Below are 144179 nucleotides of genomic sequence, written 5' to 3' on the forward strand. Positions count from 1 at the left end.
ATGCTGGCTGAGGTCTTTTGGCACAGTGCCCAGCATACCCAATTACCATTGGGACCACCTGTACTGGTTTTTCATCAATTCAACTGGTTTGGCGACATCAATAATCTACACTTTTTCCTTTTCCACAATCACGAGGTCCAGTGTATTGTATTCCAAAACCTTGTCAGTTTGAATTCAAAAGTCCCAAAGTATTTTGGCATGTTTGTCTTCAACTACTTTCTAAGGTTTATGATCCCACCAGTTCTTTACCACTGGTAGGTGGTAGTTGTAGCAGAGGTTCCAATGAAGCATCTGGGCCACGTAGTTGTGCCTCTGTTTGTAGTCTGTCCGTGTGATTTTCTTGCAGTTGCTGAGAATGTGATCAATTGTTTCATCAGCTTCTTTACAAAGTCTGTATTTTGGGTCAGCTGCTGATTTTTTGATCCTGCCCTTGATTGCATTTGTTCTGATTGCTTGATTGTGGGCTGCAAGAATCAAACCCTCTGTCTTCTTCAGTGTTTCATTACTGAGCCATAAGTAGGTCTTCTCTATCAACTTTTCCTTCAATCTTGTCGAGAAACTGCCCATGGAAAGTTTTATTGTGCCAGCTGTCGGCTCTGGTTTTCCTAGCAGTTTTTCTATACTGATTTTTTGTTTACTGTGCTTTCAGAAGCTTCCGGTTATTTACTTTAATCAATGCAGGTTCTTCAATTTCTTTGACGTATTCTGCAATGCATGTTTTTCTTCTACTACTGTTTGTTTTACTTGTAAAAGTCCTATGTCACCAGATTTTCTGGCCAGATATAGTCTGTCAACATCACTACAGGGATGAAGTGGATGATGAATGGTCATGAGTGTTCTTGTTTTTCTGTCCAAATTGTCCAGTTCAGCCTGTGTCCTGGTTATTATGACAGGTATAGCCCATGTATTTATGGCCTTGATGGTATTGCCTCCATTGAGCTTGCTTTTGAGAATTTTTCTGACGTTTTTTGTGTATTCTTTGTTGACCATGTTTTTCACATGCCCATGTTTGATGTTGCCCAGTTGTAGTATGCCCAGGTATTTATAGGCCTTTGGCTGATGACACTTTATGGCTTGAACATTAAGCATGTTTATGCCCACGCTTTCAGTGATTTTACCCTTCTTCAGTGCTATTGTGGAACATTTGTCCAAACCAAACTCCATGCTGATATCAGTGTTAAAGATTTGGACAGTGTTGGTCTGAGACTGGATTTCATTTTCAATTTTTCCATACAGCTTCAGGACATCCACGTACAGAAGCTGTGAAGTTTTATTAGATTTCTTGGATGTTTGGTTCTCCAGTCATTATTATTAGTATTAGTATTAGTATCATGATCATTATCATTATTATCACTGCTGTCTGTGCCATAATTCAACGATTATAGCACAGACCAGCAGTGGTAATTCCAGTGGGGATTGGAACACTGGGTGCTATCACAAAAGTACTGGAATTACATTTAAAACAGCTCAAAATCTGGATAGATTCAAGGCAGGATTAGACAGATTCATGGGTGCCGAGTGTATTGGTGGTTATTGAAACGGATGTCACGTGCTGCCTCTATGTTGATTGAGGCAGGCAAAATTCCCTTGGGTACCATTTGTTGGGGGTCAAGGGAAAGGAAGGGTTTTGCCTTCTCATTCTGCTCAAGATCCCCATGTACAATTGGTGGGTCACTGTGTGACACAGAATGCTGGACTCGATGGGCTTTGGCCTGATTCAGCATGGTTCTTCTTATGTTCTTAAAATTGACAAAATCACCATCAGCCAAATACAGAAAGCAGCACTACTCAGTTCCATACATGTAGTTCGAAAATATATTACAACATGTTAGGCCCCTAGATGGGTTCGACTAGTAATTAATACCAAATCTAGAAAAACAACTAGCCACTGTGATACAATTGAAAATAATAATAATAATAATAATAATAATAATAATAACAACAACAACAACAACAACAACAACCATCATCATCTGTCTGGTTTGGTGCTGCAACCCAACAGGACCGACACAGACTTCAGAGGATAATCAGAATTGCAGAAAAAACAATTGCTGCCAATCTGCCTTCCATTGAGGACCTGTATACTGCACGAGTCAAAAAGAGGGCGTGGAAAGTATTTACTGACCCCTCGTATCCTGGACACAAATTGTTTCAACTCCTACCCTCGAAACGTCGCTACAGAGTACTGCACACCAAGACAACTAGACACAAGAACAGTTTTTTCCCGAACGCCATCACTCTACTAAACAAATAATTCCCTCAAAACTGTCAGACTTTCTACTAAATCTGCACTTCTATTCTACTAGTTTTTCTCATCATTCCTATCACCCATTTCCTCCCATGTTGACTGTATGACTGTAACTTGTTGCGTATATCCTAAGATTTTTATTAATATTGCTTCTTCATTGCTTATTTGACCCCTATGACAATCATTAAGTGTTGTATCACATGATTCTTGACAAATGTATATTTTATTTTATGTACGTTGAGAGCATATGCACCAAGACAAATTCCTTGTGTGTCCAATCACACTTGGCCAATAAAAATTCTATTCTAAAAATTCTATTCTATTCTATCATGCTTGTTTGCCCTCAGTTTACTCTGTTTACCCTTATACACTACTTGGGTAGCGTTAACATTCACAAACCTTGGAACTCTACTGTAGTAGCATACTATGTTCCCCTACCAGGAGCTCAGTTTTTCTGCAGGGTACAGTTTTATTTATTGTAATGTAATGTGACTAATGTTGGGGTTGGGAGGCTCATCTGAGAAGTTTGCCTTGAGGTCAGAAAAAACATTGCTTATGCCTGCGTAACTATGACATTGGCCCTTTTCATTCATGAGATGGGTAAAGATAAGGACAATTTCATGGGGAGAGGCTGAGAAATTGCTGTCTTTGAGGATTAATTATATATGGTAAATACAAGGATGAATGGATGGGTTGTGTTTAGATTATGATGACAGCAAACATTGTTTTATCTTCCATGTAAAAAGAAATCATAAAAGCTTTGGAATAATTTGATTTTCTCTAGATATGTTTCACCAAAATTCGTCTGCTAGAAACAAAATATGGATTTGTGGGACAGAGATACGTATATTTTATTCAAATTTCTTGACTGTTTGGAAAGGCAACCAAAAGAAAATGCTTACAAATGTTATCTCTTTTCTTTCATAGTGGCCTGACTCACGCATTGGCTAATCTAAAGTATGATTAGTTTTCTTCTTCTCACTGAACTATTTGAAGAAAACACAAGATGGTCTACAGCACACAGTTATACAGAAATATGTGTCGTGGATGTATTTCTCTGTATTCTAAGGTGGTGCTAATTTGTATAGTTGCAACATTGGGTTGTCTTTGTTGTAACTGTCCAATTGGTTTGGTTACTATTTATTATTATATTTCTGTAGTTTGATTTGTACCAAACCTTGATGAAGGCATATAAATCCTCCTCTTCTTCCTCCTCATCATCTTAGGTATAACCATATATTTTCATATCCAAGAATATTGATAAGCCAGGAGAAGAAAATAATCTTATATCGGAGATGGGCAACCTAAACCTCTATTGCAAGCAGTTTTATCTAATATTGTCAATAAAGAGACATTATGGAAGTTAGTTATAGTGAAAGATCGGGGGTAGGGTTGATCCACGGGGGTCACAAAGAGTCAGACACTGCTTAAAAATTGAACGAAAACAAATGGAAGTCAGTTACCAGGACCTTGTTATAAACTCAAGCTCAACCCTAGAAGAAGTGTGTTACAACAATGTGGGCAGATACAAAACCTCTACTACAATCACTATAAAGTTTTATCTTAATTGAAGCAATAGTTCTATAATCTGATCCTCAGGTAATCCTACCCATAGTTTTATGTTCACTTATGCAGTGGTTCCCAACTTTTCTAATGCTGTGACCAGGAGTGGGCAGCAGGCAGGATGGGGTGGAACACAGTTCCACCAGTGGAAATGAAGCTGTGTGCTCAGCTCCAGCTGACTATCACCCCCTCCCATCCTCCTCCTCTTCCTCAGAAAGCGGCAGGGAGACCAGCACTGGCAGGAGTTGCAGGGGGGACCCCCCCTCTTTTCTCAACAGCTGATCAGCACCCATTCGCCTGGCTACCCAGCCTGAGGCGGGGGGGGGCGACCCAGGAAGGAGAGCACGCGAAACGCGAAGCAAATTGTCACCCCAGAGAGCAACACTAGGAAGGTTGTAAGTTGAGGACAACAGTTCACTTGAACTATGATGATTGTTCAAGCCACTCCCACCTGGTCACATGACTGGCAAGCCACTCCTACCCACTCACATGACCATCAAACCACACTCACAAAATAAGCCACACCCACAGCGTGGCAATAAAAATTTTGGCTTCCCATTACTGGCTATGACTCCTTAATACAGTTCCTCATGTTGTGGTGACCTCCAACAATAAGCCAATTCTCCCAACAGAGCTTTAAGCTGATTGGGAGAAAGGTCAGAGGGACACCCCCACTGTAAACAGCTGATTGGTCAGATTGTAAAAATATGTTCCAAGGCACCAGAATAGAAGCTTTAGTTCTTAACACCATGAGAAAATTGTCTTTCCCCATGGTCTTAGGCGACCTCTGTGAAACGATTATTCGACCCCCTAAAAGGATCCTGGTCCCCAAGTTGAGAACCACTGCATAGTATTTATACAGAATAGGGTATGAGTTGCTTATACGAAAATACTGTATGTATAGGATTATAGACTTTGGAAAGACAAGATTAATCCTTTAATTAAAAATGTGCCTACTGTTTCTTTAATGGAAATTCTCCACACATACATTCAATAGGATTTTACTAGAGAAGGACAGAATAATGGGATATTGAGTTTACACTATGGTCTTTGTCTGTTTGAGTTGTCATGACTTCAAATGACCCGGAAATAAATCAGAATTATAAAGGCAACAAAGGTGTGCATTGCAATCTGTGTATGTTGGTGCCATAGCAACTGTTATTCAGGGCAGGTAAAGAGGTTGATAAAACTGGTAAAATTAAAATTGGGAGGCTTACTGAAGTTGCAGACATATTAATTCCTGCATTTCTAGAGAAACAGAATCACAGTGGTGAGTATAACACAGAGGAAAAATAAAAGGGGGAGGAAAGTAAATTTTGTTTCATGCTTTGTTATTATAGAGAACTTCCATAGACAAATTACATGGAAGATTACAAGAGAACCATTGCTGTCATCAATTTTGGCGAATATGATAATACTGTGATAATTGATAATACTTTTTCAGCTGATGATTAGACATGTTGAAATCCATTCCTGGCATATTTCTCTTTGGTCACACTAGGTAGAAATTTTGTGAGTTGCATTTCAGACACATACAGATGGACCATGTTGGTAAAAGTTGAATTGAAGAAAGAGGATGAAATTCATTATTTATATGATCCCTCCCATCTCCTGACTACAGTTGTTCAACCTTGCCCTTCCTTATTTTCCTTATAAAAATCAGGACAATTTCTGGAATGAATTTTCATTGGAGAAAGGAACTTGTCGGTCTTGGTCACTGTCATAAATGGAAGCAATTCCCAAATACACATTGGTCGATCTCATCCCAGACATAATTCATATTTATTAGTGAACACCATTACCATTCCATTAAATGCTGTCAAAATAATCCATTATTTTCTTTCCCAACACAGCTTTCTTAGATGGCATTCGCAAGCGGATACTGGACTAAAAAGGAAGTGAATGGAAATCCTCCAACTCCTAGGTATGGCAGAGTGGTTTAAAAAAAGACCCCAGAAAACAGTCAGTCTTAATTTATGTATCTGTGTTATACTGAAATATAACACTAAAGTTATTTAGTGAACTGATAATTTTTCTTACCGTACTTTTTCTTGGCTATCTTGCATTAGAATTTAATTCATAAATTAAGTTTATTGTGGATAAAGATCTGGTAGAATGGTTAGCTTAAGGAAACTATTCTTGGCCTGTGTGAAGTCTGTTTTAAAAATTAAAAAATGTCTCCTTAGTAGTTACTTGTAGATTTTCTTGATTAACAGTTAGATCTACAAAGTGTCTATGTGTACATCCGTGATAGCATAGTTTCAATAACATCCTTGGTCACTGGGCATAACAGAGTTATATACTTCATTATTGTATATTAGATAGATGCTATAATATATTATTAATAGTAATTATGTATGTAATATATGGTGGTGGTGTTTTGTCCACATGTTGTGTGTGTTTATATAATGTAAGTATGGTTTTATAAAACTGAGTATAATTTAGAGTAGTGTGAAACTTTTTCCAAATATCCCATCAATCGATGATGGGATCCTTTGACAATTGTCTCGGTAATCACACGCTTCGTGCATTTTACAAAAACGTATCTTCCGCGTTACTGCTGGGGAGAAACACCGCTCTGCTGTACGAATCAACTAAGAAGATATAGGTCAGTAAAGCGCGGGGGAAGGTAAACACATGGGCCCACCAGATCGTTGGAGCGAACTGATTTGCTCCCAGCTGATCGTTGGAGCATCCGGTTTGCCTGAACCAGTCTAAACCGTAGAATCCCACCCCTGCCATAGTTCATCCTATTTCTTATATATTTTTATAAGGTTTAAATGATCTCCCTCACTTCCTCCCAAGTTTATGTGGTTTAAATAATCTCCCTGGGTTCCTCCAATTCTTCATTCTAAGAGGATAGTCATATCAAGGAATAGCCATGCATAATGTACCATAATGGAAACCAAATAACCATTGTTCTTGATAGTAAGATTTATCAATGGTCAGCAGAGTTTTCAGGTCAATACTTTATGTTTTACTCTGTCCCAATAAGAATGATGTAGGGCAGGGTTCTTCAAGCTTGGCAACTTTAAGACTTATGGACTTCAACTCCCAGAATTCTCCCGTTAGCATAAGTGGCTGGAGAATTCTGAGAATTGAAGTCAACAAGTCTTAAAGTTGCCAGGTTTGGGGAGCCCTGATGTAGAGAAAGACTTAGTGTGTGAAAGACGATATTGTCAAACTAGAAAAAAATGCAGACAGAGAAATGAACTTGACTCTACAAATTTCTAGCTCCTCCTAAAGTTTATATTGCTGTAAGACTGATTCCAGTTCTTTGTGATTATAAAACCGCAACTGCTGAGCCAATTTAGTTTTGTGGTCAGCTGTGATATTTGTGAAATGTATAAAACTATAATAAGTTTGGGTTTGGGAGACCTTCAGTTCTATGAGGCCTATGGGCAATCTGTTCCCTCGTTTGTGGAAATGCCAACTCAAGCCACCTTCTGATTCCTGGTCTGCAGCCATTCTGTTGTTGTCTTTCAAGGAAAAAATAGCTTGAAGGATTTTCAGCTCTCTCCCTCCTATAGGGGCCTGGAATTTTATTTTATGCCAGACAGAGAAATAAATGAAATGTGTAGTAAGTTTATACATAGAAAGGTACTGTGTTTATACAGCTCATATATATAAGTGATTTAACCTACTTTTCTTCATTACTGGGTAGGGTTATACTCTGTTTTTCGTTATTCTTCTGCAAGATCTGTAGACGTTCCAGAAATCTGAGTGATTGCAGATCTTCCCCACAACTTTGGAGAGTTTGTCAAGAAGAAACAGTAACAGTGTGAAAAGGAGCTTAGGTTACTTTCCTAAAGCATTGACCTCATTGTTGTGAGTGGTCCTCGATCAAATGATAGATTCCGAGGAGGATGAGCCAGGCCCATTTTGGTACCCTGGGCCACTGGTTTTGCCAGCTGATGCAAACAGTGAGAGTGAGGGAGAAATAGACCTGGATGAACCTGGGGGACCACCAGAGGTGGCAGATATGCCAATGATAGTAATGTCTGACTCGGAGGAGGAGGTAGACCACGAGCCTCTGTTAGATGCCCGCTTTAGAAGATTAAGAAAAAGACAAGAATATTTATATGGGAAAAGGAAGTAATCTGTAGTTTTTAACTCTAGGGAATTATGACCATTCCAAATAGGTACTTAAGGGTGGCCTTATTGGGAAATCAGGGTGGAGTTCCAATGTTTGTAATGGAGTCAATTCAAGGTTTGGGGTTTCCAGACATACTATGCTAGAACACTGCTATTTCTCTGCAAAAATCCATGGAGTCGAAATGCCCTTGTCTGCTGAATGTCTAGAGAAATTGTAAGTGGGTGTGTCTGTGTGACTCAGAAATTGCCTCTGGAATGTTAATGGGCTTTGATAGGCTGGCCTCTTATCTCTTCTGAGCTTTCACTGGGAAAGCGGCCAAGATGGATTAAAACGCTTGTAAAATTCTGCTTTTTATATAAAAGAGTTTGATTTAAAAGAGCATCAAGTGGAATTCTTCCTTGGGTTTCCATCTGTGCAGGCCCAGAATAGAACACTCGTGTCCCATGAACTGCAGCAAAAAACTTCCTCATTACTGTAGCAGTTTTTAGAGGACCTATCCCTGTGATAGCACTTTTCAACCCATTCCCAGCCTGCTGCAGAGGCAGCTTAACATTGCATTCATCAACAGGTTGATGAATTTGAAGTTATAATGAACCCTTAAAAATCTACTGATGGTCGGGTTTTGAACTTCCAACATTGCCCTCCCCAAACCCTCACACATGACCACATTTTGAGTGCTTGGCAACTGGCCCCCATTTATGGCTGTTTGCAATGCCCCACTGTAACATCTTTGTGATTTATAGCATTTTTGCCAGAAACTGGATCTTATGTATGGTTATTGGCTAAATCCACCTCACAGCAAACAGCGGCGTTGCTTACAATTACAAAATCAAGTCTAATCATATTGTGACCCATTTTATGACCATTATGATTTAAAAGTATAATTGCAGGATTCAATTATGGTCATAACCTTAAACACGAGGACTACCTGTAATGTAGTTTTAAAGTAGTATTTTCCTTCTCTTCGAATTATGCGGTGGGGCACCATAAATGGCATCTCACTGGTGAGAGTGGAAAAGACAGGGTCAAGGGCTGGAATCTGCCTTGCTTCCATGGCCCATTTTAAGTCATGTCCATTTCAGTTCAGGAAACCTTGTAATAACTCAACGAGGCTATTACAGTCTTAGACCAGCGCAAGCAATGTATCCCTACATGGCATCGGACCAGAATACCTACAGGACTGCCTTCTGCCGCATGAGTCCCAGCGGCCGATTAGGTCCCACAGAGTTGGCCTTCTCCGGGTCCCGTCGACTAAGCAATGCCATCTGGCAGGACCCAGGGGAAGATCCTTCTCTGTGGCAGCCCCGGCCCTCTGGAATCAACTACCCCCGGAGATTTGAATTGCCCCCACCCTCCCCATCTTCTGCAAGATGTTAAAGAACCATTTATGTCGCCAGGCATGGGGGGACTGATTCCCCACCCCCTTCTGCTGATTATAGCACTTGAGAATGGTATGATTGTGTACTATTGATTATTTTTTAATATTAAGGAGGTTTAATTCTAGCTTTTACTAATACTATTACATTTGTACCATTGTTTAATGTATTTTATTATTGTTGTGAGCCGCCCTGAGTCCTCGGAGAGATTATAGAGAATGTATATATTATAGATTTATTATTAAATCTAATAAATTATTATTATTATTATTATTATTATTATTATTATTATTATTATTATTATTATTATCCATGAGTGTTCTGTGAGTGCTCTTAGCAGACAGTAAATAAAATTGAAGACGAAATTGAACTACATTTATAAAACAACCTAACTAGAATTCTTGAGTCCAAAAGCATGGGTGTCTAGGTATAAAGTACTACCATATTTTTCGGAGTATAAGACGCACCGTTTCCCTCCCCCCCCCCCCAAAGTGGGTGAAAATGTCCGTGCATCATATATACCAAATACAGCCATTTTTGCTGTCCCAAAGCCCCATCCCTGTGTGTCCCATTTCTGTGAAAAAAATGGGTCTATTTTTTCACAAAAAATGGGGTGGACAGAAGTTTTGAGAAGCCTGCAGAGAGCATGCGTGAAAGAGATTTTGGATTTTAGAAGCCATCCGCCCCTCGATTACCTGTACTTTTTAGAAGAGTGCTAAAGGAGTCTGTTCAAAATTAGCCCAAGTAAACAGTTCAGCCACACAGTCGCCAATGCTCAAAATCTGTCATTCAGGCAACTTGAAAAGGGACTGAAAGCTTTTGTCTTAAGCGCTTTTCCTTAGTTGCCCAAACCTATCCCATTACCTATTAAGCACAGCAATTATGGTGGTGTTTCTGACTCACAGGTTCCACTGGCTGGGCAAAGAAATGTAGCCAGTGCCTGTAAATTGCTCCTTAAAACCTTGAAGCTATATCCAATCCCCAGCCTCGTTGCCATAGCCAAGTTGAGCTCAGGCATCCGAACAGTGGAAAGCACGCCAGGTACTTCCTGCCAGCTCTCTCTAGGAGACAGACATGCATATTAATAGGTTGAAAGATCTGATGCAAGTTCATTTAAATTTGGCTGCTTGCCTCAGTAATTAATGGAGTATTTCTGCCGTCCCTAACCTATGCATTTGCAAATGAGCACAAATTCTTTAATAATATTTTTTTTAAAAAAACCTGCAAAGTTCTTTAAAAGAACCATCCTTTACATCCAGTTTGGAAAGAAAACTGTAGAGGCTTCCAAAAATTTGTTGCTTTCTCCTATGAAGCCAAATTGATGTCTACCCTGACTGATGAGTTCCATCTAAGTCAGTGGTTCCCAATACAGTAATACCTCATGATACGAACTTAATTGGTGCAAGGAGGAGGTTCGTATGATGAAAGGTTCGTAAGACGAAACATTGTTTCCCATAGGAAACAATGTAAAGTCAATTAATCCGTGCAACCAAAAAAACCCTGCAAAATAACGGCTTTCGGCGACTGCTGGGAAGCGGCGCGGCTGTTTTAAAAGGTGACAGCCAGCCTGGGGGGCTTCCCAGCACCCTCCCGAACCCGGGTTCGGGGTTTGGGGGGTGCTGGGAAGCCCCCCAGGCTGGCTGCGACCTTTTAAAACAGCTGCGCCTCTTCCCAGCTGTCTTCTGAAGCCAAACGCCAAAGCCAAACTTCCGCGTTCGGCTTCAGGAGACAGCTGGGAAGCGGCGCGGCTGTTTTAAAAGGTCGCAGCTGGCCTGGGGGGCTTTCCAGCACCCCCCGAACCCCGGGGGGTGCTGGGAAGCCCCCCAGGCTGGCTGCGACCTTTTAAAACAGCCGCGCCGCTTCCCAGTTGTCTCCTGAAGCCGAACACCAAAGCCGAACTTCCGCGTTCGGCTTCGGGAGACAGCTGGGAAGCGGCGCGGCTGTTTTAAAAGGTCGCAGCCGGCCTGGAGGGCTTCCCAGCACCCCCCCCAAACCTGGGTTCAGGGTTTGTGGGGGTGCTGGAAAGCCCCCCAGGCCGGCTGCGACCTTTTAAAACAGCCGTGCCGCTTCCAAGCTGTCTCCTGAAGCCGAACGCCAAAGCCGAACTTCCGCGTTCGGCTTCGGGAGACAGCTGGGAAGCGGCGCGGCTGTTTTAAAAGGTGACAGCCGGGCTGGGGGGCTTGCCAGCAACCTCCCGAACTGAACCCGGGGTTCAGAAAAATTTTGCCTCTTCTTACGAACTTTGTTCGAGTTACGAACCGGCATTCGGGAGGCTTCTGGGAAGCCCCGCCGCCCGGCTGTCACCTTTTAAAACAGCCACGCGGCTTCCCAGCAGTCTCCGAACGCTGGTTCGTAACTCGAAAAAAGTTCGTAAGAAGAGGCAAAATTTTTCTGAACCCCGGGTTCGTATCACGAGTTGTTCGTAAGACGAGGGGTTCGTATCTTGAGGTACCACTGTATTTATTTATTTTTTTGGCCATACCCCACCCAAGCATCTCTAAAATCCTGATGCCCCCACCCCATAACATATAATTCTTACTATTCAAAAAGTGAACTGTACACATGTAGAGGAAGCCTAAAAGGCCACTAACTTGGCTTAAACAAGGCTCCAATTGCCCCCATTAAAAATCAAATTCCCCCCCTGGGTGGCATGGGCCAAACAGTTGGGAACCAGGGATCTAATTGATCTAGTCCTAACTTTCTTGCTCTGGCTCTTTCTTCTGGTTTTTAGTGACTTTGGTTAATTTTATGACTGGTTCTCACCTTTCTAGATTGATATTTTAATCTATCCATTGTATTTTTGGACTTTGCTTTTAATATTTATGTTTATACCTTCATGTCTCTATTGGAGTAACAGACTGGAATTTTGAGCTCATTGAATAACTCTTGTTAAAAAAATGTAAAAATCAGCATGAGTTTTTTTTAAAAGTTAATGAATAATTATTACAGAACTCCATATTCCATAAAACAGTACAAACTGAGTAAGCACAGCAACTCAGAAACCGCAATGGATTGTTGCTGTTCTTGTTGATATGTGAACAGCATCTTGGACCCAGTTTCTTTCATTTCTGTCCATGCTTCATATTACCAAATCCATCTTATTTAAATGACAGGGGGGTAGAATTATACAATTTCATTTGGTGGAGGGGAGGTTTTCATATGAAAGAGACAAATAAAGAGGAGATGATGATGATGATGATGATGATGAGTGATACAGTATAATGATGTTTTCACTCAAGTATGAAAATACCCTGAATTTGTATCAATAAAATAGATACAACAACAAGAAACGCTTCCACATCAAAGTTGCTTTCTTCTCTTCTTTTTTTAAAAAAGCATTTACCTTATGGTAATTATTACTTAGTTATCACTTAATTTAAAATATGTTTATGCAAAAACATATTTATGTTTTGCAAAAACATATTTATAGGACTTTATTGCCAGGAAAAGACCCATTGAATTGTAACCATTGCCGATTTATCTATTTTGGGTTACAAAAATGTCCAGCAAAAACATACTTCTCTGTTGAAGAAAGCTTTGCGTTCAGCATCCTCAGCCGTACATTGTTCTGCTGGTACCAGTAATGGGCTGCTGCCCCCACCGGGGGGGGGTGCATTGGGAGTAGTATGTCTACGCACTATTTATTGAATACTTAATAGTTTTTTTATTGTCCTTCCTTCTCTAGTACCGTAGCATGATCCTTAATTACTTTTAAAATAGGAAATAATTAAATAGTATGTTTTTACTCATAAACGCTTTAATCATTTTAATCATTATCTAGCACTGAACGTTTATAGCAATTCAAGAAAATTGAGCTACTTGCCTAATCTGTTATCATACGGAACCTTGTGGGTTCAGTACAAAAGTTTAAAACGTTACTCTGCTCGTCAACAAATAATGCTGTCTATCATTTGTCCTTTTTGTGGCTATTCAAATAATGTGACCTTTTTTTATTGGTTTATTTACTAAATTAACAACAAACAAAAAAATACTTAAAAGAAAACGTGCCCAACACCAATAAAAAACCCACCACCATTTAGGGGGTTAAATTATTTGCAATAAGTTTCAATTTCTTCCTTAGCTCCGGTTTACATTTCTTTACATACAAAAAGTGATTGGAATAATGTGACTTGATCAACTGAAAAAGAATGCAAGTACCTATTTGAAAACTTATCTTGGTCAGTAAGCCACTCCTACCTAGTCACATGATCTTTAAGCCACCCCCCGGTCACATGATTGTCAAGCCACTCCCACCTGGTCACATGGTCGGCAAGCCACTCCTACCCAGTCACATGGCCATCAAGCCACCTCCACAAAATAAGCCATGCCCATAGCGTGGCAGTAAAAAATTTGTCAGCACATCACTGTCTGATACCCAAGAGCACTTTGAGAAACATGAGAGATGAGGAAACAAGAAAGTAGAAGGGGAATAAATGTTTGTAATTGTGGCTTTTGTGAGTAAGCAGCCTTAGAGTGTTTGTGGCTAAGAGAAACTGACTGCCTTGTTCAGCTCTGTGGGAGGATCTGTATTAGGCAGGCATAGCAATACAGACGGTCTCTCGTTTTGGTGAAAGTGAATACACCCAGTGTTATGAAACTGTCCCATAATATTTATCATTGTTCGATTTACTATTTAGACATGGACATGCATTGGTAATGGCTGGAAATATAGCATTTATATTTGGGGGCTGCTCCTTTTATAATACTTCTGTAAGTATCAGTTTTCTTTGTTATCTCTTGTTAATTTGATCACTCTTTGGCATCAGTTCTCAAGCTGTGATAAATTGCATGCCTTGTCCCTTTTTTATTGTTGAATAAAAATCTTCTCTCTCCTGTCTTAAGAATCACAACATTCTGGTCATTGTCTATTAATATCTCATAGTTATGCCTGCTTCTGTCTAGAGATAATTGTTTGTCTATTATTTCTAATTCAACTCACTCAAGAGAGTTAAACTGCACTTTAATTTAAAAATCTTTCCTTGTCTGGATGACAATATTGATGATCTTTGAATCAAACAAGTTCAGTCTCTCTCTTTCTTTTTCAGGATGATCAACCAACATATTTCAATGACTTCTACATGTTGACAGGTGAGATACTATTCATCTTTTTCTAGTAGATGGCATGTTTATTTGTCTCTTTGGAGTTACACATCTTTCACTGTAATAGAGCAACCTATTTGTAATGCAGGAAAAATGAGTTATCATTATGAAATAGTGGGATTTTAATTGTAAACAATAGAAGAAGGAATCGTTTGTGAATAATCCCAGTGTTTCTCCTGTATACCAGAGGCCCCCAATCTTTAAGGCACCACAGGCTGGTTCCGTGGAGAGACGCTTCTCTGAAGATGGGGGTGGGGGGTGGGGGGGGGTTGCATGCTGTCTACATCCCATGGATGGAGCTTCGCATGTTTGCAAATCCTGTTTTCTGGCATGCCACAGCTCAGTGCCAATTCACAGCCCAGGGGTGGCGGACCTCTGCTTGTACACAGTCCTAATATTTAAAAAATGTATAAAAATAAATACATCATTTTGCATAGTGCATCTTCTGCAGGATTTCGAGGGAGGGGGGATTTGATACAAGACCCTGGTTCTTGACTCACATTGTTTTAACCAAGATTTCTTGAATAAACTTCCAATGCATGGATAAATATACGTACATTTTGCTCAACCATAAACCATGGTTTATAAATAGCAATAGCACTTAGATTTATATACCGCTTTGAAGTGCTTTATAGCCCTCTCTAAGTGGTTTACAGAGTCAACCTACTGCCCCCAACAATTTGGACCCTCATTTATCAACCTCAGAAGGATGGAAGGCTGAGTCAAATATAATGTCTAGATTCATGCAACATGTTAGGAGTCAAGTGATACACAAATTAAATGAATAAATGCCAAGCTCAGACTAATTAAAACATATTATGCCTTAGAGCAACAGGATTCATATATTTTGTGCCATAGCAACAGGATGATGCTTTTATCATTTTAATGAAAGATGGAGCCTGCAGATGCCTCTGTATTCTGCTAAGTAGATCAAATATTTTTACTTGAATATTTGATTATTCAATGTTGTTTATTCTATATTTCATGAAACATGCCATGAATGGCACAGTAGTTGATAGGATCACAGCCTAACTGAGTGGTCTGCATGTCAACACAGACTATACATCGTAAATCACGAATCCCAGCAACCAGTTAGGTCCCACAGAGTTGGCTTTCTCCGGGTCCTGTCGACTAAACAATGTCATTTGGCGGGACCCAGGGGAAGAGCCTTCTCTGTAGCGGCCCCTACCCTCTGGAACCAACTCCCCCTAGATATCAGAGTTGCCCCCACCCTCCTTGCCTTTCATAAGCTCCTTAAAACCCACCTCTGTCATCAGGCATGGGAGAACTGAGATATGCTCTTCCCCCTAGGCTTATAAAATTTATGCATGATATGTCTGTATGTATGATTGGTTTCTTAAATTGGGTTTTTTACATTACTTTTAATATTAGATTTGTTCATATTGTCTTTTTACTGTTGTTAGCCATCCTGAGTCTACAGAGAGGGGCGGCATACAAATCAAATCAAATAAATAAATAAATAAATAAATAAATAAATAAATAAATAAATAAATAAATAAATAAATAAATAAATAAATAAATAAATAAATAAATAAATAAATAAATAAATAAATAAATAAATAAATAAATAAGATTAAACTGTGGTTTTATTTATTTATTTATTTATTTATTAGATTTTATGCCGCCCCTCTCTGTAGATTTTGTTATTAATGATGATGATAATAATCTCAAATGTCTCCTAATTTTCAGTTACTCTAACTGATTTGACGTGGGAAAAGATACCACAAGATGGACACATTCCCTGCCCACGACAAGGGCATTCACTTAGGTAAGTAAGCAATTCAGAAAAAGAAAATGCAATCCTCATTTCTTGGTACTGAGATACAAAATGGAAACTAAATTATTTCACAAGATCAAAACAAAGGAAAAGAGATTAGCAATGATATGTACCTTTTTTGGATGTAAACTGACTTTTACACATTCTGAGTATCATACAAGTTATTCTAATAGGACAGAAAATCAGCAATCTTACTTTAGATTGCTTCTGATTTAGCACTTTCTATTTAGATACTGACCATCTATCCAGAAGGAGACCATCTTAGCCTCACCTGGTTTAAAACACCAAAGAGCTAAAAAGAAGTAGATGGCTATTAAGTAGGTGATGGCCTGTTATATAAAAAAAAATCTAGCACATTGAGGGCAATGCATTGCAGAAGGCTGTCCTGCAGCATTGATTTTATGCAATTGAGTTCAACCTAAAAAAAAGGAAAGCACAAAGACTTTCTCCAAAAATACTGTGAAGCTGAGTTCAATTATACCTAAACGTAAATGAATCCGATTAACAGATTTGGAAGGGACTTTATAGGTCATTTAGTCCAACCCCCTACACGAGTAGGAAACCCTACACCATTTCAAACAAATCTTTTCTTGAAAGTCTCCCGTAATGAAGCTTCCACAATTTCTGAATGTAAACTGTTCCATTGGTTGATTGCAGTTGTGGGCTATGAGCCGGAATGCTAAATTGCGCTCACCGACACGGCTCGTAAATGCTTGTGGGTCCAGTGCAATTTTGCTGCTAACCTGTGGAGGAGGCAAAATCAAGCATGGAACCGCAGGTGCGCCCGTGTTTCGGTGAGGTTTTTTTGCTTCTGTGCATGCTGAAACACGGGTGCACCTGCGGCTCCACAGCGGCAAGTGCAATTTAGCATTTCGGCTCGTAGTCCACTGCTGGTTGATTGTCTTCACTGTCAGAAAGTTTCTCCTTATTTCTAGGTTGAATCTTTCATTGATCAGTTTCCATCCATTATTCCTTATCTAGCCTTCAGGTGCTTTGGAAAAATAGCTTGATCCCCTTCTCTCTATGGCAGCCCCTCAAATATTGGAACACTGCTAACGTCTCTCCCTGTTCTTCTTTCTCTAGCCTAGCCATGTTCAATTCCTGTAACCGTTCTTCATATGTTTTAGTCTCCAGTTAATCCAATCAGTTCTGGAGACCTCACCTACAAAAAGATATTGACAAAATTGAACGGGTCCAAAGACTGGCTACAAGAATGGTGGAAGGTCTTAAGCATAAAACGTATTAGGAAAGACTTAATGAACTCAATCTGTATAGTCTGGAGGACAGAAGGAAAAGGGGGGACATGATCGAAACATTTAAATATGTTAAAGGGTTAAATAAGGTTCAGGAGGGAAGTGTTTTTAATAGGAAAGTGAACACAAGAACAAGGGGACGCAATCTGAAGTTAGTTGGGGGAAAGATCAAAAGCAACATGAGAAAATATTATTTTACTGAAAGAGTAGTAGATCCTTGGAACAAACTTCCAGCAGACATGGTTGGTAAATCCACAGCAACTGAATTTAAACATGCCTGGGACAAACATATATCCATTGTAAGATAAAATACAGGAAATAGTATAAGGGCAGACTTGATGGACCATGAGGTCTTTTTCTGCCGTCTGTCTTCTATGTTTCTATGTTTCATTCATTTGTACTGCATCAAATAGTTCATCTCAGCTGGTTAGGTCTTGGTAAGGAATCCATATATATGATTGTGCATGGATGTCCACCCTTCATTGTCATCCATATTAGTATCATTTTAATACAATTTCCCATATGGGACAGCTCTTGTGGGTTTCAGCCATGGGCATTGTACTGTCTCTGTGCTCAAGCTGGGAATAACAAAACTATATTCCAATATTCCCTGGAAGCGCAGAAAATACCAATAGCCAAAAAAGCAGTTGCATCAAATAAGATTTGGTGTCAGATTGACTTCAGGTCCAATTATCTTCAGTCAACACAAAGGCTACTAAAATCTAATCTGACATTGTCTACATCAGTGTTTCCCAACCTTTTTTGAGCCGCGGCACATTATTCATATTTTCAAAATCCTGGGGAACACTGAAAGGGGGGGGCGGGGCGGGGGGGCGGGCTAAAGAAAAGTTTGGACAAAAAAACCCTCTCTCTTCCTCCCTTTCGCTCTATTTCTCCCTCTTTCTCTCTTTTCCTTCCTTCCCTTCTTTCTCTCTCTCCATCCCTCTTTCTTTCTTCCTCTCTTTTTTGCTCTCTTTCTCTCTCCCTCCTTCCCTTCCTCTATGTCTTTCTCTCTCCCTTGCTCTCTCTCTCTGTCTCTCTTGCTATCTCTTTCTTGCTTTTTTCTCTCTCTCTTGCTCTCTCTCTCTCTTTCACTGTCTTGCTATATGTCTCTTTCTTTCTCTTTGCCTCTCTTGCTATCTCTCTTTATTTCTTTCTCTTTCTCTCTGTCTCTCTTGCTATGTCTCTCTTTCTTTCTTTCTTTCCCTCTCTCTCTCTGTGCCTCTCTTGCTAAGTCTCTCTTTTTCTCTTGCTATGTCTCTTTCTTTTTCTCTCTCTCTGCCTCTCTTGCTATGTCTCTCTTTCTCTCTCTCTTTCTCTATCTCTCTTTCTCTGCCTCTCTTTCTCTGCCTCTCCTGCTATGTCTCTCTTTCTCTCTCTCTCTGCCTCTCTTATATGTCTCTCTTTCTTTCTTTCTCTCTCTCTCTCAGCTGACTGCAAGCGGGAGCCCTGACGGCGGCAGCTGGATGTGCTGCTGGACACCGTATATGCCAGGCCCGCAGCGCCAGCATATACGACGTCCAGCAGCACGTCCAACCACCACCGTCAGGGCTCCCACTTGCAGTCAGCTGAGAGAGAGAGAGAGAGCGCTCCCTCTCGCCGCCGCCATCTCCCCGCGACTGCCTGCGGCCGCTGCGGTCACCCTCCCCCCGCTCCCATCGCCAGTGCCCTCCCGCCGGGCCACAAAGGACACTTGCCGTCGACACCAGAGAAGCTCCAGCTGGGCGGGGCGCTGCCGGTACTTCCGTCCTGGGGCTCCCGCTCGCAGCTATCAACCGGCTCCTGCTCGATGCCGCGGTTTTCAGCACTCTCCTGCTGGGCCCCAAAGAAGGAAGGCGGGAAAAAGGCACGAAGAATGGAGTTCTCCTTCTTCCTGCCTTCCTTCTTTGGGGCCCAGCAGGAGAGCGCCGAAAACCGCGGCATCGAGCAGGAGCCGGGGGACAGCTGCGAGCGGGAGCCCCAGGACGGAAGTACCGGCAGCGCCCCGCCCAGCTGGAGCTTGGCGGCACACCGGTTGGGAAACGCTGGTCTACGTATCTAGAACTAAGAAGAAATTTCCTGATAGTTAAAGCAATTAACCAGTGGAATGGCTTGTGCCCAGAAGTTGTGAATGCTCCAACACTGGAAGTTTTTAAGATAGGAAACCCTATAATTTTCAGACAAAATGTTGTCCAATCTCTTCTTAAAAACTTCCAACTCTGTTATTCTATTCTATTCTATTCTTATTTCTATTTCTATTCTTCCTTTCAGTAGTTCAAATATGTAAAAACAAATGCAAAAAATGCCAGTTACTGAATGGTCAGAAAACCCATAGTCAACTTTGTTCTAAGTTAATTTCAATTGAATCTTGACATGGAAACTATCCAAACTTTCTCCAGAATAATGCCATTATGATAAATGGGGCTTGTTCTTTGGTAAAGAGAGCATGGTGTGTTAGATTATAACGCAAATTGTTACCAGGTTGCTCTAATTGATTCATCTTACAGTGAATATATATCAACATTGGCATGCAGTGAAAGTGAACTGTTTCTTTTCGTTGAGAAGATTCATGGAGCTTTTTTCCTCTTCAAAACTCCGTAATGGATAAAAGGGGATACTGTATATTATTTTATTTGAAAGCTTGAAAACGTATCTTCTTGGCTTAGGAAATGTTTAACATCTAGATCCTGGAGTCATTATTCTTAACTTATGAATTTATTAGGGAATATATGGATTTCTAGCATTTCTTTGCCAACTCCAATTCCAGCAGGCCTGGAATTAAGACTGAATGGTAGTACGCATGGTTTTTTTTTAAATGATATATGTGATTTTATTGATTTTTTTTTACTGTTTTTTACTTGCATTTATAACCATTGTTAGCTGCTCAGAATTCAATTTGGAGTGAGCAGCATATAAATGCAATAAATAAATAAATATAAATGCAATAAATAAACTCTAGTATGGCAAAGTTCTACAAAGCAAGAAAGTTCTACAAAGTTGTGTGATATGAGTGTCAAACTCGCCATGTCACGTCGCCATCACATGATGTTTTGCAACGTTTTTCCCTTTACAGAGCTGGGGTGGGCATGGCCTATATGTGACGTATCAGACCAGCAGGCTGCCAGTTTGACAGCCCTGCTGTATGAGATAAGCCATATGAGAAATTTTATGTCCCACCCGTCCCTCCAGATGGACTAAAAAACCCCTCAGTGGATATGGATTTGTATTTATTAAGAAGATTAAAAATACCTAGGAAGATATACTTAGAAATAACAATAAGCTGATCACTCCACTAAACACTAGTTGGCTTATACCAGTGATGGCGAACCTATGGCATGGGTGCCACAGGTGGCACATGGAGCCATATCTGCTGGCACATGAGCCGTTGCCCTAGCTCAGCTCCAACATGCATGTGTGTGACATCCAGCTGATTTTTGGCTCGCACAGAGGCTCTGGGAGGGTGTTTTTGGCTTCCAGAGAAGCCTTTGGAGCCCAGGGGGAGGGCAAAATAAGAGCCTACTGGGCCCACCAGAAGTTGGGGAACAGGACTTTCCAGCCTCCAGTAGGCCTCCGGAGGGATGGGGGAAGTGGTTTTAGCCCTCCCCAAGGATTGAATTATGGGTGTGGGCACTTGTGCATATGTGATAGCATGCACGCACACTGTTTCGGCACCCGAGGAAAAAAAGGTTCACCATCACCGGCTTACACAATTATAAAATGTCCAATGACCTCTAGGGCATTTTTCCATTATTAGATATGGCTGTATAGACTTCTATAGCTAACTCCACATGACAAATGCCACAAGTTGTTCATGTTCAGATGGTCTCCATGATGTTCACACCACTGCAAGCCTTTCTTGAACAGGTGATTATGGTGTGGCGTAGATCAAATTGCCTGGACCGGCTACTGCTGAACATAACCGTTTCTGTTAGTGAAGTAGGATTACTCACTAAATGCTTCAAACCACCACGAAAGACCAGAAAGTCATTTTCATGTGTAATTCATCCCTGTTCCTTACCTCCAGGTTTATAATCCTGCTTCCATCTGGACCTGTTTCTTTTAATACACAAGCATAGCTTCAGGGTTGGGTTCTTGCTGGTTCAGACTGGATCTCCCGAACCAATATTGACCCGCTGGTGACGTCCAGGGGTGGATTCCCGTTATTGCTGCTACCAATGCGCTGTGCGCACAGCTTTGGTTCCCTTATGTGTGTGCACATGCATCTCAGCATGTTTTTGCTTCTATGCATGTGCAGGAAGCAAAATCTCGTGAGGGGACACGCGAGAGAAAGATTTCAGAGATTTTTTTTTGCTTCCGTGTGTTCTGTCGGGCTCTCTGGTTGAATCCTCCCAAAAATTCACAGGTACAAATTTCAGACACACACACATTTGAAAATTCAAAACAAAGTTCTTTATAATGAAAATTCACTTAAACCAAGCCCTCTTTTGGTATAGCAAAGAGCACTCGTCTCCAAACAAACTGATAATTTGTACAAGTCCCTTATCAGTTCTGTGATACTTAGCTTGCAGCTGTGAGGTAATTCACAGTCCTTCTTCTTTCACAAAGTGAAACACACTTTGCTCTGGTTTAGTTTCAAAGCGGCGAAAAATCAGCACGCAAAAAGTCAAAGTCAGTAAAGCAGTCATGAAACACAAAGATCAGATAATCCTCCACAATGGCCAAACCCACAGCTGCTATTTATAGCAGCCTCACTAATTACCACAGCCCCACCCAACCACAGGTGGCCTCATTTTCTTTGATAATAATCTCTCAGTTGTTGTTGCCTATGCATCGCTCTCCGCATGCGTGGGTGTATCATTAACTCTTGTTCTGAATCCAAGGAGGAGCTAGATAATTGATCTCCTTCTGAGCTGTCTGCCACACTCTCCTCCTCCCTGTCACTCATGTCTTCTTGGTCAGAGGAGCCTTCATCATCAGATTCCACCGGGGGCAAAACAGGCCTGCAGCATGTGGATGTCTCCCCCACATCCACAGTCCTTGGGGCAGGAGCTGGGCCAGAGCTAACCACAACACCGTGCATGCATCAAAGCAAACAATCGCCAAAATCTCACATGCGCATTCCCTCGCAAGATTTTGCTTCTGCACTTGCGCATGAAGCAAAAATACGCTGGAACCTGCATGTGTGCACACACTACCGTGTGGAACTGAAGCTACACACGCAAAACACTGAGCACTACCGGTGTACCGTATCGGTGACGTCATGATGGTGTTGCAAATCTGGTTCGGTCAGTGCGAAACATCGCGATGCAAACCAATGCTGAAGATAAATGGAACTGACCCCTGTGTAGCTTCATACTTTAGAAAATATGTGTGATGGTGGGGTGAGATAGTGTACAGTTTAATGAATTTATCCACTTTCTCAAGAAATAAATATTTCACGTCATCTGCAATAACAATACTGCTGTTTTCCAACTGCTTTCTTCATGGCATGTAATTCCTTATGGAATCAACCCCCTTTCTCCCCTACCTTTAGTTTGTAAGAAAGCATTCTCTTTGGGAACCCCTTTCCTGATTTAATTGTGAAAAAAAAATAGTTACACAGCTTATTTGTGCATTGAATTAGCCTTTATTCTTCATCTATTCTGATTCTTCTGGAAGTCTTCAAGGCCATGCATGAGTGAACATCCCCCCAAACTATAAAAATGCTATTTATAGAAATCTAAATTGCACCAAAATAATAAAAAAGAACAGAATGAAAATCATATTTGGGGCTCTTGTGAACTACAAATGACCTGTAGCCCTCAGTTGGCTTCCATATGGCCCTTGTCCCCTCCCTGCTTCTCACCTGATTCCATTGCCTAGCTGATGAATGCTAGAAACAGCCTGTAAACACACCCACATTGTCTTAATCCTCAATTCTTCATAAAATTCATTAGCTGGGCAGCTGTTGGAGGCACATCATGTTGAGATCCAAAAATTAGGTTATTGATACAACTGTGTGATGAAGAATATTACAGGTCAGAAATACTCTTTGAGGAACCAACGGTATATTTTTCTACAGAAAATTCTAACCATGGGGCGGTGAGATACAGAAGTTTTATGGATGACTTTAACATTTCAACTTTGCTTTATAGTGTAGTAAAAAGGAAGATATATTTATTTGGAGGTTGTTCAAGCCAGAATGCTGAGTATTGCCTTCCAGGAGTCTATGCCTTTGATCTTGGTGAGTAAAAACATAAATTTTCCAAGATTTATAGTTCATTTAGCTAATGGCTAGTCAGAAGCATTCTTGCTCATGTTTTGTAAAAAAAATAAAAATTCTTATCCTAATACATTACTTAGGATCAGCAATAACAATTCACCAGGGTGGCTTCTGATAATCCCATCCATTTTATGAAATTAGTATTTGCTGTGTGTCTATAGCAAAGGTCTTTAAACTTGGTGACTTTAAGACTTGTGAACTTCAAGTCCCAGAATTAGTTAAGCAGGCTTCAGAATTCTGGCATTTGAAATCCACAAGTCTTAAAGTTGCTAAGTTTGGAGCCCCTTGGTCTATAGCAGTGTTTCCCAACCTTGGCAACTTCAGGATATTTGGACTTCAACTCCCAGAATTCCCCAGCCAGCATTTGCTGGCTGGGGAATTCTGAGAGTTGAAGTCCAAATACAAGTGATACCTTGTCTTACAAACTTAATTGGTTCCGGGACGAGTTTCTTAAGGTGAAAAGTTTGTAAGATGAAACAATGTTTCCCATAGGAATCAATGGAAAAGCGATTAATGCATGCAAGCCCAAAATTCATCCCTTTTGCCAACCGAAGCGCCCGTGTTTTTGCTGCTGGGATTCCCCTGAGGCTCCCCTCCATGAGAAACCCCACCTCTGGACGTCTGTGTTTTTGCGATGCTGCAGGGGAATCCCAGTATCTCAAAAATGAGCGCTTCGCTGGCAGCGGAAGTCCGGAGGTGGGGTTTCCCAGCGAAGGGAGCATCAGTGAAATCACAGCATCACAAAAACACCGAAGTCCTCGAAACCCCACCTCCGGACCTCTGTGTTTTTGTGATCCTGCGATTTCACTGAGGCTCCCCTTGCTGGGAAACCCCACCTCCGGACTTCCGTTGCCAGTGAAGTGCCCGTTTTTGCACTGCTGGGATTCCCCTGCAGCATCACAAAAACACGGAAGTCCGGAGAGTGGGGTTTCTCATGGAAGGGAGCCTCAGGGGAATCCCAGCAGTGCAAAAACGGTTGCTTTGTTGGCAACGGAAGTCCGGAGGTGGGGCATCCCAGCAGCGGCAGTGGGTTTATAAGGTGAAAATAGTTTGTAAGAAGAGGCAAAAAAATCTTAAATCCTGGGTCAAAAATTTTGTATGACGGGGCGTTTGTAAGATGAGGTATCACTGTATCTTCAAGTTGCCAGGATTGGGAAACACTGGTCTATAGCATAGTAGGGATTCTACTCGCTTTGTTGATTGACCTGAATCTTTTAAAATTAAAACACAAGTTTTTTTAAAAAAATCTGATTTAGTACTGGGACCTGTTTCAAAACTTACAATATCCCCCTAGTAACATTCATTATTCTTTCTATTCATGGGAAATTGGAACTCATTCTGCACAAATATATTACAGAGCATTTGACCAAATGAAAGATGAATGCCCTTTGATTACATCTAATGACACAAAGCTTTGGAGCTTACTTTCTCATGGCACTCAGAGGGTTGAAAGGAATGTATCTCATTTAAAAACTACTCCCTTTTAGATTTATCTTTGCTCACTGAAGGTGATTTGGCTCCTAGTTTAGATTCCCTATGGAGACCTTTTCAAATAAAAGGTTCGCTCAGTTCTAAATGTATGTTCGTAATCCACTGTACCTTAGATCCAATTTTAGCCTGATTGGTTCCAGAAGAGAAAATGTTTTAATCTTCTATGGGCCTCATGCAGGGCAAAATGCCAGTCCTACTTTTGGCAATAGTAAGACTTTGCAATGCAAATAAACATGAACTACCTTTTGAGCAGCAAATGTAGATTCTCTCAGAGCTATTGTGCAATATTATATGTGTAGAGGTTTTTGACAGAGCTTTTACAGGAGCTTCCACCATTTTTTGAAACTAGTATTAGCTATGTGTTTATAGCAGTGTTTCCCAAAGTTTGGTATGTGTACCCCCAGGGGTACGGGAAGAGTTTGGTGGGGATACGCGTTGCACCGGAGTTTGGTGGGGATCGTTCTGAAGTTCTGAAATACATCTTGCCTTTTTCAACTTCATATTTATGTGAAGTGGCTTTTTCAGCATTTGTAGACACTAAGTCGAAAAAAAGGAACAGACTATTGGATGTGGAACCGCATCTCAGATTAAAATTAACAACCAGGGAACCAAATTATTATGATTTGTCATGTCAGCACAATTTCATCCTTCTCATTGATCCAAATAAATGCTATTTATAATATGTTCTGTCGGGCTCTCTGGTACACTCCTCCCAAAAATTCACAGGTACAAATTTCAGACACACACACGTTTGAAAATTCAAAACAAGGTTCTTTATAATGAAAATTCACTTAAACTAAACCCTCTTTTGGTATAGCAAAGAGCACTGGTATCCAAACAAACTGGTAATTTGTACAAGTCCCTTATCAGTTCTGTGATACTTATCTTGCAGCTGTGAGCCAATTCACAGTCCTCCTTCTTTCACAAAGTGAAACACACTTTGCTCTGGTTTAGTTTCAAAGCGGGGGGAAATCAGCACACAAAAGGTCAAAGTCAGTAAAGCAGTCATGAAACACAAAGATCAGATAATCCTCCACAATGGCCAAACCCACAGGCTGCTATTTATAGCAGCCTCACTAATTACCACAGCCCCACCCAACCACAGGTGGCATCATTTTCTTTGATAATAATCTCTCAGTTGTTGTTGCCTATGCATCGCTCTCCGCATGCGTGGCTGTATCATTAACTCTTGTTCTGAATCCAAGGAGGAGCTAGATAATTGATCTCCTTCTGAGCTGTCTGCCCCACTCTCCTCCTCCCTGTCACTCATGTCTTCTTGGTCAGAGGAGACTTCATCAGCAGCAGATTCCACCTGGGGCAAAACAGGCCTGCAGCATGTGGATGTCTCCCCCACATCCACAGTCCTTGAGGCAGGAGCTGGGCCAGAGCTAACCACAACATAATATAACTTTTATTTATATTTTAGTATGAATAATTTTATTTTTCATTTATTATTATTTTGTGTATGTACCAAAAAAGAAAAGAAAAAAGAAATATATTTTGATTGTTATTAAAATACATCCATTTTTTTTTGACAAGGGGTACTAAGCGTTACGAAAATTATAGATAAGTTTGGGAAACACTCGTCTATAGCATGGTAGGGATATTAAGGTATTTTCTAATTCAGCCAAAACTTAGAAATAAGGAGAAATTATCTGAAAGTGAGAACAATCAACCAATGGAACAGTTTGTCTTCAGAAATTGTGGGTGTTATATCGCTGGAGACTATCAAGAAGAGATTGGAGAGCCACTTGTCAGAAATGGTATAAGGTCTTCTGCTTGAGTAGGGGGTTGTACTAGATGGCCTACAAGGTCCCTTTCAATCCTGTTGTTCTGCATTCTGTATATTTTTTTTCATCTCTATTCTCATATATCTACTTCCTAGCCCATGAGTACACAAGTTCATGTCATTCGTAGCTATACCACAGTTACCATAGGGTTTCTCCCTTAAACTGGCAATGGCAAGTGGCAGTTAAAAGATGTATACAATCTGTTATTCTTCACCATTAATTATATTAGCATTGAATCAAATAATCAACAGCAGATGGGAACAAAGTGACATTTGTCCACTCGTGCTATGTCTTCTTCCATTGGTTCCCTGATATAAAGCACAAGAATAACATAGAACAATCCAGCCAAAGTTCCATTCTTTATTTGTTTACATCCAATAGACAGACTTTTGCATGACAAATCTTACTACTCTCATCTCAACAGATACGTTCTGAGAAATTCTAGGGAGTGGCTGTCCTAACTTTCTTCTTCTGTTTCCTGTTGAGTTCTGGGTTGCCTCTTGTCTCAGCCCCCTCTTTGAAATACGTTGTTGGTTTCATCGAAAAAATCACCCAGAGAAAATAGCTACGAGTCGTTCAGCAGCACTTTTCAATGACACCTCGTTGACTCACTTTCGCAACATTTTGAAAAGCAGGCAAAAGCAGATGTCATTGGATAAATTTCTTATGAAAAGAGCTGCTCCAAGTGAAAGTGCAGCCAAAAAGGCAAAAACAGATGATTAGGCTACTGTGTGTACATATGTAAATTTCAAAGTTTAAGAAAGTTTACAAGTTAAGTGTAAGAAACTTTATTGTTCATTTATATGTACATGTACATTTCTTAATGAAAAACGTGTCTTTTTTCATAATTTAGACTAACTTTGGGACGTTTTTGAGGGCTGGAACCAATTAGAAATATTTACATTAATTCCTATGGGGAAAAGTTGTTCGAGATACGAGTTGATCGACTTACGAGCCCAGGTCCGGAACGGATTAAACTCGTATGTCGAGGTACTACTGTATGTTCTATTCTTCCTGGGAAACTTCACTGCAGTCCATCATACCACCTCCCCATCTCTACCACCATCCCTCACATCAGACCAGTTTCATTTGTCGTCATTCTGCTGATGTCTCTAAAGTGAAAGTTCCAATAATGGAGCTTTAAATATTCTAACATTGAAATTATGTCTGTATTGCGACAACAGGCTAAAATAGCATAACTGTGAAAAGACAGGGCTAATTTTCCTCCTTTGTTTCCTCTCAAAACAAAATATGGAAGAATCTGGAAGTCATAACTTGTTGTCTATATTATAAAGGCTAAAACTGGTTAGGTAAAGATTAGGTAAGACAGAAGCACTTATAAACATAGAACACATGTATAATTAGACTGAACTTTTGCACATATGCTGCTTTTTTCATATCTATAATAAAGGTTGCTCAGTGGTGTCCTTGGTGCAACTGCAATTAGCTACTGAGGACAGGCCTGGATTTCTGGAGAGGAGATTTATTGACCTGTCTGGTGTAAATATTAATGCATGTAAAGAAAGACAAGAAATTGTACCGCTAGTGACTCAACCTACTTCAAGATTTTCATACACACACACACACACCATTGCTTTAGTAATTATGCACTGTGCAAATATAATCAGAATACTACCTTTAAGCAAGGAGTCAGAGGCAATACAGGCAGGAGAGGCTTCCACAAGGGGTCACAAAATAAAATGTTATGCTAAAATAGTTATGCTAAAATAGTTTCTTTGACCCAAGGTGGGGTGGGTAATAATTTCACTCATCAATGGGCAGAGGCCCTCTAAAGCAGAGGTCTTCAAACTTGGCAACTTTAAGACTTGTTGACTTCAACTCCCAGAATTGCTGGCTGGAGAATTCTGGGAGCTGTCCACAAGTCTTAAAGTTGCCAAGTTTGAGGACCCCTGCTCTAAAGGGAACAAGGAGATCACTGCTTCCACTCTGAAGAATTACAGAACAAGATGGTATAATATGTGTAGAGAGGGGGTAGGCATGTAGATGATAGTTCCTGCAGTGAATATCGGCGAACCATCATAGAGTAATTATAAAATACAATGTTGCTGAGTGTAGAACCCTAGATTTATTAATCACTTTATGATTCTTTTCATATTTTGTCCAGCAGCACTGCTTAACAGTACACAGAAGAATACCGTATTTTTCGGAGTATAAAATGCACGGGCGCATAAGGCGCACCTTAGTTTTGCGGGAGGAAAACAAGGAAAAATGGCCTCTGCCTCCCAGCAATTTGCCAAACAGCAAACAGCACAGTTGATATACACTGTTTGCTGTGTATTTCTGTGCACGTGTGCCTGACCCATAGAAATAGCAAAGAATTGGAGAAATATACGGTACATTATGGCAGTGTATTAATGCCAGATTTTTTTAAAATGTAAGAAATTATTACATGCCTCACAATTATTTAAATAGATCTACTCCAAACATGACTAAGTCAGGGTTTAACTCAGCTGCTTTAACTTAATACTAAAACAGGACACTGTTACATTTCAGATTATACTTTCACAAACTGATGTGGCTTTCTTGAAGTATATATTATTCTCTATTATTTAAAAGAAGACACAATAGCACTGGGCCTCTTCAGAACAAGCATTTAATTTAAAAAGCTTCTTCATTTTGTTAAGTTGTCTAGAACAATAATAAAGCAGTCTTTAAAAATAAGTCTAATTTGAACATTCTATAGACATTTATAGTTATTACTTACTCCTTGCATCCAGATTCAGCAACTGATTAGCAGAAGAAAATAAAAGCTTCCAATTTGCCTCCTTGCAGCTAAAGCTGCACTTTAGTTTCCTTTCATTTTAGCACCTGGCTTGCCTTGCAGGCTCAGTCAGCTGAGAGTCAGGAAGCTGATAATGAATTGCTTTGCTTAACAGGCTCTGCTCTGTTTGCTGCAAGGAGGTAAACTGCTGGGAGGCAGAGGCCAAAGAGTGGTGGTGGCTGGGTGTGTGGGGATACATTTGGTGTATAAGATGCACCCAGGTTTTCACCCTCTTTGGGGGGGGGGGGGTAACAAGGTGCATTTTATACTCCGAAAAATGAGGTATATATATATGAGGGCAATCTTTCATTCTGGATTTCATAGGCATCTCAAGATCAAAGCCCAGAAGAGGAGCATCTCGATCTGCAAAGGAAAGACAATTATCTTTGGACAAAGATTTTAGAAAGAACACATACACAAAGCATGAGCCCCCAAGTCCACACCAAGGGCCAGTTCCCTTTATGAAACCAAATCTCTGGACCTCATTTTTTTAGTAACCAACCCCCCAAAAACCAACCTCTTTGCTTTTGGGAATAAATGAATCTCCTCCTCTCGCAATATGTCTGGATTCCATTTTTGATCTGTTCTTGAAAACAGGGATTTGTTCTTGTGCAATGCCAGCTCGGAGAAACACCCCCCCCCCCCTAATTATTCTCCTAACAATAGTATTCACCTTTATTTAAAGCACTGGTGTCTTTGTGCTTCATTTGTTAAATCCAGTGTTTCTGAATTATGTACAGTGATTTATAAATGATTAACCCTGGCTCTCCAACTAAAGAATTCATTGATCCATTACAAATGCTACACTAAATAATGATTTAGAATTACACCCATGAACTGTGGCTATGCACAGTTTCTTTCTCTGGCATAGCTTTGAGGAAGAAATGGGAAGTTGTGCTTCTGCTTTTAATTAACTGCTGTGTTTTGTTTTTTCATCTTGTCCAAACTCACAGGGGTTGTTAATTTTAAAGTAAAATTAAAGCAGCCTTCCCCAATCTTGTGTCCTGGTGTATACCACCTTACATTCCAAGTCAGCCTGATCATTATCCAATTTGGCTGAGGTTCAGAAAAAATAATAAGCTCCTGTTAAAAGGGAAAGACAATGTTTCCAAATTCCTTCCTGCCCAAAGTTTATCTACATAACAGTAGATTTGTATGCCGCCCCTCTCCGCGAACTCGGGGCGGCTCACAACAAAAATATAAACAATCGTACAAATCCAAATAGATTCAATAAATTTAAGTATTTAAAATAGTTTTTAAAAGAACCCCACTATATTAACAAGCACCCACACAAACATACCATACATAAATTGTACGTGGCCGGGGGAGGTGTTTCAGTTCCCCCATGCCTGATGACAAAGGTGGGTTTTAAGAACTTTACGGAAGGCAGGGAGAGTAGGGGAAGTTCTAATCTCCGGGGGGAGTTGGTTCCAGAGAGCCGGGGCCGCCACAGAGAAGGCTCTTCCCCTGGGGTCCGCCAACTGACATTGTTTAGTTGACGGGACCCGGAGAAGGCCCACTCTGTGGGACCTAATCGGTCGCTGGGATTCGTGCGGCAGAAGGCGGTCACATATAATGTTACATATGAATGAGGCTATCTTTGTACGAGGGCACTAACTGAACGTAGGAACTACAGTTAGGATCACAATATACATAAGCATGAGTATATACCTTTTTTAAAAAATTAAAAGCTCATACCTAACGGGGGGGATATTATTTTAAAACAGAATTGTAATATAAGATATAGGGTGATGATGCTTTTATGAAATGATCTACCTCTACCTCCAATTTCTGTTTCCACCGTGCATGATGACGGATAAATTGAATGCATTGCTTTTATTTAAATTGCATCTCATATTGAAGTTCAAGAAAACTATTTATGATCCCAGCATGTAGAAATGTTTATATATTTCATTCTAGCATTTCTTTTCCCTGGGACATATTGTTGTGATTTCTCCCAGGGAATGTCGCCAATTTAGAGATTATACCTGCTGAAGAGTAAAGTCCAGGCTTTAAGTAAAGAATATGGACATTGCCTACAGTCTCAGAAACAAATCCACTGGATGTGATAAACTGCATGGTTTCAGGTTTTTCTTTTGTAGCTCCAGAACCATTTTTGTTGTGTTTCCTGTCAGCCTTTGGAAATGTCAGATTCAGAAGAGGAAGAAGACGCAGAAGCTGTAATTTACCCTGATTTAAGAGAAGTAGAGGAGGGTAGTGGTGATGAGAGCTTAGTAGAAAATCCATCAGACGTTAGCATGGATAGTAGTACTTCATCAGACAATGGGGGTGTAGATCAGTGTTTCCCAACCTTGGCACCTTGAAGATATCTGGACTTCAACTCCCAGAATTCCCCAGCCAGCATTTGCTGGTTGGGGAATTCTGGGAGTTGAAGTCCAAATATCTTCAAGGTGCCAAGGTTGGGAAACACTGGTGTAGATAATAGCCCTTGGTTAAGTGCCAAATTTAGAAGATTAGAGAAAAGAAAAGATGAGCTTTCAGGAATGAGGTTTTGAATCTGCTATTCAGAGTGTGTAAATTAATTAATACCTCACATCTGGAGATAGCCGGAAATGAGGGATGCTTTTCTGCAAAGTGAAGAAGACAAGTTGGATGTTCTGCCATTTCTCCGGTGAAGTGAGTTTTAATATTGCATGTTTGAAATTTGCTTGAACCTGACCCAGAAATAAGGAGATGTTAGAAGCTGACGACCTGCTCATGAGAAAGAATTTATGACTTTGTAGTTTAGCTTGTGAGATTGGAATGCACTTGCATGTACATTGACGAATTACAGGGTGGAAGAAAACAAATAAAGAAGTGTTATTTTTGAAAATCCAAGCCAGTAAAGAGAGCATTTTTGGAGCAGCATAGCCAGACCAGAACAATTTTAGTGCCATATTTCAGCAGGATGGTCTTCTGCTGATAGTTGGTGGAAAAGTAGTATTTAACCCTGCTGTTCTGTTCGAAAAAAGTTCCTAATGTTATGTTCCCGGGTCACCCTGACCCGGACCGAAAACTCTTCATTTGCAGTGCTTATGTTTGGTCTTTTTGAAAGCTTTTTTCACCTGGAAACATGTTTGAACATTTCTGCACACAATGGAATGAAAATTGAACTGAAAAAATTAATCCTTATTGGTTTATTTTGCACATAAATGTGCCTCCCCCCCCGTTTTTGTGAAAGTTTTTTCAATTTATGGATAGTTTTGCTTGCAAAATCCATTCTATTTTACTAAAGTTGGTGTGGGATTGGTAGCTTGAACATTTCTGCACACAATGATATGAAAATTGAACTGAGAAAATTAATCCTTATTGGTTTATTTTGCTCATAAATGGGCCCCCATGCTTATACTCAAATAGGCTTATACTCGAGTAGGCTTATACTCGAGTATAAAATGATATGGTCTTATATTCAAAAATAAACCAATAAGAATCATTTTTTTTCAGTTCATTTCTATTTTTCTTATGTTTAGGATTGTTCAATTTAGTATATCAAAACTTTTGAGTTTATTGATAATTTTGCCTGCAAAATGCATTCTATTTTACTATTCTATTTTGGTGTGGGATTGGTAGCTTGAACCTTTCTGAACATAATGATATGAAAATTAAACTGAAAAAATGATCCTTATTGGTTTATTTTGCTCATAAATGGGCCCCCATGCTTATACTCAAATAGGCTTATACTCGAGTAGGCTTATACTCGAGTATAAAACAATAAACCAATAAGAGTCATTTTTTTCAGTTCATTTATATTTTTCTTATGTTCAGGATTGTTCAATTTAGTATATCAAACCTTTTGGGGGAAAATTCCTTAGGGATTTGTAGCCTTAAAAAATATAAATTGACACGAAATTCAAAAAGGATGGGGGGAGGGGCTTTTTGATCAAAATAAAAATATAAGTCTCAATTTTTCCAGTTCAATTTTCATATCATTATGTTCATAAATGTTCAAACTAGTTTTCCAGTGGAAAAAGTTTTCAAAAAGACCAAATTCAAGTACCTAAAAAAAATCATTTTGATCCGGGTCTATATGACCCGAACAGAGTAAATGTGACTTTTTTTTTGCCAAGAAAAATTTTTTTCCCCCACCCCCACAAATATTTTTTTGATGATCAGCATTGTTAAATTGAGTAAATGAATGTGTAAGATTTTAAAGAATATTTCGGATTTGGAGCATAAAAAAATAAAAAGTGAAAATTGTTGCAAGCAGCCGGGGGGGGGGGCTTATTTCTGATGTTAAAAAACAGTAAGAATCATTTTTTTCAGTTCCTTTATATTTTTCTTATATTCAGAAATGTTCAAGGTACCATTCCCACACCAACTCCAGTAAAATAGACTGCATTTTGCAAGCAAAACTATCCATAAATTGAAAAAACTTTCACAAAAATGGGGGGGAGGCACATTTATGGGCAAAATAAACCAATAAGGATTAATTTTTTCAGTTCAATTTTCATTCCATTGTGTGAAGAAATGTTCAGACTACTTTCCAAGTGAAAAAAGCTTTCAAAAAGACCAAACATAAGCACTGCAAATGAAGAGTTTTCGGTCCGGGTCAGGGTGACCCGGGAACATAACATTAGGGAGTTTTTTTTTTTCAGCAAGAAAGAAACCTCCCACCCCCCAAAAAAAATTCTCATAGAGAGAACCCCTGAAATGATGAAAAGTCATGAAATTTCAAGTTTCAGATATGCAGGGAAAATTTTTTACAGGGTCTCAAACCTTGATTTCGGGTCTCACAGACCCGAACAGAACAGCAGGGTTAAAATGAAAAAGGTTTTTTTTTTAATATTACTTAATGCTTTTAAAAATGTAGAAAGTTTTTGCATGGGGGTATTAATGATGATGAGGATAATGATAATGAAGACAGGTGAATACAGGGTCCGTCCCCCCAAATGTATGTTTTTATTCAGTAGGCAGAGTTTGAGAACATGCTATGTTATGAGTTTCATCATGGTAACATGTAAGGTAGAGATCACAAAGTGATATATGCAGTTTTAAGCCAGCAATGTGCAGCAGCAGCCAAAAAAGCCAATGCAGTCCTAAATTGCATTAATAGAGGGATGCAATCTAGGACTACAGAGATACTAATACCACTCTATAAAGCCTTAGTTAGACCACACTAGAGTACTGCATCCAGTTTTGGTCACCACACTACAAAAAAGACATTGAAACACTAGAGAATTTGCAGAGGAGAGAAACCAGGATGATTAGGGACTGGAGACTATAACATATGAAGAGTGGTTGCATGAGCTGGGCATGGCCAATCTGTCAAAGAGAAGGACCAGGGGAGACATGATAGCAGTAATCTTTCTTCTATTCCTATCTCTTTCATTGATATGTTCTATTACTATATCTTCTTTTCTATTCTTTCATAGATATATTTTACTATGAGTATCTCCTCTATAACCTTCATCATGTATTTTACTATGTGTATATATATATATATGTATATACCCACTAAAACTCTCATTGTGTATTGGAATAAATATAAAATAAAATAAAATAAAAAATAAATAAAATAAATAAAATAAAATAAAATAAATATAAAATAAAATAAAATAAAATAAAAATCCAATACTTGAGGGGCTGTCACACAAGGAGGGGGTCAGACTGTTTTCCAAGGCATCAGAAGGCCAGACAAGGAACAATTAATAGAAGCTGACCAAAGAGAGATTCAACCTAAAAGTAAGGAGAAACTTTCTGGCAGTAAGAGCGATCAATCAGTGGAGCAGCTTGCCTGCAGAAGTTGTGAGGGCTCCAACTTTTGAGACTTTCAAGAGGAGATTGGACTGCCATTTGTCTAAAATGGTGTAGGAACTCCTGCTTTTGGGGGGGGGGAATTAGATGATTTACAAGGTCTTTTCTAACTCTAGTACTCTAATCTAATCTAATCAAACAAAACAGTCTAACTGGGCATAGAATCCCAAAATTACTTCACAGGAGTCCATAGTCCCACTTATGTCCATGAACATTATTTTGAGAAGCCTGCTTCCAGAAATTCCTTCTCCTGGTCCTCCTATTTTCTTCACACCTCCACATTCAGCAATCCTGCTTTCTGTGGCACTGAAGAAGGAAATAATATATAATATGCTTGTCCAAAACTTAAGACATTCCCCAGTCCTCCTCCTCATTGACACCATTCCTATAATAAATCAGCCAGCCCTAATTTGCCTAGAGATGCAGAGGAAATGCTATCCATTCTTGTTCTTGACCCTTTGATACCTTCAAAATCTCAAATGACTAAATGTGGGAGCATTTAAAAAGCAGGGGAAGCGATCTAACACAAAATAGTACTATGAAGATATGGAATAAGTTAGAAATACAGTTTATTTATATAGTCCATTATGAACAAACACTATCTATTAAATATATAACTTAAATGTTCTTTGTTGCCTTTAGCTATGATACCCTTTATAATGCTCTATATGTCTATTTTTTTGGTCATACATGTTTAGTGTTATGTTTGTTGCTGTCTTTTTCCTTCCCTTTTTTTTTTAGTTGTTGTTTGTATTTCTTTTTTAATGTATATAACTAATAAAGACTATTTTAAAAAAAATAAAAAGGGAGGGAAGGGTGGATAGACATATTCCTTTACAAAGCAGCTTCAAAGGAGTAGCTCAGTCAAAGCACAGTTGAAGTGAAGCAGCCTTTGCTTGACACAATCTTAATTGAGAGCGCTGAATTAAAGAGCAGCTGTTTACCTTAAAAAAATACATTGTCAATGAAAGGGTCCAGCTTTAGACAAGTCATTTGCAAAAAGCATATGGGAAGATAAAGAACAGTCTGTAGCATTTCTTCCAGCAGTTGTATTCTGGGGGGGGGGGGACCCAGAATGAAAAAGTAGCTTCTCCCCAAGCCAACTTCAAAATAAGAGAGTAATTCCTTTTCGTTTTTCCTCCCCCTTACCTTAAGATTCTCTAACCTGGCAGAAAATCACAACCAGTGGTCTTGCTCCTCAAACTCTTGAACACAGTTCAGCTGTGGTAGGCGAAAACATCTTTGTGTATGGTGGCACGGAAGATGGTAAAGCAGTGGATGATCTCTATATGTTCAATACAGGTAGGTGCAACTAAATAGTCACAGGACAATGTAGTTTGCTATATGTCAGTCACTCCAGAATATGTTTGTAAAACAAAGGCAGATAGAAAAGCCAGTTTGGTCTAGTGGTTAAGGCACCAGGCTTGAAAGTAAGAGACCATGAGTTCAGGCCCCATCTTAGCCATGAAAGCCATCAGATGGGTGACCTTGGGCCGGTCACTCTCTCACAGCCCAACTCTCGCCTCACAAGGCCACTGTTGTGGAGAAAATAGGAACAGAAAGGGTTTGGATAGGTTTGCCAAATTTGTAAAAAAAAATAAAAAATAACGAAGATATATATAAATAACATAAAGATACATACCAGTAAATAAATAAAATTAAAATATAACCACTTGCTTTCTTCTTTTTGTCAAGCTGTGGTACAGATTAGTGTAGACCCCATTATTACTTGCTATGTCTATAAATTTGTAAGAGTTTATCTTACAGCAAATGCGTTGATTCATTTAATTAAATTCTACTTTATACAGCCTAAAACGGAGTCTAGCCATATATTCCTGTATCAGCCAATCACGTTAAATGTGTTCTACAGCTATTTATAGGAAAGTACCAGGGACATTTCTGTGAAAAATAGTTTTGTATGATTTTTGCTCCCTGTGTCATGTTTTCAAACATTTATAAATGTTTTATTGTATATCCTAGCACTCCTTTTCATTATTGCTCATAGCATCTTAGAAGTATTCTTGTCATTCTAATACTTCATATTGGCATTTAGTGTCTCATTGTTGGACTCCAGTGAAAACCTTTGGTTCAAACCCTCGTGCCAGGTAAGTGATTATTTTATTCTTCTTTCAGACTTTTTTGTGGTTAAACAAGGTATCTTAGTCTTTTGTTTTTTTATTCTAGTTGTCAGAGAAACTGTCAATGAAAATTTAAATTTCTAAAGCAGAGGTGGACAATATTGAGTGGTGTGGATCACATCTAATGTTTGGAGAATGCCTGATTCATTTATTTTATTTATTATATATTTGTCATATAAGTATAGAATTATAGTTTGTATTAACATAACAAATTATAAAGAAGTGATAAAAAGGATAACAGGACAGAGGGACAGGGAGGGAGGACACAATAGTGGGCTTATGCACACACAGCATTAAGCAGCACAGTTGTATATCCACGGGCAACCTAATTTTTCTTCTTCTTTTCCCTAGTTTTCCAGTGTAGAGTTGCGATTTTTACTTGTGCTTAAGACTCTGTTGAATCTGTTTAGGAACTTTTATGTAACCCTTACAGTTTCGGCAATCACACCAATTTTTAAAAGCTGTAGAAGCCACAAATTGCCCACATCTGTTTTAAAGCCTCATTCATGGATCACGTATCACACAACAAAATATTGATCTGCTAAATTAACCAAAAAAAGGGAATAACCTTTGGGTAATCTTAGAGCAATATGCACCCTGCACAGTTATTCCAGGACCAGAATGGAAGACATTTCTGGAGGGCAATGTAATGTAGGTACTCACTCACTCCACATTACATTTGCATCCTCAAGGTATTATCTCCTGGTGTCCTTTTAAAGTACTCTTTTTCCTCTTAGATCACGTTGAACATTCATACCCATCTGGGCTTCACTTTATTATAGGTTAATATCCTCTCAACTGAATCAATGGTTACCATTGTCTTGAATGACCCCTTCTAGTCATGTGGTTTCCAATAATACTAGACCAGCACAGTGGTTATAATACTCTTCTTGTAAATAGAAAGTTGCTGGCTTGAAACCTAGCAGAAACATGCTTGTTTGTTTAACTTATGTTTTCCTAAACTGTCAAGTTTCCTCCAGCCTTTAAAAAAACAAAAAGTCCAATGGTGCAGTATTTCATTATTTCTCAGGTCACTTGAGTCTCAAGTCACTTGAGATACAAGGATTTTATCTCCCACATGTTTTGCCCCTCTGTAAACTAGTAATTTAATCCTCTTTCATTCCAGCCCACATCTGAATCTAACATCCAAAACTCAGCAGGATTTCCCCACAATAAAAGCTTATCTTGTTAGAGGTGACAAATTTCACAGTTGGCAATCTGTTGCCTGATTGAATCCTTGAAGTTAGTTCTCAGATGTGTCACTTTGGCTTACATAGCTCTCCAAGTCTTGAGCTGTTCTCAATTTAAACAAAAGGGGAAGTGCCCCTTTTCTAGCTTCCTATATCGTTAGGTTAATTAATAAGAGTTTTCATGTTGTGTTGGCGAGGATGTTGTCTGGTTTCAGTGAAACAGTTTAAATTGAGCAAGAAGGCAGTTTGATCATTTGGATTCCATAGTATTTGTCAAGTAAAGAGGATACAGAACAGTACCAATATGGCAAAAATGATGAATTAAAGTGATTAAAGTGAATTAAAATGATTGTATTGCCTCCTATCATATTTATTTGCAGTTCTTTAGTCAAAACTAGTAGAGGAGCCATTGGTGGTGATATAGTCTATCCTATCTGCTATCCATTGTTTGGACAAATTGGTCCATCTGGGTCACAGTTTCGTTCTGATTCTGGAGCAAGTAATTCACAAACTTTGTGGTTGATTAACAGAGTTGGAAAAGTTTAATACCTACTGTTTAATCCTTAGTCCCTAGGCACTATTTTCTCCAATAGCAATGGTTGCAGGCAAAACTAGCTATTAATCTTCACACCATCAGGGCATACATTTAAACCTTAGCTCTCCGGACACTTAATCACTTATTTTAGGTATGGTTTATTCAGTGAAAGGCTACCAAAATTTTTACTACCGCACTGTGGGCGTGGCTTATGCAGGTCATCCTGCATTTTCTTTCAACATCTTTCAGTGTAAATTGGATGCTCTGGGGCAGAGCTCCATTTTTGCTACCCCACTGCATTCGCCCCCATCTGGGCAATAGCCACCCCTGGGCTTATTCATCAAAAGCACACAGACATGTTTCAGCAAGATTTGGCCCTTTACCACACATCATAGTAAAGATACATACCCACCCCCCCACACACAAGATTTTTTTTTAATTGTAAAAATCAAGGCCTATATATTAATCTGTGCTCCAGGATTCAAATTGTCTATTTTTAACATCTTTATAAGAAAATAGATACCTGACCTTTCCCTTGATGATCTTGCAAGACAGCTGATCTCTATTAATTTGTGTTAACAGTGCTAACAGTATCTAGCACATGGGTGGGTAACAATGACCCCTTTATGACCTATGGACTTATGATTATGATTGTTCAGGAATTCTGGGACTGGCCATGGTTGTCTACCCTGATCTAACAGATATGCCTGTATTAAGACATATTTCTGTTAACAATATAAGCAGCACTTTTAAAATTCAACTTTAACTTATAGCAAGTTTCTCTGCTATTCTGCAAACCAGAAATGTTATTATCTATGTTCCACAATCTGGATGTTATTTGCTGGTCCCCTGCTCCAGAAATAATAACAATTAATAATAATTTATTAGATTTGTATGCCGCCCCTCTCCGAAGACTCGGGGTGGCTCACAACAACAATGAAACAATACAGATAGAAATCTAATAATTAAAAACTGTAACTAAAACCCATTACCTTAAAAACAATTGATACTACACAATCATAACCACACATAACTTTCAATGGTCAGAGGGGGGGCTACACTAATTACCCCATGCCTGGCGACATAGATAGGTCTTAAGGCTCTTGTAGAAGGCGAGGAGGGTGGGGGCAATTTGAAACTCCAGAGGAAGTTGATTCCAGAGGGCTGGGTCCGCCACCGAGAAGGCCAACTCTATGGGACCTAACCGGCCACTGGGATTTATGTGGCAGAAGGCGGTCCTCTAAGTATTCTGGTCCGATGCCATGTAGGGCTTTGTAGATCATCACCAACACTTTGAATTGTGTCCAGAAACTAATCAGCAACCAATGCAGGCCGTGGAGTGTTGACGAAATATGGGCATATCTGGGAAGATCCATGACTGCTCATGCAGCCGTAATTCTGCACGATCTGGAGTTTCCAAACACTCTTCAGAGGTAGCCCCATGTAGAGAGCATTGCAGTAGTCAAACCTCAAGGTGATAAGGGCATAAGCAACTGTGACCAGGGAGTCTCTGTCCAAATAGGGCCGCAAGTGGTACACCAGGTGAACCTGGGCAAACGCCCTCCTCGCCACAGCCGAAAGGTGATGTTCTAAAGTCAGCTGTGGATCGAGGAGGACGCCCAAGTTGCGGACCCTCTTTGAAGGGATCAATTCTCCCACCAGGATGATGGATGGACAGATGGGATTGTCCTTGGGAGGCAAAACCCGCAGCCACTCCGTCTTGTCAGGGTTGATTTTGAGCCTGTTGACAGCCATCCAGACCCTAACAGCTTCCAGGCACCAGCACATCACTTCCACTGCTTCGCCGAGTGGACACAGGGTGGGGATGATAACTGGGTGTCATCAGCATACTGATGATACCTCACCCCATGCCCTTGGATGATCTCTCCCAGCAGTTTCATGTAGATATTGAATAGCAGGGGGGGAGAGGACCTACCCCTGAGGCATCTCACAAGGGAGAAACCTAGAGGTCGACCTCTGACCCCCCACTAACACCGACTGCAACCGACCGGAGAGGTAGGAGGAAAACCACCATAAAACAGGACCTCCCACTCCCAACCCCTCCAGCCAGCGTAATGTTATTTCATTAGGTACTATTCATAAATCAAGATAGAATCCAAGAAACATAAATAAATTTAATTTTTACTATTAAACTCTGTGTCCCACTGCCACATTCTTACCCAGTCCAGTGCTTAACTGTTCATTCAGAAACAATTATCATGCACTCCAGGTCATGATAAATCATGTACCATCATGCAAAAAAGTTCCTATATGTAATTTAAATAATTTTTCACCTGACCCATAGCTTTCAGCAACAGGGTCAAGGTTAGCATATAACCATTTTCAGGAATGTTCTCTGTACATTCCATGTACAGTGGTACCTCATCATACGAACTTAATTGGTTCCAGGAGGAGGCTTGTAAGGTGAAAAGTTTGTAAGATGAAACAATGTTTCCCATAGGAATCAATGTAAAAGCAAATAATGCGTGCAAATCCTTCAGGAAAATCCCAAACTTTAGAAGGGAGGAGAACAGAGGGCAGGGAGGAGGAGCTAAAGGGGGCAGGTGGAAGAAGCAAGGCTAGGCTAAAGGGTGAGTGGGAAGGAAGAAAGGCAAGGGGGCGCCCCTCCCTTTTCTTTCTTAAAAAGACACCATTTCAGTGCCTTTGCAAGCATGCAAAATCTTTACTCCTCCAAGCTGCCCCTCCCTTTTCTTTCTTCAAAAAAGGGGGGGGAAAGAAACCCCTTCATCCCAGCAGCAGCTGCTTGGGTTCGTAAGGTGAAAATAGTTTGGAAGAAGAGGCAAAAAAATCTTAAACACCGGGTTTGTATCTTGAAAAGTTCGTTAGAAGAGGCGTTCGTAAGATGAGGTACCACTGTACTTGGTTTATTAATATTTTGGTATATGCATAAAAGCAACAACACAAGTTGCAGCAAATCTAAAAGCATTAGAGAGTGCAGCGCACCAGCACAGAACTGCAAGGATGACAAATTCAGAGCAATTTTCTTCCTCTTCAAAGAAAGTGGAGCCACAAGGCAGACAACTAAAGGAGACTTTCCCAGAGCAACATATCCAGGACATGCCATCTCTTGTAAGCCCCAGAAAGGTGAGGATGGGCATTTGGTCAATGACCTCTGTGTATGTTGCTTAGGGAGCAAATATTTTAAAATAATGCATTTGAAATCCAGGCCTTACAGTAAAAAGCATCTTTTGATTCATTTTTCAACACACAAAATATGTGTTTACAGCGTATTATAATCCTTGTTTTGAGGGTCACGACAGGAAGCTGACAAGATGCTTATTGTTATATCTGATATTGCTCTTAGCTAAATCAAATGCAATTCCACTTAAATTTAGGGCTACGAATAGAGATAGGACCCATCTAATTTTCAGTGTAATGAAAGTGTTCAACCGCTTCATAAATCTGGAGCAAGAAAGATCTGAACCACAAACTTGCAATTACAAAATTAGTGTATCAACAGCCAAAAGGAAATGTGGGTTATATGAATCATTCTAGCATTGATATGTTTGTTACTGGAATGCTTCACAGCAGAAATCTTTGGGCTATGTTTATAAATTGCAGTTAAGCAGCTTGGAATGAATTTTTGCATTGGCATAAGTATGCATATAAAATCATTATTATGCCTTGCATTTGCAAGATTGATATTGAACTTTTTAGGACTATAAAGTAGTGTAATAAAAATAGCAAATTTTAAGAACTGACGATTGTCATTCTCGAGGACTTTTTAAGCTGTATATCTGAATATATTACATGGAAGATAATAATATAATCATTTAAAAATTACTTGCATTCTAATGTCTATTTTATTCATACAAAATATTCCATTCAGGTTTTATATTATTTCATAAATAATATAAATTCCAAAAAAGAAGCTTTTGGCGTCCAGGGATCATGTTGTAGAAGAAAAATATACCAAATAATCCTGTTTTTCTCAGTTGTATTTTGTATTTTGATCGTTCATCCTTTAATTCCTCTTCATTTTATTGCAAGAAGAAGGGAACTAGTAAATATGTATTTTGTTATGATTTAAAAAGACAAACAGTAACACTTAAAATAAAATTTCTGTAAAAATTAACTATCCTGGGAAAGCGTGTGGCAATGGCAGCATGAAACGTAGATACTACAGCCTCAAGCAGTTGTTTAATTGGTAAATCCATAATGAGTTTCCTGTATTTAATATAATTAGATAATATAATGTCATATAATGAGCTGTTTCATTTGTTCTATGGAGTACTCGCAAGGGATACGGATTCAGATAACTAGCTGTAGCCATCCCATCGAAGATCATTTTAGAGGCTGCTGAAAAATCCTCCCAGATTTTTTACCATTCATATTCGTATAGCATGATGAAAGACAATTTTTGAAATTTGTTTCAACTGTGAAACAATTCTTGCATTAAGGTGCAAGACATGCATGCATGTAGTACATATATGAATACCCTGTTCATCATATACTCATATTTCTAGTAATCTGACATCCCATTGGCATCCCACTCGCAGGTTAAACCCCAAAGGAAAACCTTGCAAGGGGGCTTTTCAGTAGCTATGCTACTGCCACACTGGAAAACCAATTAAACATTGCAACAGCAGTAAGTACAATTAATAGGTTGAGAAGAAGTGTTCTGATTCAAGGTTACAGGCAAGCAGATGCAGCCAAGCAGTAGCCACTGCAGTTAAGATTAATCCCAGGAATGTACCGTATTTTTCAGAGTATAACACACACTGGAATATAAAACGCACCTTAGTTTTGGGGGAAGAAAACAGGAAAGAATCTGCTTACCAGGTATTCATCTGGCTAACTTTCTTAGTCTGATCAGCTTCAGCACATTATTTTATCCCCTGATTAAGGTTTTAAAACAAAATTATTCCGAGAGAGTGTAACAAGCTTGCAAGCCAGTAAGAGCTGGGAACATCATTAGCACCTGGAAAGAAACAGTCTGAGCAAGTAAAGCAATGAAAAAAAAACCTACAAAGAAAGGGTTTAGAAAACATTCTTTGCAGAGTATAACAATGAAAAAGCTTGCAAGCCAGTAAGAGCTGGGAATATTGTTAGTACTTGGTTAGGGCTGGAAAGAAACTTACTCAGAGCAAGTTAGTGCAATGAAAAAAAAACCTGTGAAGACTTAGGGTTTGGAAAACATTCTTCTCAAAGAGAAACAATGAAAGAGCCTGCAAGATAAGAGCTGGGAAGATTGTTAGCAGCTAGTTAGGACAAAAAAAACCCTACATTCAGAATATAAGACACACCCAAATTATCAGCCTCTTTTAGGGGGGGCAGGAAGGTGCGTCTTATCACCAAAATTACAATAGTTCAAATGCTTAGCAGAGAATGCTTGCCTGAAAAATGTTGCTTACCCTCCTACATAATCAGATTCAAGGACAAAGTCAGATTCTGAATTGTGACTCATAAGAGTGAGGGAAGCCACAAATGAGAGTATAACTCATGGGTTGTATACAGAATTTCAGTTAAGAGATCAGGGCATTGGATGATCCAAAGTTTTTGGAGGAAAGGACTTAACATATACATCAAGGAAGGGGAAATTAAAGGGATCTGGGGTACAATGGCTCCAAGTTAAATACCTATGGAGATTCTCCAGAGGTGGTTTCCACTTACCTTTGCCACTGGTTCGTATTGTGACATTTCAAGTCAAGAATGTAAACCTCCAAATGCTTCAACGACTCTCTAAAGGGGTGCAGGTGAGCAGATGTCTGCAAGCAATATAAATTTTTTCATTCCCCACTATCCTGTCAGAGCTGAAGAAGCTTCTTGAATGAGAAGCAAAATGCCTTCAAAAGAAAAAAAAACAAGGAAGCCCAGTTGCCTCCTAAAAAAGCACCTTTGGGATTTACAGAAAACAGTTCATACTAAAAAGCATGACTTAAAGGAAAACATACTTGGCATCTTAAATACAGCTCATCTGTCTGGAAACCATACCACATCTCGGACATCAACACCCTTGAAAACGTCCAACGATACTTCACCAGAAGAGCCCTTCACTCCTCCACTCGAAACAGAATACCCTACGAAAGCAGACTTTCAATCCTAGGTCTAGAAAGCTTAGAACTACAGCGCCTAAAGCATGATTTAAGTATTACCCACAAGATCTATGCTGCAACGTCCTACCGGTCAATGACTACTTCAGCTTCAACTGCAACAACACAAGAGCACGCAACAGATTCAAACTTAATATTAACCGCTCCAAACTTGACTGTAAAAAATATGACTTTAACAATCGAGTTGTTGAAGCGTGGAACTCATTACCGGACTCAATAGTGTCAACCCCTAACTCCCAACATTTCTCCCTTAGACTATCCACGATTGACCTCTCCAGGTTCCTAAGAGGTCAGTAAGGGGCGTACATAAGTGCACTAGTGTGTCTTTCGTCCCCTGTCCAATTGTCTTTCCTTTATCTCATATATCATATATATTTTCTTCCTTTCATATATCTTCTCCTCTATTTTTACATATTATCTTTATATATATTACTTCATTTATTTATTTATTTATTTATTTAGATTTGTATGCCGCCCCTCTCCACAGACTCGGGGCGGCTCACAACAAAGTGCAAAAAACAGTTTATAACAAATCTAAATTTATACTAAAACATTTTTTTAAAATCCCATTTTCTAAACTCACATACATACACACATACCATTCATAAATTATATATGCCCGGGGGAGATGTCTTAGTTCCCCCATGCCTGACGACACAGGTGGGTCTTAAGGAGCTTACGGAAGGCAAGGAGGGTAGGGGCAGTTCTAATCTCCGGGGGGAGTTGGTTCCAGAGGGCCGGGGCCGCCACAGAGAAGGCTCTTCCCCTGGGGCCCGCCAACCAACATTGTTTAGTTGACGGGACCCGGAGAAGGCCCACTCTGTGGGACCTAATTGGTTGCTGGGATTCGTGCGGCAGGAGGCGGTCTCGGAGATATTCTGGTCCAGTGCCATGAAGGGCTTTAAAGGTCATAACCAACACTTTGAATTGTGACCGGAAGTTGATCGGCAACCAATGCAGACTGCGGAGTGTTGGTGAAACATGGGCATACCTAGGTAGGCCCATGACTGCTCTCGCAGCTGCATTCTGCACGATCTGAAGTTTCCGAACACTTTTCAAAGGTAGCCCCATGTAGAGAGCATTACAGTAGTCGAACCTCGAGGTGATGAGGGCATGAGTGACTGTGAGCAGTGAGTCCCGGTCCAAATAGGGCCGCAACTGGTCTATTCTCTTCCATATGTATTGTGTATTGGACAAATGAATAAATAAAAAATAAAATAAATCATTAGGACAACTGAGACTAAAAGCATAGCTACATTTTTATGGAAATCCGATTTCAAGGAAAAGCAATCTCTAATCAGAGCATATCATGTTTTGCCCATTCATGTGATTCTCTTCTAATTTGCAGCTAAATCCCATTTTTAATAAATTTATATTAACTAAGTCAATTAGTTCCAGCTAAAAATTAACATAAATAAAACCTTAACGTGTGAAAACATTAAAAAATGGAAGTGTTAACTTGATCTATTCAACTTTCTAAACGGACAATTTGTGAGGGACTCAGAAGAACCACAGAACGTAAGAATTTTACTAGGGAGACACGGAAACCTTATAGGAATGATTTGCACCAACAGAGTACAAATAGATCATAGATACAAAAGCAATGAATGCATAAGTAGAAATCCTAAACAAAACAAAATAATAATTTTATCTGCAAATTGACAGGAAATATCTCTCAGGAAGGCAACCAAACAGGAAATATTAACAATTTGATAGGGGAAAGTAACTACAGAATAAAAGATTTATGTTTCTTCACCTGTTAGTAGCCCATGCTTGTCAGATATAACAATAAACATTCCCCGGCTGGGGTATCTGTAGTTTCCTGCTACTTCTGTCAAAATGAAAGCGAGTGACATGACCTGTACCCTTTTTGGACATGTGTGCAATCTCACATTGCACTTCAAAAGGCCAGTGCTTGTATTGTGATGGCATGTTGCTCTTTTGTCATATTGACTCACTTGACTTTCTCACAGACATCCATATTACACCTGCTAACACTCAGCACCTTTCCTGAGGTTTAGATCTATACTGAAGCTCAAGAGAGAAGACTGTTGAGTTTGGCTTTATCAGAAGATGGAGAAGAAAAAGAAAATCTAACTAAGAGAAACAGATTGGGGTGAGGGAAGAAGGAGGGAATTCTAATCACTTTTTAATAGGAATAGGAATAAGAATTAGAATTTAGACTACAAGAGAGTAGACTAGACTAGACTAGAACAGAACAGAATAGAATAATAGAACAGAACAACAGAACAACTTTATTGTCATTTTGAATGTACATTAAAGCATACATTAAAATGAAATTTCATTGCATGCAACCCTCAAAGGGTCACTGCCTCCAATATACGAATCCCAGCGACCAGTTAGGTCCCACAGAGTGGGCCTTCTCCGGGTCCCGTCAACTAAACAATGTCGTTTGGCGGGGCCCAGGGGAAGAGCCTTCTCTGTGGCGGCCCCGGCCCTCTGGAACCAACTCCCCCCAGAGATTAGAATTGCTCCCACCCTCCTCGCCTTTCGTAAGCTCCTTAAAACCCACCTCTGCCATCAGGCATGGGGGAATTGAGATACTCTTTCCCCCTAGGCCTGTACAATTTATGCATGGTATGTTTGCTTGTAGGTATGATTGGTTTTAAAATAAGGGTTTTTTAGTTGTTGTAGTATTGGATTTACATGCTGTTTTTATTATTGTTGTTAGCCGCCCCGAATCTACGGAGAGGGGTGGCATACAAATCAAATCAAATCAAATCAAATCAATACATACATACATACATACATACATACATACATACATACATACATACACTATATAACCATGAATGAATACAAATTATGCATATACCTACATATATTTTATGACCCAAAATATTACTCTATACCAAACCATGCTATGTAAAAAAATATATGAGGTCATTTATACAAAAAAAAACAGAGAAGAAAAAGATGCACATCATCTATTCCTTTTCATTTCAATAATCCTTCATGATAGCACAAGAGAGAATTCACAAACAGAAGGTCAAGAAAACACTTACAGCTATATACTTCACTCAAAGTAGGTCCCCTTAGACCAGTGGTTCCCAATCGTTTTTTGGCCATGCCCCCACTAAGCATCTCTAAAATCCTGAGGCCTATCCCCCTCCCCCCGTGACATATAATCACAATAGCACTAGAGAGAAAATTGACAAATAGAAGGTCAAGAAAAGACTACAGCTTTATACTTCACTCAAAGTAGGTCCCCTTAGACTGACTTTTGCAAAATATGCACTCCAAATGACAGCTTGTAGCTCTCACAATAGGGTGGAATGTACAATCCATCCCCTCAAAAGTTATCTCAATGCAGCAGCCCTACAATTATTTGTTTCTAGCTCTCATGCCATGGTACAAAGTTCTTGGCAGGGAAAGTTGTTGAGGCAGGTAGGTATTCTTTCTTGTGCACCTCTCCAGTTGTTTTGGCCTAGGCTTCACCAAATCATGAAAAAGGCTCCTTGTCCCGAAAACCCACTTTTTATTTGGCTAATGTGACTTCCTAGCATTCACATCTCCTCCCACAACTGCCTACAGGAAAAAACCTGTTTGGGAAACCAGCAAAAAATACCAGAACAATAAGCTAGACTGGAAGGTTGACAAGCATCTCAGAAAAAGACCAGAAATCTGTATGGGTTTATCTGTGAAGTGACCAAAAGTAAACTTGATTTGAAGAAAACTTTATCTTTATAATCAATGAGAATAGTTTCAGATGAATAGCTTCAGTAGCCTCTTTTTTTATAAAAAAACCAAAACCCCAGATATTATGTGTGTTAAGTGAGTCCAACCATTATTGTTAGTGTTTAAAGCACATTCTCTTTGACATTCTTTTACTTTGAGAAACATTTCATTCTCAATTGGAAATACAGCATTTAATGCAAATGAATTTGAACTTTTTAGGTCAGGCCATGCTTTTGCTGCCATTGGAGAAATCATCTATATGTTTGGTGGTCGTTCCAATGAAGATGAATATTATACTGATGTGTATGCACTGGACACAGGTGATTTGCATTCTGTACGATCATTTTGTTCAAATTATGAACTGATGGTGTAAGTTAGCAAAGTAATGATTCAATGATGAAAATAAATGTGACAAACCCTGACCATTTAGGGATATATTTCAAGCAGTATGAGGGCCCAAAAAATTCTGCTACCAAAGAGTTCAGATTTTTACCAACTGTATTTGCCAAAAGGCTTCCCATTCCAAATAATTATCTGTAAATGGGACAAAGTAATCTTACATTTACTGAAAATATGGTATTATTAAAGAATGCATACATTTCCATCTAGGAAGAAAGATTTGTCCCTTTGCTATAAAAGGAAGGAGAAAACAGCTCAGTGTCCAGTGATTTATTCGACTGTCTCTACAAAATGTACATGGAGTAAATTGAGCTAAATAGATCTATCCCCAAGCACAGAATTACCCTACACATGTTAATGTGGGAGAGAAAGCCACTGAACTCATTGAAATTTACTACAGATGGGATGCCTTTTACACTCATTTTAATGTGGGATGCCTTATAAATAAATAATTTGGCAACCAGACAATTCATTTAGCTGACAAAGACTTGATTTCTTAGCAACCAATCTTCCCTAGGGGGTGAGGGTGGATCATCCATCTTTTCAGATAAATATGGTACTCAGGAAAATGCATTATTCCGAATTCTTTGGCAAATAGAGTACAGCAATATCAAAGGAGGATACACAAGGGACTGTAAACAAAAATCCATGTCATGTAAGTTTCACTGTTTTTGGTGGAATTTAAATTCAACTAACAATGCAATCTTGGCATAGTGCAGAGTAGGCAATTTTGGGTGGCTGGAACATATCTAGGATTGTCACATGCTGTTTTTACCACTGTTGTTAGCCGTCCCGAGTCCACGGAGAGGGGAGGCATACAAATCCAAAAGAAAGAAAGAAAGAAAAAGAAATTTTGAAAGCATGTGCCAGGGATATTTACAAAATGACCAGCAGGTTAAGCATGGTCAATCGAATGAAGTTATCTACAATTTTTGCCTTCTCTTTCTGCTCAAGATCCCCATGGACAATTGGTGGGCCATTATGTGACACAGAATGCTGGACTCGATGGGCTTTGGCCTGATTCAACATAGCTCTTCTTATGTTCTTATGTTCTTAATTTGATGGGATCTTTGTAGGATCCAAAGGTATTCCTGCAGCCAGCATAATGCTAGAGGCAGATGATTTTCTCTACAGCATTCTAACTTCCAATCTAACATTGTTATTAAAGGAATATTTAGTTACTTAGGTTAGAAGACAGTAGACACCAGAAGCGGTGTCTTGGCACACCTTGATGCCTGCTTACCTGTAGCTTAGCTTGCTACCTAAAGATTGCTCTCTGTTTGTTTTCCATTCTGTATGGATGCTTTTGGTTGTAAAACAAATCTTGCCACATATTTAGTGCTTTTGACCCCATTTGGATCAGGGTTAATTTTGTGTGTGTGTGTTTCACAAAATAAAAGCCCTATTTAGCAAAGCTTACTATAGGATCCAATCTGGGTCAATCATCAGGGCCAGAGGTTTAGTCCACACTTCACACTTCTGTAGATGTGCAGAAACATCTGTGTATGTGCAGAAGTGTCCCAGAGAGGTGAACGGAGCCTCCCTCCACCTGCACTCTGGTTCCAAGAGCCAGTCTGGATCAGGAGCAACCCACCACTGTTTAATCTTCTGACTTTCGGACTCTCTACCAGAATGTAGAGAGAAGTTCACTGACAATGGGCTCCAGGATGACTCTGAAAGTTTGGGCAACTAAAACTCTGGTCCTTGTGACAGACCCAGATTGGTCAACATTAACCTGGGACCCATATATTTGCCTTCATTCAACAAACTTAATAACTGTGGAGCCCTGCAAGGATGATAAAAAAAATGGAAGATGGCAGGTGAAGTCCAATGTCTTCTTATGTATGTGCAATGTTATCATCTCTACAAAAAGGATAGGAATTTAATTGCACTGACACAACTGCAATCTTGACTTTTTTAATCTCACCTCCACCAGTGTTCCCTCTAATTTTTTTTTTTGGGGGGGGAGCGGAAAAGTATAGTGTCTGAGCGGCAGTCCCTTCGGGACTGGGCGGCACAGAAATAATAAATAAATAAACAAACAAACAAACAAACAAACAAACAAACAAATAAATAAAAAACCCACCCTGTTTTGCCTCAGAGAATTTCAAAATAAAATACTGTACTGTGTGTCTATAACAGTGAGCTCATAATAGGGCAATTCTATCAATATCAAAATGCCACTTAAATAGTTGAGCTAGTTTCAAACTAGATTTTGATTTTCTTTCTCTCTTCCTTACTCCCATTCTTTTTCTTTCTCTTTTCCTTCCTCTCTTTTTTCTATCTGTTTCTCTCTCTTCCTCTCTTCCTCTCTCTCTCCTTCCCTCTCACTCTTTCCCTCTCGGCTTCTGGGCAGGTTTGGAAAACTCTGAGTTGATGATGATTTTTAAGTGAGCAATTGCTCACTGCTCAGCTTACAGGGAACTATGACCCCCACCAACCCCCACAATGCCATTGGTTGGTGGGATTCTGAAAAAAACTGGCAAACTGACTGACTGCATGTTGCTGTGTTGTGTAGGGTATATGTAGCCTTAGCGCTAAAGCCTCCTTACTCTCAACTCCTTTGCTGGCCTTATCCAGGAATTTAGGAATATGCTTCCATAGAACTTAACTCTAAGAGGGATGTGAAATCTTCACCAGAATTTTGAAAGTCTGATTTGGCCATGCTTGAGTTTTTAAATATTGCGCTACATTTACGAGAGAGATTATGACCGTTTAAATTTATCTAAATATGCAAAACAGGCTCCATTAATAATGTCTGTACTGATGGGGTTGCTGGTTTTTTCTCTTGCAATTTTCCACTGCAGGCGATGTAGGGGTAGAGTTAAAGATAGTGCAGCATAAGTATTGTGAGGAGAGAGAGAGAAAACTGGAATTACATCAAAGGATCCATTCTTTAGACAGCTTGGTGAATTAATACACTTTTATGAGTTAAAGAAAATGGATGTAAATGTCAAAGGATTGGGATGGTGCCATTTCCAGACACTGCAGAACAAAAGCAAATGGAAAGATGTTTTTATGTTGTTTTTTCTTCTTCCCCCAAAGTATCTTTAACGTGGCAAAGGTGTGAAATAAAGGGAGAAAAGCCTTTCGGAAGATCCCATCATACATTTACAGCACATAGTGATAAGGTAAACAACTGAGCATTTTACTCTCCTGTTACAAATTCATCTGCTTTTACATCCGTTGGATTTGAGAACCTTGACTGCAAAGATTTATTTATTTATTTATTTATTTATTTATTTATTTATTTATTTATTTATTTATTTATTTATTTATTTATTTATTTATTTATTTATTTATTTATTTATTTATTTATTTATTTATTTATTTATTACATTTGTATGCCGCCCCTCTCCGAAGACTCAGGGCGGCTAACAACAATAATGAATACAATGTAAACAAATGTAATATTAAAAATAATCTAAAAAACCCCAATTCAAGAGACCAATCATACAAACACGCATACCATGTATAAATTCTATAAGCCTAGGGGGAAAGGAGAAAAAAAAATTCAATTCCCCCATGCCTGACGACAGAGGTGGGTTTTAAGGATCTTGGGAAAGGCAAGGAGGGTGGGGGCAACTCTGATATCTGGGGGGAGCTGGTTCCAGAGGGTCGGGGCCGCCACAGAGAAGGCTCTTCTCCTGGGTCCCGCCAAATGACATTGTTTAGTCGACGGGAGCCGTCGATATGCACTTACTGCTTGGCCCATTGCCAGTAAAGCCCACTTCCTCCCTATTATTGCAAATTATTATTATTATTATTATTATTATTATTATTATTATTATTATTATTATTATTATTATTATACAAAACAGCAAACAAGATCACTATGCTGGATTTCGTATTTCATCACCAGTCGGGCACTTCCCAAGCACCTAGGACTGCGTGATGTAGTGGCGAATTATGTTTGCCGATCCCAGTAAAGTGGCCTTTTGCAATTGACAGATGGAGATTTTGTCAATTCCGATGGTTTTCAAATGTCCGCTGAGATCCTTTGCCACTGCGCCCAGCGTGCCAAGTACCACTGGGACCACTTTCACTGGCTTATGCCAGAGTCGTTGCAGCTCGATTTTTAGATCTTCGTATTTCACTAATTTCTCTAGCTGCTTCTCCTCAATTCTGCTGTCCCCTGGGATTGCGATGTCGATGATCCATACTTCCTTTTTTTCCACAATCAGGATGTCTGGTGTGTTATGCTTCAGAATTCGGTCAGTCTGAAGTCGGAAGTCCCACAGTAGTTTTGCTTGCTCATTTTCGACCACTTTTTCGGGCTTATGATCCCACCAGTTCTTTGCCACTGGGAAATGGTAGTTCCGGCACAAATTCCAGTGGATCATCTGTGCCTCAGCATCTTGTCTATGGTTGTAGTCAGTCTGTGCGATCTTTTTGCAGCAGCTGAGTATGTGATCGATTGTTTCATCTGTTTCTTTACAGAGTCTGCACTTGGATCGTCTGTTGATTTTTCAATTCTGGCTTTGACAGCATTTGTTCTAATGGCCTGTTCTTGTGCCGCCAGTATTAGTCCTTCTGTCTCCTTTTTGAGTGTTCCACTTGTAAGTCATGACCAGGTCTTTTCTTTATCCACTTTGCCTTCAATCTTCTCCAAGAACTGGCCATGCAATGCTTTGTCTGCCAACTGTCCATACGACATTGAGTTACAGTTTTTCTGTACTGCTTCACCTTAGTTTGCTTCACCTTGAGAAGCTTCCTATTGTTGACGTCCATCTTTGCTTTCCTTCACATAGTCAGCTAATGCACGCTTCTCTTCTTCCACTGTCTGCTTCACTTGCAAAAGTCCTCTGCCGCCTATTTTCCTTGGTAAATACAGCCTGTGATGATGATGATGATGATGATTATTATTATTATTATTATTATTATTATTATTATTATTATTATTAATTAGATTTGTATGCTGCCCCTCTCCGAAAACCCAGAGCGGCTCTCAACAGACAATATACAGAGTACAAATCCAATATTAAAAACAATATTTAAAACCCTTTTAGTAAAAATAATCATACAACTCAAATAGACCATACATATATCACAATAGCTAAGGGGTATATCAATTTCCCCATGCCTGGCGACATAGGTGGGTTTTCAGGAGCTTACAAAAGGCAAGGAGGGTGGGGGCAGTCCTAATCTCTGGGGGGAGTTGATTCCAGAGGGCTGGGGCCACCACAGAGAAGGCTCTTCCCCTGGGCCCCGCTAGGTGGCATTACACCCCACGGCCATGTCTCCCAGCTAAAACAAAAATATTATTCCCGAACTTGACCCATCTTCAATGCTTGAGAATGGATGGTCTCTAGTACTTTGGTCTCTTCTAATAGCAGCCACTGATTGGCTGTAGTAAGCGGCGGTTCTTCCTTTCTCCGTGCGCATCGCAATGTTTCGCATGTGTCATCTCGTGAAATTTTGCTTCTGCGCATGCTCAGGGAGCAAAAAAGCACCAAAATCTCATGAGGGGATGCTTGCACATGTGATTTCCCTGAAATTTTACTTCTGCACATGCGTGGAAGCAAAAAATTGTGAAAATTGCACACATGTGAGCATCCTCTCACGAGCTCTTGCTTTTGCACATGCACAGGAAGCAAAATAAACTCAAAAATTCAAAAAAAATAGATGGCACCATGTGACGGACTGGCAAAGAAAGCAGCGGAGCCCTTGTGCACAAATTGTGCAATCCGCAGGATGCTACCAGAATGGAGCTCTGGGGGTATACCAGTAGGAACCCACCACTGGCTATAGTGTCTACCATGCTCCCTCTACCCCCAGCTGCCGGTCACTATTATGCACAATCCCTCTGTCCTGGGTTAGGTGAAATACGTTTCCCTTTTATTCCTACTTCTTGCCCAGAGAACTGCAAAAGCCTCCTCCCTTCTTCCCTTTCTCATTCCCTTATCTTTAGGTTGCAAAAAAAGAACATTTCTACTTGGAAAAAAAGAACATAGATCCTTTTTGTTGATATTATTGCTAAATAATTGGAGATCAATTGCTATTGTAAGCCATGTGAGGGAGGCATGTGAACAGGGACAACAAGCTAAAAACAAAAACAAAAATCAGAAACCCTTTATTCCAGTGATGGCGAACCTATGGCAAAGGTACCACAGGTGGCACGCAGAGCCATATCTGCTGGCACACGAGCCATTGCCTTAGCTCAGTTCCAATGTGCATGTGTATGTCAGCCAGCTGATTTTTGGCTCACACAGAGGCCCTGGAAGGGTGTTTTTTGCTTCCAGAGAGCTTCTGGGGCAATGGGGGAGATAGTTTCTGCCTTCCCCTGGCTTCAGGGCAGCCGTTGGAGCCTAGGGAGAGTGAAATACAAGCCTACTGGGACCACTAGAAGTTGGGAAACAGGCCGTTTCTGGCCTCCTGGAGAGGTGGAGGAAGCTGTTTCCACCCTCCCCGGGCATTGAATTATGGGTGTGGGCACTTATGTATGCACGATAGCATACGTGCACGCTCTTTCGGCACCCGAGGAAAAAAAGGTTCGCCATCACCGCTATATCCAATTACATAATTAACTTTTTTGAACAAGTTCTGCAAATAATCTATCTAATATTATTTTAGGATAGGAAGAAGTTTGTTGAAATTAAGAGAGCAATGAGGTTTAGGTCTCATAGTTCACAATAATTTTTCTTTGAATTAGGTATCTATTTTGCTTTTGCAGCTGGATAAAATACTATGTACATCATGCCATTCAAGAACTTAATCTGTTTGTTATATTTTCCAATGCTTCCCACTATCAAGAGAATTTTCAGGAAATTTGTGGTGGAATGTCTATCAATCCCTGCAAACATGTAGGAGGAGAAAATTGTTGCAGAATACTATTATGGAGTATTAATATAATACACTGCTAGCAACATCATCTTTTCCAGATATCCAAGTTGTTCTTATTTGCCAAATTTACCTGCTTTGAAAGGGTTGACGGAAATACTAGGCGATAAGGACAAAATCTTTTTGCATTCTTATTCATCGCCCACCACTGACATCTACTGTGTCAGTGATGTTTTCCATCAACCTATCACTGACAGATACATTTCAGAAATTATCCACTGAGCGTTTCTTGCAGCATTCTCAAAAAGCAAAAAAAAAACAATTGCAAGATCTTGTTGATCCACAAGGTGGAGAACCCTGAGCTTCTATTTGACAGGCAGAAGTAGAAAGTGTATAATCACCTGGTATCTGGTTGAATATTCCCATCTGAATATTAGGGTCAGGAAGCTGGCAGGGATCTAGATTCTGCCCTCATGGCTTGGTCATCATCCTAGAAAGTCCCTTAGCTTGAAACGACAGGGAATGATGGGAAGACTTCAATAACAAAATACAAGTTGCCTCTTATCCATTCTTTCCACCTCCCACTCTATCCTATGCGCCAAAGAGTTTGCTTAGAGTTGTACAATGTGTTATTCAATCCTGTTATTGAGAGTTAAAGGAAGCCTCTGTGGTTTAGCAGATCACACCTATCATTTGGAGTCCTTTGAAATGTGAGGTGGAGAGATAGGCAGGGGAATTGGCTGCATTCCAATCCAGCTTGTTTTAAACAGATTGCTAATTAGCAGACATTGGCCATTTCCAAGGCAACCAGCAATAATAAGTCCACGTGTATCCCCAGAGCTTCAGTAAGGTGTGCAGGGCAAGACAAGACTCCCAGACATCAACAACTGGAAGCAATCTTGGTATCCCTTGAGCAATATGTATGTAATTTAGGAAAACCACTCTTTTATATTAACATAGGAACAAGTATTAGGAGGTAACTCCTTTGCAAAGCAAAATGGACAAATAATTACCCATAATAATGGGATTTCTTCTGAACATTTTCAAGATTGAAAAGAGTTTTATTTTTAGAGATGTTTGCCATATTTCCATGTACTATTGATGATCAATTGAGGGACCCATCTTTTAAAAAATCATTATGATGGTCTCGCTCAAGAAGAAAAACAATGAAGAACAAAATGTTGAGTGCAAAATAAATTAGTATGGTAATATCTGCCGTTGTTCTTCCATTATAGGACATTTATCTGTTTGGAGGAACTTTTGAGTTCAGAGATGGCAAAATCATTTCAAAGAATGATATTATGAAATTAAGTTTAGGTGAGTAGGGGAGAGAAATGAATAAATATTCTGTTTGAAATTTTTATTGAGAAGTTATTATTTTGAAATATTTTTGAATAAAAACTAAGCTTTAAGGTCCTATCAAATATTAATTTCTGCTCATCAAATCTGAATGGTTATCCTTTATACTAAAATTTTCTCTCTGAACATTTTACATTTTGTTCACACTTTATTAACATCAAAACTGCTGCCTCCACAAAAACAGTCTGCAAAATAAATCTGATATTGTCCCCTTAAATTCAGAGGAATATTATTTTGTTTTGAATGTTTCATCTTTTAAAAAATGTTAGCAGCTGTTCATTCTTCATTGTTCACCAAAATAAAATGTATATATATAATTGGCTATTTTTGCTTTTAAACCAATCACCTATAGTAAAAATATAATAAAGGCACAAGAAATATTTACAGGCTGTATTGTCTTTTACCAATTTGTAGCTTGGAATATTCCCTATCACTTTAGAAATGTACTGGAGAATAACTTTCCAGCTTTAAATAAACTGTTTGGAAATTATGAAAATTACTGCAAAATTTAAAATAGGTAATCTATAACTCCTGAAAGTCTATTACCTATTTTAAATTTTGCAGTGATTTTCAGTGTGTGGTGGAAAGCATTTTCATCTAGCTGGCCAACTAATTAATTTTTAAACTGTTCAGAAAAGAGCAACTAAGATGATTAATGACCTGGAGACAAATCATATGAAGAAGGGCTGCAGGTTTTGCGTATGGCTAGTCTAAAGAAAAGAGGAGCTAGGGGTGATATGATCACACTATTTCAATATTTGAGGGGCTGCCGCAAAAAAGAGGGGGTCAAATTATTCTCCAAAGCACCAAAAGGCAGGACAAGAAATAATGCTTGGAAACTGATCAAAGAGAGAAACAACCTGGAGTTAAGGAGGAACTTCCTAACAGTGAAGACAATTAGGCAGCTTGACTTCAGAAATCGTGGGTGCTCCATCACTGGAAGTTTTTAAGAAGAGATTGGGCAGTCGCTTGTCTGAGATGATACAGATTTTCCTGCTTGAGTAGTGTTCTGTCTGGGCCACTCCGGAAGCCAAGACCAACCCAAAAAGAGAAGCCAGACACAACGGTAAAAGGCAAAGGCAGTTTATAAAATTCAAGAAAAACACAGGTAACAGAAAATGTCCTTACAAACAGGAAAACGCTGTATCTTCAAATATATCCATGAAGGCAATACAGGATTCTTGCTGCCAAGACGAGGCTGTAGATAGCAGACCTATACCTCCCATGGGTCTTCCAAACTGCTGGGCCACAAGCCAGGAACAGAGACACCAAGAAACAAGACAGGATAACGCAACTCCAAACTGATAACACTCCACATGGCTTCAAGGGCTTGCCTGCCTTTTAAACCCTGCTAAGGAAGACCACACCCAAGCCCAGCTGTTCCTAATTCAGTGCTGATAATACTTCTTTAATTGCTCCTTTCTTTGATCTGAACGTCTCTGTCGCAAGTCAATGACGGCTTGTGCTTCATCCCCTAATGACTCCAAGCTACTGGCTGGGGAGAGCCCCCCCCCCAGGGCTCTCATGCTGTTCTCCTTCGTCCCATTCCTGACTTTCCCCTCCCCCGTCCGACTGCTCAGCCCCCTCCTCTTCGCTGTCCTCCTCCTCCGGGCATGGAGCCAGCAGAGACATAGCTGGTCCCTGAGCAGCCTCAGGCTGAACCACAACAAGTAGGGGGCTGGACTAGAATATCTCCAAGGTCCCTTCCAGCTCTATTCTTATTTTTTTATATTTATTTGTCAAAACATGTACAGAATAGCAGATATTGGTATAAACATAAACAAAAGCAAAGTAGGTAAAGGAAAATTTGAACAGTAAGACAGGGATGGTAGGCACCTCTTAGGAATTCAGTGAGATCGACTGTAGACAGTCTAAGGTTAAATTTTGGGGGGTTTGGGGAAGAAACCACAGAGTTGGGTAGTGCATTCCAGGCATTGATCACTCTGCTGCTGAAGTCGTATTTTCTGCAATCAAGTTTCGAGAGGTTTACATTGAGTTTGAATTTTTTCTGTACTCATGAATTGTTGCGGTTGAAGCTGAAGTATTCATTGACCGGTAGGACATTGTGGCAGATGATTTTATGAACCACATTTAGATCATAACAAAAGCAATGTTAAGCTATCTAAGCCCAAAATTTCAAGTCTGGTGGAATAAGGTATTCTGTAGTGAGTGAAGGAGTGGAAGACTCTTCTTGTGAAATATTTCTGGACTCTTTCAATTGTATTAATGTGTGATATGCAGTACGGGTTCCAGACAGGTGAGCTGTATTCGAGAATTGGTCTAGTAAATATTTTGTATGCTCTGGTTAGCAGTGTAAATATTGCCAGAGAAGAAGCTATGCAAGATTAGATTAACAACTCTTAGTGCCTTTTGGCAATGTTGTTACAGTGGGCTCTGGCACTTAGGTCATTATATATAAGTACTCCAAGGTCCTTAACAGAGTGAGGGGTCGTCTACAAGGTTGTGTCCTCCATGTTTGTATATTCTGTTTCTGTTTTGCCAATATGTAAGGGAGCATTTTGTTGGTTGAGATTTGAAGTTTTATGCAGAAACAATTGTAGGTGGACACTTTTGGGGAAGACACTATATTGGAGATAATTCTACAGAAAAGTGGAACTGATGTTTCAGCATCAGACTAGATGAGTAGATCTGCACCTACGGTACTATTCTCTCTGGATAAACTAAAGTGACGCAAGATTACCCAAACTGTTTCTCATTACAGCTGTTCCTTTTGCTCATGAAGAAACAGCAAGGCAGTGCTCTTGGGATGAGAGTATTTGCCAAATTCCTCAGGTCACAAATTGAGCCTTTAAAAGTTTAGTGCATTTCCCCTTGCTGTTTTTGGAAATACAGCTTATTCACTGACGCAAAAAAGTAACAAAGTGACAAGGCTGGAAATATTACAGGAGAGCCCTCAATCCTCAAGTTAACAATTTGAACATTTATTTTTATAATCCATATTATATTTTAGTTAAGTTAAGAATTTTAGTTAAACAGCAGAAAGCAAGACAAACTGTTGGCTACAAAAAGTTTTAGAAGTTCAGAAAACTTCAAAAGGAGTTTGACTCTTAATATATATTTTATAGAAGTAAAGCAAAGGTGGGTTTCAGGAGGTTCTAATCAGTTCTGGAGAACCAGTAGCATAAGTTTTGAGTAGTTCGTAGAACCAGTAAATACCACCTCTGACTGGCCCCATCCCCATCTATTCTCTGCCTCCCAACTCCCAGCTAATCGGGAGGAAATGGGGATTTTGCAGTATTCTTTCCCTGGCTGCCACGCCAACCAAGCCACACCCACCAAGCCACACCATATCCACCAAGCCACAGCCTCGGAACCAGCAGTAAAAAAAAATTGAAACCCACCACTGGAATAAAGGTATGTTGTGAGAAGGATACGTTGATTTTTATATTGTAGACATAACAAGACAAAGAATTTAAAATGGCATTCAGGGATATCTTTGAGGAATTGTATCAGAGCCTGTGTCACAAATTTAATTCAATTAATGTCAGCTATGTGGTGTCTTTTTGAAAAGAATCCCTTCCCAGAGGATGTTAAAAAAAAACAAGATATGCAGCATAAAAGGTGAATTTGCCACCAGATATAACTGAGTGCAGTTTTATAAATTAAAAATGAACTCAAAATCACAGAGAAGAAATTATATTTCTTGTTGTTGGAGTCATAAAAGAGCACTTTGTTTAAAGTGCTAAAGAAATTTGTAAGAAATTTGTAACAAGGATCAACAATCATTTCAAGGGATTACAGAGAAAGATTGTTCTGTACAGGGGAAGGAAGGACTGCAAAGCCTGTTTGATCAGGGATAAAATGTGATATGTTGTTATTCTAGGTGTCTCTTTTTGGATGTATTGATGCCTTACTTGGAAAAAATGCCACGCGTGTACATTTATTAACATTTAAAATGGTGTAAAAGTCTTTTCACCTGTAGTTACTTTATGCAGGCTTAACCTTACAATACTTAAACTGACTTTGCATTCAATTGCTTATTATTATTCTTCGGAGTAAGGAAGTTTGGGGAACTTGTCTTTTTAAAGGAGAAAGTATTTCTCTTTCTTATATTAAATGTCAGTCTCTTGTTTATATTAGGAACCCGGGATTACTTTAAATTTGTAAAATGTTAATGTGTTTATAGATTAAAGAGGAGGTACAGAATAAATATTTTAATAGAATGAGTTACTATTTGGAATGCGGTCGTGAGGTGGAGAGAGAGAGAGAGATGGAATGGAAAAAATTTTATGTAGTGGAGATTGCATTTGTAAAGGAAAAATGGACCTTTGGTCAAGTAAAAATTTGGATGGGACCATTTCATGCCTTCTAAATAGGATTTTATTTCAGAGATAGGAGTTGAAATGTGTACTGTTGAGTTATACGTATATATGTTAACTAATGCTAAAATTCTAGAGCTCTATTTGCTGATAACTAGACTAAGGAGGACATTACTTATTTGATTTATATTGCTAAGTGATGGGTTGTGGGATGAAGAATTCAATATCAGTTAGGGAAGAGGAGGTGAAGAGTTGATGGAATTGTTTATACTTATAATGAAAGGGGTTAAAAGTCACTCTATTGTGGAGGAAAAAGAGGGTTGTATTCTTTTCTTTTTCCTTTCTTGCATTTCTACTCTTTTTTCTTTTAGTTTCTCCTACCTTTACCGATCTGCTCAAAACTTTTAATAACATTTTCTTTTAAAAGGAAACAATGAAAGCAGCACAATAAGAACTTAAAATGAAAGCAAAACGTCAGTAGAAAAGGTCTGGCTCCAATTTAGTGTGAATTTTAGACATTCTTGATATAGAAGAGGTTCACAAAATAAAAAGGGGAAAAGCAATGGTGGAATTCAAAATTTTTTACTACCGGTTCTGTGAGCATGGCTTGGTTGTCATGGCAGGGGAAGGATACTGTAAAATCTCCACTCCCTCACCACTCCAGGAGAAGGTTACTGCAAAATCCCCTTTTCTTCCCAATCAGCTGGGGCTTGGGAGGCAGAGAATATATGAGGGTGGGACCAGTCAGAGTATTTACCGGTTCCCTGAACTTCTCAAAATTTCCACTACCAGTTTATTTATTTATTTATTTGATTTTTATGCCGCCCTTCTCCTTAGACTCAGGGCGGCTTACAACATGTTAGCAATAGTACTTTTTAACAGAGCCTTCGTATTGCCTCCACAATCCGGGTCCTCATTTTAACCACCTCATAAGGATGGAAGGCTGAGTCAACCTTGAGCCGGTGATGAGATCTGAACCGCTGACCTGCAGATCTACAGTCAGCTTCAGTGGCCTGCAGTACAGCACTCTACCTGCTGCGCCACCCTGGTCCTCCAGAACTGATCAGAACCTGCTGAATACCACTTCTGGAAAAAAGTTCAAGTACAGGCAATGGAAATCATGAATCCATGGAATAACCCTTCACCAGAAATGAGTTGCTACTGGTACAGTAGGTGACTGCACACCTGTAGCGGATGCAAGATTGAGCAATTTGAGCACAAATGTTCTGGTGCCAGTCCTTTGGGCGCCTCAATGTTTTTTCTTTAATTTCCCATATTTTTTGCTTCGGCGCATATGCAGAAACCAAATCTTGTGAGGGGACGCTCGTGCATGTGAGATTTCAGTGATTGCTGAAATCTCATGTGCATGCGCATGATTTTGGCATGTTTTTGCTTCCTGCACATGTACAAAAGCAAAATCATGCTGGGAACACAGACATACATGCAAGAAGATTCAAGCTGCACATGCAGTGCACCGGTAGCGGTAGGTAAGAGGAATCTGCCCAGGGGTGGGCTACTACCCAGAATGGCAGGAGCACCTTCTAGCAGCAGCAATGGAGTGAGTAGATCCGCTCCGTTGCCACTAGGCATGAATTCGCCATGCATGTGCAGCCAGCATGATTCTGGTAAAAATTACCAGAAATGGCAATTTTTACCCAAATCTCACTGCCGCAAGGACGTCAATGCAAGATTTTGGCTGCTGCACATGCGCAGCAGCCAAATCTCACAGGGACACCTAGAGCAGTAGCTGGGGCCAGCAAGCAACAGCCACCCGCCTGATCTCCAGCCATGTGGCCTGCTCTCTGCTATTTCGTGCCGCAGGCATCTCTCAGTGCACATGGGAGAGCAGAGAGCTCGGGGCTGCCCTGCCTGCTCCCTGCGCCATGGCCCATCGAACAGGAGATTGAAGGTAAGAGACGTGGTGCGGTGGAGTGGGCAGACCGCTCATGGCAGCATCAGGGGGTGGGGGTGGCATCAGGGGGTGGCTGGCAACACAGTGGGTGGCTGGAACTGGCAGCTCCAATCACTCATGCCAGTGCAGGGAGCAGGGGGCGGCTTGGCGGCAGCAGGCAGCACGGCAGGCGGATGGGAGCTGGCAGCGCCCATCATTCATGCCGGTGCAGGGAGTGTGGGGCATGGTGGTGGCTGGTGGTGCGGCAGACAAATGGGGAGCAGCGGGCTTGGGGACGGTGCGGCAGGGTGGCTCTTACTTTATTTTGCCGGCAGCTCTTGTCTCCAATTTCTGGGGGGGGGGTTTGCTTCCACACATGCACAGAAGCAAAAAACCCAGAAATCATGCATGAACGACATCTTCGCTCGAGATTTGGCTTCTGCACACACGCAAAAGCCGAATCACATGCAGAGCATGGGCACATGCCATGGGCGCACTGGACACACACAGGGGCACACTCTCGGCATGTTCCAGTAGGACTAAAATTGGTAGCCCACCCCTGAATCTGTCCCTTCCCTGCCTGCACCAAGGATGCCCAATTTTGGCTGGCTAGGGAATTCTGAGAATTGAAGTCCACAAGTCTTAAAGTTGCCAAGGTTAGACATCTCTGCCCCACACTGTGAGACTTATAAACCTGGCAACCCATCTTCAAGTTCAGTTAGGTTTGGATTAAATACAACAGGAAGACAATTATGTCTACGCAATCATAAGTACATTCCATTTAGTAATTCCTGTTGATTAGCTTAGATACAGCATTTTGAAAGAAATGACAACTGAAAGATAACATGCATTGATTTCAAATTCATTGTACTGATCTTCTGTCATTTGATTGCATTATCTGTTCTTCACTCCTTTTTCTTTTTCTTCTTGTTTCACATTAACCTCTCAGACTCCAATATTGTTGCATTATATCTTTGATTTGAGATAGTGGATTGCTTTTAGCAATGTTGAATTAATTAATAAGCTTCTATAAAACATGGAAAACAATCTCTTTAAAAGGGTGTGCATTTTTATTTGCCTTTGTTCTTACTAGTCAGTGGAATAATTAGATTTGTGTTTTTATATAGCTTTTTCAGAGCTTTTGAAATTAGAGTTCTTTCTGTAATATATCTTGCTATTATATAAAAACCGTTGCATATTTAGTAATTTTTCACATTTAGAATATTGACCGTAACTATGTAATCTGTTACAAAACATTTTATACAGTCTTGCCAATGAAGTTGCATTACTACTATTAATATTTAAAATATTTATGATATGTCATATAGCTCGGATGAAGTGGAAGAAGCCACTTTACATAGGGATCCCTCCAGTCTGCAGATGGAATCATGTTGCATTTATTCTGCATAATCAAGTAAGTGAAAATAATTTTAAAGTAAGTGCCATCCTTGGTCTCTTTGAACTTGTCCCACTCCAGTATCTCCCACAGTCTACTTTGATTTGTGCTTCCCATACAGTGTTGAATTTAAAACTCCGCATTCTTAAACAACATGGCTTTTAGAGAAAAAAATGGGCTGTGAAACTCTTATTTTTAAAGAGTAGCAACATAATAGCAAAAGCATTTTACCAACTTTGGGAGGATGGAAGGCTGAATCACCCTCGAGCCCCATTAGGATCGAACTCCAGGCTGTAGGCAGAGTTTGCCTGCAATTATGCATTCTAACTACTGCACCACTAGGGTTCCTAAACCAATAAGTCACAATATACTTATTATTATTATTATTATTATTATTATTATTATTATTAATTAGAAACACTAAAAACCCCATTATTAAAAACAAACAAACACACAAACATTCCATGTATAAACTGTATAGGCCGGGGGATATGTGTCAGTTCCTCCATGCCTGACGGCAGAGATGGGTCTTAAGAACTTTACGAAAGGCAAGGAGGGTGGGGGCAGTTCTAATCTCTGGGGGGAGCTGGTTTCAGAGGGTCGGGGCTGCCACAGAGAAGGCTCTTCTCCTGGGTCCCGCCAAACGACATTGTTTAGTTGTTGGGACCCGGAGAAGGCCAATTCTGTGGGACCTAACCGGTCACTGGGATTCGTGCGGCAGAAGGCGGTCCCGGAGGTATTCTGGTCCGATGCCATGAAGGGCTTTATAGGTCATAACCAACACTTTGAATTGTGCCCGGAAATTGATCGGCAACCAATGCAGACTGCGGAGTGTTGGTGTAACATGGGCATATCTTGGGAAGCCCATGATTGCTCTCGCAGCTGCATTCTGCACGATCTGAAGTTTCCGAACACTTTTCAAAGGTAGCCCCATGTAGAGAGCATTACAGTAGTCGAACCTCAAGGTGATGAGGGCATGAGTGACTGTGAACAGTGACCCCCGGTCCAAATAGGGCCGCAACTGGTGCACCAGGCGAACCTGGGCAAACGCCCCCTTTTAGAGAAAAAAATGGGCTGTGAAACTCTTATTTTTAAAGAGTAGTAACATAATAGCAAAAGCATTTTACCAACTTTGGGAGGATAGAAGGCTGAATCACCCTCGAGCCCCATTAGGATCGAACTCCAGGCTGTAGTAGAGTTTGCCTGCAATTATGCATTCTAACTACTGCACCACTAGGGTTCCTAAACCAATAAGTCACAATATACTAAGCTTTTAAAAATTGTAGGAGTGATTAGGGCATTTTCAAAGACTTGCTCTTATAAATATCTTAATAGTTTGGCAGTTTTCATCTGTGCAATAAACATGTTTAACTGATTTTTATTCTTGCTGTTGTTTAATGTTTACTAATTAGAAAAATTGTGACTGTTTGTACAAATGTATTTTTAGATTTATGTTTTCAGATTGGATTTTAATTTTTTGTAAGTCAAACTGAAGGACAGTCTAAACATGTAAAAAAATATAATCCAATACAAACTTGGTCTATTCTGATTTTCTAGCCTGAAGTTAATTTAGAAATTAAGATTAAAATACTTTTCACAGAGCCTCTCTGAATGAGCCTCTGTTTTCTTGTGTCTTATCATAAGGAAGGAAGTTTTAAATAAAATCACATCATGTACACTAAAATTTGTTGAAAATAAGAATATATATAGGACAAATTTTGCTTTGGAACCAAAAAACAAAACGAACATGATCTGCTTTCATAATTCTCCAGAGTGAGGCTGTGATCTCTACCAATGTCTGAATGTCTATTAAAGGGCCATCTTGAATGGTACACCCAAAGAAAAATATTTGACCAATGACTGCAAAATTGACCTGCCCACTTTCATTTCAGGGCATGGATCCTCCCTCCGTCCCATTTCTGAGTTTAAAAAATGGAAACGGCACAGTTTGTTCCGTAGATACACAATCTCTAAAAAATGTATGTTAGGAAAAGAGTGTTCCAAATCTTTTTTAAAAAGAAAAGCTATGATATAAATATTTCTCTATATGTGATTTCTGTTCATTGCCTTTTAGTGCATTTTAAAGGAACTATTTAATTAAGATTCTTTCATGTTTGCATTGGTAGCTCTTTATTTTCGGTGGAATTAATGGGAAAGAATTCAATGACCTCATGGGAATGAAACTGATAAATCCTTCAGAGAGACAACTTTGTAAGTTTATTTAAATTATACTAATTAATTGCAGTTACTATTGTTTAGAACAGGGATCTCCAAACTTGGCAACTTTAAGATTAGTGGACTTCAACACCCAGAAATTCTCAGGCAGCAGATGCTGTTTGGAGACCCCTGATTTAGAGATGAAATGACACTTATTCCAGATTTCTGCAAAACTATCTGTATTTATCTTTGTATTTTATTTCAGTTATTATTACACACAAATTATTGATTTAGCCTCTAAAATTGCCATCAAAGATATTCAAAACAAGACTGCCATTGTCACATTCTTCGTAAAATCTATCAAACATTTTATCTGTCAATTATTTATAAATCAATCTAAGAAATTAAGTCAATTTTCTGTTCATATTTTTAAATGTATATACAGTATTACTGCCATCCTTAAATAAGAGTTGTTGCAGAAGTAAATTGTCTATGAGACAAGAATTTTAATTTATGTTTTAGTATCACCTAAATCAGCAGTGAGTTGCTCCTGGTTTGGACTTGTTCTTAGAACCAGTAACGGTGGCGGTGGAAGGCTCCACCTACCCACCCGGTATGCTTTGGCACATGCACAGAAGTTTTGCACATGCATGCAAGTGTGCGCATGAACCAATGGCAAAATATTTTACAACTCACCACTGATCCAAATATGTGTCATTATCTTTAATGATGAAAATTAAATTATTAAATTAAATTAAATTAAGTTAAGTTAAGTTAAGTTAAGTTAAGTTAAGTTAAGTTAAGTTAAGTTAAGTTAAGTTAAGTTAAGTTAAGTTAAGTTAAATTAAATTAAATTAAATTAAATTAAATTAAATTAAATTAAATTAAATTAAATTAAATTAAATTAAATTAAATTAAATTAAATTAAATTAAATTAAATTAAATTAAATTAAATTAAATTAAATTAAATTAAATTAAATTAAATTAAATTAAATTAAATTAAATTAAATTAAATTAAATTAAATTAAATTAAATTAAATTAAATTAAATTAAATTAAATTAAATTGACTTTGCTTCTCATTCAAGAAGCTTCTTCAGCTTTAGTTTTATAGACATTTCTCACAATAATTTGTTCATGTATTAATAGCATTGTCTTTAATATCTTTAGTACCAGAGAGATAGAGGGGCACAAATTACTATTTATTGGGCAACTCTTTGCTTCTCTGTAAATGAATAATAATAAATTATTACAGAAAAAGGTCCTAAAAGATCTTTGCTGAAGTGTAATGAATATAGTAATTTTAGAAATGCATTTTGACCAGGAAAAGTGCTTTATGATTAATAGTAGAGATGAGTTTTAAAAACTATTATAGTCTTTGATCATTTAGTCAATGGAATTTTATAAAATAGAAGCTCAAAAAGTTACCCATTTTATTGTACTAAGAATATTGAAAGATATTTCATACTAAATTAGCAAAAATTGTAATGTTAACATTATATATTTTTAACATTATACAGAGGTACCTCTACTTAATTCATTCCATGATCAGGTTCTTAAGTAGAAAGTTTGTAAGAAGAAGCAATTTTTCCCATAGTAATCAATGTAAATGCAAATAATGTGTGCGATTGGGGAAATCACAGGGAGGGTGGAGGCCCTGTTTCATCCCACGAGATTCCTAGAGAGGCGCCACGGAGGCTTCTCCCTGTCTTTTCCGGCCCTGTTTCCTCCCAGGATATTCCTAGAGAGGCCCCACGGAGGCTTCTCCCTGCCTTTTCCAGCCCTGTTTCCTCCCGGGAGATTCCTAGAGAGGCCCTATAGAGGCTTGTCCCCATCTTTTCTGGCCCTGTTTCCTCCGAGGAGATTCCTAAAGAGGCCCCACAGAGACTTCTCCCTGCCTTTTCTGGTTACAGTTTCGGAGGCTTGGGTTTGTAAGTGGAAAATGGTTCTTGAGAAGAGGCAAAAAAATCTTGAACACCCAGTTCTTATCTAGAAAAATTTGTAAGTAGAGGCGTTCTTAGGTAAAGGTACCACTGTATATTGTAAATACACACATACACACACACATGCAAATAACTTACACTCATTTGAGTTCTTCCTTGATGCATAAAGGCAAGTCTTACTCAGAATGTACTTTCTAACAGAAGACAGTTTAGACCGTGAGGTTAGGCTTTAGCAGTTAGGAACTCATTCTCACCATTCTCTATTGTATCTGGTTCGTGAGTCCTGTTTGTAAAACTGCATTAAACAACTTGCCCGATAAGCATCTTTTCCTAAAAGCACTTGCTTGAGAGTGGTTACATGCAACTATCATATTTTCCATTTTGTGATAGTCAGAACCTATTGAAAGGACAAGTGTTTTGTTTGAAACACAGCATCCAAATGAATCTAATCATATTTAAGCTATTTAATATAGCTTATGTGTGTGTATATGTATGATATCCACCAGCGACGAGTTGCAGATACCTGCAAAGCAGTATGTTGCACATGTATCCTCTTCATTCGGGCCTATACACATGTCTCTCAGGCAATTTTGCTTCTGTGCATGCGCAGTAGTAGAGCCTCGAGGTGATGAGGGCATGAGTGACTGTGAGCAATGAGTCCCGGTCCAAAGAGGGCCGCAACTGGTGCACCAGGCGAACCTGGGCAAACGCCCCCCTCGCCACAGCTGAAAGACGTTTCTCTAATGTGAGCTGTGGATCGAGGAGGACGCCCAAGTTGCGGACCCTCTCTGAGGGGGTCAATAATTCCCCCCCCCAGGGTGATGGATGGACAGATGGAATATCTTATAGCCTAAAATATCAAACAGACCTTATTAATTTCTGTCTTAGCTAAATCCTATTCATGAGCTAAACCTATGTTTCTGATCTTTGTTTTTTTTTAATTCTAGTTATGAAAGAGATTTTTTCAGAACTGGGAATTCAAGGAATAAGCAGCAGGTATTTCTTTTTCCCTGGCATCCTGTTTTTGTCTCCTACAGCTAAGCGGCATCCAGAAAATCCCTGCAGTCTGCTAACAATAAATACTTTGAATTTATTCTTAACAGGCTTCTTCTATCTCACTGCTTTAGGATGTAATTCTCTGCAGTAGCACTGGCTTATTCTGAAAAGCTAAGCAATTTGTATCTGTTTAGCACTTAAGTAGGAAACTACCAGGAAATTTGCAGACTACATTGGAGAACCCCCCCCCCCCAAAAAAAAAAATTTCGGAAAAAGACAATGTTTACAATTTACATTTACAATTTGTTGCCAAGGAAATTACTTACATACATCAATCACCATCAAGTGCAATTCAAAGGAGACTTTATCTGTATACAGATAGCACATGTTCTATTCACTTATTCCTTCAAGCCATTACATTTCCAAAACCCAACATTGATTAGATGGATGGATGGGTGGGTGGGTAGGTAGAGACAGACAGACAGACAGACAGACAGACAGACAGACAGAGATGATAGAAAATAGATATTTTTTTCTTTTTTACAGATTAGATAGGTAGATAGATAGATAGATAGATAGATAGATAGATAGATAGATAGATAGATAGATAGATAGATAGATAGATAGATAGATAGGGTAAGATGATAGAAAATAGATATTTTTTCTTTTTTATAGATTAGATAGGTAGGTAGGTAGGTAGGTAGGTAGGTAGGTAGATAGATAGATAGATAGATAGATAGATAGATAGATAGATAGATAGATAGATAGATAGATAGATAGATAGATAGATAGATAGATAGATAGATAGATAGGGTAAGATGATAGAAAATAGATATTTTTTCTTTTTTATAGATTAGATAGATGGATGGATGGATGGATGGATGGATGGATGGATGGATGGATGGATGGATGGATGGATGGATGGATGGATGGATAAGCAATAGATATCACAATCTCTGGAACGTTTAAAAAATTAAACCTCTTTCCCCATTGTGTATTGCCTCTTTCTCTCCCTGGGATGTGAGATACACAATAGGGAAAGAGGCAACAGAAATTGCATCTATCAGAATGACTAAAGCAGAAACAACAAAGTTAATTATAGGAGGGAAGAAAGGGTGTGATCCTATTATGCATACAATGACCAAATTGATCAGCATTACATAAAAGCAAGCATCTCTTCAATGGGGATTTTACACTCTGACGAAGTCAGCAAGGGTTGATGAAAGTTTCGTAGTTTTAAATAATTTTTTTAAACGTTTCGGAGCTCATGATGTTTATCGCTTCTTCATCTGTAACTATATCTGGAACTCACATTTTTAGTACAATTGTGTGTAGATATGTAGATATAGATAGATATATGTATATGTATGTATATGTATGTATGTATGTATGTTTGTATGTACAGTATGTGAAACAAATCATTCTTACAGTGACTCATGTAAATTTAACTTACTAGCTTTTAATATGCTGTGTTTGACATATAGTTTCACATCCACCAAAATTCCTAAGGTGAAATATGAATTGACAGAATATTCTTTGCTGCCTGAATCAGTTTCGCCACCATCTTCAGCTGCTGTAAGTAATTTACTTCAGTTTTGCTAGAGCATAAGTTTTATTAGAACAAGGTAGTTACTGGACAAAAGATGTTTTTTAAAACAAAAAACAAAAATAAAATTGTTCATCTGTTAGTCGACTTCTTACAAAGTGGCACGTTACATTTTATGCTCCAAACATATTCCTTGGGTGTATCTGAATACTATAAACCGAGCAAAATATATACATCTATCCAGAATTTCTCGTTTATTGGCTTCCAAGGTTTTTTGCTACAAGAAATTCCTTTTTGCTAAGGACTTTTCCCCCCTTTGCACAGTACATGCAGAAGAACATAGGTTCTTGTCTACTGTTAGTTTCGGACTATTGATTCACCTCCTAGATCGATATTGCTAACACTGCCTGTTGGGAATTTTTGTAGAATTGGGTAGCAAGGTCAAGTTTAAAGCTAAGATTTCCTGTGTGGAAACATTTGCTTTACATACAGTGAGCTAACATTACGTCCGCTTCAACAATTCTTCCATAGTTACTCAATTCTGGGATATAGAAAGATAATCTAATTCAAGTGACAAGTTATTGACACCATTGACCTCATGGTGCTTTTGCCACTCCAGACCGATTTTTGCTTTTGAAACAAAAATGGGAAAGATTATATTTGTTGTTTGTTAGTTTTCCAATTTCCAAGACCCATCTACACAGTATATCTTAAATAACTGCAAGGACAAATACCGTCAAAGTTCCTTTTTGATTAATCTGTCTGTCACATTTCTATTTTATGAAGCATTGAGAGAGTGGAAAATGTATCATATAAAAGGGAAAGGGGGCAGTCTGCATGAGTATTTTATCCTATCACTGCAGTCTCTGCCTCACTCATGAGTCATATGATCCATACCCAAACTTGTCTTTCCTTACTTTAATTCTTTTTTTTTCCTGACTGCTTTTAAAACTTGGGAAAGATAAAACAATTCCAAAACCGACTAATATGAAATTCAATTTGAGAACGATTTTATATCATATCTCTCTTTATTCGTCTTTAAACCAAATAGAAATTTTTACTCTCACCATAACATTTTAATACAACTATTTATCAACGCCTAAAACAACTTTTATACTCTTTTACATAAGAATACATTTATTATACCTTACATATACACCACTTATTTTATTACTATACCATGTCGTATCACCTAAAAATATCTGCGTCACACACAGATTTACCACTATTCCTTACTTAAATCTCAATTTTCTCTTATTATTTCAGTTGATTATTAAAATATCCTCTTTCCTTAATTATACTCTCATTTTCTGGTCTCCTTTTCTGATAAATCACTTTTCACTAACTAATATATATATATATGCACTTGAATTTAAATGTTATGAATTATAAATTGAACACAAGATATATACGGTAATGACAAGGACAACTTATATGTATATAGTTTAAGAAATAGAATATTGAGATATAAATTATTATGAATTACTATGCAACAATTTTACTATTCTCCTACACCTTGTTGATTCTGTACCCTCCCCTTTTTCTGTTCAGATCCCCCCTTTTTTATTAATTTAATAAATAAATTTTAAACAAAATTTAAATAAATAAATAAATAAAACTTGGGAAAGATGAACACTTGTTGTGGTTACAACTGCTAGTAGTTGAGGTTAGTAACCGTTGAGGTTAGTAACTATTCTAACACGAATCACTATGGAAAGGCAAGTTATCAGTTCTAGCATATTCCTGATGAGATGGAAAAGGTAGAGAAGAGAGAAGAAGTAGCATAGACATATCAGGAGTCTCCAAACATGTCAATTTTAAGATCTGTGGACTTCAACTCCTATAACCTCTGCCGCCAATGCTGGCTGAGGAATTTTGGGAATTGAAGTCCACAAGTCTTAAATTGCCAAGTTTGGAGACCCCTGACATATGGCAATCTTAAATCTGCCATCATGGTAAAGGAAAGAATTGAATTTTCTGCCTGAAAAACAGTTTTGTGTCTTTCTCTAGGAAAAGAGACACTTCTAGGTACAACCCGTATATTTTCCATAACTCTCAATCAATGCAAACAGCAAAACAAAATGTTGATCATTTGCTCATTTCATTGAGGGCAAAAGGTTTCTGGAACCTTTCTCAGCTGAAAAATATAGGTTATCTGCCTAGGATCTCCTTGGATAGCTAGATTTGTACATTACCCGTTGGTGTATTATACACCTTCTGGTCACTGTTCAAACACATTGAATAGTGTATTACATTCACACAACCTTTGCTTACAAAGCAATACTTAAATTTACAAGAAACCCATCATTAGAAATGGTAGTTCCTGCAACACTCTTTTCCTTCCTATATTTATTTATTTATTTATTTATTTATTTATTTATTTATTTATTTATTTATTTATTTATTTATTTATTTATTTATTTATTTATTTATTTATTTATTTATTTATTTATTTATTTATTTATTTATTTATTTATTTGATTTGATTTGATTTGATTTGATTTGATTTGTATGCTGCCCCTCTCCGTAGACTCGGGGTGGCTAACAACAATGATAAAAACAGCATGTAACAATCCAATATTAAAACACCTAAAAACCCTTATTATAAAACCAAACATACACACAAACATACCATGCATAAATTGTAATGGCCTAGGGGGAAGGAATATCTGAACTCCCCCATGCCTGGTGGTATAAGTGAGTCTTGAGTAGTTTACGAAAGACAGGGAGGGTGGGGGCAGTTCTAATCTCCGGGGGGAGTTGATTCCAGAGGGCCGGGGCCGCCACAGAGAAGGCTCTTCCCCTGGGGCCCGCCAAATGACATTGTTTAGTCGATGGGACCCGGAGAAGGCCAACTCTGTGGGACCTTATCGGCCGCTGGGATTCGTGCAGTAGCAGGCGGTTCTGGAGGTAATCTGGTCCAATGCCATGTAGGGCTTTAAAGGTCATGACCAACACTTTGAATTGTGACCGGAAACTGATCGGCAGCCAATGCAAGCCACGGAGTGTTAAAGAAACGTGGGCAAATCTTGGAAGCCCCATGATGGCTCTCGCGGCTGCGTTCTGCAGGATCTGAAGTTTCCGAACACTTTTCAAAGGTAGCCCCATGTAGAGAGCGTTGCAGTAGCGTTTCCCCCCCATTTACTCCTATATTGGGGAATATGTCTTTCCTCTGCTTTGCCCTGCCCACACCACTACAGTGGATATGGCCTGTAAAGTAGTGGTGAAATCCTTTTTTTTCCCCACTACTGGTTTTGTGGGTGTGGCTTGGTAGCTGTGGCGTGGCTTGGTGGGCATGGCAGGGGAAGGATACTGCAAAATCTCCATTCCCACCCCACTCTGTGGTCATCCAGAGGTGGTATTTACCAGTTCTCCAAACTCAGAGGTGGGTTCCTCCTGATTCAGAACAGTTCAACCAAACTGGTAGCAAACTGCTGGAGATGTCACAATGATGTCACGGAACCAATTTGGCCAGTGCCAGTCCATGGTTGGTGCCCTCTTTTTGTTGTGGTTAGCTCTGGCCCAGCTCCTGCCCCAAGGACTGTGGATGTGGGGGAGACATCCACATGCCTCAGGCCTGTTTTGCTCCTGGTGGAATCTGCTGATGAAGGCTCCTCTGACCAAGAAGACATGAGTGACAGGGAGAGGAGAGTGTGGCAGACAGCTCAGAAGGAGACCAATTATCTATGTCCTCCTTGGATTCGGAACAAGAGTTAATGATACAGCCACGCATATGGAGAGCGATGCATAGGCAGCAACAACTGAGAGATTATTATCAAAGAAAATGAGGCCACCTGTGGTTGGGTGGGGCTGTGGTAATTAGTGAGGCTGCTATAAATAGCAGCGTGTGGGTTTGGCCATTGTGGAGGATTATCTGATTGTTGTGTTTCGTGCCTGTCTTGCTGACTTCGACCTTGGTGTGTTGATTTCCCCCCGCTTTGAAACTAAAGCAGAGCAAAGTGTGTTTCACTTTGTGAAAGAAGAAGTGTTGTAGAATTGATGAGACATAAGCCAGCTCTTCCAGCAAAGGAAAGTTTATTGCACAGGTTCAAAGCACAAACTACAAAGTAAACGGCCTGAACCTCGAACAAATTACAAAGACTTCCTTATATACTTATTCTAAAATACAACATCTCAGCATAACATATTGTCCCATATATGGTCATACAATAGCAGGAAATTTGGGGAAATTGGGAAATTAACAGATATCGGTATACATCATATGCATACAGCCAGACATCCTGTTTGTTGCAATCATCTTGCTTAAGCAGATTTAAGACCCATTTATAACTTTCTGCTGACACTTCAATACCCCCCTTCCCTTATCTTGGTTTCGTTCTGCCAGACTGAGGTCAGGCTGACCCCTTTCCCAAGCTTCGGAGACAATAATAATTCTGCTTGCCACTTTAGAAGGACTGTGAATTGCCTCACAGCTGCAAGCTAAGTATCACAGAACTGATAAGGGACTTGTACAAATTACCAATTTGTTTGGAGACAAGTGCTCTTTGCTATACAAAGAGTGCTAAGTTTATTTGAATTTTCGTTATAAAGAATGTTGTTTTGAATTTTCAAACGTGTGTGCGTCTGAATTTTGTACCTGTGAATTTTTGGGAGGATTCTACCAGAGAGCCCGACAGAACACTTAAAAAAAAAAAAATAATTTTCTTTTGCACATGCGTAGAAGCCAGGTTTCTGGCACTGCGCATGCAGTTGCCATCTTGTTTTCAGCTTTTTAAATTATTATTATTATTAGATTTTTGTTGCCACTGTGCATGCATGCATGCATTTTGCATGCACCCCAACAAGGCACAGCTATGCAATGTGGGATGAAGCGAACTAACAGCGAGGTAAGTTAGAACTCACCCCTGTCTGAACTACTCAAAATTTCTGCCAGCAGTTCTACAGAATCTGTCAGAACCTGCTGGATTTCACCCCTGCTCAAAAGGTTAATTTAGTTCAAAAACTTTACTTTATTCTCAATAATGTCATTAGTTTAGATGAAAAGGAATATGCAGATTTTTTTTAAAAAAAAACCAGGTAAACAAATCCAAGGATTGTATAAAGGAACTTTCATTAGACTGTGCTGGTTTTTCTTGTGTACATCCTATAAAAGAGGTCCAAGCACTGGTTGGGTGGGATGAATGTTGTCTACGTACCCAATGGTCATTGTGAAGGTTAATAAACAAATATAATGTTAAATAATCGTTAAATATTGTGAATTCTTTTGAATGCAGCTGCACTTGAACAGCTTGTGCAAGGTCTGTTTTATGTATTTCTTTCTGCCTATCTAGCATTTGACCTACATACATGGTCTCCCACGGAAGCTGCCTGAAAATATTGCAAGTCATTTCAGAATAAAATGTTTGCAGGAGGGACCCATTTCAATGTTCTTTAAATCATTTGCTTATAAAGATTTCCCAGATTACCTCGGTATCATCTTTACTTAACAGATTAATTACTCTGTAGTTAGCTATTAAACTAGCAATTAAATATTTGTTGTCATGATATACTCCTTGGCAAATGAATTAATTAGCCCTGACTGTTGAGAAAATGCTGCTAAATAGCAGGCATTATGCTGTAACAGAATAGAGTAATTACATTTCATTATGTCTATTATTAATTTTATTAACTGAATAAATGTCAAGTATTTCATCAACTCCTACTCCAAGCTGCATCATACTGTTTGAGAATCAGATACAAAAGTAAGATGCACTCACTGTCTCAGTACAATTGCTAAATTATCATGTCTGGAGTTAATGACGAAACACTCACCTTCAGAACTTTAGTTCCAGATTCAATTGTAACTATCATCATCATCATCATCATCATCATCATCATCATCCTCCTAATCTTATCTTCACTGCCATCATCAGGCCAAATAGTAAAAAAATGCTATGAAAAAAGTTTGTCAAATTTTTAAAAGATACTATCAAGCATCTTTTAAAAATTTGACAAACTTTTTTCATAGCATTTTTTTACTATTTGGCCTGATGATGGCAGTGAAGATAAGATTAGGATGATGATGATGATGATGATGATAGTTACAATTGAATCTGGAACTGAAGTTCTGAAGGTGAGTGTTTCGTCATTAACTCCAGACATGATAATTTAGCAATATTAATTAATTATTACCCACAATTTGTCTTGGATGGAAGTTGAAGCACTGTTAATTCATACTTTTCCATATAGGTAGAAGAACTCCAGGATTTCCATTCTATATGTAACCAGGCAATAAAAATGATTACAAAGGCTTTCGGATTATTGGACTCTGAATTTCAAAAACTTAACATGTAAGTATTTATTTTTATTCTGCAGTTTAGTCAGAGTAAAATCATTTCCTCAAAAATCGGAAAGTTAGGTTTACCTTGCAAAAAAAAAAAATCATAAGCGTAGTAGTTATTGTTTCAGAATACACTATAAACTGTCTGCAAATGTAATAGTTTCATCTTCATCTGAATCATTTGAATCAAAATCAGAATAAAGTACAAAGCATAACATAATAGTTTAGTTTAGTTTAGTTTATTTAGATTTGTATGCCACTCCTCTCCGAAGACTCAGGGCGGCTAACAACAATAAAAAACAATGTAACAAATCTAATATTAAAAAGTAATCTAAAAATAATAATAATGATTGTTGTTGTCATATTTTTTTTATATGGAGGATTAGACTTGTACACAGTGAAGGGCTACCAAAATTTTTACTACCACACTGTGGGTGTGGCTTATGCAGGATGCCCACAGTGCAAATTGGGTGCTCTGGGGTGGAGCTCCATTTTCGCTACCCCACTGCATTTCCCCCTGTCCGGGCAGCAGCCCACCCCCTGCTTGTACAGAAACAAAACAAAAGAGAAAAATCATCAGTTCCCCTAGTTGAACAGAGGAAAATTCTCCACAAGAGGAGGAGGCTTCTTTGGACTCAGGCCCTACAGTGTTCCCTCGATTTTTGCCCGCAAAAGTCGAATTTCCGCGAAGTAGAGATGCGGAAGTAAATACACTATTTTTGTCTATGAACAGTATCACAAGCCTTCCCTTAACACTTTAAACCCCTAAAGTGCAATTTTCCATTCCCTTAGCAACCATTTAGATCATGTTTATTTATTAAAGTTTATTTAAAATAATATTTATTAAAGGCAGATGAAAGTTTGGCAATGACATATGACATCATCGGGCAGGAAAAACCGTGGTATAGGGGAAAACCCCGCAAAGTATTTTTTAATTAATATTTTTGAAAAACCGTGGTATAGACTTTTCGCAAAGTTCGAACCCGCGAAAATCGAGGGAACACTATATATATACAATTTCATTATTTATTTACAATAAAAAATAAAGGTGAACTAAACTTATGAGGGTGGAGACAGTGTCATAATATAAAAGAAGTATCTCAGCTTTGAAGAGAATAGATAGCCATTTGTCTGAAACGGTATAGGGCAGAGGTGGATTTGGACTAGCTCCGACTGGTTCACAGGAACTGGTAGCAAACTACTGATGGCATCACGGTGACATCACAGAACCGGTTCTTTCAGTACCAGTCTGTGTGGACAGGGCCATCTTTTGGGGGGAGCGGGGTTTCCAGGTGTTTTTTTCCCCCTCTTCTGCGCATGTGCAGAAGCTGAGTTTCTAGCCCTGTGCATGCATTGCGATCTTATTTTTGGCTTTAAAAAAAAAAAAATTCGCTTTTTCAGCATGTGCAAAGTGTGTGTGTCTCCACTAGCACAGGCGAGCTGCCCCCGATACGCCCGGGATTGCCGTTCCGGTAGCAGAAATGGTGATGCGTGAGCATCTGCATGCCCCCGCACAACCCCACATGAAACTTGAGTGGAAGCAAAGAAATCACCAAAATCTCAGCCGAGGACACTTGCACCTGCGAGATTTCAGTGATTTTCAGCCTTTCTTTGCTTCTGCACATGCTCAGAAGCAAAGAAATCAGAGAAAATCGCTGAAACCCCATGTGCGCAAGCATCCTCGTGTGAGATATTGGTGATTTTTGCCGATTTCTTAGCTTCCACGCATGCGCAGAAGCAAAATCTCGCATGGGAGTGTGTGTGCCTGCCGCCGCCTACACCGGCCTCCAGGACGGATCCAATATGAAAAGTTAAGTACAACCCTTCACTGCCTATGAGGTGTAGCTACACAGCGCGGGAGGAAGCAAACCAGCAGCGATGTAGGTTAGAACCTACCCCTGGTGTAGGGTCGCTTGCCTGAGCAAGGTCCCTTCCAATTCTGTTACTTTGTTATTCTGTTAGCTGCACAGTCAAATGCCCTTCCCTTTTTATGTGTGTGGCGAAAATAGAGTAACAAGGAACAGGCCTTTAATTGTATGGACTTGGTTACCTTCTTGATCCCTGCCTCCTAAATCCAATTGGAAATAGGCAACACTAGCCAAAATAAAATTGTCTTTCAATCGTTCTCAACTTCTCATGTTCTTTTCCTGACAACAGTATACAGTGTTCCCTCGATTTTCACAGGTTCAAACTTCGCGAATAGCCTATACCACGGTTTTTCAAAAAATATTAATTAAAAAATACTTCGCTGTTTTTTTCCTATACCATGGTTTTTCCCATCCGATGACATCATACTTCATCGCCAAACTAATAATTTTTGCAAATAAATAACCAAAAAAAAATATTGTTAATAAATAATTATGTTTATAAATATCAGGATCACTAAGTGCCTTATTCAATGGTGAGTACCAGTAATAATGGTGAGTAAATGGTTGTTAAGGGAATGGGAGATGGAAATTTAGGGGTTTAAAGAGTTAAGGATGGCCTGTGATACTGTCCATAGCCAAAAATGGTGTATTTACTTCCGCATCTCTACTTTGTGGAAATTCGACTTTCGCGGGCGGTCTCAGAATGCATCCCCCGCGGAAATCAAGGGAACACTGTAGAAGCAGTTTATTTCCCAATTGAGATCATATTTTGAAGTTATTTTCTATTTTAGTTAGATAGGTGGGAAAAAAGTCAAAACAATATCCCTGATCGATTCGCTTCTTAGCTATCTACAGGTTATATTCTGATGTTCTTGCTGGTAAAGATTTCCACCCCAGCAAAATAATATTAAAATATGAGACATATATGTGTCTGAGTTTAATCAACATAAAACTACAGCAATATAATATATCTTCATGGTATTTCTCTCAATTGCAGTACTGTATGTGTATTAATGGGTGTATATGGCTATTTCTAAATATCTGTTCTGTACATTTAGTTGTTTGCATTGCTTGCTTGATTTTTAAAATAAAGCTCAATTCTTATTTTCGTGGATGTATCATTGCAGGATAAAAGCTGAACTAGCTCAGGCAACCAAGGCTTTTCGTCATGAAAAGGATCGGCATGACAAAAACCTGAAAAACCAGCAGAAGGTAGGACATTATTAGTATCATTAGTTAGTATTAGTTTAGTGTTACAGTGTTACCTCTACTTAAGAACTTAATTCGTTCCTTGACCAGGTTCTTAAGTAGAAGCAATTTTTCCCATAGGAATCAATGTAAAAGCAAATAATGCATGCAAACCCATTAGGAAAGAAATAAAAGCTCGGAATTTGGGTGGGAGGAGGAGGAGGAAGAAGAGGAGGACAGTCGCTACCGAAGGAAGAAGGTGAGGTGAGGGGAATCAAAAAAATCCAAAACTTTAAGGCTTAAAAAAAAAAGAGAGACTCTGAAGCGGCAAGGAGGAGCACGTGCCTCCCATACACCTGATGTGAGGCTGCGTCCCATCCACTGCACCAGAGAGAGAAACCCAGGCGGGCATGAGGAGGGAACCTCCAGCTCCCTTGACCAAAAGGCGGTTGCTGCTGCTTCTACCTGCTTCCTCTTCCTTCCCATGCAGAAGGGCTCCCCTCTCTTCTTGCTCACTCACTTTGTAGTTGGCGCCTTTTCTTCACCGTCGTGACTCCTTGGTTTGGCTGAAGCTGAATTAATCCAGCTTGGGCGAAGCACCCCCTTTTGCCTTTCCATGCCCATACTCTCCGGGAGTGTTGTGGTTAGGTCTGGCCCAACTCCTGCCCCAAGGAATGTGGAGGTGGAGGTGGGGGAGACATCCACATGCCGCAGGCCTGTTTTGCTCCCAGTAGAATCTGCCAACGAAGTCTCCTCTGACCAAGGAAGCATGAGTGACAGGGAAGAGGGGAGTTTGGAAGACAGCCCCGGAGGAGATCAGTCATCTGTATCATCCCTGGATTCTGAACAAGAATTAATGACACATCCACACATGCATAGAGTGATGCATAGGAGACAACAACTGAAGGATTATTACAAGAGAAAATGAGGCCACCTGTGGTTGGGTGGGGCTGCTGTAATTAGTGCTACAGATAAAAGTGCAGCCTTGTGTTTTAGCATCATGGCGGTTTATCTGATTCATTGTTTCATCATAATCATGGTTTTTGCTCTTCAGGATTGTGTGTGTGGACTCTCTGGACTTTAGAATTGCACCCAATTTCCCAGTTATTGGGTGAGCAATTGGACTGCATTTAACCTGTGCCTTGTGTGTACCAGAAAATCCCTTTGACATTTAAAAAGGGAGCTGTTTCTGTTTTTCTGTTTATAAAAACATTTGGGTTTTCCTTTTATCGTGTGGTGTGTGTCTTCCTGGACTAATTACCTTGTAATTACGGGTGGTTGAGACATGCCGGCAGAACAGGGAAGCAACCTCATACTGGGTGTATGGGAGGCAGCACGAGGGAGTCACCACAGTGAAGTGGTTTATTCCTTCTCCAAGTGCCCAGAGAAAGGAAAACGCTCCGTTCGCTCTGGGCTGCTCAGAGCGAAGGGAGCGTTCCTTTTCTCTGGGCACTGGCAGAGGTTTATTCCCTCTCCAAGTGCCCAGAGAAAGGAAAATGTTTCATTCACTCAGGACTGCCAAAGCCTCCTTAAGTGCCACCAAAAGGCTCCTCTGGCAGCCCAGAAAAGCCTGAGATGGCTGGGATTAAAGGGGGAATGGTGAGAAACTGGCCGGACCTTCATGCCGCTCTCAAATTTCCTGGGAAATTTTCCGAGGCTCGGGTTCTTAAGTAGAAAATGGTTGTTGAGAAGAGGCAAAAAAATCTTAAACACTTGGTTCTTATCTAGAAAAGTTCTTAAGTAGAGGCGTTCTTAGGTAGAGGTACCACTATATTTCTGTTAATACTAGTATTGCATATTGGGGCTATCTTCATTATCAATTCTGTCAAGACCTTCAACAAGCTAAAACATTCTGGGAGACCCAAAATAAAATTATGCTTAATAACTAATGCAATAGATTAAATATTTTTGAATTTGCTAACATTTAGGGCAGATAAATAAACACTTGACATTTACTAGTTAAAATTAGCAATCTTATAGAACTCCAAGGCAATTAATAATCCATGGTGAATTTAGTACATTCATTTCAGTGAGAGTTAAGGACTCACTGCAGTGAACTCACAGAAAAGTATGGATCATTTTTGTGGCATCTTCCAAGTATCCAGTTGTTCTTGTCAGGTAAATAAAAGGAAAAAGATGCAAAAATGTCTTGCCATAGCAAAAGATGGGAGGAAAGTTTAAGACTTCTTGTTATAGTAGAGAACAAGAAGTTTATAACATGCAGCATGCATAAAAACCTACACACAGTATGAGTTACACTTTTACACAGATACCACTCTTATGTATTGAATATATATACAGTGGTACCTCTACTTAAGAACTTAATTCATTCCATGACCAGGTTCTTAAGTAGAAACATTCTTAAAGTAGAAGCAATTTCCCCTATAGGAATCAATGTAAAAGCAAATAATGCGTGAAAACCCATTAGGAAAGAAATAAAAGCTCAGAATTTGGGTGGGAGGAGGAGGAGGAAGAAGAGGAGGAGGACAGTCGCTGCTGAAGGAAGAAGGTAAGGTGAGAGAAATTTTTAAAAAACCCAAAACTTTAAGGCTTAAAAAAAAGAGGGGCGAGAAAAGCCGGAGATGGCTGGGATTAAAGGGGGAATGGCAGGAAACTGGCCGGGCTTTCATGCTGCTCTCAAATTTCCTGGGAAATTTTTCCGGGCTCGGGTTCTTAAGTAGAAAATGGTTCTTAAAAAGAGGCAAAAAAATCTTGAACACACGGTTCTTATCTAGAAAGTTCTTAAGTAGAGGCATTCTTAAGTAGAGGTGCCACTGTAATTGTGTTAAGCCCTGCTAAATTGAAACTAACCTTTAGATGACCCTAACTATTAACTCCAACTGTTTTGGAGGGAAATTTAGAACATTCATATTTTAGTGGGCTTTTTCAAATATTATGATTGGTTAAGGCCAGAGGTGGGTTCCTACCGATGTGGTCCAGTGCAGTAGTCCGGTAGTGGGCCACTGATTGCCAATTTACACATATGTCTTTGTGGTCTGTGCGTGGCACTATTTTTTAAAACTAATTTTCAGCTTCTTTTTGCTTCCGCACATGCATGGAAGCAAAATCACCCAAGGGGAAGCTCGCCCACATGGAATTTTTAGGGATTTTTTTGCTTCTGCACATGTGCGGAAACATCACACACAAAACATTATGGTGCGAACGCAGCACACTGGTATGGAGATAAGAGGGTAAATTACAGGGAGTACAAATTATAGGGAATTTCCTGCAGTTTCTCAGTTCCAGTTTTGAGTCAGTAAATGCTGTTGTAGCTATGCTGGTCTGCTTTTTGCCTACTGAAGCCCACTACACATTAACCATCTCTCTTGGGAAGAGAGAATAAAATAGATTATATTTCTGTAGGGGGGGGAGGAAGAATAAGGATTATTCAACCAAATTTGTCCAAGGTATACTGAAAGCTGGTGTAGTAAGAAAGAGGTATTGATTGTCATGATCATTCCTGGAGGGAAAGAGAAATTTGAGTCTATGGATACATCTTCCCATTGCCTTTATCTCATTATCGATCACTGAATTCCTAATTCTTAAAGTTCAAGCACTTCTGGTTATGAGGAAGAATGAGAAGGAAGGCTGAAAAGATAACAAACCCTAAAGAATTGAGATGGAAAATACTAGAAAGATAGAGAAAAGTTATATTTAAAAATATTATCAAGATAACATTATTTTTTTTAAAAAAAAATATTACCATAATAAAGAAAAATACAAACTTATGAAGGTCATGCAAGAAACAGAATTTGGTGTCTGGACTGGTGAATGGTTTCTGCCAGGCAATATTGATCTTTAAGTATCAAAGAATTCACTAGACATGTCAAACATACTTCTTTTTTTGTATCTGCCATTGTTTTGCCGCACTCCAACAACTAGCGGTGGGAATGGGGGTGAGGCTAAGCGAATGTTGCTAAAGGTCTTATGTCACAGTTGAGTAAATCATTCTTGGGTCCTTTCGAAAATCTTGGGCTTCTATCTTTGACTAGAGTATGTTGTGGTTCAGCCTGAGCCAGATCAAAGACCAGCTGCGTCTCTGCTGGCTCCATGCCCGGGGGAGTCTGAGAACGGAGGGGAGAGTTCTTTGCAGCCGGACAGTGGAGCCAGCAGTCAAGAAAGTGAAGATGAAGCAAGGCCTGGGAGCCCTGGGGAAGGGCTATCTCAAGCAAGTAGCTTTGATTCTCTGGATTCCCTTCTCTGGAGTCCCTGGATGACGAAGCACAAGCTATCATTAGTATGCGGCAGAGATGCATAGCTCAAAGGAGAAATCAGCTGCGTAGATATTATCAGCGCTGAATGAGGAGCACCTGGGGGTTGGGTGTGGCCCTCATTAGCAGGGAAGGGTTTATAAGGCATGAGAACCATTTCGGCAGCGTGGAGTGTTATCAAAGAGGAGTTGGTGTTATCTGCATTTTCTCTCAGCATTTTTGTTCCTGGCTCGTGGCCCAGCAGTCTTGAAGACCGGTGGGAGGTTTGTGCCTGTTAGCTCAACAGCCTCGTTTGGCATTAAGGATCCTGTTTTTCTGTATGAACAATTGCTTTTGTGTTTCTTTTGGAGTTCCAGTGCTTTCCTGACTTGTAAGGATATTTTCTGTTGGGTTCTTTTCTCTTTACCATTATAAAACTGTGTTTGGATTCAACCGGTGTGTCTGGCTTATCTTTTTGGGTTGGTCATAGCTTCCGGAGTGACCCAGACAGAACAGAGTAAAAAACCTGTGATACCAATTAGGGAGGAGAAAGCAACCTGACAGTATTTCTTAGTGCTACTTTCAGCTGCGTTCCTTTAGATAGCCTTCACTTGTGATAATTGCTAATAAAGTTTGGGAACAGATGTGAATTAGAAGATGTATTTATGTAGTTGGTAGACTATGGTAAACATTCTTAACTTTCTAATACATTTTTTTTCTCTTTAACTTAGGAACTACAAGTGATGCTAGAAAAACACAAAAGCCAAAACGAAGCATGGCTCAAAGCCAGAGCTGAGGAGAATAACAAGGAAAAGGAGGAACTCTTCAAATTGAGAGTAAATATTTACAAAACTCAAGAGAAGGGTAGAGACTGGCAAGTTTCCCAACATTTCCTTATCCTCTTTCCCCTGAGTTGCTTTTGATGTTCGACATAAAACAACTCCTCGGAACAAAATTTCAGCCCTGTAAGATAAATAAAATACCCATGTTTCAAAACTAAAATCAGTTTGATAAACCTGTTGCCTTTGCTGGAGTTTGGGAAAGTTAAGATAAATTGTGTTTTCAGAAATAATATTGGTTTTTTTCTGTTCAGTGACTTCGAACAAGACTCTTCTTAGTAACTTCTAGATTAAATCATTTTGGTCTAATTCCAGTGATATCCTCGAAGGATCTATTAAGACAACACTCAGAAAGCTTGTGTTTCCATTGAAGTTGTGGAGCTTTGTTTTGGTCTAAACAACAAATTTTGGTGAGAGTAGGGTGTGTGAGAAAGATTAGTAGTATTTTCTGAGTAATGTATTAAAAAATAATACTGTTTATATCATTTTTATGATTTCACTATTGTTAAGCAGCATTGCAATCAGGCCAGACAAATCCAGTTATTGGACAGCTAAAATATTGAAATAGATGCATATTCTCTAGGGGAATATTAAATTGCATTTGTTCCATTCCTATATTGATTTGGGCTGGGGAATCTATTTTGGATGCAAACTGGAAAAATGGCACCAAATATTCCAGTCTTTTTTTTAATTATACAGCTTTAAAGTAGTTTTCCCCAGTTTGATTCCAGGGGTGGACATAAAGTGGGCAGGGAGAAAAAATCTTAAAACTATATCATGGTCTATGGAAAGCTGTCAGGTGAGTCTGTGAAGGTACATCTCAGCCTTAGTTTATAGGTGAAAAGTTTTAAAATCTTAATATACATCCAATATGACTCTAAGTCTGTTCTCCACTTTTGCTGTTCCTAAATAAATTATCAGTTTTTCATCATAAAAATAAAAGTGAATCACAGACAATTATTACATTTTAAAGTAAAGACGATCTCTCCATAGCCTTAATAAAACTCTCAAATTTCATTTTCCTCTCACCAAAACTACCTCTATTGTTTATTATTATTATTTATTAGATTTGTATGCTGCCCCTCTCCGGAGACTCTGAGTGGCTTACAACAACAATACATAGTACAAATCTAATAGTTAAATCTAAATCATAGTACAAATCTAATGGTTAGCTGCATCACACTATTTCAATTCCATGTAAATCAGCAGCAAAGTTTTCTGCAATTTTGACCTGCAAAATCTGAAAAAGCCTTAGTGCTTTCCTCCTTTAAAATATCATTTCCCCCCAAAATGGGATCCTAGGATCACCTATATACCGCTATGTGATAGATAGATAGATAGGTAGGTAGGTAGGTAGGTAGGTAGGTAGGTAGGTAGGTAGGTAGGTAGGTAGATAGATAGATAGATAGATAGATAGATAGATAGATAGATAGATAGATAGATAGATAGATAGATAGATGGATAGACGGACAGACGGACAGATAGGCAGATAGGCAGACAGGTAGACAGGTAGACAGGTAGATACATAGGTAGGTAGGTAGGTAGGTAGGTAGGTAGATACGTAGGTAGGTAGGTAGGTAGGTAGGCAGGTAGGTAGATAGGCAGACAGACAGATGAGAGAGAGAGAGAGATCCCAAAGCACATTTTTAGTAACCTCTACCTTCTCCAGAGTTGTGATACCTTGGTTTGAGGTGAACTTCATGTGCATTTATTAAAAACAACAGATATTGTGTTATACTTTTTAAAAATCATGTAGCTACTGAACAGCAATTGCATCTCAGAAAAATACAGCTCCCATGGAGCTAATGTACAAAAGGACTGAAATCATCACAATAGATCTTGTGAGTGTCACCCATTCTGTTTTTCATCTTCCTATTCCAGTAGTTTTATTGTCCACATAGTTTCATCACCAGGAAGATCATTAATGTCTACATTAATCTTTCCCAGTATAGGGGTGCATTCTTGTGTTGGTAAAGTTAGTTAATTAATCTGGAACATTGTAACTGAGATGAGTAACAATTTTTCATAAAGACTACACTCTCATTGAGTTAAAACACACTTGCTTGTCGTGCAACCACTGAATTATGTTTTTCAACTATTGTCAAGATCATCAAACACAGCTTTGAAAAAGCGACAGAGAATGGAGTTCAATTTTTAGTGCAAGATCCTTATTTTTTGCCCCCACATGAGGAAGTGATGCCAAAAAAACAACAACACAATGCTGATTCTCATCACTGTATATATTACACAGCATTACATTGTTTCAGAGCATAATTTTCTATAGCTTCATTTTTAATATGCGTGTTATGTGCACATGCGTTTTTCCCCCCCTGTGAAATGTTTCAATTCGACAACTGGTTTTCATTGGAGCAATAAAAAGCATTTATTTCTCTAGAAGTCCATTTTAATTACCGATTTTTAGTTCTAAAAATTCCCACGGTGAGCATTCATTTCTGGAAAAATCATATACAAAGCAAATAAAACCTCTTGCACCATCCACTGCCTCAACTAACTAAATGAAACAGTAGATGGAGAAAGGCATTTTTTTAGGCTAATGATGTCTATGTGCATACTGTACTGGTCAATTTAAATCTGTGGTGAATATTAAGACTGGTTTTCTACTCCCGCCCTAAGCATGAAAACAACTGAGTGACTTTGGTTCAGTCACTGTCTCTCAGTCCAACCCAAGAGATGGGGTGGTTTAGTGCAGTGTTTCCCAACCTTGGCAAATTGAAGATATTTGGACTTCAACTCCCAGAATTCCCCAGCCAGCAAATGCTGGCTGGGGAATTCTGGGAGTTGAAGTCCAAATATCTTCAATTTGCCAAGGTTGGGAAACACTGGTTTAGTGACTTAAATGCTAGAGATGGTTTCTGCTCCTGCAATTAGAGTTCTAGGTTGGTGTATTAGAGTGAGCTCCTGTCACTGGCCTCAGCTTTTGTCCACCAAACATGTTGAAAACATGTTTATTTTATTTTTATTTTTATTTATTTATTTGTCAAATATAGTATACAATTGTAGTTTGTATTATGATTCTACATGTTCTATGCAGGTAAATAAAATTGGTACCATTTCAGTGGGACCTGACCTATTTCATATTATGTGTTTTGGTTGCTTGCTTTTTTCCCCTTTCACGCATCGTACAAATTAAGCCATTGGCCTTCTCCGGGTCCCGTCGACTAAACAGTGTCGCTTGGTGGGCCCCAGGGGAAGAGCCTTCTCTGTGGCGGCCCCGGCCCTCTGGAACCAACTGTCCCTGGAGATTAGAATTGCCCCCACCCTCCCTGTCTTTCGTAAACTACTCAAGACTCATTTATACCGCCAGGCATGGGGGAGTTGAGATATTCCTTCCCCCTAGGCCATTACAACTTATGCATGGTATGTTTGTGTGTATGTTTGGTTTTTATAAATAAGGGTTTTTAGCTGTTTTATTATTGGATTGTCACATGCTGTTTTTATCATTGTTGTTAGCCGCCCCGAGTCTACGGAGAGGGGCGGCATACAAATCCAATAAATTATTATTATTGTTGTTGTTGTTGTTGTTGTTGTTGTTAGTAAAGTAGCGTTTATGGCTGAATGGAGAAAAGGAGCAATTTTTTTTTATTATTATTTTTTTGTATCCAAGAGCCTGCATTGGTAGTGGAGGGTGAAGGTCACAATGGATGTAAAACATTGATGCAAATTAAGAAAACTTTGGCAAATGTGTGGGCAGATCAGTGAATTCCCCCCCTCCATAACTTTGAGGAACAAAGGAACTTGAGGGTAATTAAATTCCTATATATATTTCAGAGTATCCGAACTATAGTTTTCATGTGTTTTCTTTTTCAACCAAGACAAAAAGACAATAGTCCAAAGTGGTTCACATAAAAGGAGTTTGGAAATTTTCCATCACCGTCATCTTAACCAAATTAATTTATGTAACAAATCATGATTAAATGAGTCATTTATTATTTATTATTTATTTATTTTGTCCAATACACAATGAGGGTTTTAGTGGGGATATATCTCCCTTAATTTTAAAATTCCAGCTAAAAACATTTAACATATATATATATATATATATATATACACCTAGAAAAAACTACCAAATCCAAAATCAAGGCCTCTCCCATCAGCGAAGAAATCCAGCAAAAAATCATCCCCAGAGAAAAATCTTCCATATGTCCAAAACTCTATGGCCTTCCAAAAATACACAAGGAAGGAATACCTCTCAGACCAATAGTCAGTTCTATAGGCTCCCCTCTACAAAACCTTGCCAAATTTTTAGCCAAATACCTTCAACCATATACAGAAACTATTACCTCATATGTTCAAAATTCATTCCACTTTATACAAATAATCAAAAAACAAAACCTACAACCCGATGACCTACTTGTGAGTTTTGATGTCGTGTCCCTTTTCACACAAATACCTATTAAAGAAGCCTTGACAGCTATCCAGGACAAACACAAACCCCCCAAATATATCCTAGACCTTACCAACCACTGCCTGACCAATACATACTTCATCTATAATGAACAAAGATATAAACAGATAGAGGGAGCCCCCATGGGATCACCTCTCTCACAGGTCATCGCCAACCTCTATATGGAATATTTCGAAAATAATGCATTAGAGCAATCCAAATACAAACCTAAACTTTGGCTGAGATATGTTGATGATATCTTTGTAATTTGGCCACATGGTAAGGAAAAACTAGACAATTTCCTCACACATCTTAACAGCCTACACCCCAAAATACAGTTTACTATGGAAACAGAAATCAATGATCAACTTCCCTTTCTAGATGTACTGGTCTATAAAAAACCCAATGGCAGCCTAGGACACACTATCTACCAAAAGAAAACCCATACCAACCGTTATCTAAATGCACACTCACACCACCACCCCGCACAAATCACCTCAGTGGCCAAAACTCTCATCACCAGAACCAAACGCTTAGCTGACCATGAGCACTTAAAAACTGAATTGAACAAACTCAAAGATGTATTAATTTCTAATGGATTCGAAGAGAAAACAATCACAAATCTAATAAAAAAGAGACACCCCCCAAAAAACAAGATCAAGAACAGGACAATGGTACCACCATCCTCCCTTACATCAAGGGCACCACAGACAAAATTAGTAAAATCCTGCACAAACATAACATCAAAACTTCATTTTGCACCAACCAAAAAATATCTAATATCCTAAGGAGCCCCAAAGATAAAATCCAATTGGAATACCAAGGAATCTATGAAATCCCTTGCAAAACATGTGCAGCCACATACATTGGACAAACCAACCGAAGAGTAAGTGCACGCCTTGCAGAACATGTGAATGCAGTTAAAAAAGAAGATAAGACTTCCTCCCTTGTCCAGCACATTAAAAAAACAGGGCACGAAATTGACTTTGAAAAAACTAAATTACTTCACAAAACAGAGAATTTATATAGAAGAATTGCTCTAGAAGCCATAGAAATTGAAAGGAGCCCCCTTTACATGAATAAAAGAGATGACACGTCCCGCCTACCAGAAATTTGGAAACCAGCCTTAAACAAAAAAAACACTTCATAAAAATCACCATATCAATCCTTCTAATAATTATGATTTTGGACTTTTGAAATTTGGAAACCAGCCTTAAACAAAAAACACTTCATAAAAATCACCATGTCAATCCTTCTAATAATTATGATTACACCAACCAATCAGATCACTGAAACATAATCACCCAATCTAATTGCTACATTCAAACCAAATCTCCACCCCCACACTATACACTAGGAAGAAATGACAGTTGCAAACATTCCATTTTACAACAGCACGAAGCTTGGAAACTTCAGCCTGATGATGGTGGATGTGATTTCACCGAAACGTCGCATAAACATGCAAAATATTACACAGGGCAAAACCCGAACTCAGAACAATCTACATACATATACCCGTGAAAATTTACGAAAACAAATATATATATATATATATATATATATATATATATATATATATATATATATATATATATACACACACACACACACACACACACACATACATACACACACACACACACATAGTAAAATACATGGTGAAGGTTATAGAGGAGATACTCATAGTAAAATATATCTAAGAAATAATAGAAAAGAAGGTATAGTAATAGAACATATCAGTGAAAGAGAAGAAGAAGAGATATAGGAATAGAAGAAAGGTGTAGGAGATATAGGAGAGCAATAGGACAGGGGACGGAAGGCACTCTAGTGCACTTGTACTCGCCCCTTACTGACCTCTTAGGAATCTGGATAGGTCAGCCGTAGATAATCTATGGATAAAGTGTTGGGGCTTGGGGGATGACACTATGGAGTCCGGTAATGAGTTCCATGCTTCGACAACTCGATTACTGAAGTCATATTTTTTACAGTCAAGTTTGGAGCGGTTAATATTAAGTTTAAATCTGTTGTGTGCTCTTGTGTTGTTGTGGTTGAAGCTGAAGTAGTCGCCGACAGGCAGGACGTTGCAGCATTTTTTTTTTCTGAATAAAAGCTTCACTTTATTTTATTTCCCTCTGGACAGGGTGATTAGAGATTTTAAAACATGTGTTTTACTAACCCAAAACAATCATTTGCTCATGAAGATTGTATAACACCTGCTCAGATTCTGGAACTGAAAAACTTTATGGAAAGGGTCTGGAAGAGAGATGTGGTTATTTTTATGCTTTGCACTTATTCCTGTGGTTCAGAATTTTAATCTAAGTGCACCTTCCGACTTTCCTCCCACAGGAAGCAATTCTTCAAGATCAAGAAAGGCTGAGAGATGAACAGCAAAGCCTTCAGCAGTGCAATCAGCAGCTCATTTCTGTAATGGAGCAACTCAAAGGAATGTGAACCCTTTGCTGAATGAAGCCTGATCACACAACCACAGCCGTTGCTTCAAACAGATGAGCTCTTATATATACAGGGACAAAGATCCTGCTACACCACCAATTAAAACTCGATCTTGCTGTGGCTCATTCAAGCCTAGGATTCCAATTCCATTAAATTCCCACTTTCTTTTAAATACATTATAAATTTTTGATGCTCTGCTTTTTTAAAAAAAAAAACATATATGTAGACGAGAGTGCCTGAGGTGCTAAATAATGAGGAGGATAAATATACTGAAATATCGCTTATGCATTTTGTAAAAAGTTTGGATCCTGTGTTTGCTTTCACAAGGCCAGAGGCACATGTGGCACCCTTAAAAGAGGAACAAACTTCAGTAGTTCAGTCATGACTTCCAGTTTCTCCTGCTAACACTCCTAATTTTTCTTTTAAGATGTGTCTAACGAATATGCTATCGTTCTTTAATAGCCGCATTTCTAATTATCAGAGTTATGGTAACCAACGTTTTGGTTTAATGTAAAAAACAATGGGTATTAACCAGGGGTGACATTCAAAATATTTTCTCTACCAGTTCTCTGGGTGTGGCTTGTTGGGCATGGCAGGGGAAGGATATTGCAAAATTTCTATTCCCACCCTACTCTGAGGCCAGCCAGAGGTGGTATTTTCCAATTCTCTGAACTACTCAAAGTTTCCATTACCGATTCTCCAGAAACTGCTGAACTTCACCCCTGGTATTAGGGTTCAATTCTTTTCTTTTTTTTAATGTATTTATTAAATTTTTCATTTTTAAAAAAAACAATACACGATCGTATTTACAGATGAATCTACATCATATATACATTCCTATCAACATTATCTTTTGATTGCTTTTAGATTTCTTGATGTTTTGTTTCAATGTTTATTTTATTTATTTATTTATTGGATTTGTATGCCGCCCCTCTCCGTAGACTCGGGGCGGCTAACAACAGTGGTAAAAACAACATGCGACAATCCAATACTAAAACAGTTAAAAACCCTTATTTTAAAAACCAATCATACATACAAACATACCATACATAAATTGTAGAAGCCTAGGGGGAAAGAATATCTCAGTCCCCCCATGCCTGACAACAGAGGTGGGTTTTAAGGAGCTTACAAAAGGCAAGAAGGGTGGGGGCTATTCTAATCTCTGGGGGGAGTTAGTTCCAGTGGGCTGGGGCCGCCACAGAGAAGGCTCTTCCCCTGGGTCCTGCCAAACGACATTGTTTAGTTGACGGGACCCGGAGAAGGCCCACTCTGTGGGACCTAACTGGTCACTGGGATTCGTGCGGCAGACAGCGGTACCGGAGATAATCTGGTCCAGTGCCATGAAGGGCTTTATAGGTCATAACCAACACTTTGAATTGTGACCGGAAACTGATCGGCAACCAATGCAGACTGCAGAGTGTTGGCGTTTGAGTTTCTTTTTTTTGTCCACTGGTACCATTTTGTCCAGATTTCATAGTAGTCCAATTCGTTTCGATTATTGAGTTCCATTGTCAATCTGTCCATCTCTGCGCAGTCATATATTTTCTTAATGATCTCGTTGTCTTCAGGTATTTGCGGGTTTTTCCAGTTCTGTGCAAATACAATCCTTGCCGCTGTTATTATATGCAAGCTTAAATATTTTACATTTTTAGGATAAGTCCCTCTCATAATACCCAGTAGAAAAAACTCTGGTGTATATTCCATTTTTATATTTGTTATTTGACACAACCAATTATTTATTTTTTTCCAATATTTTCTTGTCTCTGGACATAACCACCATAGATGAAAGAAAGTGCCTTGAGTCTTATTACATTTCCAACACAATGGGCTGTAATTTTTGTGCATTTTGGCTAATCAATTCTTAATAGTATATAACAACCCGTTTCCCCTCCCCAATACAGTATATCATAGAAGTGAGTACACCACCTCACATTTTGTAAATATTTAAGTAATACCTTTTCAAGTGACAATACTGAAGAAATATTGGCTACAATGTAAAGTAGTAGGTATACAGCTTGCATAACAGTGTAAATATACTGTCCCCTCAAACTAATGCAACACACAACCATTAATGTCTAAACTGCTGGCAACAAAAGTGAGTACACCCCTGAGTGATAATATTCAAATGGGGCCCAAGTACCATTTTCCCCTCCCTGGTGTCATGTGACTCATTAGTGGTACAAATATCAGGTGTGAAGGGGGAGCAGGTGTGTTAAATTTTGTATTATCACTCTCACTCTGTCATACTGGTCACTGGAAATTCAATATGGCACCTCATGCCAATGAACTCTCTGAGAATCACATTTGCGAATCAGTAGGCAAGGTAATTGAATATCACTTCTTTGTACTCACTTCTGTGACATACTCTATATGGCTATTCAGTTGTCAATATCATTGAGATTGAAGTTGGGATTGAGGTGGGGTGGAATGGAATGGAATAGAATAGAATAGAATAGAATTCTTTATTGGTCGAGTGTGATTGGACACACAAGGAATTTGGTGCATAGCTTCTCAGCAATAGGTTACAGTCATACAGTCGTAAGTGGGAGGAGATGGATGACAAGAATAATGAGAATAGTAATAGTAATGCAGCCTTAATGAATAGTTTGACAGTGGCGAGGGAATAGCAGAGTGGTGGCATTTGGGGAAAAACTATTCTTGTGTCTACTAGTCTTGTTGTGCAGTGTTCTATAGCATCATTTTGCGGGTAGGAGTTGCAACAATATCTCTAATGCTGCAGAAGTAGTAGATATATCCTTATTATTTTATCATCCCATTGATCAACTGACAAAAATATATTGCTTTTCCTGTTTGCAGCTGAAAGTTGAAATTAAAGGCATCGTGATTTGATAAAATTTACCCAGTAAACAAGTGGCTAACTGTGTACTTCAGTCAGTTATCTCGATTCTCCTGTATCCTGTAGTTCTTTCACTGGACTCATAGTGGTTTGGACTCCAGCCTCAAAAGTCTATAGAACAAATGTTTATATAATTTTTCTAAACAGTGTAAAACATGAACCTACATCAGAGGTCTCCAAACTAGGCAACTTTAAGACTTGTGGACTTGAACTCCCAGAATTCTCCAACCAGCATAGCTGGCTGGAGAATTCTGGGAGTTGAAGTCCACAAGTCTTACCCTAGTTTGGGGACCCCTGCTATAGATGAAGGAAAGATAAGGTCTACTTTATAACATGAATGAATCGCCTGTCTATAGCACCTTAAAAATACAGCTTTGGCACTGCACAGCCTCAATATGGTGTTCAAATTGCTAAGACGGATGGAATCTCTTTTGGAATAAATTTATTCATTCCCCTTTCAACAACTAAAACAAACATCCCCCAAAAGTTCTACTACTGGTTGTCGTTGTTGTTTCTTCTACTTCTTCCTCTTCCTCCTCTCCTCCACCCTCTTCTTTCTCCTAGGGCTGGATTTGATGGATTGCTTGATTTACCTCAAATCTCAACATAAATATACTTTCAAAAACATAGAAAGCCATCTTATCAATATTCTAGATTGAGCTCTTAAAAGCTATAGTTAGAAAGACTTTACTTGGATATGTATGAATACACCAAATTCCAGCTAGCATGAAAAATGGTTGCCATAGCACTTAGCCCCCTCCTTCTTTCTCTTTCAAGCAGATCTCTTTGTAGTCTTGATTTTAGCATCAGGCTGCTCAAATCCTGGGAAATCTCAACATAAAATTGGCCAAAAAAAGGCCAAGGAAACTTCAGACCGTGCAGAATGCGGCCACACAAGCTATGATGGGCCTCCCTAGGTATGCCCATGTTTCATCAACACTCCGTGGCTTGCATTGGCTGCCAATCAGTTTCCACTCACAATTCAAAGTGTTGGTAATGACCTATAAAACCCTACATGGCATCGGACCAGAATACCTATGGGACCGCCTTCTGCTGCACGAATCCCAACAGTGTTGGCCTTCTCTGGGCCCCATCGACTTAACAATGTCTGGTGGTAACTAGGGGAAGAGCCTTCTCTGTGGTGGCCCTGGTCCACTGGAATCAACTCCCCCCTGAGATTCGAATTGCCCCCACCCTCCTTGCCTTCCACAAGATGTTGAAGACCCATCTATGCCGCCAGGCATGGAGGGATTAATTTTTCTCCCCACCCTTCTGACTTAAGCATTTGAGATTGGTGTGACTATGTAGAATTGCTAGTTTTTAGTAAAAATGGGTTTTTAATTTAGATTTTAATATTGGATTTGTATTCTATTGTATTACTATTGCTGTTGTGAGCCACTCTGAGTCCTCGGAGAGGGGCGGCATACAAATCTAATAAATTATAATTATTATAATTAAGATGTAGTTTGACTTACAACAGTTCATTTAGTGACTGTTCAAAGTTACAACGGCAATGAAAAAAATGACTAATGACCGTTTTTCATACTTATAACCATTGTAACAGCCGCATCGTCCTATGAATTAAATTCAGAGGCTTGACAAGTGGCTGATATTTATGACAGTTGCAAGATCCCAGTATCGTGTGATCACTTTTTGTGACCTGACAAACAAAGTCAATGGGGAAACTCAACTCACTTAACAACCATGTTATTAACTTAACAACTGCAGTGATTCATTTGTGGCAAGAAAGGTCATAAAATGGAGTAAAATTCATTTATCAACTGTCTTGTTTAGCAACAGAAATTTGGGGCTCAATTATAATCATAAATCAAGGACTACCTATATTGATACCTTTCATATTAAAAAACAAAAACAAATGATCAGCGTACTTAGAGTCAGAAGTGCCCCCAAAACATGTGTTGGCAAAAGCTGTGTTGAAATCTGGGGTCATCTTCAGTTGTTCCTGAACTTCCCCCACATTTCCAAGGGCTGTTATAAGTTAACAGAACCGGGGTGAGCATTTTCCTTTGCAGAACCAGGGTGGGCATGGTGTGGGCATGACATATCCAGCTCATAGGCCACCAGTTTGACACCTCTGATTTATGACATTAAGATCATCCAGGGGCATGGGGTAAGGTATCATCAATATGCTGATGATACCCAGCTTTACATCTCCACCCCTTGTCCAGTCAATGAAGCAGTGGAAGTGATGTGCCGGTGCCTGGAGGCTGTTGGGATCTGGATGGGTGTCAACAGACTCAAACTCAACCCGGATAAGACGGAGTGGCTGTGGGTTCTGCCTCCCAAGGACAATTCCATCTGTCCGTCCATAACCCGGGGGGGGGATTATTGACCTCCTCAGAGAGGGTCCGCAACTTGGGCATCCTCCTCGATCCACAGTTCACATTAGAGAAACATCTTTCAGCTGTGGCGAGGGGGACGTTTGCCCAGGTTCGCCTGGTGCACCAGTTGCGGCCCTATCTGGACCGGGACTCACTGCTCACAGTCACTCATGCCCTCATCACCTCGAGGTTCGACTACTGTAATGCTCTCTACATGGGGCTACCTTTGAAAAGTGTTCGGAAACTTCAGATCGTGCAGAATACAGCTGCGAGAGCAATCATGGGCTTCCCAAGATATGCCCATGTTACACCAACACTCCGCAGTCTGCATTGGTTGCCGATCAATTTCCGGTCACAATTCAAAGTGTTGGTTATGACTTATAAAGCCCTTCATGGCATCGGACCAGATTATCTCCGGGACCGCCTTCTGCCGCACGAATCCCAGTGACCGGTTAGGTCCCACAGAGTGTGCCTTCTCTGGGTCCCATCGACTAAGCAATGTCGTTTAGTGGGACCCAGGAGAAGAGCCTTCTCTGTGGTGGCCCTGACCCTCTGGAACCAGCTCCCCCCAGATATCAGAGTTGCCCCCACCCTCCTTGCCTTTCGCAAGCTCCTTAAAACCCACCTCTGTCGTCAGGCATGGGGGAATTGAAATTTCACTTCCCCCTAGGCTTATAGAATTTATACATGGTATGCTTGTATGTATGATTGGTTCTTTAAATTGGGGTTTTTTAGATTATTTTTTAATATTAGATTTGTTTTCATTGTCTTTTCATTGTTGTTAGCCGCCCCGAGTCTTCGGAGAGGGGCGGCATACAAATCTAATAAATAAATAAATAAATTATTGCATTCTTGAATGGTTAGTCAGCTCTGTATTTCTATTTTTCTGCTACAAGGGATAAATTAGGAGATAACCTTTTTAGTTCATTTAGAACATAGCAGGGCTGTTTGATCAGAGCGTAGAGATCAAACAGCCCTGTTTCTCAACCTTGGCTACTTGACATCTGTACTTCAACTCCCAATAGGGATGGCTGGGGACTTCTGGGAGTTTAGGTCCAAATGTCTTTAAGTTGCCAAGGTTGAGAAACTCTGGACCTCTACCTACGAACACCTCTACCTATGAACTTTTCTAGATAAGAATCGGATGTGTTCAATATTTTTTTGCCTCTTCTCCAGAACCATTTTCCACTTATAAACCCGAGCCTCCGAAACTGTAACCAGAAAAGGCAGGGAAAAGCCTCCTTGGGGCCTCTCTAGGAATCTCCTGGGAGGAAACAGGGCTGGAAAAGGCAGGGAGATGCCTCTGTGGGGCCTCTCTAGGAATCTCCTGGGAAGAAACTGTAACTGGAAACAGTGGGGAGAAGCCTCTGTGAGGCCTCTTTAGGAATCTCCTGTGGGAAACAGCCTCCACTCTGCCTGTGGTTTCCCCAATTGCACGCATTATTTGTTTTTACATTGATTCCTATGGGAAAAATTGCTCCTTCTTACAAACATTTCTACTTAAGAACTTGGTCATGGAACGAATTAAGTTCGTAAGTAGAGGTACCACTGTATTTGTATAGTATGTTGCATAGTCATGTTTGAGATATTTCCTTCAAGAGCTTCATATGCTTTCAAATGAACAGGAGCTATATGACTATAGTTTAATTGTCCATAGTATCATGAATTATATTGCAGCATTGAATACAACCGTATACAGGTTCTTTTCTCAAATGATAGTTGGCCACCTACCGGCAACATAATTAAATTAAAGAGACTGTTGATTTAACATCAAAGGAACTCAGCATATATTATGTTCATAAGGCATTCTGAGTTCTAGTGTCAAACTCTAATACAATAGCAATGAAATGGCAGCTTGCAAGAAGCCACTGTGTTGATTCACCTCCTATAATACGTGTGCTAATTAGCTTTTGCTTTGGCCAACCTGGCCAATATAAAGCAACCACTATGCTTTAAAAACAAACAAGCAAATGCAATACACAGTGGCCCAGTTGAAACTGGATCTGTGTTGGCAAAGCAGAGCTGTGGGAGAAAATTTCCCAAATCTCCAATGTATCTCCTACATACAGTACTCAAAATACAGAAAAATATATTAAAGTAGCAGAGACACTATAACTGCTCTGGCCTTGTTTGTTGATTACTCCTTCCTACTACCTGTACGTTCATAAGCTAGAAGGAGGAATTAATCTCAACTTGACTATGTAAGTGTGTGTGTGTGTGTGTGTGTGTGTGTGTGTGTTTATACCATGTTTGCCTGAAAATAAGACCCTGTCTTATATTATTTTTTGAACCCTGAAATTTATTTATTTATTTATTTATTCAATTTTTATGCCGCCCTTCTCCTTAGACTCAGGGCGGCTTACAACATGTTAGCAATAGCACTTTTTAACAGAGCCAGCCTATTGCCCCCACAATCCGGGTCCTCATTTTACCCACCTCGGAAGGGTGGAAGGCTGAGTCAACCTTGAACCGGTGATGAGATTTGAACCGCTGACCTTCAGATCTACAGTCAGCTTCAGTGGCCTGCAGTACAGCACTCTACCTGCTGTGCCACCCCGGCTCATATAAGTGCAAATAAGCGCTTGGCTTTATTGTCATGCACTCAAAAACCTAATTGGGCTTGTTATCAGTGTGTGTTTGTGTGTGAGAGAGAGAGGGAGAAAGAGAGAGAGAATGTGTGTGTACTTTATTTAAATTAGATCAGATCAAGTTAACAAAATTGGACTTTGCAAGTCATCTAGTTCAACCCCCTGCCCAAGCTTGATAGGCCATCATGCAGATCCCATCAACCAAGTAGTTTGTCCTGCCGGGATTCAGAAGAAGAGTCTTCTCTGCCGTGGCTTCTGCCCTCTGGAACATCTTATTGCCTGAGGTGAGATTTATCAGTTGGCTTGGGGACCCAATGGGGGAGCTTCTTACTGGGAATGGTTGATAAATTAAAATATAATTCCACCTACCTATCTACACACCCACATGGGTGACTCCCTGCTTTCCCATCTGGTGTTAATGATTTCGTTTATTTGTCTAGGATTGTATCAATTGTGTCTCTATGGTAGTTGATTTTAGTGCATTCTCATGCTTTAATGTTTTTATGTTGCAAACCACCCCAAGTAGTTGGATATGAGATGGGCAGCAAATAAAATAAACAAACAAATATTTTGCAATCATTCATACTTGGTTTCTTGTAACCAACACAACTGTTGCTTGTTAAGTTTTCAGTGGAAACGGATCCTCAGCTGGTTCCTTTCCTAACAAGCTAAAGCCATTATATTCCATTCTTCAGGGACATGCTTCTTCTACGGAATCCCATTTAATAGATTATATCATTTCTGTCCTAGGCCCTCATTACTGCATCCTACCATTTATGATATCCAAGCAGCATCTCATTTATGATATTAATTTCTTATCTATGCATTGCTTCGAAAATAAAAGCACAAATCTTTTGTTTTAATCTTCCACCAGAATTGAATCCATACCACTGGATGCGTGCTGCAAGTATAATCACCCTCGCAGAATTAAATCAGGAAGTGTCTGGTAGCACTTTTTCAGAACGGTCCAATTTTATTAAAATATATAACCCTTCTTGAGCTACACCTCATGTCATCAGATGTCTGTAGACTTTGTCACCCTGTACATTTCTCAGATGGCATTTCCAGTCTGGCTGAGTGTTGCTTTTCAGATGATTTAGCTGTCTGGCCACAAGCCTACTGGAGCATCCATGTGGGTAAGAAAATATTGTTTAAAGAAGTGTAAGTCCACCTCTTCCAACTTACTGAAAATTATTACATGAAGCATCTGCTAGTAAAAAATGAAGCTTGGAATCAGGATGGTATGGGAGCAATAACTGTAGAATAGGATCCCTACTGAAGAGGAAGTATAGGAAGTAGCAGTTAATTTTCTTCCTTCATTGCAGTTTCACCCAGGAAAGGGAGAAAAAGAGAAACAGGAACATAGAAACATAGAAACATAGAAGACTGACGGCAGAAAAAGACCTCATGGTCCATCTAGTCTGCCCTTATACTATTTCCTGTATTTTATCTTACAATGGATATATGTTTATCCCAGGCATGTTTAAATTCAGTTACTGTGGATTTACCAACCACGTCTGCTGGAAGTTTGTTCCAAGGATCTACTACTCTTTCAGTGAAATAATATTTCCTCACGTTGCTTTTGATCTTTCCCCCAACTAACTTCAGATTGTGTCCCCTTGTTCTTGTGTTCACTTTCCTATTAAAAACACTTCCCTCCTGAATTTTATTTAACCCTTTAACATATTTAAATGTTTCGATCATGTCCCCCCTTTTCCTTCTGTCCTCCAGACTATACAGATTGAGTTCATTAAGTCTTTCCGGATACGTTTTATGCTTAAGACCTTCCACCATTCTTGTAGCCCGTCTTTGGACCCGTTCAATTTTGTCAATATCTTTTTGTAGGTGAGGTCTCCAGAACTGAACACAGTATTCCAAATGTGGTTTCACCAACGCTCTATATAGCGGGATCACAATCTCCCTCTTCCTGCTTGTTATACCTCTAGCTATGCAGCCAAGCATCCTACTTGCTTTTCCTACTGCCCGACCACACTGCTCACCCATTTTGGTGAGCAGTGTGGACATAAAATTATGTCACAGGGTCACCTTGGAGGTCTTTTCAGATAAATGGTTGTTCAATCTATTCTTTAAAACCTCCAGTGCTGGAGCAAACAAAACTTCTGGAGGCAAGTTGTTCTGCTGATTAATTCTTCTAATTATCAGGAAATTTTACTGACCTCAGAAGGATGGAAGGCTGAGTCAGCCTTGAACCTGATGAGAGTTGAACTGTCAAACTGCTGGCAGTCGGCAATCGGCAGAATTAGCCTGTAATGCTGCATTCTAACCATTGCGCCACCATGGCTCATATTAAAGCTAATATTATTCCCATTTCCAAGCTGCTTTCCAGATGATACGCATTAGCTCCTTGCTTTACCAACTTGTCTCAATTTGGCGTAGTTCAAGTGGAATGTTTTGTACCACTTTGAGCCTGTTTCCCTGTTCTCATGATGTCATTTGTTTTTAGAAGCTGAGTCAATATATCTCCAACTCTGTTCTAGTTTATTAGAAAGTGCTGCAAAAGTTGTTCCAATGTTCACTTTCCTTTTGAATCGCAAGGTTTCCAAAAAATCTCCTGCTGAGATTTCCTTTCCCGTTGCTTGTTTTCCTAGCACAGCAAAGTTGGGCCTCTCCTTGCCCCCACTCCTGTTCTCAGGCCATTACACACCAGCTCCCAAGGAAGCTTCTATTATCTCAATCAATTTCAGTGTTCTGTTCTTGAAGCTTATGCTTTGATAGATACATGCTTTAGAACTCATCCTCCTTCTCTCTTGCAGTAAGTCACAACTATTGGAAAAGTGCCTGGCATGCTGTCATGCCACCTTCACAAGTTACAGGGTTATTTTAATGTAGCAGTGTCACCATTTGAGTGGGAAGCTTTGGGGGATTGTTCACGGATTGGTTTTACCTTTTTTTTTTTAACCTCTACCTTCCTCCACATACTTTTCCTCCTAGCAAGCTGTCAGCAATTTTCAAAACATCAGACATGTATAATATGTACAGGATTATAGGTAGGCAGAAATGTGATTTAGTCTTGGATTCTGCTTCATTTCACGTTTGGTACTCCATGGATTCTTTACCCAGGGTTCTCTGAAGGAACTAAATTTGCAAATACATTTAAAAATAAAACTTGGCAAGACCTTGAAGGGACACAGACAACAACAACTAAAATTGTATCTTTATTGTTTTATTTGGGGGGGGTTATTTTGTCAAGCATATACAGTGGTACCTCTACTTAAGAACTTAATTCGTTCTGTGACCAGGTTCTTAAGCAGAAGCAATTTTTTCCCCATAGGAATCAATGTAAAAGCAAATAATGTGTGCAAACCCATTAGGAAAGAAATAAAAGCTCGGAATTTGGATGGGAGGAGGAGGAGAGTCGCTGCTGAAGGAAGAAGGTGAGGTGAGGGTAATCAGAAAAATCCAAAACTTTAAGGCTTAAAAACTTTAAGGCTTAAAAACTCCTACCCTCAAAACGTCGCTACAGAGCACTGCACACCAAGACAACTAGACACAAGAACAGTTTTTTCCCGAACGCCATCACTCTACTAAACAAATAATTCCCTCAACACTGTCAGACTTTCTACTAAATCTGCACTTCTATTCTACTAGTTTTTCTCATCATTCCTTTCACCCATTTCCTCCCATGTTGACTGTATGACTGTAACTTGTTGCATATATCCTAAGATTTTTATTAATATTGCTTCTTCATTGCTTATTTGACCCCTATGACAATCATTAAGTGTTGTACCACATGATTCTTGACAAATGTATATTTTATTTTATGTACGTTGAGAGCATATGCACCAAGACAAATTCCTTGTGTGTCCAATCACACTTGGCCAATAAAATTCTATTGTATTCTATTCTAAAGAGGGACTCTAAGGTGGCGAGGAGGAGCATACCCCTCCAATACACCCGGCGCGAGGCTGCTTCCCATACACTGCCTCCCATACACTGGCTGCTGCTGCTGCTACCTGCTGCCTCTTCCTTCTCATGCTGAAGGGCTCCCCTCTCCTCTCACTCGCTTGTTTTGTAGCAGGCGCCTTTCCTTCACTGTGGTGACTCCTCGACTGCCCAGAGTGAAGGGAGTGTTTCTTTTCTCTGGGCACTGGCAGAGGTTTATTCTCTCTCTAAGTGCCCAGAGAAAGGGAAATGCTTTGTTCGCGCTGGACTGCCAAAGCCTCCTTAAGCATCACCAAAAGGTTCCTCTGGCAGCCCAGATGGCCGGGATTAAAGGGGGATTGGAAGGAAACTGGCCAGACCTTCGTGCTGCTCTCAAATTTCCTGGGAAATTTTTCTCGGCTCAGATTCTTAAGTAGATAATGGTTCTTAAGTAAAGGCAAAAAAATCTTGAACACCTGGTTCTTATCCAGAAAAGTTCTTAAATAGAGACGTTCTTAAGTAGAGGTACCGCTGTATAAGATTACAGTAAACGTATAAACATGTATATATGAAATGGTTATGAGTACATGGGAACATTAGGACAGGGAAAGTAGGCACTGGTGTGTTTGTGCACATTCCTTAGAGACCTCTTAGGAATGGAGTGAGGTCAATAGTAGACAGACTAAGATTAAAGTTTTGGGGATTTGGGGAAGAAACCAGAGTCAGACAGTATTCCAAGCATTGACTACTCTGTTGTTGAAGTCGTATATTTTCTGCAATCAAGTTTGGAGCGGTTTACCTTAAGTTTGTATCTATTGTGTGATTGTATATTGTTGAAGTTGAAACTGAAGTAGTCATTGACAGGTAGAACATTGTAGCAAATAATTTTATATGTTACACTTAGGTCAGACCAAAGGCAGCCAAAATAGTCCAAAATTTCAAGTCTGGTGGCATAAGGTATTCTTTTGTGAACAGAGGAGTGGAGAAGTGTCTACTCGTGAAATATCTCTGGACATTCTCAATTGTATTAATGTCTGATATGTAGTGCGGATTGCAGACAGATGAGCTATATTCGAAAATTGGTCTAGTAAATGTTTTGTATCCTCTAGTTAAAAGTACAATATTACCAGAGAAGAAGCTTTATTGTATTTCAAAACAACAACAACAACCACCAATACCCCTAAGAGCCAATTGGAAACTTCTAGTGAGCAGGATTCATGGTTCTGTGGAGTTGATGTGCTCTGAATGTAATTGTTTGGTTGCAAAGATTTCATTACCTGATTAGGTAACAACCTCAATGCTAGAAAGGAGTGGGTTTTGCTCTCTGTTTATGTACAGTTCCTTGTCCTGTCAGTTTTGATGAGGATGCTGCTTTCTTCTGAGTAATTCCAAGTTTGGCTGTTGTTGTTTTATTGCTCAATTGTTTCTCTCATATTGATCCTGGTGTTAATCCCTAATCCAGTGATGGCAAACCTTTTTTCCCTTGGATGCCAAAAGAGTATGGGTGCTATCACGCATGTGCGAGTGTCCACACCCATAATTCAATGCCTGGGGAGGGTGAAAACAGCTTCTGTTGCCCTCCCCCCAGAGGCTGGAAATGGCCTGTTTCCCAACTTCTGGTGGGCCCAATAGGGTCGTGTTTTGCCCTCCCCAGGCTCCAAAGGCTTCCCTGCAGCCAGGGGAGGGTAAAAACGTCCTCCCTATCCCCCAGAGGCTCTCTGGAAGCAAAAAACGCCCACGCAGAGCCTCTGTGTGAGCCAAAGATCAGCTGGCTGATACACACACACATGCACGTTGGAACTTAGCTAGAGCAACAGCTTGTGTGCCAGCAGATATAGCTCCATGTGTCACCAGTGGCACCCGTGCCATAGGTTCACCATGACTGCCCTAATCCCCTCTAGATGGTAGTTCAAAATGTATAGTTAATTTGATATCAAAACTTTTCTGCTCTCTTGCAGTGTTGCCTTCCTGGAAGGGGAGACTTGGATTCCCTCTTATCTCTAGACATCATTGTGTTCACTGATGACACATATTTATTTACTTCCTCTGCATTCCTGTTCTCCCATTTAAATAAGTCCAGCAGGTTAAGCTGGAATCTTCTGGTCACTAACAGCTTTGACATCCAGCATGTATTAATGTCAGCAGAGAAGTTCAAAAACAGAGAGCATCTCAGGTCACAGTCAAATGTTTTGTGAAAAATTTATAAGGTAGAAAAGCAGTGGTGTAGAAGTACTCTTTCTTTTTTTTAATTACTCAGTGGCTGAGTTCATGCCATCACAGATGGTTAGAGACTAAGTGGTCCAAAATGCTGGGAATTGCAATTGATAAACTGATGAACATTAACTGTTGGAAGTAATAAAAAATATTGTTTCTGTGGATGGAAGTCAAAAAGTGTAGTGGTATGTGGGAATGACCTTGGCAGATAAAGAAGGAGAGAGACAGACAGCTGTCATGTAAAAGATATGTCAATCTACAGGGGTCACCGAAATTTCACAAGGGATCTTTCTTAATTTTCCATAGAACGAAACAAAAGGAAGAAGAAATAATTTCAGTCTTGCAAGATTCTAGTACTATAACCTTACAAAAAAAGACAGAATTAATACTCAGAGTTGTGTTTCTTGCTTGGGCTATCTCCAAGGGCTACACAAAGAGACACAAGCTGCTTTGTGAACAATCATAGAGAGTTATGGCAGAATCCGAGAGCACAGAAATTCTGTCTGTCGTAACAGCCAAGATGTGAACTTTTAGAAAACAGCTCAGGAGACCAAAATAATCTGAAATGCGACAATAATAAAAGTCGAGCATCAAGATAACATCCTTGAAGAAATATAACTAAATAAGAAAATCAATGCTGGTGAGGAGAAATATTACAGATCATGTAATAAAATCTGGCTGTCCAACAGTCAAGAGTGAAATAATGATGCAGAATAGATAAAAAGATAATGAGATTCAATAAGCAATTTGCAGCTAAAAGCATAATATTCTCTTGATTGCTCACCTCTGTTAAAAGGTGATATCTGGATATCAGAATGAAGCACTTTTTAAGGATAAAGATTTAGGATAAATCACCAAGGGAAATGATATATTAATTGCACGTTAAAAATGTTGACCCATTTTAAAAGGTCTTACGGGCTGAGGTTAGCAATGAAATAATCTCTTTGAAAAAGTAAACAGAAATCTAATTCATTCAGACCAGATCTTGTTGCTGGTTTGTTGTTTTGTTTGCTTTTTTTTTTTTAAAGGCCAATGAGAAGAGAAATCTTGCTACATTGGTGAAAGTCAATTACGATAAACCTACATAATATTATGCTGGCCTATGAATCTAATCCTTTGGTACTAATATGATATGACTGATCTTGGAATATTTTTGTGTTCAGTAAACTGGGAACAGAAACTTTATTTTACTTCAGAGAAATATTTAAATTTATATTGTCATGTAAATACTCCACAAGGCCCATGTTTCAAAGATTTGTAATGAGATAGTTTAAAAACAAAATGTGTCCCATCACTTAGAAATTCATGCCTTTAGCTGAAATAGAACCACTGTGAATTATTTCATTGATTAATTAATTGAATTTATACGGCCACTCATCTCACTTGTAGGTGACTCTGGGCAGCGTATACAATTAAAACACAACTAACAATCATAAAATTCAACCATTTAAAAACAGTTAAAAACTATAATTACCAGAAGATAGGGGAGTGAAGTCTGAACTTATGCACAGTACAATCATTTAGAGTGTTCCATGTTTCCATGGGGGACACACACACACTCCAGGCCTGATGGCAAAATCAAGTTTTGATGGCCTTTGTAGGATCAAGAGTGTTCCGTTCAAATTCTCTTTATCTTTAATATAGATAAATAACTCACAGTGTTTCTTGACCATTGTTGGTATGCCAATAATTTACTAAGCAAGCTACCATACAAAAGTACACAAATTATAAATCAAGGTTTACAAACCCCAAAAGTCATATACAATATTATGATAAAACCAAACAAACTGCATTATGATTACCATCATGGTTTTATATTCAACACATTTTAATTTAATTTAATTTATTCGACTTCTATGCCACCCAATCCCATAGGACTCAGGGAAGCTTACAACAATAAAAACAATACAGTAATACAATAATTTTAAAAAAGTCAAATATTAATAATAGTTATAAAACCCCATCATAAACTCTAAACTAACCCCCTATATAAACTCTAAATCCAATCAAACAACATACATACCTGTCGAACATAATTTGGGAGTGTCAGAGGTTAAAATTCATGCCCCCCAGGCCTGTCAGAAAAGCCAGGTCTTAACAGCTTTACAAAAGGCCAGTAGAGCGGGAGCAGTGTGAACATTGAGGGGGAAGTTGGTTCCATAGAGCTGGGGCAGTTACAGAAAAGGTCCTCCCCCACGGTCCCACCAACCTAGATTGTTTAGTGGACGAGACCTGGAGACAGCCAATGCTGTGTGATCTAAAAGGTCTCTGGGAGGTATGTGGCAGGAGACGATCCCGTAACTAAAATTCCGTAAATTTCACTAGTTAGGCGCTGGTATACAAAAGAGAAAGTGCAATGCATTTAATGATCAATAGAATTCTCAGAATTTGGCTAGCTTATTTTATTTAAAATTTAGCAGTTTTAGCATCACATAATCGTGGTCATATCTAATTGCAACCACAATGAATTCTTTGTACCTTGCACTCCTTCCTCCTTTTCTGTCTGAATTTTATTTCCACTTGTATTTTATATCACAGCAAACTCTAATGAAAACCATAGTATGTGCGCAGTGATGGGCTACCATAATTTTTAGTACCACACTGTGGGCGTGGCTTCTGCATTTTGTTTCAACATCTTTCAGTGCATATTTATTTATTTATTTATTTATTTACTTACTTACTTGATTGATTGATTGATTGATTGATTGATTGCGTTTCCCCTTGTCTAGGCAGTAGCATTATCTACTATATAAAGTGTATGTATGCACACACATGAACGCACAGCTCTTCTAAAATTATACACATTCAATCTCATTTACTGTGATAGGAAAAACATACCCAGAGCCCAGAAGGGGGGGGGGGATCAAAAATTTTCTATTGGTACTGTGTACCTGACCAAAATGTTGCTACCGATACTGCGTACCTGACCGTACCCGTCGGAGCCCACCACTATATGTGTTTCTTATTAGAGTTTATTGCATTTTATGACTGCATATTGTATTTGATTTGCAGTAAATATGAGTTTATTTGGGAAAGCCCATGATAGCTGCGAGTTTATTTGGGAAAGCCCATGATAGCTGCGAGAGCTACCATGGGCTTTCCCAAAAATGCCCATGTAACACCAACACTCCGCAGTCTGCATTGGTTGCCGATCAGTTTCCGGGCACAATTCAAAGTGTTGGTCATCACCTATAAAGCCCTTCATGGCACTGGACCAGGGTATCTACAAGACTGCCTTCTGCCGCATGAATTCCAGCAACCGGTTAGGTCCCACAGAATGGGCCTTCTCCAGGTCCCGTCAACAAAACGATGTCTTTTGGCGGGGGCCAGGGGAAAAACCTTCTCTGTGGCAGCCCCGGCCCTCTGGAACCAACTCCCCCCAGAGATTAGAATTGCCCCCACCCTCCTTGCCTTTCGTAAGCTGCTTAAAACCCACCTCTGCCGCCAAGCATGGGGGAACTGAGATATTCTTTCCCCCTAGGCCTTTACAATTTATGCATATTATGTGTGTTTGTAGGGATGTTTGGTTTTTACAATAAGGGCTTTTAGTTGCTTTAGTATTGGATTTATATGATGTTTTTTATTACTGTTGTTAGCCGCCCCGAGTCTACGGAGAGGGGCGGCATACAAATCCAATAAATAAATAAAATAAATACATAAATTATTGTGTGTGGTGATAAGATCTGCTCTTCTGGTGCTGAACTGAATACGGACCCTACCAACATCAGGCCCAGGTGACAAGCCAGTCAGTCAGGATTGTTTGTCGCAACCCATGGATCTTCCACCATCTCCGTCAAAATACAGGCATGATCATCCAGATGCTGTGTTCATGCAAAATCTCATTCTGGGTCAAAAAAATGGACTCTGCTCCTGGGGAGAAAGTGGTGGTGGTTGTGGGGGGGAGGAGGGGGGGAGGAGGAAGAGAAGGGGTGATTTCCAGTTCAGAAAGCTATTGAGATTGTAAAATTTAACTCTGGATACCATTGTTCAGGGTATCTCAACCTATGAAATAATTAAAAAACAAAAACCTCTGCTTGTTGGCTTTGTTGGTTTGTTTTTGCTAGTTTAATCCTACATGAGACAGCAAATTTCAGAAACAATGACCAGGCAGGGATGCAACTTGCAACTACCCATCATAACAGGTGATGCCCTAGCATAGCACTTGCTTTAGGATATAGTGGAACATCAAGTAGTTCGTGGGAAGGCTAACCTCCCATTAACCTCAGGAAATACAGCCAGGTATGTGCACTAATTTCCATCCAATTAAACCTTCCATTTCATTCTTAACTGTCAATGAAAAAAATAATTGAATATGAGTGGGTGATAAAGGATGGCAAGAGAAATGAGGTATTCCAGAAAGCTGAAATTTGGACCATGTTTGCCTTTGTCCTTAAATCCCCACTTTAACTGGGCAAGAATAGCAAAAACATGCCATCATTGCTTTAATGAGTTTTCCTCTGAGTGTAATATTTTAATTCCTATAATATTTTAAAACCCAAATACTAAACAAAACTGAAGCCAAGTAAGCATTGAATTCCCCCCAACAATAAATAAAATGTTAAGTTATTACCTACATATCTGTCTTGAAGCGATTTTTAAAAAAATGTATTATTTTAAAATAATGACAAAAAAACAGTCAGAAAAACAAAATAAAGCACAAAAATAAAAACATATACATTGGCAAAAAAAAAAAAGCCACAGAAAAAGTGTTTTTTAAAAAAAGAAACAAAGAATGTATAAACTGTCAGAATGCTTTCCTTGTATAATAAAAACTTTAAGGTTGTTCTGTGAAAAAAAGTGACTTACACATACAGTACTGTATAACAATTGAAAAAAAATATTTTAAATGCTGTTCATCTACTGCTTGGAAATATGCTGATAGGTCTTCTGAGGTAAAAAAAAGTATTCTATAAAAATTAATAATTACTTCCACAGAAGGCATGGCAAACTGAAGAAATCTCCACAAAAGCAGAGCTGACAACAATAGCAAGATTACAGCAACCATGAAAGACTAGTTCTTCAGAATCTCTCTGGACAAGGAGAGACAGGACTGCACCATATGTCCTCCAGATGCCTACTACTCATGAGGAGACCACAGAAGAGTAGTTTTCCATAAGTTTGAGCATCCAAAGACAAAGGGATCACCCATCTTGCTCATGACCACAATGGAAATTTTTAAAGAACGTCAAAATCACAATTTCTAAGCACTTCATCTTAAACTTATTAAGGACCTTTGGAACAATATATTTGAAAAGTCTTCATTGGACAAGTTTAATTTCAACTCTAACAAAAGACAATGTTATGATAAGCTTGAGTCGAAATAATTTGAAATAAACAAGTTAAAAACTAAATAAGATTTTGATCTAAGAAAGTTATAAAAGATTTAAGGGACTAGGTCAGTGATGGCGAATCTTTTCGGCACAGAGTGCTCAAGCCAGAATGCGTGGGTATGTGTGCGCTTATGCGTGTGTAGTACAAGGTACATGGTTGTTAGGGTTTGCCATTGTAAGCTACCAATTGTAGGCTGTTGTACTATCACTTTAAATATTTTGGGCTGGTTTGCCATAAGGGGGCGCCAGTACTCCTTCCCTCAATGATGCTTTAACGCTCATTTGCTTTTGCTTTGCCTTGAGGGGGGAGTGTATTTGCTTAGTGCTTATTATATTGGATGGCTTAGTGCTTGTTATGGATTGTTTCTATTTTGTATACAGTGTTCCCTCGATTTCCGCGGGGGATGCATTCCGAGACCGCCCGCGAAAGTCGAATTTCCACGAAGTAGAGATGCGGAAGTAAATACACCATTTTTGGCTATGGACAGTATCACAAGCCATCCCTTAACACTTTAAACCCCTAAATTACCATTTCCCATTCCCTTAACAACCATTTACTCACCATTATTATTGGTACTCACCATTAAATAAGACACTTAGTGATCCTGATATTTATAAACATAATTATTTATTAACAATAATTATTTTTTTTGTTATTTATTTGCAAAAAATATTAGTTTGGCAATGACATATGACGTCATTGGGTGGGAAAAACCATGCTATAGGGAAAAAACTGCAAAGTATTTTTTAATTAATATTTTTTGAAAAACCATGGTATAGGCTATTCGCGAAGTTTGAACCCGCTAAAATCGAGGGAACACTGTATATGTAAATAGTACTTATTAAGCATAACTAAGTCTGTGTCTTTTTCTTTGGCTTTACCACACATCCACACTCTGTTAAAATTCTCTGCTCAGTGTATGTCAAAGGTCTCATAGCCTAACTATACCGAGACATACCAACAACGTGCACGCGCTGGAGTGCCAAAAATCTGAAGACCAGCTGGCCAGCGTGCATGCCTGTTTTCAGGCCGTTTTCCAGTGCTTCAGCACTCACAAAGCCCAGTATGTCCACATTGAATACAAGAAGAGCAACTGGCGATGGTGTGCATGCCCACAAGGAGGGCTTCATGTGCCACCTCTGGCACATGAGCCATAGGTTCACCATCACGGGACTAGGTAACTTTGGAGTATTTATTTTTTGCTACCACATTTTGTAATTAACTATAAAAAATAAATAGATTATCATGGGAACCAGATTTATTTTGGCTATCTTGGCTACTTTAAGTCATAACAAAGATAAGAAACTTTATGGTTTAGAAACCGGATAGTAGAGAAGACTAAAGATTCTCAGCAGAATGGGCAAAAAAAACATGCAAGCCTGCTTTTCGTGTCAGTGCTGGAGCTTACAAAAGGTCATGACAATGGATTTATTAAAGGAGTTCTTGAAAGAAAGGGGCCAGAAATTAGTAGCTGCAATATCAACATTCTCAGTAATGACGTCCGACTCTATAAATAAACTATGTCCAAAAAGGAATGAGGGAATGATAAATATGGTGCAAATTTTCTTATTGATGGAAAAAGTTGAACTATATGGGTGGGCTTCAAAAATTTTAGCAAGGGGTTCACTGCGTGGTTTCTCGGTGGCCATAGGCCTAGTCAGCCTCCTGCACTGCGGGGGGCATTTTTTCCCTCCCCAGGCTCCAGCGACTTTCTTTGAGCCTCCGAGAGCGCAAAAGCAGCCTCCCCAGGCTTTGGAGACCCTCTGGAGGCCAGAAACAGGCCCATTTCTGGCCTTCCAAAACTTCTGGTAGGCCCGTTTTCTGCCCTCTGCAACCCTCTGCCTGCACCCTGCACTTACTTGCATTCAAAACAGGCCATGTGGGACTCCTGGGAGAGGCAGGATGGGGTGGATCCAGCCAGGAGTGGGATTGGGGAATTCTCTGAATTGCACAGAATCTTAGCCACAGGTTGTCCCGACTCCTGAGAACCCCCAGCAGCCCACTCCTGGAACTACAAATCATAGACCAAGATTTGGAAAAGTATTTTTTACTGGATATACAAAAGAAACAGGCTGATGTTTTAAAAATTAAAGAGGAAATACAAATACAAAGCTCCTCATGGCACCGGACCAGATTATCTCTGGGACCGCCTTCTGCTGCACGAATCCCAGTGACCAGTTAGGTCCCACAGAGTGGGTCTTCTCCAGGTCCCGTCAACTAAACAATGTCGCTTGGCAGGACCCAGGGGAAGAGCTTTCTCTGTGGTGGCCCTGGCCCTCTGGAACCAACTCCCCCCAGAGATTGGAATTGCCCCCACCCTCCTTGCCTTTCGTAAGCTACTTAAAACCCACCTCTGCCGCCAGGCATGGGGGAACTGAGATACTCTTTCCCCCTAGGCCTTTACAATTTTATGCATGGTATGTCTGTATGTATGTTTGGTTTTTATTATAATCGGTTTTTAATTGCTTTTAGTATTGGATTATTATTATATGCTGTCTTATTATTGTTGTTAGCCGCCCCGAGTCTTCGGAGAGGGGCAGCATACAAATCCAATAAATTAAAAAAAACCAAAAACATACATATGGACTAAAATCATATGTATTATTATCTTTAGCATATCTTTGGAAATGTAAAGACTCTTACTGACTGTATTAGACTTTAACTCACAAGCTTTACATTGTAAAGGCAATCCATATTAGTTTATGGTAGCTGACAATCAAGGGAAATGTTGTGGCACTTTTTCAGACTAATACATTTTATTCAAAGACTTTGTTGTGATTTTAATAAAATAGTGTAGGAAGTTAGCCTTCACCCACCCTCTTAGAAGAATGAAATATTCTAAGAAATATTAAAGAGGCAGAATATATTTCCCTAGATAAGAAAGGGAGAAACATGTTTTAAAGATAAAGCAGCTCCCTGCTGTTCCCTGCCTTTGTCAATGGGCCATTAAGGCCTGAGCTGGTCTATTCCACATAACAAAGATCTACCTCCTCAAAGAATCAGCCAAACTTGGGGCTCAGAAACACAGCCTATAGAATTGCCCCTGCATGGTCCCATGGGAGTCTGAAAACCAATCAGAATACAAACTCAAATTCAAAAGCCCAGAAAGGATATTAAACCCAGGGATTCTTAGCACCATCTTAGCTGACTGTAGATCTGTAGATCAGCGGTTCAAATCTCATCACCGACTCAAGGTTGCTATCTCAGCCTTCCATCCGAGGTGGGTAAAATGAGGACCCGGATTGTGGGGGCAATATGCTGGCTCTGTTAAAAAGTGCTATTGCTAACATGTTGTAAGACTCCCTGAGTCTAAGGAGAAGGGCTGCATAAAAACCGAATTGAATGAATGAATGAATGAATGAATGAATGAATGAATGAATGAATGAATGATAGAGGAAGGGGCTACCTAGATTACATAAGGATAGGGCTACCTAGATTACATAAGGATAGCAAAATGCTATCTCCTACTAAATGATAAGCGAATTTAAACAATGAATAGCAAACTGATATACAGTGATCCCTCGATTTTCGCGGGGGTTACGTTCCAAGACCTCCCGCGAAAATTGATTATCCGTGGTATAGTGGTGCGGAAGTAAAAACACATCTGCGCATGCGCACCTTTTTTCCATGGCCGCGCATGCGTAGATGGTGGAGGCGGGGAGCGACGAGAGTGCGGAAGCCGACAGATTGCTTTGAATGCCGGCTGCCCCCGCCCCCCCAGCACCCGCCGTTCGCCGTTCGCCCGCCCGGCCGCTCACTCGCCGCTCGCCCGTTCACCCACCCACCCAGCCGCCGTTTGCCGCCCGCCTGGCTGCCGTTTGCCGCTCGCCTGTCCGCCGTTTGCCACTATCACTGCCTTCCCCACCCAGAGTCGAAGTCCCGGGGATGGCAAGGAGGGAGAGAGGGAGGGAGCGACGCGGGTTAAGCCCTCCACAGCCTCTTTAACACTTGGGCAGAAGTCGCACTCCTCCTCCGGGTGATGGAAAAGACGCGGGTACTCGGGAGCCCAGGCGCCCTGCTTGAAGTGGAGGAAAGCAGGCGGTTCCCGGGGAGAGAAAGCAGACACTGGGCTTAGAGGTGCCCGTCCCAGCGGAGCAGATGGAAACGCTCCGCCTGCGTATCGCCATCCCCGAAGATACGCAAGCTCTCCCCCACCACACAAACACACACCCCGCCCGGCCAAACTCTCCCTCCTGCCGCCCCTTGCCAGCCGAGCGCCTCTTCGGCTCCGGTTACCTTTCCCCGTGGGGCGGGACAACCCCGCCACCGGGCAAGTGGTTCCTGTTCAGCGCCATGTTCCCGGCCAATGGCACCGGCCGAGGCGGTCCGTCTTCTTTCGTCCTTTGCAGAGCCGCCCCGTAGCGGCCGTGATCTCCCCGCACACGCCTGCCTCTCGGCGGAGTGGGAGGCGTGACACCCGTGTCTGTCCTGCGGACGCCTTCTGGTCGCTCGGGAAGGCTGCGAAAGGCGCGGCGGTTGCTACTACTACGGCTCTACTTTGTAATCGGCTCAATTGATTTCTGGAAGGAGAAGGAGAAGGAAGATCAATGAGCACACGAGCAATGCAGTTAGCGTTGATCGGTGAAAAACGTCCATAGCTAGGTAGTACCTTTATAGAAATTAACCTAGATCAGTCATATTTTTATTAGCTATATAAATATGACATTTACCTAATATCACCTAACTCCCAAAACTTTCCAATGGTTCCCAAACTTGGCAACATAAAGACTTGTGGACTCCAACTCCCAGAATTCTGCAACAAGAAGGGGAGAGAGAGAGAAGGAAAGAAAGAGATGAGAGAGGGAGGAAGAGAGTGTGAGAGAGGAAGAAGCAAGATAGAGAAAGAGAGAGAGAAAGAAAGATGAGAAAGGAAGGAAGACAGTGAGAGAGAGGAAGAAAGAGAGAGAGAGAAGAGTGGAAGGAAGAGAGAGAGAAATGATAGAAAAAAGGGGAGAAAAAAAGAGAAATGAGAAAATGATTGAAGCAGAGAATGACAGGAAAGAAAGAAAGAGACAGAGAAGTGACTCTTGGTGATGACGTATGACGTCATCGGGTGGGAAAAACCGTGGTATAGCAAAAAAACCGTGGAGTATTTTTTAATTAATATTTTTTGAAAAGCCGTGGTATAGCGTTTCGCGATAATCGAGACCGCGAAAATCGAGGGATCACTGTATATTGTATATATCACACTAAGGCATAATGTGTTTTATCATGTGTATGAACCCACCAACTGTTCCCCGAACAAATTACAGCTAGATACACCATGGATAAGCATGACATAGAAACTCAGTCAAGATCTCCATGCCCTTAGAACCTTTCACTTTTATCAACTATGCCTTTTCCTAGTTTATGTTTTTTAGCTGCTACAAACCTTTCATGCCATGCTAACTCATGGTGCTAGTATCCAAAAGTACAGTAGAAAGCAGTTTCATGACCCATGAGAGAAAACCACAGGCTGATTAAACAAACCTGACATTTACTGTCTGGCTATTAAGCATGCTGGGAAGCAAACAGCCTCTCCAGCGACACTGAAAGTTGCATTTTGTTTCCTTCCTGACTGATTTTAAAAATAAGTCTGGAGAGATTGGGGAATATAAATTGGTCTTTGTTTCCACATTCTTGAATGTAGCAGAAAAACGTGGGGTAAGTAGCTGATTAATCTCTGAACGTAGCATTTTAATGTTCTGGAAAAGAAAATGCATTAGTGATAAATATAGATTAAAAAGGGAGAAATTATGTGGAAGATAGAGGCTGCTATGGCAATTGAGGTGGGGAGAGAGGAGTGATTTAAATGGTGAATAGAAGGATATCATACTATAGAAACAGACTGCAATTGAACAAGTAAAAATCCCGTGCTTTCCCAAGCTACTATCTGCACATACCATCTAAATAATAATTGGAGGAAATTCTATCATTTTTACACTGTTGCATTTCAGTGTCAGAACTTCATGACATAGATCCAGATTTGTAGTAATCCTGGACATGTAGATATGATTTTCCAAGCTAAGAAGAAATCTCTCTCCTCAGTCAGCTGCAGTTTATTCTTATAGCAAGCTTCTTGTGTACACAGTTACAATGATTGACTTACCCCAAAGAGAGCCAACTAGTAATAATGGATAAATGGTTAACATACAGCATACAGACAGATCGTGTCAAGTGTATAGGTGAGTGCGTGATTGTATTTAACATTTACTCATAGATAGAACAATAGAAAGAGTTGTGTAAGTAACCTTTGCCTTAAATAGAATAATAGAAAGAGCTGAGGACCTTCACTCTAAACAGAACAGAGAGCAGGGTGTTTTAGTCAATATAGTATCAAGATAGGCATTCTGTATAACTGACAATGACCTACACAGATTGAATTCAGCCATAATTTAATTGTGTTGTACTGAATGGACTACAACTGACCATGTATCACTGAACCATAAATCATTAGTTAAAGAATGTAGTTGTGGGGATCAAATATTGAGTTAACCTAAAACATTGCATTGGGCCAAAAAAATCATGTTGCAATGAGTGGTCATCATGAATCCTTGACTTCAAGGGTACTAGACAGGAATTGAGGTTAGGCTACAGGAGTTGACAATCTGTAGTTTAAAGCCACATAAAGTAAATTTTATAGAAATGAAATTAACAGCACATTAAGCCAGAATCACTCTCACATGATGGCTTAGTTTACTATAAGAAGTCAGCCATAATCACTTTTTTAAAAAGACATCAAATAAACATTTGAGTTTGTCTCACTAAAACCACGATTTTCTAGACACCAAAATCAATTAATCAACAAAGAGCAAGCCTTTTGTTAAATTCAGCCACATTATTTTGATATAGAATAAGACAACCTTTTTTTCAAGGTAGACAAATTCCTGTGATATCCTGATCAAGAGCTCTTCCACCAAATATAAATTTATAATGATGAAATAATTCTAATTCTAATTCTAATAATAGAATACTAAGGTCTCTGGCATATCTGATATGAGAGGTAGCAACCTTTATTTAAAAATCAAGTTGTTTTTCTCTGCCTTGCCCTTTTTCAAGTGCTAAAATGCTAAACAATCGAATTCTACTTCCCATTAGACTGTGAGACTCCCAGAAGACTGCGGCGACGAACTAAGGTACTTTATTTCTAATGCACTTTAACATCCTGGTAGGTGCACATTATGACAAAGCAGGATGCATTTATTAAAGACACCTAGAGGTTCGTTTTAATAGAATTCAAGGGGAACCAGCTTGCACATTCTGCCTCCCCTTTAGCATCCCAGGAAGAAAATACAGATGTTAAAATGTTGACTTTAAAATGTTTCAGCAACTTTTGAAGCAGGTAGTATTAAATTACATTTAACTGCCCTTTCCAGTGCCATAATGAGAGCTCTCAGTTTCCACTGAATGTTTTGTTCCCAGGAGCTTGAGGAATCCCAAACCTTCTGCAAAATGCAATGAACTCTATTTCCCAGTGAACTTGCTGGTAAGGGAATTGTGATCTGATGGCTGTGAGTTTGGATGGGAAAGAATTGGAATGGGCTGGGATCAGGCTTAAATTCAGATGCTAAATATATGAGCCATAACTTGCTACTGGTATACTGTGCACACATCGCCATGTTTCCCAGTGTGTGTATGTTTGCTACATGTGTGCATGTGCATGCATCCTCTCTCATGATTTTGCTTCCTGTGCGTGTGCAGAAGCAAAATCTCACAAGGGGATGCTTGTGCATGCAAGATTTTGGCAATTTTTTCCCTCTGCACATGCACAGAAGCAAAAAATCTCCCAAATATCACAAGTGTGAGCATCCCCTAATGGGATTTTGCTTCTGCACAGGAAGTAAAAAAAGAGCAAAAAAAATGGAAAAAAGATGATGTGCGCAAAAGTCTGGCAAAGATGGTACTTTTCGGCAAATTAAACAATCAGCAGGCCACTACCAGAATGGCAGAGTGGACTGTACCGGCAGTAATCCACCCCTGGAGTCATATCCTTTTCCAGGCAAATAGTTTTTACCTATATAAGGGGTTGTGAGTGATCTTTGTCAGCCTCAGGACATGCCTGATTCTGAGGAAGATGAGCCAATTCATTACTTTATCCTGCTTTAGGGAGGTTGTCAGAGGAAAAGGAAGCTGTGAATTAAGTTAATAGTGAGGAGTGCCCGAGGGGGCTGATGTTACAATGGGAAGTTGGTCTTTGTTGGATAATGAAGGGGATTTATCAGGGCAATGGACTGATCCATTCAGGGGGAAAAAATCAAGGTTAAAAGTATTAATCTACATTAGTAGCTCTGCGAATTGTAAGATGTCATTTCCAGGTCAGAGCAGGAAGTGAAGACATGGTTTGACAACTTTGATTAAAGAGAATGGAGGAGATTTCGTGGCATTCCTGAAACAAAAGAGTAAAACCCCCATGCCATGCTTTTCAAATTGAGTCGGAAGCAGCACTGCTGAATTTATTATGAAGCCGGTAATGTGATAAACCTAAAGCTGTGATTTATAGTCCTGTTATCTCCGAGCTGGCTGAGAATGGAATGTTGGAATGCATCCCAGAAAAATTAGAGTGTTTCAAGCCGATAGAATTTACTTAAGTCTTGCTGTTTGCCTTTTACCTTGATGAAATTTCATGTATTTAAGCTGGTGTGAACATAAATAAAAGAGACTATTGTTTCATGAAGTGTGTCTTTCAGAGTCTTAGAAAAATAAAGAAGCCGTACCCATCTCAATTTGGGATGAAAAGACAACCTGAGTCTGCAGAGAAGGGCAGCATAGAAATCCATCCATCCAAACAAACAAACAAACAAACAAACAAACAAACAAACAAACAAACAAACAAAAAACAGTGTCCAGTTGCTTCTGGATGAGCATAATGTAAAGATAGAAAAGCAAATATTATGGAAACCAGGAAAAGAAAAGGGGAAGTGAAAAGTAAGGGACTTGGAAACAACTTCTGGACTTTGTGCTTGGATTTTATGATATAAATTATTTGATCTTGGGTTTTACCAATGATATAGATTTTTAAAAATCTATATCATTGGTAAAACCCAAGATCAAAGTTTCATCTTTTTCCACCTCGAGCACAAAGTCCAGAGGTGGTTTCCAAGTCAATGTAAAAATATTTGTGAGGGTTTTTTTTCTTTAATCAGGACAGTCAATTTAGCCATCTCAGCTAACTTCATAAGTTTTTGCAGCCATTCATCCATTGTGGAGAACAAATCCTATATTCTCAACTTCCAACTAACACGGATAGCAATATCCTTCACCAGTCCTACCACTGTTTACTTTTATGGGCTTCACAAATACAATCTGCGAATTCCCAGATTAGATAGGAAAACAGATGACTATTAAGAGACAGAAAGATATGTGTGTATTTGTTCAGCAAAATCAGTGAATAAGCTCATAAAATTTACCAATAAGATGTTTGTATAATCTATTATTTCTTGTAAATTGAAAAAATCCATAAAAAATCAAAACCAAAATAGGTCTTAGTACCATGTATGCATCTCATCTCTCTCTTTCGTTTCTTGCCTGAGATGTTTCAGTTTCCATTTCCCCTATTCTGTTTAGTTTATCACCAAAACTAAGAGTCAGTGTATCCATTAATTAAAAATGTCTAAAAGTAATATTTTATTTATTCATTAACTTTACTGAATTTTTAATCTAATTTTTCTGATAATTTGGAGAGGCGGAACAGGGGAAAGCCTTGCCCCAAACTAAGCTGGGAAAATATATGTTGTGGTTAGCACTGGCCCAGCTCCTGCCCCAAGGACTGTGGATGTGGGAGAGACATCTACATGCCACAGGCCTCTTTTACTCCCGGTGGAATCTGCTGATGAAGGCTCCTCTGACCAAGAAGACATGAATGACAGGGAGGAGGAGAGTGTGGCAGACAGCTCAGAAGGAGATCAATTATCTAGCTCCTCCTTGGATTCAGAACAAGAGTTAATGATACAGCCACGCATGTGGAGAGCGATGCATAGGTAGCAACAACTGAGATATTATTATCAAAGAAAATGAGGCCACCTGTAGTTGGGTGGGGCTGTGGTAATTAGTGAGACTGCTATAAATAGCAGCCGGTGGGTTTGGCCATTGTGGAGGATTATCTGATCATTGTGTTTCGTGCCTGCCTTGCTGACTTCGACCTTTGTGTGCTGATTTTTCCCCGCTTTGAAACTAAACCAGGGCAAAGTGTATTTCACTTTGTGAAAGAAGAAGGACTGTGAATTGCCTCACAGCTGCAATCTAAGTATCTCAGAACTGATAAGGGACTTGTACAAATTACCAGTTTGTTTGGAGACGAGTGCTCTTTGCTATACAAAAAGAGTGCTTAGTTTATTTGAATTTTCGGTATAAAGAACATTGTTTTGAATTTTCAAATGTGTGTGTGTCTGAAATTTGTACCTGTTAATTTTCGGGAGGAGTCTACCAGAGAGTTCAACAGAACAATATACAAGAAAAAGAAAATGAAAAGTTTGATTTTCAAGGCCACAAGTGAGTAATAAGTTCCTCCACAACAAAAAATGTAACAATTTGCTACCCAAATTAAAGTGATAAGAAAGTGAAGAAAACCTTCCTTCCTTCCTTCCTTCCTTCCTTCCTTCCAACTTCCCTCCCTCCCTCCTTCCCTCCCTCCTTTCCTTTCTTTTCCTTTCCTTCCTATGCATGCTGGCATTTGTTGACTGCATAAATTATATGGATGAGCTGGGAACAAATCTCATAGGGATTATTTTTCACTTTTACAGCTATGATCACTAGTATTACCGGTGTATTGTTTCATATGATGAGGATAGACATCACTCTAAATTCCAAGTTTCAGGGTAACGCTTATGTAAGATGTTCATAAATTCTCAGTTGTTTCTCATCAGGCACAGCCTCCTTCATTCTTCACTGTTACTTTTTTTTCATTCCAATTGTCACAAACCTAAAAGAAGAAAAATAATAATCTAGTATATTCCTGTGGTGATACAAGTTGCAAACATCTGAGGTACTGACTTGAAATGTTTTAGGGGGGGAAATGCCAATATTATGACTCATGGAAGAACTTCTCTCAACAAGAAAACTCTTTCATGGGAAGAAAATGTCATGGTTACATAACTTTCCCTAATTTAAACTAATTTTGGAAAGATACAGCACAGTCACCGGTCCTTTCAATTGTAGAACTTGTGTCCATTTATTGCAAGGGGAAAGAGGAAATCTGCAAATCTGGGATCACGTTTTTATTAAACAGCTCATGTAACTTAAGGCCTGGATCTAAAGAAATACCCTCCCGTGCAGCCTTTTCCTCGGGCGTGCGCTCCCCATCCCCCTACCAGCCCACAGGGGGGCGGGCAGGGAGCCGCAGGCATTAGAAGGGAGCCGCGGCCGCCCCTGTCTCTCCATGGTGCCTCCGGCCCCCTCGCGCTTCTGGCCTCTTGGCCCTGCCCCCTGCCTGCCCGATCCGCCCCCTCTCCTCCTTCGCCACCTCCTGCCTTGGGCGAGACTTCTCTTGCGGCGGCTGCGGCTGTAGCTGCGGCTTCGGCTTCTCGGGACGAAAGCGCTCCCAGCCAGGGAGCTGCGAGAGGGGCGGGGCAGGCTTTCACGAAATGTATGGAGAAAGCCCTCTCTCGCAGCCCCCTGGCTGGGAGCGCTTTCGCTGCAAGAGAGGGCTTTCTCTGTCCGTTTCGGGAATGCCTGCCCCTCTCCTCTCACAGCCCCTTCGCTGGGAGCGCTTTCGTCCTAGACTTCCAGCAAGGGGGCTGCAGTAGAGGCAGGGCAGGCTTTCCCGAAGTGCTCGGAGAAAGCGCTCTCGCAGCCACCGTTCCCCGAAAGCTGCGCACGCACGCGCACACACACCCCAAAATACACCCCCGCACAGCCTTTTTCACGGCCGCGCACTCCCCATCCCCATGCCAGCCCGTGAGGGGGGGGCGGGGAGGCGCCAGCAGCAGAAGGAAAGGGAGCCGCGGCCGCCCCTGCCTCCCCACAGTTCCTCCAGCCCCTCGGCCTTTCAGCGCTGCCCCCCGCCCACCCCCTCTGCTACTCCGCCACCTCCTGCCTTTCGGCATGGCTCCTCCCGCACCCGGAACACACACCCTGCCCGTCTCACCTTTGCCGAGAGCACTTTCGTCCTGGGCTCTCGGCAAGGGGATTGCAGGAGAGGCGGAGCAGGCATTCTCTCAGCGGAGGCCGGCAAAGGTGATATTCAATGTCGGGGGCGCGCGAGCGGTTGCGCGCGCTCCCTATCCCCCTGCTAGCCCGCTCGGAATATTCAAAATAAGAAAAGCCTTCGCCGGCGAAGGCTTTTCTTATTTTGAATGTTCCGGGGAGCTAGCAGGGGGATTTGGAGCGCGCGCAAACGCCCGCGCCCCCCCGACACTGAATATCACCTTCGCCGGCCTCCGCTGAGAAGAACAGAGAGAGAACGAGAGACAGTGAGAGCAACAGACAGCAAGATAGAAAGTGAGAAAGAGAGAGAGAGAGAGAAAGGGGGGAGAGAAAGAGATAGCAAGAGAGAGAGAACAAGAGAGAGAAAGAGTGTGAGAAAGAAAACAAGAGAGAAAGAGTGAGTGAGAAAGAAAACGAGAGGGAAAGTGAGAAAAAGAGAGAGAAAGAGGGGGGAGAGAGGGAAAGAGAGTGAGAGAAAGCAAGAGAGAGATGAGAGGAAGGAAGAGAGAGAGAGAAGAGTGGAAGGAAGAGATAGAGCAAAATGATAGAAAAAAGGGGACAAAAGAGAAATGAGAAAATGATTGAGGCAGAGAATGACAGGAAAGAAAGAAAAACAGAGAGAGAAGTGACTCTTGATTTAAAGCATATGGTAAAAGCACTTAAATAATAACAGGAAAAAAACCCAGCCCTCACCTGTTTTTATTAATAGTTATGTTTTTGGTTTTGCTGGTTGATTTAGTTTTAATAGTAATGGATTTTGATTTTTTTTAATTATTAATTTCTTTTAATAAAAAAGAAGGGATTTTTTTCTTATTTATTTATTTATTTATTCTTCTATGCCGCCCAGTCCCAAAGGGACTGTCGCTCAGACACTATACTTTTCCGCCCACACCGGAAAAAAATTAGAGGGTACATTGCTCGCAGCCCCCTCGCTGACAGAGAGAGAGGAGGAGAGAGAGAAAGTAAGTGAGAAAGAGAGAGAGAGAAAGGGGGAGAGATAGCAAGAGAGAGAAGAGGAAGAAAGCAAGAGAGATAGAAAGAAAGAGAGAGAGAGAAAGAAAGCAATAGAAAGAGAGAAAGAAAACAAGAGAGGGAGAGAGAAAGTGAGAAAAAGAGAGAGAGAGAGCAAGAGGGGGAGAGAGAAAGAGAGAGAAATGACTCTTGATTTAAAGCATATGGTAAAATGCACCCAAATAATAAGAGAGGAAAACCCCCAGCCGTTTGTGTGTGTGTGTGTGTGTTTGTGTGTGAACTCTTGAACCATTTCCAATAGCTCACCTGTTATTGGAAATGGTTAAAGAGTTCACACACACACACACACACACAAGGGGGAAGGAGACAGGGATAGAAAAAGAGAAGATAGTGATAATAGTAATAGATTTTGGTTTTGTTTTATTATTAATTTCTTTTAATTAAAAAAGGGAATTTTTTTCTTATTTATCTATCTATCTATCTATCTATCTATCTATCTATCTATCTATCTATCTATCTATCTATCTATTTATTTATACTTCTATGCCGCCCAGTCCCAAAGGGACTGTCGCTCAGACACTATACTTTTCCACCCACACCGGAAAAAAATTAGAGGGAACATTGGATGGATGACTGAAAAATCTGAAAAAAATTTACCTCAGCGTTTGTTTTTATATATTGTTTCCCAGTCCGGCTCTTTTATTGCAGTAGAAACCCTCTGATTTCTCTCTCTCTCTCTCTCTCTCTCTCTTTCTCTCTCTCTCGCACAAAGCTACCGCTTCATTTCCCCCCCCCCCATTTTGCTGCCTCCCTCACCCTCTTCATCCCTTCTTCTATCATCCCCGTGAAGGGGGCAGCCACCCTGGCTGGCAGGCAAGGCATTGGGAGAATCTGGGAAGCTGCAGCGCCTTTTCAAGGCAGCGCAAGGAGGGAAGTTGGTTGGTTCCTCCTTTGAACCAACTCAAATCCGAACCCAGTTTGCCAAATGAGGTTCTCTCTGGTTCCTCTGCCCCTGGGTGTGACTCTCCCTCTCCTTCTGCCCTGGCACCCAGTGCTCGGCTGTCTTGGGCAGAGTCCCCTGCCGGGAGGAAGTGACTCCCGGACAGATGGATGGCTCTTTCCCTTGAGGGCCCTGGGAGGGGAGGGCCCTTGAAGGTTCACTGCAGGTGCATCCCCTCCCTCTAAACCAGTTCCTTGAGGAAACTTTGCTCTGTGCGCTGCAGCTCGGTTTGGTCTTCTTTGTGGCTTCCAAGTTTTTTCACAGCACCGGCGAGTAGAATCTGCCGGAAAAAACTTGGAAACTGTGAAGAAGGAAGTTCAGTTTCCATGCTGCCCAAAATTGGCCGATGCGGAGTGTGGAAGCTGAGCTGCTTGCCAGGTGGTCCCTTCAAGCCACGTGATCACCTGGCATCAATGGATGAAGCGCTGGTCCTTCTAGTTCCAACGCAATCTCCAGCCGGCATTTAAGCCACCAACCGGTATTTCTTTCAAAAAATCAGGACTTTTTAAAAATGACAATTGCTAAAAAGTGGGACTGTCCCGCCAAAAGCGGGATGTTTGGTCACCTTATAACAGCCTCCATTGCAATGTTCCTCTCATGTTATAAAAATCACATTTCACAGAATAATAGAATTGGAAAGGACCAGATAAGTCCATGATGGCAAACCTGTGGCATGTGTGCCACAGGTGGCACATGAAGCCATATTGAGGGCATATTGTCAATCAAGAGGCAGGAAGCAGCATGGCATCAAGTGGGAAGGTACTTCTCTAGGACAAAGCCTGGCCCTTCCTTTTATTATCGTCAGGTCACATACCATTAGTCATCAAGTTACATCTCATTGGATATTAGAGAACACTTTTACAGAATCCCATTGGTTGGTTGATGCATGGGTGGGCTTGTGCTTTACCTCGTGGACAGTGAATGATCAATTATGTTGCTGCTTTAAAGCCCATTGTCTACATGCTTTATGGAGGACTCCTCCAGAGCTGTTTGCAACTGATATGGAAGGATGTCTTCCAGGGGAAGGGAGGAATTTATTTATTTATTTATTTATTTATTTATTTATTTATTTATTTATTTATTTATTTATTTATTTATTTATTTATTTATTTATTTATTTATTTATTTATTTATTTATTTATTTATTTATTTATTTATTTATTTATTTATTTATTTATTTATTTATTTATTTATTTATTTAGATTTGTATGCCGCCCCTCTCCGCAGACTCGGGGCGGCTCACAACAAAGTGAAAAAACAATCTACAACAAATCTAAATTACTGTTTAAAAATATTTAAAAGACCCCATTTTCTAAACACACATACATACAAACATACCATTCATAAATTGTATCTGCCCGGGGGAGATGTTTCAGTTCCCCCATGCCTGGTGACAGAGGTGGGTCTTAAGGAGCTTACGAAAGGCAAGGAGAGTAGGGGCAGTTCTAATCTCCGGAGGGAGTTGATTCCAGAAGGCTCTTCCCCTGGAGCCCGCCAACTGACATTGTTTAGTTGACGGGACCCGGAGAAGGCCCACTCTGTGGGACCTAATCGGTCGCTGGGATTCATGCAGCAGCAGGCGGTCTCGGAGATATTCTGGTCCAGTGCCATGAAGGGCTTTAAAGGTCATAACCAACATGTATGGAATGTCATGTATCAGCTTAATTGTTGATCTGGTGCTTTATCACAGGATATCAATTAATCCCATGGTATGCCAACCAGAGAAAACCTCCATCCTGTCTCCACAGGGCACATGAAGTGTTGCCCTATATCAACTCCAGTGCCCATGTGCGTGCTGGCCAGCTAATTTTTGGCATTTTGGGGGGCAGGAGGAGGCTGTTTTTGCCCTCCCCGGGCTTCAGGTAAGCCTCCTGGAGCTTGGGAAAGGCGAAAAACAGCCCAATGGGCCTATTGGAAGTTTGTTTCCACACTTCCAGTAGGCCCACTGTGCCCATTTTTCACAATCCGCAGGCTTCAGGAGGCTTTCCTGAAGCCTAGGGAGAGCAGAAATGACCCAACGGGTTTACTGGAAGTCTGGAGTCTTCTGTATGCATGCACGAGGTGAGGGAGCAGCACAGGGGGGTGGTAGCTGTGTGTGCATGCATGGGGAGAAGGCATTGCATTATGGGTGTGGGCATGTGCACACTATCACGTGCATGCACATGCCCTTTTGACAACCAAGCAAAAAAAAAAAGATTTGCCATTATTGAGGTAGATGCTTTGTCCAATCTGTTTTTAAAGCTAATTTTTAAAGCTAATTGTTCTCAACTGAAGTTGTCTAGATCTACAAGACTACAAGTTCCCAGCGACCAGTTAGGTCCCACAGAGTTGGCTTTCTCTGGGTCCCGTCGACTAAACAATGTCGTTTGGCGGGACCCAGGTGAAGAGCCTTCTCTGTGGTGGCCCCGGCCCTATGGAACCAACTGCCCCCCAGAGGTTAAAATTACCCCCACCCTCCTCACCTTTCGTAAGCTCCTTAAAACCCACCTCTGCCATCAGGCATTGGGGAACTGAGATATTCTTTCCCCCTAGGTGTCTACAATTTTAGGCATGGTATGTTTGTATGTATGTATGTTTGGTTTTATAAATAAGGGTTTTTTAGTTGTTTTAGTGTTGGATTGTTTCATGCTGTTTTTATTATTGTTGTTAGCCACCCCGAGTCTACGGAGAGGGGCGGCATACAAATCCAATAAACAAACAAACAAACAAATAAATAAATAATTTCGGGGAATATTATCCAAAACTGAAAGCATAGGGAGCATTGGTGTGGCATACTTGGTGTTAACCTGGGGAAGGCTGCCTTACTCAAATCCATCTCACTCCCAGCAGTGAAAGGAAAGGGTGACTACTCCTTCCTAAAATGGCCATATGGTTTGTACTGCAAATAATATGCCTGCAGGAGTTACCATCATCCTTACAAAGCTATCACTGGCTGCGGATAATGGGTATTATTGGACAGCACCAGGGTTGAGAAGTCATGCTGTAGCTCGACAGAGCTACAATTTCCTTTGGTTGGAGCAAATCGTTGCAGTATTTTTGTAGGATTGATTTTCACAATTCCCACTCTCTTTTTTCTTTTTCTGCTTTGATTGTTTAATGAGGTTTCTCTATATTTAGTGTTGCTTGCCTGCCAACAGCCATGTCAGATGAGAAGCTGATGAGAGCTGTATTCCAACACTTTTAAAAAGAACTAGATTGAGAAAGGCTCTGCTGCAGAGTAAAGTGGAGCCCTGTTTGCAACCAGAAGCCCAGGTGTGCTCCAGACAAACAATAGGTTATGTCTGTAATTATAGATCGGTGCAGTTCCCAATGGAATCTCCCTGTGGATGCACTGCGGGTAGCTTTTGGCACTGAACGCAATGGTAATCAGTCAAGAAAGAAGTCAACATAAGGTCATTCCATTACACCTTCCTCCATCTTAAAAGGCAACCATATACTCAGGCCTCAATAGAAATGAGGTCATGTTGTCCTATTGATTGATTTAAGGCGGCTGAAAGCAAAACAAATATGTATATAAATTGAACAACCAGAATTATTATTTTTTCATTATCACCATCTGGAATAGCCGTAAAAATGACTAAGTAGATGTTATGTTTAATGGATATGTGAATAATTTAATGGAATAATTTTTTCATGTGTGTATGTATAATTGTTTGTTTTAAGTGTTTATAAGTTTTGTTTTTAAAAAATATATTTTAATAAAAAATATTTTTTTTTAAAAAAAGAAATGAAACCATGTTGATCTTGCTTCAAATACAACAAACTAACAGGATCACACCACCACAACAAAACACCTTGAATCTATACTGCTCTGTGGACTTTATGCCAGATAAGTGCTGCAATGACAGAGTTATTGTTTAAAAAAGGAAGGTAAGTAATAATAATAATAATAATAATAATAATAATAATAATAATAATAATAATAATAATAATTTATTAGATTTGTATGCCACCCCTCTCTGCAGACTCAGGGTGGCTCACAACAATAATAATAATAATATGACAATGTAACAAATCTAATATTTTTTTAAAAGCATCTAAAAAACCCGTCATTTAAAACCATACAACACAAGCATACCATACATAAAACTATATAAGCCTGGGGAAAATGTCTCAATTCCCCCATGCCTGGCGATACAGGTGGGTCTTAAGCAATTTGCGAAAGACAAGGAGGGTGGGGGCAGTTCTGATCTCTGGGGGGAGTTGATTCCAGAGGGCCAGGGCTGCCACAGAGAAGACTCTTCCCCTGGGGCCCGCCAAACAACATTGTTTAGTTGACAGGACCCGGAGAAGGCCACTCTGTGGGACCTTACTGGCCGCTGGGATTCGTGCGGCAACAGATTACATTAGATTAGATTTGGATTTATATGCCGCCCCTCTCCGCAAACAGACAGTTCCAGAGGTATTCTGGTCCGATGCCATGAATACCAGGGCTTTATAGGTCATTACCAACACTTTGAATTGTGATCAGAAACTGATCGGCAGCCAATGCAAGCCACGGAGTGTTGGAGAGACGTGGGCGAATCTAGGTACCCCATGATAGCTCTCATGGCCTCATTCTGCACGATCTGAAGTTTCCAAACACTTTTCAAAGGTAGCCCCATGTAGAGAGCGTTGCAGTAGTCAAACCTCGAGGTGATAAGGGCATGAGCGACTATGAGCAATGACTCCCTGTCCAATTAGGGCCACAAGTGGTGCACCAGGCGAACCTGGGCAAACGCCCTCCTCGCCACAGCCGAAAGATGATGTTCCAATGTTAGTTGTGATCGAGGAGGACGCCCAAGTTGCAGAACCTCTCCGAGGGGGGCAATAATTCCCCTCCCCCTAGGCTAATGGACGGACAGATGGAATTGTTCTTGGGAGGCAAAACCCACAGCCACTCTGTCTTGTCAGGGTTGAGTTTGAGCTTGTTGAGTGGCTACAATAATCTCTGGTGGGGGATTTTTGTTTGGTGGAAAAATATTATTAAAGCTCTTCTTGTTTATTTTGCTCATTGCATGTGCTTGATTTTTTTTTCTTCACCACAGTCCATGGACATACCTATGCAAGGTAAAAGGAGGTTCCAAAGAGTCTTTTCCTTTCCTTTTTTTTTTTTACAACACCAGGGCATCCAGAGCCACCAAAACATGTAAAAGAAAAAAAGGGCAGTTGCATAGTTATGATTACTGTCTTAATTTTTCTGACTCTCCTGAGAATTCCATAAAGCATTTTAAATTGTGTTTCCAGCAGATGACACAGAGAAAGGGGAAATATAACATCAGAAAATAGGCAATGAAAAAGGCAGACATACCGGTAGTCATGCATTCACCGTGAGGATAGCACAATTTAGTTGCTATTGTAGGAAGTTAGCACCCATCTCCCTCTTAGAAATATTAAAAGAAATCCAGAAATATTAAAAAGGCAGAATATTGTGGTACCTCTACTTACGAACTTAATTCGTTCCATGACCAGGTACTTAAGTAGAAAAGTTTGTAAGAAGAAGCAATTTTTCCCATAGGAATCAATGTAAAAGCAAATAATGCATGCAATTGTTGAAACCACAGGGAGGGTGGAGGCTCTGTTTCCTCCCAGGAGATTCCTAGAAAGGCCCCACAGAGGCTTCTGCCCACCTTTTCCGGACCTGTTTCCTCCCAGGAGATTCCTAGAGAGGCCCCATAGAGGCTTCTCCCCGGCTTTTCCGGACCTGTTTCCTCCCAGGAGATTCCTAGAGAGGCCCCATAGAGGCTTCTCCTTGCCTTTTCCGGTTACAGTTTCGGAGGCTCAGGTTTGTAAGTGGAAAATGGTTCTTGAGAAGAAGCAAAAAAATCTTGAACATCCGGTTCTTATCTAGAAAGGTTCATAAGTAGAGGCATTCTTAGGTAGTGGTACTACTGTGTTATATTTCCTTCAGTGGTGGGTTACTCCCGATTCAGACCGGTTCTTAGAAATGGTAGCACCTACAAAAATCAGCTGGCTGGCACACACATGCATATTGGAGCTCAGCTAGGGCAATGGCTCGCATGCCAGCAGATATGGCTCTGCGTGCCACCTCTGGCACCCATGCCATAAGTTTGCCATCAGTGAACTATCTTAACAAAGAGTCAACAAAATTTGGGGCTCAAAAATACAGCCTACAGAGTTGCCCCTGCATGGCCCCATGGGAGTCTGATGATCAATTAGAATACAAGCTCAAATTCATCTTTTTCCTTTTCTGCCAGGACCTCAAGCCATGTGATCCTGTCCACCATTAAACCATCTTTCCAAACAGTCTCCATATTTCCAGTGTCTTTTTCCCAATTTGGAACTGAACCCCAAAATGATATTTTTTCCAACACTATAAAACCAAAATAAACTAAAAAATTTGAATAGTCAAATGTATGCCTTAATTTGGCGGATAGAAAAAGCGGTGAGAGGTGCTTTAAGCTACAACTAGGGAAGTGATTGGGTTGGGAGGTTCAAAATCAATGTTTTTAATAATTGAAACACAAACATAATAAACCAAGTTGTTTGATGACCTGACCAGAAAACAGAATTCTGTTTAATGCACTATACCTGCACTCCAATAATACAAGTTTTTTTCTTTTCTGAGTCATTCTGGTATTATTTTATGCATGAACTCCGGGAGGAAAATTATAATAGTGGAGAGTGCAGACAAAAGATCGTTTAAATAATTTAATCATTGGTCATTGTATCAACAAAAGCATGGTCAGCTGAGAGACCAGCATTCATAAATATATTATAAAAATGAGTTTTAATTTTAAGTAATGGTTTTCTAGGCTGTATTTCATATTTCAAATACTATGCAGTACAGTGATACCTCATCTTACAAACCCCTTGTCATACAAACTTTTCGAGATACAAACCCGGGCTTTAAGATTTTTTTGCCTCTTCTTACAAATTATTTTCACCTTACAAACCCAAGCCGCCGCCACTGGGATGCCCCGCCTCAGAACTTCTGTTGCCAGCGAAGCACCCATTTTTGCGCTGCTGGGATTCCCCTGAGGCTCCCCTCCATGGAAAACACCACCTCCTGACTTCCGTGTTTTTGCGATGCTGCAGGGGAATCCCAGCAGTGGAAAAATAGGCGGTTCACTGGCAACAGAAGTCCAGAGGTGGGATTTCCAGCGACGAGAACTTCAGCGAAATCACAGCATCACAAAAACATGGAAGTCCGGAGGTGGGGTTTCGAGGACTTCCGTGTTTTTGCGATGCTACAATTTTTTAAAGAAACCTCTTTAACTGTCCTTATTCTGTCAACAGGAGAGATATTTTGAGTTCGTAGGTTAACTTTTTTTATTCATATGAAAACTGTTAAAATAATTAGGCCATAAAATGCTTTTATATGTGAATATTTGATGAGTCATGGATCATTGTGTCTTATGACTTCAGACAATTTCTTTAAAAACAAAGTTAAGCATGGTTTTGATGAATCTGTTAAGCGTCAGTTTAAACTATCATGCCAAAGCTTTCTTTTGCATGTGCAAATTGGCTATTGTGTTACAATGAAAAAAACCTGACATTAGGCTGTCCTCTCATCTTCACTAAGTCTTTACTGTGTTCTCATCATATCAAACTTCAGTGAAGAAATACAGAGGCCATCTTATGTTTCTTACCCATCAAACACGAAACCTTAAATATGTTTATTGTATTATCATTTTCACCTGAAACTTGCTTCTTTCTTCCCTCAAACCTTCTGAAGAGTTGTAAAGGGTTCAAAGATAGACAAAGACCATGTAGGAGTGAGTGAAAGAAGAAAAAGAAGAAAACTTCATTTTCCAGCCAGCTCTCTTATAATGAACTGTTATCTCTATCCTACTTTGGCTGAGCACATGCATAGTTTTACATGATGAAGTAACTTGTAAACACGTCGATATATCATTGAAAACATTACAGGTGCAAGGACAGAACTTTAGAAAGTTTACAGTAGAGTCTTGGCAGCAGGTAAAGAATGTGTTTTGATGGTACCAGCTGGCATGTCCTGGAACATCTTGCCCCAGGCTTGAATTTTCCAGGCCTACCCAAACCTTCTTGACTGCAAGTCCTGAGTAAAAAGTCCATGCTAACTTATGCTAACAGCATGATGTGAACTGAACATCCAACTGTGGCTTTTTGTCATATCTGGGCTTGCCCAACCATATGACCTTTGAACTACACAAAGAATGCTACAACCTTCATCAGTATTTTCTATTCCACTTATCTTTGTCTCCTTTCCTTTATTCCTCTTTCAGTTTTCATCACCCAGTAGGTGTTTGGAATCTTATCCTGTGGAGCTCTAGGTCATTTCATTTTAAATGTATCTAGGGTGGAGGTGAATACTGGTTAATGGGCAGGGCATAAGGAACCAGGACCAGTCTGGCAACAATTCTTTTTCATGTTCTACAGATTATTATTTATATATGTTCTTTTACATTAAGCATTTTTTTAAAAAACAATTTTTCCAGTATTGCTTTTGGGTTTAAACTAGTCCAGTTTTCTCAAAGCATGCAGTCTGTAAATTCTTAATAATTTGTTTCATTAAGGCACCCTTTTAAAAAAAATAAAAATTTCTACCTTACCGATAACAATACAATAATTGGTTATTGTTGGACATTATTTGGATAATCATACCAAATGTGGACACCCACCAAACCTGAGAGACTACCCATGTTTAAGCAGAAACTAATTTGCAAATGAGAACAATGATCGTTTACTAAATGATTGATAATTGGCTTAGAGTGTCCTGTTAAAACCATCCAATGTTTGCAAACATGGCTAGGGAGAGGAATCATGACATTAAGAGTGGGAAAATACTGCATTTTAAATCAACACCTTTGTGTCAAAGGAGGACCTAGAATGGTTGTTGTGGTTGTTGTTGTTGTTGTTGTTGTTATTATTATTATTATTATTATTATTACTATTATTATTATTATTATAATATTTGTATGCCGCCCCTCTCCGAAGACTCGGAGAGGCTCACAACAACAAAACACAGTACAAACACGGGGCATCACAAGAAATATGAGCCTGCAATCAAAAATTAAAATACTCATTCTAATGAAAATATTATAGAACATTGCTATCTGAAGATAGCATTCCAGATATCAGAAGAAAACAATTCCCTTCCAAACAAGAAGTAAAATTATAGTATACATTTGGATTAATTGGAGATTGCTGCTTAGGGCAATGGTGCAATTGAATAATATAAGAAGCAGGAAATGGGCTAATTAACGTCTAGAGAAGCGATGGAGGAAGAGTAGGTCTGAATCCGATCGAACACTTGTAAGAGCTTTTATTAAGACTTACAAAGTGGCGCTCAAGGCGGCAAGATGCGCGTACCATGCCGCCTTGATTGCAGCAGCGGAATCCCGCCCGGCCGCTCTGTTTAGGGTGACCCGCTCCCTTCTCAACCAGGGGGGAGTTGGGGAGCCCTTGCAGAGTAGCGCCGAGGACTTTAATACGTTTTTCGCTGATAAAGACGCTCAGATCCGGGCCGACCTCGACTCCAATTATAAAACAGAGTCGACTGACAACGAGTCAGTCGAGGTGACTGGGGCACGTACTTGTCCACCTGTCTGGGAAGAGTTTGATCTGGTGACACCTGATAAAGTGGACAAGGCCATTGGAGCTGTGAGTTCTGCCACCTGTTCACTGGATCCGTGTCCCTCCTGGTTGGTTTCGGCCAGCAGGGAGGTGACACGGAGCTGGGCCCAGGAGATTACCAATGCTTCCTTGGGGAGGGGAGTTTTTCCAACACTCTATAAAGAAGCGCTCATGTGCCCCCTCCTCAAGAGGACCTCCCTGGACCCAGCCGTACTTAATAACTATCGTCCAGTCTCCAACCTTCCCTTTATGGGGAAGGTTGTTGAGAAGGTGGTGGCACTCCAGCTCCAGCGGTCCTTGGAAGAGGCCGATTATCTAGGTCCCCAGCAGTCGGGTTTCAGGCCCGGTTACAGCACGGAAACCGCTTTGGTCGCGTTGATGGATGATCTCTGGCAGGCCCGGGACAGGGGTTTATCCTCTGTCCTGGTGCTCCTTGACCTCTCAGCGGCTTTCGATACCATCGACCATGCACCGGCTGGAGGGGTTGGGGGTGGGAGGCACTGTCCTCCAGTGGTTCTCCTCCTACCTTTCTGGCCGGTCGCAGTCGGTGTTAGTGGGGGTCAGAGGTCGGCTCCTAGGTCTCTCCCTTGTGGGGTGCCTCAGGGGTCGGTCCTCTCCCCCCTGCTATTTAACATCTACATGAAACCGCTGGGCGAGATCATCCAAGGACATGGGGTGAGGTATCATCAATATGCTGATGATACCCAGCTCTATATCTCCACCCCATGCCCAGTCAACGAAGCGGTGGAAGTGATGTGCCGGTGCCTGGAGGCTGTTGGGGCCTGAATGGGTGTCAACAGACTCAAACTCAACCCGGATAAGACGGAGTGGCTGTGGGTTTTGCCTCCCAAGGACAATCCCACCTGTCCATCCATTACCCTGCGGGGGGGGAATTATTGACCCCCTCAGAGAGGGTCCGCAACTTGGGTGTCCTCCTCGATCCACAGCTCACATTAGAAAACCATCTCTCAGCTGTGGCGAGGGGGGCGTTTGCCCAGGTTCTCCTGGTGCACCAGTTGCGGCCCTATCTGGACCGGGACTCATTGCTCACAGTCACTCATGCCCTCATCACCTCGAGGTTCGACTACTGTAATGCTCTCTACATGGGGCTACCTTTGAAAAGTGTTCGGAAACTTCAGATCGTGCAGAATGCAGCTGCGAGAGCAGTCATGGGCTTACCTAGGTATGCCCATATTTCACCATCACTCCACAGTCTGCATTGGCTGCCGATCAGTTTCCGGTCACAATTCAAAGTGTTGGTTATGACCTTTAAAGCCCTTCATGGCATTGGACCAGAATATCTCCGAGACCGCCTCCTGCCGCACGAATCCCAGCGACCGATTAGGTCCCACAGAGTGGGCCTTCTCCGGGTCCCGTCAACTAAACAATGTCGGTTGGCGGGCCCCAGGGGAAAAGCCTTCTCTGTGGCGGCCCCGGCCCTCTGGAACCAGCTCCCCCCCGGAGATTAGAACTGCCCCTACTCTTCCTGCCTTCCGTAAACTCCTTAAAACCCACTTTTACCGTCAGGCATGGGGGAACTGAAACATCTCCCCCTGGGCATGTTTAATTTATACACGGTATGCTTGTGTGCGTGTCTGTTAGTATATGGGGTTTTTTAAATCTTCAAATATTTTAAATTTAGTCGGATTGTTTATGATTTGTTCCACTTGTTGTGAGCCACCCCGAGTGGCATACAAATCCAAATAATAAATAAATAAATAAATAAAATAAATAATTCAGCCCTTCACTAAGTTCTGTTTCATCTGCAATGACACCCTAGGTCTGGGGTCCCCAATCCACCTCCTCTGGTCCATAGATTGACACTGCAGCATTCCATAACCCAGGCCATGCAAATAAGCCAAGTCTCATCCATGGGGAGCAGGCAGAACACAAAACTACCGTATAAGATACTCTGAATGTAACTTTTTTCAAAGATTTTATTTCCATCCCTAAGTAGGTGCTATCTTCCCAGCTCTTACCTTGCAGGTTCTTTCATTGTTTCTCACTGTGAAGAATGTTTTCCAAGCCCTAAGTCTTTGCAGGTTTTTTTTTTATTGCTCTGCTTGCTCAGAATATTTCTTTCCAGGTGATAACGATGTTCCTAGCTCTTACTGGCTTGCAAGCCCTTTCATTGTTACTCTCTCAGAATAAGTTTTTTTAAAAATCCCTAACCAGGGGATCAAATAATGTGCTGAAACTGACCAGACTAAGGATGCTAGCCAGATGAATATCTGGTAAGCAGATTCTTTTCCCAATTTTCCTCTCAAAAACTAAGGTGCGTCTTATACTCTGGTGAGTCTTATACTCCAAAATAATAATAATAATAATAATAATAATAATAATAATAATAATTATTATTATTATTATTATTATTATTATTATTATTATTATTTATTGGATTTGTATGCCACCCCTCTCCGTAGACTCGGGGCGGCTAACAACAGTGGTAAAAACAACATGCGACAATCCAATACTAAAACAGCTAAAAACCCTTATTTTAAAAACCAATCATACATACAAACATACCATATATAAATTGTAGAAGCCTAGGGGGAAAGAATATCTCAGTTCCCCCATGCCTGACGACAGAGGTGGGTTTTAAGGAGCTTGTGAAAGGCAAGAAGGGTGGGGGCTATTCTAATCTCTGGGGGGAGTTGGTTCCAGAGGGCCGGGGCCGCCACAGAGAAGGCTCTTCCCCTGGGTCCCGCCAAAGAACATTGTTTAGTTGACGGGACCCGGAGAAGGCCCACTCTGTGGGACCTAACTGGTCGCTGGGATTCGTGCGGCAGAAGGCGGTCCTGGAGATAATCTGGTCCAATGCCATGAAGGGCTTTAAAGGTCATAACCAACACTTTGAATTGTGACCGGAAACTGATCGGCAACCAATGCAGACTGCAGAGTGTTGGTGTAACATGGGCATATTTAGGGAAGCCCATGATTGCTCTCGCAGCTGAATTCTGCACTATCTCAAGTTTCCGAACACTTTTCAAAGGTAGCACCATGTAGAGAGCATTACAGTAGTCGAGCCTCAAGGTGATGAGGGCATGAGTGACTGCGAGCAGTGACTCCCGATCCAGATAGGGCCGCAACTGGTGCACCAGGAGAACCTGGGCAAACGCCCCCCTCACCACAGCTGAAAGATGTTTCTCTAATGTGAGCTGTGGACCGAGGAGGACGCCCAAGTTGTGGACCCTCTCTGAGGGGGTTAGTAATTACCCCTCCAGGGTACTGGATGGACAGATGGAATTGTCCTTGGGAGGCAAAACCCACAGCCACTCCGTCTTATCAGGGTTGAGATTGAGTCTGTTGACACCCATCCAGACCCCAACAGCCTCCAGACACCGGCACATCACTTCCACTGCTTCACTGACTGGACAAGGGGTGGAGATGTAAAGCTGGGTATCATCTGCATATTGATGATACCTCACCCCATGCCCTTGGATGATCTCACCCAGCGGTTTCATGTAGATATTAAATAGCAGGGGGGAGAGGACCGACCCCTGAGGCACCCCACAAGGGAGAAGCCTAGAGGTCAACCTCTGACCCCCCACTAACACCGACTGCGACCGACCGGAGAGGTAGGAGGAGAACCACTGAAGAACAGTGCCTCCCACTCCCAACCCCTCCAGCCGGCGCAGAAGGATACCATGGTCGATGGTATTGAAAGCCGCTGAGATGTCAAGAAGCAGCAGGACAGAGGAAAAAACCCTGTCCTGGGCCTGCCAGAGATCATCCATCAGAGCGACCAAAGCAGTTTCCGTGCTGTAGCTGGGCCTGAATCCTGACTGCTGAGGACATAGATAATCGGCTTCTTCCAAGGACCGCTGGAGCAGTATATTCTCTCCGATCTGCAGAAAAACCTGTTGGAAGAAATTTCCCTGGTTCATTCCCAGCTGGAAAGCAGTCACCGATGTTGACAAGAAATAGACATGGAAGCAGCTGCCAGGAAAGGAATCCTTTAATTCAGGAAGGCAAGAAAAGCAGTGCACAGGTTCTGGCTTGCAAGCAAACTTGGAAGTGTGACTGAGCCTTTTATTCTTAATTCCCCTTTGAAGCTCCTGCAGCTTGATGGGTTTTGATGTGTTTCTGATTGCCCTGGGTTTGGTTTTCCTGGGTAAATCTTGCTCCCAGGTCTTTTGTTTTTCCTGTTTTAGGAGTTAAGCCTGTCAGGGAAGCAGGAAAAAGGGAGTTTTTGTTTACCTTGGAGAGTTTATTTTTAGCCTGATTCACCTTACTGGCTCTACTTAAGTGTTCCTTTCAGCTGGTGGTTTTGCCTGGGGTTTTATTAAAGGGAGAAAGGGTGGCTTGAGTTTGCTGGCACTGTTTTCTGAGGTTTCTGGTGCTGTAAAGTTTTTTGGCACTGTCCTTTTGGGGAATAGCCCATTGTAGCCTGTTTGGGGCTACAAATCTCTCTCCATGGAACTTGTCCCTGGTACCCAAAAGATTGGAAACCACTGCCCTATCTGATAACACCTTCCCACCAGCTTTCATTTTGATGATTACCATGTTTTTTGGAGTATAAGATGCACCTAGGTATAAGACATACCTTAGTTTTGGGGGAGGAAAATAGTGGGGGGACTACCTACAGGTATTCATCTGGCTAGTATCCTTAATCTGTTTAGCTTCAGCACATTATTTTATCCCCTGGTTAGGCCTGAAAAATCATTTTTAGAGGGAGTGGGAATGAAAGCAAACCTGCAAAGTCTTAGGGGTGGGGGGAAAAAACCTTCTTTGAAGCGAATAGGAAGTCAGGAAGATTGCTACAACCTAGTTAAGGCTGGAAAAAAAGGCTACATTCAAAGTATAAGAGGTGCCCAAATTTCCAGCCTCTTTTAGGAAAGAAAAAGGTGCATCTTATACTCTGAAAAATATGGTAGATAAAGGTGTAAGACTTAAGAGAAACAGAAATGCTATACTTATAATGTAGGTGTAACAGCTGGATAGCCAATCCATTTTTCAACTGATACATGGTCTTGTGAAGAAACCAAAGGGAGACTGCCTGAAAGGCAAGGAAAAATGCTATAATTCGATGAAAGGACAGGGCCGAATCAGCAAAATCGTTATTACAATCCATCTCCCAAGCAAGTAAAATATGGACATTTTATTTTCTCCAAGATCAGTGCTTAAAAGATTATCAGTTCCCTGATTCTCACTAGTGCTAAAGCCCACTGCAACAATATCACCAAAAAAAGCTTCTAGTGTTGTTAACCTGATCCTACGCAGCTTCTGCTCAGGCAATCTCACATTACTCACAAGAGCCTACAAAACTTTTGCCAGACCCATCCTAGACTACTGCTCATCTGTCTGGAACCCATACCACATCTCAGACATCAACACCGTTGAAAATGTCCACAGATATTTCACCAGAAGAATCCTTCACTCCTCCACTCGAAACAGAATATCCTACGAAAATAGACTAACAATCCTGGGCCTAGAAAGCCTAGAACTATGGCGCCTAAAACACGATTTGAGTATTGCCCCAAAGATCATATGCTGCAACGTCCTACCGGTCAATGACTACTTCAGCTTCAACCGCAACAACACAAGAGCACGCAACAGATTCAAACTTAATATGAACCGCTCCAAACTTGACTGTAAAAAAGATGATTTCAACAATCGAGTTATCGAAGCGTGGAACTCATTGCCTGACTCAATTGTGTCAACCCCTAACCCCCAACATTTCTCCCTTAGACTCTCCACGATTGACCTCTCCAGGTTCCTAAGAGGCCAGTAAGGGGCGTACATAAGTGCACTGGTGTGCCTTTCGTCCCCTGTCCAATTGTCTTTCCTTTCTCTCACTTATCATATATATTTTCTTTCTTTCATATATCCTCTCCTCTAAGTTCACTTTACCCTCATATAAATTACTACATGTCTATTTTTCTTCCTATGTATTTGTGTATTGGACAAATGAATAAATAAATAAATAGTTCTGGTTGCTTTCTGCTCTTGGTTCTTTGGCATGGCAGATTGGAACACAGGGTGGCTAAGATTGGATTTTCTGGGGCAACTTTCAATCTGAGTTTTATCATGAATGGCAGAGAAAGTGCTGCATCTCCTTGATACTAAACACAAGTCATAAGGCAATGATTTGTGACAGTCTATGTCACTCAGCATTAAATTACTGTCCCATTAGCATCTTGTTGACATTTTACAGTCTCCAACTCTTCTCTTTTCTTACTTCCTGAGATGCGGCATTGCAGCATGTTTGGTTAATGGGCAATAAAAGAAAGTCAAAGAAGATCAACATAAGAACAGCAACTATAAACCTAGTTTGTTTCTCTAATAAAGCAGCAATCAAGATTAACAATCAAATTTGAAGATAACAAATCACTAATGTAAGTACAACAGTACCATATTCTCTATCTAATAGATCCTGTGAATACAGCTGTTTTCTGTTATGGAAGGTATGGTAGCAATAGCTCTTTTAACATTTCTGTCAATCAAAGTTGCATGCCAGCACCAGGCAAAGGCAAGTAACAAGAAGGTAAAAAGTTCAGGATATTCTGGGGCATCCAAATTAAATGAAGGCCCAATATCAACAGAGTAGTTGACTGTACTCCAAAATATGTTTTTAATAGGATCTCTCATCAAAAACAACTGGCCTTTTTAAAGGTGGGATTAAAATATTTAGTGAAATTCATAATGATATTACTATTCCATACTACAGGGGAAGTTGGTGATCTTTACTATCGTTTAATAATTTTTGAATATCACCTTTGTCAGATGTTTAAAAGAAAATAACCTATTTTTATCAAAAACTTTAGCCTAGCCTGTGGGTTACAGATAATGATACTAATAAGTACTGGAAAATGTAGTAATTTTCATCTTTTATCAAACCTACTAATGTGGAGTGAGAGAAAAGACATAAACTACTCAATATTTGTAGATAATTGAAGGATCCAGTTGCTGGAAATTGGCAAATACCACCTATTTCTTTGCTAGCCAATGAAGTTCATCCAGGATAAAAGCTCCAGTTTACCCACAGCAAAACTAATAAAAGGCAAGGATTTAAAAGGCCATATGTACCATATTTTCCAGAATGTCTTACAAACTTAATTGGTTCCAGGATGAGGTTCTTAAGGTGAAAGGTTTGTAGGATAAAACAATGTTTCCCATAGGAATCAATAGAAAAGCGATTAATGTGTGCAAGCCCAAAATTCACCCCTTTTGCCAGCTGAAGTACCCGTTTTTGCGCTGCTGGGATTTCCCTGAGGCTCCCCTCCATGGGAAACCCCATCTCCGGACATCTGTGTTTTTGCGATGCTACAATTTCACTGAGGCTCCCCTCGCTGGGAAACCCCCACCTCCGAACTTCCGTTGCCTGTGAAGCGCTCGATTTTGCGATGCTGGGATTTCCCTGCAGCATCACAAAAACACAGAAGTCCGGAGGTGGGGTTTCCCATGGAGGGGAGCCTCAGGGGAAATCCCAGCAGCACAAAAACGGGCACTTCACTGGCAACGGAAGTCCGGAGGCAGTGGGTTTGTAAGGTGAAAATAGTTTGTAAGAAGAGGCAAAAAAATCTTAAACCCCAGGTTTTTATCTCAAAAAGTTTGTGTGATGAGGCGTTTGTAAGACGAGGTATCACTGTACACTGGAGTATAAGACACACCTAAATTTTAAAGATAGAAAACAAGGAAAAAAGTATTCTGAACCAAATGTTCTTCTATATTTTTTTTCTATGTTTCTAAATGGTGCAGGAATACATTATTTAATAAAATTTAATAAAAATATTTTATTTAATAAAATAAAATATTATTTTTGGGTTCAGTTCCAAGTGGAGAAAAAGACACTGGATTCATGGAAGTTGCTTGAAATAAGGTTTAATGGAGGACAGGAGCATATCACATGAGATCCTGAACAGAAAAGGTGGATCACATGCTTCCAGATGTTGAAGGAAAAAAATAGGGCTGCTGGGAGACCCTGAGTTTTTTATAACCCCTGTTTCCCCCTACCTGATAGTTTCCCCTTCCTGTGTAGTTAATGCACTCCGATTGGTGGTCAGACCCACCCCTGGGGGTGGGGGGTCTTATCTAATCTTTTAGGCTGTCTGCAAAGCTTGTTTGAGTGCTGGTAATTTTCCAGGTGCCATGTGTGAGAGGGCTAATCCTATCATGTCCTAAGGGTGAATCCCATCCCCCTGGAGCTAAAGATATGGGCAGAGAACTGCAGGAAGCTGCTTTACCTTTGGAATATATTTCTCTTTTCCCCATCCAGCAAAAACATAATCTTCCTTTTCAATATTTCCTAGGATATTTC

At 40.1% G+C, this 144179-nt stretch overlaps 1 protein-coding gene and 1 long non-coding RNA gene across 3 annotated transcripts in view; both read left to right on the top strand.

The window, feature by feature from the left end:
• The first annotated feature begins 4907 nt into the window (after nt 1-4907).
• LOC139162441 (kelch domain-containing protein 3-like) lies at nt 4908-93354 on the top strand. 2 transcript variants are annotated; one of them, XM_070742807.1, is made up of 19 exons: nt 4908-5081; nt 5665-5735; nt 13921-13993; nt 14329-14371; nt 16094-16172; nt 23509-23597; nt 36609-36755; nt 37507-37558; nt 49309-49409; nt 52534-52619; nt 57504-57585; nt 65127-65212; nt 67321-67405; nt 70240-70288; nt 71773-71863; nt 78024-78124; nt 81110-81194; nt 86092-86196; nt 92951-93354. In XM_070742807.1, the coding sequence occupies exons 2-19, from the start codon at nt 5674-5676 to the stop codon at nt 93053-93055; spliced, it is 1521 nt and encodes a 506-aa protein (XP_070598908.1). In that variant the 5' UTR covers nt 4908-5081; nt 5665-5673; the 3' UTR covers nt 93056-93354. The 2 variants fall into 2 exon arrangements, with proteins under 2 accessions (XP_070598908.1, XP_070598909.1); XM_070742808.1 differs by lacking the exon at nt 13921-13993 and having other exon boundaries at nt 4960-5081.
• Nucleotides 93355-130096: 36742 nt separating this feature from the next.
• LOC139162442 (uncharacterized) overlaps nt 130097-144179 on the top strand; it is a 24167-nt gene continuing 10084 nt past the window's right edge. The window contains exons 1-2 of the long non-coding RNA XR_011558331.1: nt 130097-130231; nt 142109-142257. This is a non-coding gene — a long non-coding RNA (uncharacterized lncRNA). The remainder of the gene's footprint in view (nt 130232-142108; nt 142258-144179) is intronic.

This window comes from Erythrolamprus reginae, chromosome 2 (assembly GCF_031021105.1).
Source record: "Erythrolamprus reginae isolate rEryReg1 chromosome 2, rEryReg1.hap1, whole genome shotgun sequence".
NCBI lineage: Eukaryota > Metazoa > Chordata > Lepidosauria > Squamata > Dipsadidae > Erythrolamprus > Erythrolamprus reginae.

Bases quoted from the DNA above. Each gene is read 5' to 3' on its own strand.
- LOC139162441 (XM_070742807.1), top strand. From the start codon at position 5,674: ATGGCATTCGCAAGCGGATACTGGACTAAAAAGGAAGTGAATGGAAAT. The intron at 36,756-37,506 runs GTAGGTGCAACT...ATTGGCATTTAG, and splicing joins TCTCTATATGTTCAATACAG to TGTCTCATTGTTGGACTCCA. The intron at 65,213-67,320 runs GTAAGTGAAAAT...TTGCATTGGTAG, and splicing joins CATTTATTCTGCATAATCAA to CTCTTTATTTTCGGTGGAAT.